Raw genomic sequence first — 122,197 nt, 5'->3', positions numbered from 1 at the left:
TAGCTGATATGGCACGTTTGAATTGTCTGAAAATACTGTTCTGCCGGAAGGTCAGCGACGTCATCATCGTTGTTGGCTAGGCCATTAGGACCTAGCAGTTGGAAAACTCCGCTTTTGGCCTGTCGAGGAGAGGCTGCATGACGAAATAAGCTTCTAGGATTGGGGACAAACTTATCGATTAGCTTTATCTGTTACTGAAGTTCATTTTCTCCTGCTGCCTCTCGTGCAGTTGTTCCTTGCTTGTTTGAATTGCCTGTATGCACCGTTGTTACCAGCTCGTCTATATTTCACACAGTAGTACTCTTTGTGGCTCAGAAAACGAAGATTCCGACTCTTGATGACTGTGGGTTGCCTGTAAATTTTGTGGACCGTTAGCGGAACAGACTTCTTTGTAGCTGTTATAACTTGTAGCCTTGTGTCCTATTAATATATAAATTGATGATACCGCCAACTGGAGAACAGTGATTTATCAACCGAATCAATGACACACAAGCCTGTACGAGCAGTCTAGAGCTGTAGAATTATGGTCTACTATGATATTAGTACTGCTCTAATAATAGACCTAATCCTAAAATTGTAGATTTGTCATGATATAACTGCCTAATCCATAAGATCTTACGTGGAAGTCACATCATCGACTACACCAACTCACTGTATCGTATCAATTACCAATACATGATGTAGAACAAGGTTAGGCTAGAGAAAGAACAATATATTTAATATGAATAGAAGATATAAGGTAACATTCAGATGGACCACGCCCGCATGGCCGAGCCATGCCATACGACCAACTCTAATCCATTCAATTCATTGTACGCGCCTTCTCCATTGTTAGGTATTTCTCCGCGTTAAATATTGAATATCTATTTTCTGAGTAGTCTCGTGTTCACAGCTTTGTGGATTGTGTGGCTATTGTCCAATGCCACTACACTACTCTCCCACCAGAATCAACGTGATGTTGGTTCGATACCAAATTGGATGAGATCGTCACGCGCCGGAGGTTACCAAGGATAATAAGCATCCTCCGGGTATTGGTAAGCTGAAAGATAAATCAAAAAGGCGGCAGCATCTGGTCGGGAAATACATGTAATAATTTTAAAATATCTGCCTTCATGCTTAAAACGCCCGAAATGAGAATTTGGGTGAAGATTATTTGAACTATAAAGAATGGCATAACAATAATAATAATAAAACGATGCGTGCTAATAGCCGTTGGTTAATAACTTAACGTATAGGTAGTAAGTATTTTGTGTTTAGAAGTATTAAAGTAATGAATGTTGTAGAAATATTAATATTGGTATTAGTTTTGGTTTAAATTATGAAATCAAATAACGATTATGCCGGTAAGTTGTCCATATGAGTTGAATTCCAATTGCATCTGTATTAGTAGGCTAACTGAAGGAACAAAAGTATACCGTGGAGAAGAATTCCAACTAGTGTTCCAGTTAGTTTGATACGGTTTATTTAGTTACGGGAGATTTTCTCAACCTCATTTTTATTTGACCGTGATAGAATTTAGTAATACTACTAATACACATGAATGGTTATCAAAATAAAATTTAAATACATGGGTGATAATTATATGATTTTTGGACAGATAGCTAGGAACAAATCGTTAAACATGAGTGCATCCGTAAGAGACATGCTCTGGACTCAATGTTCTGATCTGCGGCAGACTATTTATTTATATTTATACTTGCTGGCTGATTGGGCATACAAGTTAGTTGCAAGTATGCAGTTTATCATAAGGCGGAATACGATTTAATTGAGATATAGTGGTTATAAGTTATTAAAATCAGTTAGGCCTGTGTCATATTACTAAGTGATGTGGTTCTGCAAGATGTATTTAGCTAAATAAGTTTTTACAAGATGATTAATAGTGAGTGATGCTCATGTGATTATCAGAGAGAACATAAGTTGTAACCAGGGGAGTACACTCCCAACTCATGTCTATGATAATGGCTTGAACCTTAGTCAGTGTTGGGGTAAATTCGACATTGATGTTTTCAGTTTGCAGGAGATTTGCTCGACTGCTTATACTGATTATTTGCATGCATGATTGTGTCGCTAAACCATCAATTAGACTGACAAGGTTTTGAGATATTTACTGAATGAGCAACTGATAGAGAAACATACTGTAATCATCTATAGTGAATGAAGATAAAAGAAAAACAACACTAGTGATAATTGTAAGTCAATTTGCTGACCGATTTTGTTAATAGTTTCATGAATTTTATCAATCATATTACGTGATTGTCAAGTCATGACAATGCTTTATGACGATACCCTGAAACTATTGCGTTTAACTAGTTATCGTGTTGATTGAGGATTAGTCAGTGGAATAGGTATTGTTGCTTTAGGTGATTCGAAATTATCAGAAATTTATAACGTTAAAGAATCCGAGACGCCTAATTTAATTATAAATTTCAATTCAGAAATATTCGTTTAGTGTTAATCCTAGTAGGCTACGGAGTTTTGATTTTAAACGTTTGTTTAGCCAACAGCTACCTGGGGATTTAGTTATTTGACTAGTGCCGTTGGTAGTACCTAAATTTTTAATCTTATTATCTAAACTATGTTTGCATTTTAGGCTAATCCATAAACCCAAATACGATTGGCAACAACGACTATTTTGGGTTTATTGATAAATGTTAAAGGCGATCCAGATTTCTAAATTTAGAAGACATGGAGATATAGTGTAACGTATGTGTGGGCCAGGTTAACATGCAGGTTGTTGACGTATATGACAATTTAAAAATAATGAACATGATCAGAAAGATAATTTTAAAGTTAAGACTGCTTATGAAACTTCAGGCAAGAATATGACGCGTTATAAACATTCCGTAAGAAGTAAATGCATTTAGTCTGTGGACACTTACAAATATATGGCAAAAGCAACTAGAAAACATATACATGTTAAGTACAAAAAGTCATTAAGTAAAATAGTTGAACTCGCCAGGGTTATTTTTGAAAATTAGATTACTCAGTGGACGACATATATAACGCCATTCGTGAGTAGTAATGATCCAAAAGCATCCAGAATAAAACATGCAGTATGGCAATCACTTCCAGGGTGCTTGATGCTGTCGACGTTTTTGGGACTCACTCTGACCAGAACAACTGAATGAATCCAGATAATTGTGTGTGCCATTGAATGAGCCATCTAAAATGAACTTATGATTGCAGAAAACTTAAAGATGAAACTCACCGTATGTTTTTGGAGAAGTGTCATCCTCGTTGTTTGGCAATGGAACTGGAAAATATGAAATTAGGCAGGCAGTGGTCGGAAGAAAAGATAACACATGATAGAGCATAGTTTAAAAACAGGATGAGGTGTTAAGTGAAGGAACACTGAGAATTAGATCCAGATAACTATTTAGTTCTTGATTGCATTGTTAGTCAATGTATACTTACGCTATTTACAGGTCATATTTGCTAGAGCTTGATGTTTAAACAAGCCTATGTCGCTGAAGCAGGTAAATGCTATTAAAGCTTGTTAACGAACCATCAAAGCTAATTAGTTGATATAGATGATCAACTTTTATCATCGATTGAGCTAGTAAGTTATGTAAACTGATAGATATAACATTACGATAATATATGTGACCATTAATCAAAGGACTATTAGAATACTGGATTTACAAAAATAAAAACCGATTGAGAAGATTAAGGTGGAAATAAGGATTAACAATAATAGGTTGCGTTTCTTTAGTTGGGCTCACCAATGTAGAACTATGGTCTACTATGATATTAGTACTGCTCTAATAATAGACCTAATCCTAAAATTGTAGATTTGTCATGATATAACTGCCTAATCCATAAGATCTTACGTGGAAGTCACATCATCGACTACACCAACTCACTGTATCGTATCAATTACCAATACATGATGTAGAACAAGGTTAGGCTAGAGAAAGAACAATATATTTAATATGAATAGAAGATATAAGGTAACATTCAGATGGACCACGCCCGCATGGCCGAGCCATGCCATACGATCAACTCTAATCCATTCAATTCATTGTACGCGCCTTCTCCATTGTTAGGTATTTCTCCGCGTTAAATATTGAATATCTATTTTCTGAGTAGTCTCGTGTTCACAGCTTTGTGGATTGTGTGGCTATTGTCCAATGCCACTACACTACTCTCCCACCAGAATCAACGTGATGTTGGTTCGATACCAAATTGGATGAGATCGTCACGCGCCGGAGGTTACCAAGGATAATAAGCATCCTCCGGGTATTGGTAAGCTGAAAGATAAATCAAAAAGGCGGCAGCATCTGGTCGGGAAATACATGTAATAATTTTAAAATATCTGCCTTCATGCTTAAAACGCCCGAAATGAGAATTTGGGTGAAGATTATTTGAACTATAAAGAATGGCATAACAATAATAATAATAAAACGATGCGTGCTAATAGCCGTTGGTTAATAACTTAACGTATAGGTAGTAAGTATTTTGTGTTTAGAAGTATTAAAGTAATGAATGTTGTAGAAATATTAATATTGGTATTAGTTTTGGTTTAAATTATGAAATCAAATAACGATTATGCCGGTAAGTTGTCCATATGAGTTGAATTCCAATTGCATCTGTATTAGTAGGCTAACTGAAGGAACAAAAGTATACCGTGGAGAAGAATTCCAACTAGTGTTCCAGTTAGTTTGATACGGTTTATTTAGTTACGGGGAGATTTTCTCAACCTCATTTTTATTTGACCGTGATAGAATTTAGTAATACTACTAATACACATGAATGGTTATCAAAATAAAATTTAAATACATGGGTGATAATTATATGATTTTTGGACAGATAGCTAGGAACAAATCGTTAAACATGAGTGCATCCGTAAGAGACATGCTCTGGACTCAATGTTCTGATCTGCGGCAGACTATTTATTTATATTTATACTTGCTGGCTGATTGGGCATACAAGTTAGTTGCAAGTATGCAGTTTATCATAAGGCGGAATACGATTTAATTGAGATATAGTGGTTATAAGTTATTAAAATCAGTTAGGCCTGTGTCATATTACTAAGTGATGTGGTTCTGCAAGATGTATTTAGCTAAATAAGTTTTTACAAGATGATTAATAGTGAGTGATGCTCATGTGATTATCAGAGAGAACATAAGTTGTAACCAGGGGAGTACACTCCCAACTCATGTCTATGATAATGGCTTGAACCTTAGTCAGTGTTGGGGTAAATTCGACATTGATGTTTTCAGTTTGCAGGAGATTTGCTCGACTGCTTATACTGATTATTTGCATGCATGATTGTGTCGCTAAACCATCAATTAGACTGACAAGGTTTTGAGATATTTACTGAATGAGCAACTGATAGAGAAACATACTGTAATCATCTATAGTGAATGAAGATAAAAGAAAAACAACACTAGTGATAATTGTAAGTCAATTTGCTGACCGATTTTGTTAATAGTTTCATTAATTTTATCAATCATATTACGTGATTGTCAAGTCATGACAATGCTTTATGACGATATCCTGAAACTATTGCGTTTAACTAGTTATCGTGTTGATTGAGGATTAGTCAGTGGAATAGGTATTGTTGCTTTAGGTGATTCGAAATTATCAGAAATTTATAACGTTAAAGAATCCGAGACGCCTAATTTAATTATAAATTTCAATTCAGAAATATTCGTTTAGTGTTAATCCTAGTAGGCTACGGAGTTTTGATTTTAAACGTTTGTTTAGCCAACAGCTACCTGGGGATTTAGTTATTTGACTAGTGCCGTTGGTAGTACCTAAATTTTTAATCTTATTATCTAAACTATGTTTGCATTTTAGGCTAATCCATAAACCCAAATACGATTGGCAACAACGACTATTTTGGGTTTATTGATAAATGTTAAAGGCGATCCAGATTTCTAAATTTAGAAGACATGGAGATATAGTGTAACGTATGTGTGGGCCAGGTTAACATGCAGGTTGTTGACGTATATGACAATTTAAAAATAATGAACATGATCAGAAAGATAATTTTAAAGTTAAGACTGCTTATGAAACTTCAGGCAAGAATATGACGCGTTATAAACATTCCGTAAGAAGTAAATGCATTTAGTCTGTGGACACTTACAAATATATGGCAAAAGCAACTAGAAAACATATACATGTTAAGTACAAAAAGTCATTAAGTAAAATAGTTGAACTCGCCAGGGTTATTTTTGAAAATTAGATTACTCAGTGGACGACATATATAACGCCATTCGTGAGTAGTAATGATCCAAAAGCATCCAGAATAAAACATGCAGTATGGCAATCACTTCCAGGGTGCTTGATGCTGTCGACGTTTTTGGGACTCACTCTGACCAGAACAACTGAATGAATCCAGATAATTGTGTGTGCCATTGAATGAGCCATCTAAAATGAACTTATGATTGCAGAAAACTTAAAGATGAAACTCACCGTATGTTTTTGGAGAAGTGTCATCCTCGTTGTTTGGCAATGGAACTCGAAAATATGAAATTAGGCAGGCAGTGGTCGGAAGAAAGGATAACACATGATAGAGCATAGTTTAAAAACAGGATGAGGTGTTAAGTGAAGGAACACTGAGAATTAGATCCAGATAACTATTTAGTTCTTGATTGCATTGTTAGTCAATGTATACTTACGCTATTTACAGGTCATATTTGCTAGAGCTTGATGTTTAAACAAGCCTATGTCGCTGAAGCAGGTAAATGCTATTAAAGCTTGTTAACGAACCATCAAAGCTAATTAGTTGATATAGATGATCAACTTTTATCATCGATTGAGCTAGTAAGTTATGTAAACTGATAGATATAACATTACGATAATATATGTGACCATTAATCAAAGGACTATTAGAATACTGGATTTACAAAAATAAAAACCGATTGAGAAGATTAAGGTGGAAATAAGGATTAACAATAATAGGTTGCGTTTCTTTAGTTGGGCTCACCAATGTAGAACTATGGTCTACTATGATATTAGTACTGCTCTAATAATAGACCTAATCCTAAAATTGTAGATTTGTCATGATATAACTGCCTAATCCATAAGATCTTACGTGGAAGTCACATCATCGACTACACCAACTCACTGTATCGTATCAATTACCAATACATGATGTAGAACAAGGTTAGGCTAGAGAAAGAACAATATATTTAATATGAATAGAAGATATAAGGTAACATTCAGATGGACCACGCCCGCATGGCCGAGCCATGCCATACGACCAACTCTAATCCATTCAATTCATTGTACGCGCCTTCTCCATTGTTAGGTATTTCTCCGCGTTAAATATTGAATATCTATTTTCTGAGTAGTCTCGTGTTCACAGCTTTGTGGATTGTGTGGCTATTGTCCAATGCCACTACACTACTCTCCCACCAGAATCAACGTGATGTTGGTTCGATACCAAATTGGATGAGATCGTCACGCGCCGGAGGTTACCAAGGATAATAAGCATCCTCCGGGTATTGGTAAGCTGAAAGATAAATCAAAAAGGCGGCAGCATCTGGTCGGGAAATACATGTAATAATTTTAAAATATCTGCCTTCATGCTTAAAACGCCCGAAATGAGAATTTGGGTGAAGATTATTTGAACTATAAAGAATGGCATAACAATAATAATAATAAAACGATGCGTGCTAATAGCCGTTGGTTAATAACTTAACGTATAGGTAGTAAGTATTTTGTGTTTAGAAGTATTAAAGTAATGAATGTTGTAGAAATATTAATATTGGTATTAGTTTTGGTTTAAATTATGAAATCAAATAACGATTATGCCGGTAAGTTGTCCATATGAGTTGAATTCCAATTGCATCTGTATTAGTAGGCTAACTGAAGGAACAAAAGTATACCGTGGAGAAGAATTCCAACTAGTGTTCCAGTTAGTTTGATACGGTTTATTTAGTTACGGGGAGATTTTCTCAACCTCATTTTTATTTGACCGTGATAGAATTTAGTAATACTACTAATACACATGAATGGTTATCAAAATAAAATTTAAATACATGGGTGATAATTATATGATTTTTGGACAGATAGCTAGGAACAAATCGTTAAACATGAGTGCATCCGTAAGAGACATGCTCTGGACTCAATGTTCTGATCTGCGGCAGACTATTTATTTATATTTATACTTGCTGGCTGATTGGGCATACAAGTTAGTTGCAAGTATGCAGTTTATCATAAGGCGGAATACGATTTAATTGAGATATAGTGGTTATAAGTTATTAAAATCAGTTAGGCCTGTGTCATATTACTAAGTGATGTGGTTCTGCAAGATGTATTTAGCTAAATAAGTTTTTACAAGATGATTAATAGTGAGTGATGCTCATGTGATTATCAGAGAGAACATAAGTTGTAACCAGGGGAGTACACTCCCAACTCATGTCTATGATAATGGCTTGAACCTTAGTCAGTGTTGGGGTAAATTCGACATTGATGTTTTCAGTTTGCAGGAGATTTGCTCGACTGCTTATACTGATTATTTGCATGCATGATTGTGTCGCTAAACCATCAATTAGACTGACAAGGTTTTGAGATATTTACTGAATGAGCAACTGATAGAGAAACATACTGTAATCATCTATAGTGAATGAAGATAAAAGAAAAACAACACTAGTGATAATTGTAAGTCAATTTGCTGACCGATTTTGTTAATAGTTTCATGAATTTTATCAATCATATTACGTGATTGTCAAGTCATGACAATGCTTTATGACGATACCCTGAAACTATTGCGTTTAACTAGTTATCGTGTTGATTGAGGATTAGTCAGTGGAATAGGTATTGTTGCTTTAGGTGATTCGAAATTATCAGAAATTTATAACGTTAAAGAATCCGAGACGCCTAATTTAATTATAAATTTCAATTCAGAAATATTCGTTTAGTGTTAATCCTAGTAGGCTACGGAGTTTTGATTTTAAACGTTTGTTTAGCCAACAGCTACCTGGGGATTTAGTTATTTGACTAGTGCCGTTGGTAGTACCTAAATTTTTAATCTTATTATCTAAACTATGTTTGCATTTTAGGCTAATCCATAAACCCAAATACGATTGGCAACAACGACTATTTTGGGTTTATTGATAAATGTTAAAGGCGATCCAGATTTCTAAATTTAGAAGACATGGAGATATAGTGTAACGTATGTGTGGGCCAGGTTAACATGCAGGTTGTTGACGTATATGACAATTTAAAAATAATGAACATGATCAGAAAGATAATTTTAAAGTTAAGACTGCTTATGAAACTTCAGGCAAGAATATGACGCGTTATAAACATTCCGTAAGAAGTAAATGCATTTAGTCTGTGGACACTTACAAATATATGGCAAAAGCAACTAGAAAACATATACATGTTAAGTACAAAAAGTCATTAAGTAAAATAGTTGAACTCGCCAGGGTTATTTTTGAAAATTAGATTACTCAGTGGACGACATATATAACGCCATTCGTGAGTAGTAATGATCCAAAAGCATCCAGAATAAAACATGCAGTATGGCAATCACTTCCAGGGTGCTTGATGCTGTCGACGTTTTTGGGACTCACTCTGACCAGAACAACTGAATGAATCCAGATAATTGTGTGTGCCATTGAATGAGCCATCTAAAATGAACTTATGATTGCAGAAAACTTAAAGATGAAACTCACCGTATGTTTTTGGAGAAGTGTCATCCTCGTTGTTTGGCAATGGAACTCGAAAATATGAAATTAGGCAGGCAGTGGTCGGAAGAAAAGATAACACATGATAGAGCATAGTTTAAAAACAGGATGAGGTGTTAAGTGAAGGAACACTGAGAATTAGATCCAGATAACTATTTAGTTCTTGATTGCATTGTTAGTCAATGTATACTTACGCTATTTACAGGTCATATTTGCTAGAGCTTGATGTTTAAACAAGCCTATGTCGCTGAAGCAGGTAAATGCTATTAAAGCTTGTTAACGAACCATCAAAGCTAATTAGTTGATATAGATGATCAACTTTTATCATCGATTGAGCTAGTAAGTTATGTAAACTGATAGATATAACATTACGATAATATATGTGACCATTAATCAAAGGACTATTAGAATACTGGATTTACAAAAATAAAAACCGATTGAGAAGATTAAGGTGGAAATAAGGATTAACAATAATAGGTTGCGTTTCTTTAGTTGGGCTCACCAATGTAGAACTATGGTCTACTATGATATTAGTACTGCTCTAATAATAGACCTAATCCTAAAATTGTAGATTTGTCATGATATAACTGCCTAATCCATAAGATCTTACGTGGAAGTCACATCATCGACTACACCAACTCACTGTATCGTATCAATTACCAATACATGATGTAGAACAAGGTTAGGCTAGAGAAAGAACAATATATTTAATATGAATAGAAGATATAAGGTAACATTCAGATGGACCACGCCCGCATGGCCGAGCCATGCCATACGACCAACTCTAATCCATTCAATTCATTGTACGCGCCTTCTCCATTGTTAGGTATTTCTCCGCGTTAAATATTGAATATCTATTTTCTGAGTAGTCTCGTGTTCACAGCTTTGTGGATTGTGTGGCTATTGTCCAATGCCACTACAGAGCTTTTATTAATCCTTCTTCCCGCCTAGCCCTGCCTGTTAAGTCCAGAACACTAATCGCAGCCTCTGCGATATGAATCACGTATTTCAATTATACTGGGTTTATATACAAACCAAACAGGCCACATTGTACTATAAAATAGAAAATAACATTTGTACAAGATTTAGCCAGAAGTGGCTGTGAATTTAGGAGATAGTAATTGAAAGACTGGCATAACTCAAGAATGGTAAATCGTATAATAATTGTTTATGTGCCGAAATAAAGCTTATGATAAAAGGAACACGAATAGGAATAGTTTAGTTACTTAGCAATTATATGATAAAAACATATGTACAGTATTATTCCAGAAATACATTCCAACAGTTACCATTCAATATTCTCGTCGGAATATAACACCTCCTCTTTTTATGAAGATTCGGAGTTGATATCCGGACTTTAAGTTTCCCGAATTTACCCTCCCCACGAAATAGTGTTTGATCTTCTTATCCCCAAGTCACAATTAATGCGACTATTTAAAACATATTTCTAGAACCTAATAGAGGATCCACTAGAAGTGACTAGATGGTGAGGATCAACGACACTTGATATGAGGTCATCAGCGTTTGATTCTTCTGAAACATTCTCATCAGATTTATTGAAAATCTCGTCAGTAGATAATAAATCACTAGGATAATCAGCATCCAACAAAATTGCATCAGGTTCTTCATTGTCATTTGATGCATTCGATACATTTTTCTAATTTTTGTAAGGAATTTCATCGAAAATCTGTGAGTCATTAAGATAACCGACATCTGGTAAAGCAACTAGAGAATCACGATAGTTAGATTCACCAAAATCTTTTGTCGCAAATTACTGAGCTCCGCTTGGTGCAACCGTATTCATTATACTGCTCGATTACTCATGAGCGAGTACTGCGACCATTTCATGTGCATTTAACAAGACATAGTCTGTCTGTGAGCTGGACAAGTCACTGCTTGTACATTGAGTTTCGTAGATAATTGGAATTCAATCCACTACAGGGCATGTTTTTGAAATGGACATTACTGGACTACTAGGCGGATCATGAGTGACTGCTACTGTTTCGTTTACATTACTGTTTGTCAATGATTCATGGAGGCTTTCACCGACACATTCGCTGTTGTTACTGATCCGTCTATATTTCACCCAGTAGTGCTCTTTGTGGATCAGAAAACGAAGATTGCGGCTCTTGATGAATTCAGGTTTCTTGTAGAGTTTGTGGACCATAAGCGAAACAGACTGCTTTGTAGTACATGAAATTATGTGCAGTAAGAAATCCCAATGGGCGTCCACATCAAGTTGAGAGTTGTATATTGTTGTATATTGCCCTGTAAAGCCGATACATTCAATCGTTTGAAATTCCAGCACCGGTTGTCGGTAGGATGTCCTAGCTCAGTTTTGCTGATAAAACTGCGTGATCGCCTCTCTTTAGGGGAGCCAGGATTGAGAAGTTGTCAGTTAGAAATTCTTCGTTTGTAAATACGCAATCTAAGCGTGACAGCGTCTGACCATTTGTCCAACAAGTTTCTTACCTGATATTTTTGAATAATCCCAGATGTTCTACGAGGTTGAAGAATCGAGTTTCAGCAGAGCTGTCACCTCCAATGTACATATGTTCCGCGGAATTGACTTTAAGAATATTGAAGTCTCCTCGAATCGGGATATGAGTGAATCAGAGACTAGTAGAGCGAGATAATCCTTTCAGTATACGATTGTCAAACACAGTGTCGGCAGTGAACTTCGTGCATATAATCCCAAAGGGACACCTCGAAGTGTTAGAAAATCTTAGTGAGCACCATACAGACTCATCATCATTGATAAACTTATGGTTGTGCACTTGATGCACTTCCAAGCAAGATCACAGGTAAAATGCTAATTCGCCCCTCATTCCTGTTCTTCTGTCTTTGCGAGACAGAGACATGTCGGGTTTTACTAGCTCTTGGTCCGTAATTTGAGAAGATAGACATGTTTCAGATATTCGTTTCAGATGAGTATTAGTAGCATTACTGAGTTCACGCAACTCGTCTATTTTATTTGATAAACTCGCAGAGTTCATATATAGGCAGTTTATGCTTTCAATTTGAAAGGACCACCTTATGAATTTCCATTCCAGCATATCACAGTCTGAATAGTCAGGATCCGTGTTTTCTGGGACACCTTGTACAATGACATTTCTTCCTCGGAAGAGCGTCTCGTGAGATTCTCCAGGGATGTTCCTGATAAGATTTCACCCAGGGTACGGTATACCAGACAGTATTCGTACATTCCCATCTGGCCTCTGTATATCACTGGCCAGTAGGTTATCCTTTACGTTGGCAGCGTTAGTAGGAGTTACATGAATTATGTTTTGGTGACTTTTATGCTTGGGTTCCTTTCAATAAGTAAGCCGTATGACCGTCAGAGGCTCTATTTTGAGCAGTTCGACCTTCCTGTTTAGCTCTTACCAAATCGTCCTGTCATTTTTATCCTACAGACTGAAGTGATGGTCAGAGTTGTTCTTCAGGTTTATGGTTATAAGAGAATCATCGCGAATCGCGATCGTTTTCTCAGGTTTTGCGTTACGTTGTGGCTAAATACTTTTCTGTTTGGTAGTTGAGGCGCATTCCAGATTCCTATTCCCGCTGCTAACTTGTTGGACAGTCGTAGGAGTAAACTGTATGACCAAATTACAAGTAGATTTTACTACAACACCTAGTATGTTCTGCTTCTTAAACGATGACACCCGGTTCTTTTTTAACTTTGTTAACAGGAGTTCAACCGCCTACAAAAATTTGCGGACCACAGTTGCGTTCAGAGATCCTGTGCTGGGAGACCCAAGTTTGTTATTGAAGTCCAGTACCGTCGATGTTATGAAGGTGCTGAGCTGCACTAGTGTTGATGCATGCTCCGTCTATACTAACACTATCGAGGTCCCTCTTCTTTTCTTCCCCGCTATCCCTTGTTTGTTTCCATGTTTTAGGACAACCTTTTCTCAGGTTTTCTGACCTATGAAGAGAATAAAGATGTCGCTCAGCAAATCCTCAACATTCAAGTTGCATATGCCACATTGTCACCTTTGATCCGGCCTAATAAGTCTGTTGTAGGCAGTCATTGTAAGATCTGTGAACGCTTCATGGAACCAACCTTTGCATTTGTCACACCGCATGCCAGAGCTGACAGCATAAACGGCATCCGGGTCGGTTGCATGAATTCTTCATGACTATGGTGATGGGAACCATGTGAATTTCTGACATACAACTGTAAGAATTTCTTCAGTCATGTGTTCATCTGCGAAAGACATGCTCGAGACGCATTTTTCTGATGTGAAATGAACCAATTACTTGTACTTGTACTTACCAATTAATGGTGAACACTAGTTAGTTGGAAGTAAAATGTTTGGCATATGGTAGAAATCGACTTATTTAAAACAGGGTGATTATAAGTCGTTGAAATCGATAATGTGTAAGTGCCATAAATATATGTGACATGGTGTTGCACGTTTTCAGCTTCATAAATATTTACAAGAAGATAAACACTGAGTGCAGCCTATATGACTATGGGGAGGAGCATAGGTTGTAAACAGAGGAGGTACGTCAATTGACCCATGTCTCTGATAATGGCATGAATTGTCGCCAGTTTTAGTATAGACGCGATAGTGATGTTTTTACTTTGCAGCACATTCGCTTGACTGCTTACACTGATGATTTTTATGAGTGATAGTGTTGCTAAATCTTCGATTAGACTGACAAGTTTTCTAGCTGTTTACTAAGTGAGCGACAGAAAGGAAAACATACCCAAGCCATAGCTAGCTTGGCACCATTTATAAAAATGTGACCACGATGAGTAGAACTAATATGTTGCAAATTAGTGTTGAATCTAGTTTGCTATGCCTGATAACGACACGCTATCTCATAATAGCACGTTGTAATTTGAAGCTATGATGTATATCCTATGTCAAATTTATAATTGTTATTGACTTTATTCAATTTTATACTTTTGATACAATATGACATTCTCAGCACAAAGTGTTACGGCAAGTTCCCTTTACCTATTTCCCAGTTTCCTGATTCTCAGGTAATTCCGGGGTTTTCCCCAAAGTTTGTGGAACAACCGCAGACTATTTGGGATGTTGACAATCCCCCTACATTTGGGGAAGATTTTAAGGGAAAGCCCCGCAATCCGTGTCGTGCGGCGCTGGGAACAAGAATCTATTATCCGTGATATTGTTTAAATCATTGGTGACGTGATTACGATGAGTTATAGTATTTTATCACATGATAAACTTTGTAATTATGATCTACTTCGGTATGTGTATTACTATGATGATAGAACTAATCCAAAAATTGTAGATTTGTCATGATGTGACTACCTAATCTATAAGATCTTGTGTGTCATTGATTCGGTCAATAAATCACTGTTCTCCAATTGGCGGTATCATCAATTTATATATTAATAGGACACAAGACCACACGTTATAACGGATCACAAATAAAAACCCACAACTGATGTGCACTAAGATAGAATCTGTGCTGATTATAAGTTACAAGTCAAGTGTATTATTCTTCCAAGTTAGTTTTCGGAATTGTTGGATTCATCCACAAAATTCTAGTGTTTCAACTAACTTGGCATATCAACTTGGTACTAAAGTCGAAACCCATTAAATGCTTGACAATTTAAAATCACTTCCGATGAATGTAAACGTATTCGGTTAGTGCGAAGCAGTGGAAAATATGTTTGTTTTTAATCTCTTAGTTTTAGTGTCCGCATGAGATGGTCTTTGTATGCATCTCATCAGTAGAAACCTTTGCGATCCACAGTTTACAGTAACCCAAGTGGAGTCGTCAATAACATCATGAGATTTATCTTAACATTTGCACGCCTGAATGTCCGAACAGACATAGATAATTGTACTGCCTCCTAATCCATAACATCTATCAGTTCGAAAGAAAACGTAGTTATCCACATTCAAGGAGTGATCGGACATAGATGATTTGCACCAAGTTTCCGTAATAAGTACAATGGTTAGATTCACAGGGAATAAAAACGTTTTAGGATCAGTATTTGCATTGGACAGAAAGCGGGCATTGAACGGAAGAATAAGAAACTGAGAGTTATCATGGTGAAGCAGGTAAGAGTATAAATCGCAAATGATAGTTCCATGAATATTGGTATGATTGTCTAAGGTAAGAGTTGTGCTTCGAGAGGGAATAGATTCAACAACTTTGTCGTCACTTGTAATATATTTACCGTTGCCAGCAGAAATGCCGGAAGAATTACGAAAACGTCTACTCATTGCTATTAAATATAACATCTGATAAAGGCATAGTGTGCATAGTGGGAGCCGGACCAAGAAGGCTATCAGGTCTATGTGTGCGTCCAACTGACCACTTACGATTCGGATTACGTTTAATACCTGACGTATGGGTAACATGTTACAGACTTTTATTTCCAAGGCTTGTGGTTTCTTTTGGCTCATTCGTAATTTGGGGAGAATCGAGTGTTGTTAAACATACTTGCGATGGTTTTCGTGGTTCAAATATAACGACGTTAAGCGTGTGGTCAGTCGTATGAATGTTATGACTAGTTTTCCTGTCATCCATTGCACAATTACTGTAACTGGGTGTTGCACTGACATGGACGTGGACTGTATTATCCCATTCGTCATCAGCACAACTACTTAGAGTTATATCTAAGTAAATGTTCTTAAGAGAATGTACACCATCTACATCGGGATTAATTTCTTCTGGGTTTTGAACTTTAGGAGGTTCAGGGAAGTTTGTCAGCGGTAGCATAATTGCATTTCTATACTAATTGTTTTCTATTCCCGTTCTTCCTTTCTTGATCTTCCCAATCTTCTGCTGCCGGACATTACATTCCTGACTAGCGTTATATACTACTTATGCCAATATAAGTAGCACGCACCACAACACTACTACCGGCACGATTTCTGCCAGTTTCAATGAGACGAGCTGCTCCGTTCATCCGTAGGCACACAAGCTTATACCAGTTGTCTGTATTCCAGACATGTTGAAGACTCTATTGGTAAACAGTGGTGATAATCACAACTGCAACCATATGGATCACATGAAAAAGTTGCAGGTCGACATGAACATTCTCAATCCGCTTAAGTATCTCATCAAACCTAACCTCGCGAAGATTTCAGATGAAATGAATGACATAAATAACTTCCTAGACCACGTTGCATCAGAGGTATTTGAAAGAATAAGACGATCTAGCAACGTAATTGTGTTTTGAGTGCCGGACATATAAGCCCTTAAAAATATTAAACCTAGTGTGCTTAAAGTCAGCAGTATGACACATGTAGCATGCGTGTGCACAAGAATAAAAAGAAGTCACCCTGGTATACACCCACCGATCTTGTCCAAATAAAACTAATCTGTACAGATTTTCAGGGATATTAAAGTTCTTTCAAACAGAATATCATGCCGGCGAAAAGCCAGAAGAGATGGGTACGGACCACCAGCGTCAAACTCCCGAGCGCATCATTATCCTAATGGTCATAAAATGAAGTCCGATTCTAAGAGGACATCTAACTTTACAATTATGCTACCGCTGACAAACTTCCCTGAACCTCCTAAAGTTCAAAACCCAGAAGAAATTAATCCCGATGTAGATGGTGTACATTCTCTTAAGAACATTTACTTAGATATAACTCTAAGTAGTTGTGCTGATGACGAATGGGATAATACAGTCCACGTCCATGTCAGTGCAACACCCAGTTACAGTAATTGTGCAATGGATGACAGGAAAACTAGTCATAACATTCATACGACTGACCACACGCTTAACGTCGTTATATTTGAACCACGAAAACCATCGCAAGTATGTTTAACAACACTCGATTCTCCCCAAATTACGAATGAGCCAAAAGAAACCACAAGCCTTGGAAATAAAAGTCTGTAACATGTTACCCATACGTCAGGTATTAAACGTAATCCGAATCGTAAGTGGTCAGTTGGACGCACACATAGACCTGATAGCCTTCTTGGTCCGGCTCCCACTATGCACACTATGCCTTTATCAGATGTTATATTTAATAGCAATGAGTAGACGTTTTCGTAATTCTTCCGGCATTTCTGCTGGCAACGGTAAATATATTACAAGTGACGACAAAGTTGTTGAATCTATTCCCTCTCGAAGCACAACTCTTACCTTAGACAATCATACCAATATTCATGGAACTATCATTTGCGATTTATACTCTTACCTGCTTCACCATGATAACTCTCAGTTTCTTATTCTTCCGTTCAATGCCCGCTTTCTGTCCAATGCAAATACTGATCCTAAAACGTTTTTATTCCCTGTGAATCTAACCATTGTACTTATTACGGAAACTTGGTGCAAATCATCTATGTCCGATCACTCCTTGAATGTGGATAACTACGTTTTCTTTCGAACTGATAGATGTTATGGATTAGGAGGCAGTACAATTATCTATGTCTGTTCGGACATTCAGGCGTGCAAATGTTAAGATAAATCTCATGATGTTATTGACGACTCCACTTGGGTTACTGTAAACTGTGGATCGCAAAGGTTTCTACTGATGAGATGCATACAAAGACCATCTCATGCGGACACTAAAACTAAGAGATTAAAAACAAACATATTTTCCACTGCTTCGCACTAACCGAATACGTTTACATTCATCGGAAGTGATTTTAAATTGTCAAGCATTTAATGGGTTTCGACTTTAGTACCAAGTTGATATGCCAAGTTAGTTGAAACACTAGAATTTTGTGGATGAATCCAACAATTCCGAAAACTAACTTGGAAGAATAATACACTTGACTTGTAACTTATAATCAGCACAGATTCTATCTTAGTGCACATCAGTTGTGGGTTTTTATTTGTGATCCGTTATAACGTGTGGTCTTGTGTCCTATTAATATATAAATTGATGATACCGCCAATTGGAGAACAGTGATTTATTGACCGAATCAATGACACACAAGATCTTATAGATTAGGTAGTCACATCATGACAAATCTACAATTTTTGGATTAGTTCTATCATCATAGTAATACACATACCGAAGTAGATCATAATTACAAAGTTTATCATGTGATAAAATACTATAACTCATCGTAATCACGTCACCAATGATTTAAACAATATCACGGATAATAGATTCTTGTTCCCAGCGCCGCACGACACGGATTGCGGGGCTTTCCCTTAAAATCTTCCCCAAATGTAGGGGGATTGTCAACATCCCAAATAGTCTGCGGTTGTTCCACAAACTTTGGGGAAAACCCCGGAATTACCTGAGAATCAGGAAACTGGGAAATAGGTAAAGGGAACTTGCCGTAACACTTTGTGCTGAGAATGTCATATTGTATCAAAAGTATAAAATTGAATAAAGTCAATAACAATTATAAATTTGACATAGGATATACATCATAGCTTCAAATTACAACGTGCTATTATGAGATAGCGTGTCGTTATCAGGCATAGCAAACTAGATTCAACACTAATTTGCAACATATTAGTTCTACTCATCGTGGTCACATTTTTATAAATGGTGCCAAGCTAGCTATGGCTTGGGTATGTTTTCCTTTCTGTCGCTCACTTAGTAAACAGCTAGAAAACTTGTCAGTCTAATCGAAGATTTAGCAACACTATCACTCATAAAAATCATCAGTGTAAGCAGTCAAGCGAATGTGCTGCAAAGTAAAAACATCACTATCGCGTCTATACTAAAACTGGCGACAATTCATGCCATTATCAGAGACATGGGTCAATTGACGTACCTCCTCTGTTTACAACCTATGCTCCTCCCCATAGTCATATAGGCTGCACTCAGTGTTTATCTTCTTGTAAATATTTATGAAGCTGAAAACGTGCAACACCATGTCACATATATTTATGGCACTTACACATTATCGATTTCAACGACTTATAATCACCCTGTTTTAAATAAGTCGATTTCTACCATATGCCAAACATTTTACTTCCAACTAACTAGTGTTCACCATTAATTGGTAAGTACAAGTACAAGTAATTGGTTCATTTCACATCAGAAAAATGCGTCTCGAGCATGTCTTTCGCAGATGAACACATGACTGAAGAAATTCTTACAGTTGTATGTCAGAAATTCACATGGTTCCCATCACCATAGTCATGAAGAATTCATGCAACCGACCCGGATGCCGTTTATGCTGTCAGCTCTGGCATGCGGTGTGACAAATGCAAAGGTTGGTTCCATGAAGCGTTCACAGATCTTACAATGACTGCCTACAACAGACTTATTAGGCCGGATCAAAGGTGACAATGTGGCATATGCAACTTGAATGTTGAGGATTTGCTGAGCGACATCTTTATTCTCTTCATAGGTCAGAAAACCTGAGAAAAGGTTGTCCTAAAACATGGAAACAAACAAGGGATAGCGGGGAAGAAAAGAAGAGGGACCTCGATAGTGTTAGTATAGACGGAGCATGCATCAACACTAGTGCAGCTCAGCACCTTCATAACATCGACGGTACTGGACTTCAATAACAAACTTGGGTCTCCCAGCACAGGATCTCTGAACGCAACTGTGGTCCGCAAATTTTTGTAGGCGGTTGAACTCCTGTTAACAAAGTTAAAAAAGAACCGGGTGTCATCGTTTAAGAAGCAGAACATACTAGGTGTTGTAGTAAAATCTACTTGTAATTTGGTCATACAGTTTACTCCTACGACTGTCCAACAAGTTAGCAGCGGGAATAGGAATCTGGAATGCGCCTCAACTACCAAACAGAAAAGTATTTAGCCACAACGTAACGCAAAACCTGAGAAAACGATCGCGATTCGCGATGATTCTCTTATAACCATAAACCTGAAGAACAACTCTGACCATCACTTCAGTCTGTAGGATAAAAATGACAGGACGATTTGGTAAGAGCTAAACAGGAAGGTCGAACTGCTCAAAATAGAGCCTCTGACGGTCATACGGCTTACTTATTGAAAGGAACCCAAGCATAAAAGTCACCAAAACATAATTCATGTAACTCCTACTAACGCTGCCAACGTAAAGGATAACCTACTGGCCAGTGATATACAGAGGCCAGATGGGAATGTACGAATACTGTCTGGTATACCGTACCCTGGGTGAAATCTTATCAGGAACATCCCTGGAGAATCTCACGAGACGCTCTTCCGAGGAAGAAATGTCATTGTACAAGGTGTCCCAGAAAACACGGATCCTGACTATTCAGACTGTGATATGCTGGAATGGAAATTCATAAGGTGGTCCTTTCAAATTGAAAGCATAAACTGCCTATATATGAACTCTGCGAGTTTATCAAATAAAATAGACGAGTTGCGTGAACTCAGTAATGCTACTAATACTCATCTGAAACGAATATCTGAAACATGTCTATCTTCTCAAATTACGGACCAAGAGCTAGTAAAACCCGACATGTCTCTGTCTCGCAAAGACAGAAGAACAGGAATGAGGGGCGAATTAGCATTTTACCTGTGATCTTGCTTGGAAGTGCATCAAGTGCACAACCATAAGTTTATCAATGATGATGAGTCTGTATGGTGCTCACTAAGATTTTCTAACACTTCGAGGTGTCCCTTTGGGATTATATGCACGAAGTTCACTGCCGACACTGTGTTTGACAATCGTATACTGAAAGGATTATCTCGCTCTACTAGTCTCTGATTCACTCATATCCCGATTCGAGGAGACTTCAATATTCTTAAAGTCAATTCCGCGGAACATATGTACATTGGAGGTGACAGCTCTGCTGAAACTCGATTCTTCAACCTCGTAGAACATCTGGGATTATTCAAAAATATCAGGTAAGAAACTTGTTGGACAAATGGTCAGACGCTGTCACGCTTAGATTGCGTATTTACAAACGAAGAATTTCTAACTGACAACTTCTCAATCCTGGCTCCCCTAAAGAGAGGCGATCACGCAGTTTTATCAGCAAAACTGAGCTAGGACATCCTACCGACAACCGGTGCTGGAATTTCAAACGATTGAATGTATCGGCTTTACAGGGCAATATACAACAATATACAACTCTCAACTTGATGTGGACGCCCATTGGGATTTCTTACTGCACATAATTTCATGTACTACAAAGCAGTCTGTTTCGCTTATGGTCCACAAACTCTACAAGAAACCTGAATTCATCAAGAGCCGCAATCTTCGTTTTCTGATCCACAAAGAGCACTACTGGGTGAAATATAGACGGATCAGTAACAACAGCGAATGTGTCGGTGAAAGCCTCCATGAATCATTGACAAACAGTAATGTAAACGAAACAGTAGCAGTCACTCATGATCCGCCTAGTAGTCCAGTAATGTCCATTTCAAAAACATGCCCTGTAGTGGATTGAATTCCAATTATCTACGAAACTCAATGTACAAGCAGTGACTTGTCCAGCTCACAGACAGACTATGTCTTGTTAAATGCACATGAAATGGTCGCAGTACTCGCTCATGAGTAATCGAGCAGTATAATGAATACGGTTGCACCAAGCGGAGCTCAGTAATTTGCGACAAAAGATTTTGGTGAATCTAACTATCGTGATTCTCTAGTTGCTTTACCAGATGTCGGTTATCTTAATGACTCACAGATTTTCGATGAAATTCCTTACAAAAATTAGAAAAATGTATCGAATGCATCAAATGACAATGAAGAACCTGATGCAATTTTGTTGGATGCTGATTATCCTAGTGATTTATTATCTACTGACGAGATTTTCAATAAATCTGATGAGAATGTTTCAGAAGAATCAAACGCTGATGACCTCATATCAAGTGTCGTTGATCCTCACCATCTAGTCACTTCTAGTGGATCCTCTATTAGGTTCTAGAAATATGTTTTAAATAGTCGCATTAATTGTGACTTGGGGATAAGAAGATCAAACACTATTTCGTGGGGAGGGTAAATTCGGGAAACTTAAAGTCCGGATATCAACTCCGAATCTTCATAAAAAGAGGAGGTGTTATATTCCGACGAGAATATTGAATGGTAACTGTTGGAATGTATTTCTGGAATAATACTGTACATATGTTTTTATCATATAATTGCTAAGTAACTAAACTATTCCTATTCGTGTTCCTTTTATCATAAGCTTTATTTCGGCACATAAACAATTATTATACGATTTACCATTCTTGAGTTATGCCAGTCTTTCAATTACTATCTCCTAAATTCACAGCCACTTTTGGCTAAATCTTGTACAAATGTTATTTTCTATTTTATAGTACGATGTGGCCTGTTTGGTTTGTATATAAACCCAGTATAATTGAAATACGTGATTCGTATCGCAGAGGCTGAGATTAGTGTTCTGGACTTAACAGGCAGGGCTAGGCGGGAAGAAGGATTAATAAAAGCTCTAGACTGCTCGTACAGGCTTGTGTGTCATTGATTCGGTTGATAAATCACTGTTCTCCAGTTGGCGGTATCATCAATTTATATATTAATAGGACACAAGGCTACAAGTTATAACAGCTACAAAGAAGTCTGTTCCGCTAACGGTCCACAAAATTTACAGGCAACCCACAGTCATCAAGAGTCGGAATCTTCGTTTTCTGAGCCACAAAGAGTACTACTGTGTGAAATATAGACGAGCTGGTAACAACGGTGCATACAGGCAATTCAAACAAGCAAGGAACAACTGCACGAGAGGCAGCAGGAGAAAATGAACTTCAGTAACAGATAAAGCTAATCGATAAGTTTGTCCCCAATCCTAGAAGCTTATTTCGTCATGCAGCCTCTCCTCGACAGGCCAAAAGCGGAGTTTTCCAACTGCTAGGTCCTAATGGCCTAGCCAACAACGATGATGACGTCGCTGACCTTCCGGCAGAACAGTATTTTCAGACAATTCAAACGTGCCATATCAGCTATCTCAACGAAAGCTTCACCTACAACTCAACAGGACCCCCAGAAGTTAACATGTGTTCTGACTTGGTGTATCAGAAACCGCAGCATCTAAATTAAAACACTTCCCTGGCCCGGATACTGTTCATCCTACTATACTGATGGAAACAGCTTTAATCTTGGCGACACCACATAGCTTGATGATCTCACATTCGCTAAGCTGAGGCACTTTATCGGGAAACTAGAGGCTGGCTTACATCACAACAACTTTCAGAAGAGGTCCACGCAGCAAACCTTCAAGCTACCGACCGATAGCACTTTCTTCCATACTGTCAAAAGTTATGAAGTCCTTGATATGAGATTGTCTACGTGACTACTTACCACCCAACTTCTTTTCACCTCAACAGCACTGTTACAGAAACGGTTATTCCTGTATAACCAGACTGCTGACTGCGCTGGACAAATGTACAACCATCCTTGATCACAAGGAGAAGGTTGGTGTCACATACCTTGACTTCTCAAAAGCTTTTAATAGGGTCAACCATATATGTCTTATCAATAAGCACAAACGATTAGGTATCAAATCGCCTTTAACTGATTGGCTCACTTCATATCTAAAAAATCGACATTTAAAAGCCAGGGTTAGCTTCTCTTAGGTAACTCGCCTCTAGAGGTATCCCGAGTTGAAAAATACCTTGGAGTGCTGGTACCATACGATCTGAGGTATTACACCAATAGCGTTAAAAATGCCTTCCGATAAAACTTCGCACTGATAACGTGGAAGCGTTGCCCATTTCGTCAGAACTTCTACCTCATTTTCAACAGTTTTAATCGACCCCATTCAGAGTATGGAAACATAGTTTTTCTTCCCTCGCTGCAAAATGAAGAGAATTCATTAGAACGTATCTAGAGACGAGCCACGAAACCAGTTCGGGGACGTGAATAAAGCACGCCTTTAATCACTGGACCTTAACCCATCAGAGTATGTCCGTCTTAGAGGCGAACTTCTAATGAATTAAAATTCAGTGCATTCACTTAGACACTTAATTCAAGTCTCAACCTAAACCTAAGGGGTAACACTCAGAAACTAGAGACAAAACAGCGGAACTGACCGTAGGCACAACTTCTACTCTTGAAAAGTAGTCGAATGCTGGAATTCACTGCCGGCTGAGCTATTACTAGCGTCTTCTCAAGAGTGTTTTTAGAGAAAACGTGACATATTCTTAGGGACTAAGTAGAACGTCTCGCTATAATTTACTAATATTCTTTCTCTTTTATCGTTAAATATACCCACGTTTCTGCCTGGAGGGTTCAGCGATCCACTGTCACTAGATAAAGACGCCCGTCAAGTCCAAGCTTCTTCTCCGTTCAGAACCACTTGAACTATTCGAAATTTTTGTTATGAACGTTTCTATATTTCGGATTATTGAATTCGCTGAATTTTCATATCACTCACTCCATTGTGCTAAGAGAGCACACAGGTGATCTGTACCATTCGATTTTACCTTATAGTAAATTCTTAGACTTCAGTCACTTAACAACACAGTGGAATTCACCGATCTCTTTTCAGCTCTCGAATATCACCAATATACTTAATACAATAGAATTATTGCGGATGAGTAGCAAAGTCACCTAAATTGTGAAAAACGAGGACATGAAATCTCACAGAAACATCACGTAATGACCTCAAATGAGAAATTCAGTTTTATTTGTTTGTTACACATATATTGGATTTTGCAAAAGTGGTGAAGCGGCACTGTCAGTTTTAACGTGACCTGGCGCCAATGCAAATCGAGGTTACTTGTCCGGTAAACATAGCTTTGCTCAAGTATTGTGAGTAGCATTTTATGAAAACCAACATTTCTCACAGGGGGTAAAAGTGATGATTTAAACATTTATCCGTCCACCTCTTCCATAAGTCTTACTTTAAACCAGTCTCATGTTTGTTAAATTGTTAAACCTTATAAGAAACATACAGGTCGGAACCAAATCTACAGTGTTTACAAAGAATGACCTCAAGGAGTCACTGTTCAAACTTAACGGAAAGTGGGTCATTGGATTGCTCGTGAGTATTTCTTAGGATCATGCAATTTCCAGGCAGGCTTTTAGATGTAATAATAGTTGGTATGTCTTTACTCACAATTTTATTCCTTAAATTAGCGCAGTTGCGTTCTAGACTAGACGGGAGGTTGGTCCCTTCTCCCTTTTTGAGTGTGGAATCCGAAAATAATTTTCCGACATCTGCAGGGATGGCATCTAGTGCATCTGGGACTGCAGCGTTCGGTATGTGGTATACAATATTTTCATACGTTTAGCATTTGCATTAGGAAAGATGTATGGTTTGGATGGCGACTACACTTCCCTTTCTCGGCGTGGCTCTGGATCATCATGCCGGAGCTTACTAGGAGGGTTTGTGCAGTGGTCTAGCAACCATGAAGACCACACTTATCACTCTTCTGTCCAACAGCTGTTTCCTGCATCGCATTGGCCAGAGCTTAAAGTTCTTATATGCGTTGTAAGTTTGCTGCAGTAACTGAAGCCCGAGGTTCATGTCTTTTAAAAGATGCTTAATAACTTCACCCCAGATTTACAATCATTTAAAAGCAATTGTTTACTCAGAATTGAGCATGCTACATAGTGCAATTAAGACTAGAATCCTAATGTAACTGATCTAGTTGTGGAGGTCTCACGACTGTATAAAAATAATATGACGGCTATACAGCCCTTCATATTCATAGTTTCCTCGTGAACTCGATGAGTTTTTTTTGAGAATTATCCTAGAAATCATCGATTGGTTACTTAAGGTCTTTGAAGCTTAGCACTGTTATAAGCCATCTGTTTTCACCTCAGCTTGCCAGTGACAGCTTTAGATTTTATGGTGTTGTTACCTAGTTCAACATAGTATTTGTTGATTTTTGTCTTCTGTAGACTTTTCAGTCAAAAACTTGATTCTTTACTCATGAAGCCTTCACGGCTAGTAGTTTTTAGCAAACATTCACAGACTGTTACAAATCATAAAAAAGGAGACGCAACACGGAAGTATTAAGCGAGAGGTAAAGAAATTTTCTTTAAAATTAAAGTGCGCTAAACTTCAATACATCTTTGCTATTTTCGTCTATCTCGAAATGGTCTGTATACTGGGTTCTGGGACTGAAACCTCTGTTTTTTATTTATTTAAACACATTGGTACAAGGAAGCATTGAATACATAGTCGCCATACAAATCATTCGATTTGCGTGATAGTTGTAATACTGCACGGGTGCCCAAACCGAAGCAGGTGGTTTGCTTAGGGAGCCACACCCAGAGCCTTTGACCAAGAGGTCTAATCCACAAGGCAATGGAGCAACGTTAAGAGATGCAGTCTCATGATAGCCAGTGACCAACGGTTGGTACACACGCCATTTCTTCCTTTAAGATACTGGAGCCCATGTGCACCACTGGTTTGGAATCAGGGTTCTCCAACTCCCCTAGTTAGATCCTCCACATCCACTGACCCGGTTAAAGCGCCAGACATTCGCTTTTCGTTCTCGATTTCGTAAACAACATTCCTGCCGCGAGAAGGTGGTGAGTAGGACTTCCCTGGCAGTGGTTGAATGCACGTGGCCATGTAAGAGCATTTCGAGAGAGGGTGTTTAAACTTAAGCAATAAAGAGAGTTATTTGAATTCTTTTTACTACACCTGTGTTTTTGTAAAACATTAAAACCTAAATTAATTCTGAGGTAGTTCCAAACTGCAGTTCTATGTAAATATTGCAAGACAACTCAAACATCAACGTACACAGTGATTGTTAGGACAAAGTATACAGAACAAGTGAATTTTATAGGTAAGGCATCCGAGGTCTAAACTAAATTCGTCTTCTTTTTTATCAATGTAAACTTGTAGAGAGAATACTAAACGCATTGACTACATTTGTAAAAATCCAGGAGCTTAACAGTACTCACTAATTGCAGTGTGAGGGCGGTAGACATTCATAATATTCTACACTTTAAGACCTAAATTTATTATCTTGGGGACTCTAATCAGTATTTTTGGTTTTGATTTGTTGTGAATATATTTCAGTTGTTAAAATACTAACCGGTTGACAAATTTATTTATTTAAACACGTAAACATTGGTACAACTGGGCACCAAAATATATATACGCCACACAAATAAACTTGTGAAGGGGTAGAGAAAGGAAGGTATGATGAAGAAGAGCAAAACTAAGTGGGGATTGATATATCAAACTTAAAGTTGAAGCATGACCGGTACTGGCTTCTATTCTGAGCAATGTCTGGTCACGTCTCAATCTACTGTGCTGCACTGTTTTTAGGAACGATTGACAATGCGAAGTAATACTATGTAACGGAATACTAACTATTTATGAAGTTGAATCTGTTTCCTGACAGTTCCTAACTAAATAATACTAAGAACGTAATTGTGGCTTCTTAGCCTTAATGTAACAAATCATTCATCTTCACTAGCATGAAATAAATCGGTTCCTTCTTTTGGAACCATATTCTGTGTTTAATAATTCTTACTTCAATTATTCCTAGTACCGTTCCAATTTCCCTACGGTTTCTCTTATCAATTTCATCTGCGTGCGTTCTGATTTGCTGTAGCAAGTTTCGAAGTTTTATTTTGATTATAACCACTTTATTTGGAATCACAGTATGGTCCGTTATCATTCAGTGATATCTGTAGATCATACAACATTAAACAAGGTTGGGTCGTGGGATATTAATCAATTTCCTATTCATCATGACACATACCGAATGTCAAGATCGGTAGTCTGACCTCACAAATTGGTGTTTCTTGATATCACTATCTCTGTTCACTCATTCTTCAAAACATCGTAACATGTCGTAGATGATTCATAAGCTTCGGTTTAGGCACATCCCACATACAAATCAAGTGACTTGTGTTGCACATATGTATTCGGTGCTCCTTTGTACCAATATTTGTGTTCAAATAAATATATCGAATAACATAAGCTGATTATCTTTTCCTAACAGGTTACATTTTTAAATCTCGCAGTTTACTATCCTTAGTCATTCAGTCAGTAACAACGTAGAACTTCGTACGTACGTACATCAGTTCGAATTGCCACACCACATTAGCACAGAGGTGCAGTTGTCGATTCAAATACCATAGTGGTAGAGCTAGTAAGAGTGTACGCAGTAACCGGAAAGATTAGGGTTTGGAGATGCTATTTAAAGAGTACAATCCAGTGAAATAAATTTGGGAAGAGAAAAAAGAAAGTGACATGAAGAAGTCAGAAGATTAGAATTTGGGAGAACACAAAGAGTGTACGCACCTGCGCCATTGCAAACGATTTTGAGCCATCTCATTCAGGGTCTCTAACCATCGGTTGCTATCATCTCGCGGTCCCCAACCAGGTAGTCTACACCTACCAACATGGCTCAGTCCACTTGTCAATGACTTCATGGACTTGTGCCATGTTTTGGTCTGGCCGCCCCTAGCTTCCTTCCAACCTACTCCTATACCACTGAACATCGCACGTTGAGGCAGTCGGTCGTTGGGCATACGTAACACGTGTCCTAGCCGTCTCAACTGATGAAGTTTCACTACTTCATCAATTGATTTGCCATCCTTACCTAGAACCCGTTTCCTAACAACTGTGTTACTTACTCGATGGTCCCAGGATATACGAGCCATGCTTCGAAGACACCTATGATCAAATACTAGTAACCTACGAATATCTACTCTTACCGGTCATGTTTCACTGCTATAAAGTAGGACGGAACGAACTGCTGTACAGTAAACACGTCCTTTGGTTGATAGACGGATATCTCGCCTACGCCATAAATGACGCAAGTTGGTAAAAGCTAGTCGAGCCTTCTGTATCCGTGCTGAGATTTCGTCACACACCAGACCACAAGGGCTGATGAGACTCCCAAGATAAGTGAAGTGGTTGACACACTCGACTACTTCACTCCCTACCATTAGTTCGGGTGTCAATGCAATCCAATCCTGAAGCAACATTTTGCATTTCGAGGGGGAGAAGAGCATGCCGAACATGCTTGCATTGTTGCTTAGAGTGGTCAGAAGACTGCATTTTGTCAACGTCTTCACCAAATAGAATTATGTCATCGGCATATTCCAAGTCAACAAGTGAATCTCCTGGTGGAAGTTCAACCCCTGGAAATGTAGACGTGTAAAGTGTTATCTCTAAAAGCACATCAACGACAAAGTTAAACAAGAATGGAGAGAGTGGACAGCCCTGACGAACACCACTTGAGGTAATCAATTCTGATGACAGTTCGCCATAAGCTCTCACTTGGTCAGTTGTGTTCGAGTAGAGAGCGTTTATAAGGTTAATGTACTTCTTTGGTACTCCTTTCAGTGACAAACACTGCCATAGAACCTCACGATCAACAGAGTCGAGTGCTAATGTAATATTTGAATTTTAGAATCTTAAATGTATTCACTGGTTAGTCCCAAGTGTAAGGTATATGGATTCAGTCTGCTCGGTATAAACGTGCATATGAAACATTCATTCAAATAATTCTCAGGAGTAAAATAACTTGATTACTCATAGACTGGTCAGAAATCTAGGTACCTTTTATTATTCGTTAACATTTACTTTTGTCGGTTTATGACTACTGATAAGCTAATTATATCAAACTGTTTTCTGTAATATATTTGAATTAAGTAGTTTCGATATCGTCATTTATAGCCATACTACTTTTTTGCACTGGTTTTTGATTTGCTTTATAGACTAATGAAAACCCTAAACCTGTTGGCTCGACTGATGCAATGCTTCGCTGTGTAAAAACTAGTGATTTGTTTCGAAATGGCCGTGTACCATCTGCTAAAATACATGAAAAAGAGATTATTTCAGCCTTGAAAAATCGTGACTTCTCTGCATTGGCAGAAGCGACTATGCGTGAAAGTAACCAACTTCATGCTTTATGCCTTGATACCTGGCCACCCTGTATTTATCTTAATGAATTAAGCCATTCTATAATGGATTTCGTTCACAACATAAACAATTATTTTATGAAAAATGTGGTAAGATATTTTTTAAAAGTTCATTTGTTGTTTAAATGGCTTTAAAATCAGATTGTAGTGAGGATTTTAATCATTATAGCACATAAAGCTAGGACAGTAGATCACTCAAACAATTCTCCACACAAATGAAGCGGTAATTTTGTAAAGAAGAACAGTAGAGCGTAGATTTCTTAAATAAGTAACCAAAAATGGTATTTAATAGCAGATACAGTTCAGTTAAAGATGTTGTCAAGACCGATTTTCAGTTAAGAGGGCTCATCTCTATTTCAGTAAGAATGTTCTAAAGAACTACATCAAGATATTTACTGACTTCCGTTTCAAGTCGCGTTTGATAACGTCCCAAGCCACTAAGTTACAGCACCTCCAAGACCTCAACCAAGTATGGGGAGACAGACTCGAGCTATATAATCATGGGACTATATCATAAAACTCCGCCTGGGGTCCCTCCGGGGGCTACTGCCGGTCCCAAGCCCGGATAAAGGAGAAGGGTTGGGCATGGGGTTAGCGTCCCCATCCCGTAGAAAACTAACTCACTAAAAAAACGCTAATCAGAAAAAATGATTCGAACCTTTTAAACTCTGCCCCGGGAGTCAGAAGGTCTTCATTTAGAAGAATTATGACACCTCATGATGGAAGCCGAATTCCTTCAGAAGTTATGAGGCCGATGCCCCTTCTGACAACCAGAGCGACCATTTATTTAGGTACATGGAATGTTCGTACAATGTGGGACACCGGGAGAGCCTTCCAAATTGCTGCAGAAATGAGGAGATACAACCTAGAGGTGCTTGGGATCAGTGAAACACATTGGACGAAAGTTGGACAACAACGACTAACTTCAGGAGAGCTTCTGTTATACTCTGGCCATGAAGAAGAAGAAGAAAATGCCCCACATACACAAGGAGTTGCATTGATGCTGTCCAAACGAGCACAAAATGCACTTATAGGATTGGAATCTCATGGACGCAGGATCATCAAAGCCTCCTTCAAAACAAAGAAAGAGGGCATTTCAATGAGCGTCATCCAATGCTATGCGCCTACCAACGACTACAATGAAGAAGCTAAAGATCAATTCTACGATAGGCTGCAGTCAATCGTCGAGAAGTGCCCAACAAAGGACCTGACCATTCTGATGGGAGATTTCAATGACAAGGTTGGAACAGACAATACTGGATATGAAGACATCATGGGACGACACGGACTGGGAGAAAGAAACGAAAATGGTGAGAGATTTGCAAATCTATGTGCCTTCAATAAGCTGGTCATAGGCGGCACCATATTCCCATATAAACGCATACACAAAACCACATGGACTCCACCAGATCACACTACACAGAACCAAATCGACCATATCTGCATTATCAAAAAGTTCGGGAGGACGATGGAGGATGTGAGAACCAAGAGAGGAGCTGATATAGCATCAGATCATCACTTGCTGATCACCAAGATGAAATTGAAACTCAAGAAGCACTGAACAATGGGGCGGACAACATCACAAATGTTTAATACGGCCTTTCTTCAGGATACTGACAAACTCAACGAATTCAAGATAGTCCTCAGCAGTAAGTTCCAGGCCTTTCATGATCTACTCAATGGAGAAAAAACTACTATGGAGAGCAGCTGTAAGGGGATCAAAGAGGCAATCACTTCAACATGTCATGGGTTCCTGGGTCACAAGAAGCACCACCACAAGGAATGGGTCACTGTTGACACACTGGATAAGATTCAAGAAAGGAGGAACAAGAAGGCAGCAATCAATACCAGCCGAACAAGAGCAGAAAAAGCCAAGGTACAAGCTGAATACATAGAAGTAAACAAAAAAGTGAAGAGGAGCATCAGAACTGACAAACGTAAATATGTGGAAGAGTTAGCAACGACGGCGGAAAAGGCTGCAAGAGAAGGAAACATGAGACAACTGTATGACACGACAAAGAAACTCTCTGGAAATCGCCGCAAAGAAGAACGACCAGTGAAAAGGAAGGAAGGCGAGGTAATCACCAACATTGAAGAGCGACAAAACAGGTGGGTAGAACACTTCAAAGAACTCTTGAATCGACTAGCCCCACCGAACCCACCCAACATCGAAGCAGCACCCACGGACCTCTCAATCAATGTTGGCCCACCAACAATTGAAGAAATCAGCATGGTCATCAGGCAAATCAATAGTGGCAAAGCAGCAGGATCAGACAACATTCCAGCAGAGGCACTAAAAGCAGACGTAGCGGCAACTTCAAGGATACCCCACATTCTCTTCAATAAGATTTGGGATGAGGAACAAGTACCAAAAGACTGGAAAGAAGGACTCCTGATCAAAATACCAAAGAAAGGCGATCTCAGCAACTGTGATAATTACAGGGGCATCACTGTTCTCTCAATACCGGGAAAAGTCTTCGACAGGGTATTGTTAAACAGGATGAAGGACTACGTAGACGCCCAACTTCGTGACCAACAGGCAGGATTCCGTAAGGATAGATCGTGTACAGACCAAATCGCAACTCTATGGATCATTGTGGAACAATCAGTTGAATGGAATTCATCACTCTACCTCAACTTCATTGACTACGAAAAAGCATTTGATAACGTGGACAGAACAACACTATGGAAGCTTCTTCGACACTACGGCGTGCCTCAGAAGATAGTCAATATCATACAGAATTCCTATGATGGATTACACTGCAAAATCGTGCATGGAGGATAGTTGACAGACTTGTTGGAAGTAAAGACCGGTTTCAGGCAAGGTTGCTTACTCTCACCCTTTCTCTTTCCCTTAGTGATCGACTGGATTATGAAAACGCCAACATCTGGGGGAAGCATGGGATACAGTGAACATCTAGGATGCAGTTGGACGATCTAGACTTCGCAGATGATCTGACTGTTCTATCGCAAACGCAACAACAAATGCAGGAGAAGACGATCAGTGTAGTAGCAGCCTCAGCAGCAGTAGGTCTCAATATACACAAAGAGAAAAGCAAGATTCTCCGATACAACACAGCATGCACCAATCCAATCACAATTGATGGAGAAGATTTGGAAGATGTAAAAACCTTTACATATCTGGGCAGCATCATTGATGAACAGGGTGGATCTGATGCAGATGTGAAGGCGCGGATTGACAAAGCAAGAGCAGCATATTTACAACTGAAGAACATCTGGAACTCAAAGCAACTGCCAACCAACACCAAGGTCAGGATTTTCAATACAAATGTTAAGACAGTTCTACTGTATGGGGCAGAAACCTGGAGAACTACGAAAGCCATCATCCAGAAAATACAGGTGTTTATTAACAGTTGTCTACGCAAAATACTTCAGATCCGTTGGCCGGACACTATTAGCAACAACGTACTGTGGGATAGAACAAACCAGATCCCAGTGGAGTAAGAAATCAGGAAGAAGCGCTGGAAGTGGATAGGACACACATTGAGGAAAGAACCCAATTGCGTCTTAAGACAAGCTCTCACATGGAATCCTCAAGGTCAAAGGAAAAGAGGAAGACCAAAGAACACATTACGCCGAGAAATGGAAATAGGCATGAGAAAAATGAACAAGAATTGGATGGAATTAGAAAAGAAGGCCCAGGACAGAGTGGGTTGGAGAATGCTGGTCGGCGGCCTATGCTCCATTGGGAGTAACAGGCGTAAGTAAGTAAGTAAGTAAGTACTATATCATAAAGTGACCACCTCCACTTCATCTAAATTCCAACTTTGGCAAGTAGTGGGCGGTGTGGGGGCTGTAAGACAGCATTAATATAGTATATTCAAGGCACCGAGATCACTATTTCAAGATATTAACACATATTAAAGTATCGTCACTTACCAAACACATACTATCGAACCGCAGTAACGAACACTAATTACCAACTGATGAAGTGCGATTTATGTAGCTTGTACATCGTCCCATAGTAAGATAATATCACCCACCTACTCAAGATCATAGTCTCTCTACAGTTGACAGATTCACACTATCGTAACCAACGGTTGGACACTGAGTGACATGGCTTAGAATCGATCACAATGGCGTATGTGTATACAATCTTTGTTTTCCCTTAAACCGTGAGATTTAAATTACTTGATACCTTTCTTTCTACGAACTGATTCTTTATTCATGTATTATATCCTCATACACAATCTTTCTTCTCTATATTACTACCTTTGAAGTGACTACTTCTATGAATTTGGTGTTCATCTGTTGTGTTAATGAGGTGCGGCAACTTGGACCTATGCATATATGTACCTGGTCCTACGTTGTAGCTTACTGACAGTTCCACATCACCATGTCATTTGGATCTATTCCCAGAATATCAGCGGCGAAGTTTAAGAGGAATGGTGAGTTTTGGCAACCGTATCTAACTTTGTTGATAAACTGGAATGATAGTTCGAGGTAGTTATGTCCTCTCACATTGCTTGATGTGTCCGTGTACAAAACGTTCAACATATTGCTTAACGTTCTAGACACTTTTGTTCCACAGACAGTACCAAGACACAGCTCTGTCGGCCTAGTCGAAGACGACTCTAATGTCAAGAAAAGCAATGTTTGTTGGCGTTCTGTAAGCATGGCAGATAGTAACGATGTGATCAATGCACCAACGACGTGGTCAAAAACCAGCCTACCCCTCGTTAGTCAGTATTTCTGTATGATCGAAATAGGATCAAAGTCTTTATGTAGGATGTTATGTGGTATAGGTAACCACAGAATAAATACCTCTATAAAGATTGCCTATCAATGGGCAAGACCGACAACATTACACAAAATGAACTACTGACTCAAACAAACAAAAACTGACAGGTCCTCTTTTCTCAGTTCCTCCAACTGCACTTGCGACCTTACATGTGCATGCCAAAGTACACATTTGAAGTACGGAGAGTACATGTCCGCATTTCTGTGCACGTTCTAAAGAATTTCGGACTGAAAGTCGCAATGTCTCCAAATAATGCAATAGCCCTGCATTTAATTGATACCAAGCATAGCATTGACATTTTTCAATCCTTCAAAATTACCGGCAGACAAAACAAACGTAGCGTCTCCGGTTTGGCGAAGCAGTGGCAATCAAGGAACTCAATCCTAATTTATGTGTCCAGAAAGAAACAGTAACCAACTCATCATTACCTTGGTAAATTATTATGTTCTGTTATCAATATTATGATTATTTTATTCGTGTTTATTTTGTTATGCGGTCTCCACCAAACTAATTCTTATTATATGTGAACTAAAATTATCCTTTCGTTCATCAGTTTTTTCATTCGCTCAATTCTCTAAACTTATATAAACTCTTCAAATCTTGTTTAATTATTAAATAACCCATCTTATCAATTTCTAACTCTAGACAATCACCAATTCATGACTAAATGTCTTATATCTATTTTCATCCAAGTGAGGACTGGAGTCAGACAAGGCTTCTTACTCTCCCCCTTTTTCTTCTTCTCATGGTTGGCTGGATTATGAAGACCTCAACTTCTGAGAGGAAGCACGGAATAAAATGGGCGGGTTGGATGCAACCAGACGATTTGAAATTCGCAGATGACCTAGCCCTTCTATACCACACACGCCAACAAACGCAGATGAAGATAAGTAATGTAGCAGCAGCTTCTGCATCAGCAGGCCTCAACATGCACAAGGGAAAAAGCAAGATCTTCAAATACAACACAGAGAAAATCAACTCAGTCAGACTTGATGGAGAAAATCTTTAAGAGGTGGAAACGTACCTGGGCAGCATCGTCGATGGACAAGAAGGATCTGATGCAGACGTGAAGGAAATGATTGGCAAAGCAAGGGCAACATTCCTACAATTGAAGAACATATGGAACTTCAAGCACTTCGACCAATATCAAAGTCAGAATCTTCAATACGAACGTCAAGACAGTTCTACTGTACGGAGCTGAAACTTGGAAAACTACTAAATCCATCATCAAGAAGGTACAAGTATTTATAAATAGTTGTCTACTGAAGATACTCAACAACCATTGACCGGATACGACCAGGAACAGACTACTGTGGGAGAGAACAAACCAGCTCCCATCTGAAGAGAAAATTAGCAAAAGACGTTGGAGGTGGATAGGACGCACATTTTGGAAATCGTTAAACTGCATCACGAAGCAATCCCTAACTAGGAATGCTGAAGGGAAACGGAAAACAGGTAGACCAAGAGACACAGTTCGTCGAGAATTGGAAGCAGACATGAAAAGGATGAATATCAACCGGAAAGCATTGCTCAGGACAGAGTTGGATGGAGAATGCTGGTGATCGGTCTGTGCTTCTCCGTGAGGGGTAACAGGCGTAATTTAGTAATATCTAATTTTAAGTGATTTGAATCATAGGACTCTTAATCTCAGGGTCGTGGGTTCCATTCCCATATCGGGCTTCGTCCCGTAAGCCAGAGCTCCGTGTCTTGCAGTTGCCGGCCTTGCTCTCAAGTGCCCTAGTACGACCGAGAATTGGGAGAGTCAGTTCTCCCTCTCGAAATGATCTCACATGGCCACGTGCATTCAACCACTGCCAGGGAAGTCCTACTCACCACCTTCTCGCGGCAGGAATGTTGTTTACGAAATCGAGAACGAAAAGCGAATGTCTGGCGCTTTAACCGGGTCGGTGGATGTGGAGGATCTAACTAGGGGAGTTGGAGAACCCTGATTCCAAACCAGTGGTGCACATGGGCTCCAGTATCTTAAAGGAAGAAATGGCGTGTGTACCAACCGTTGGTCACTGGCTATCATGAGACTGCATCTCTTAACGTTGCTCCATTGCCTTGTGGATTAGACCTCTTGGTCAAAGGCTCTGGGTGTGGCTCCCTAAGCAAACCACCTGCTTCGGTTTGGGCACCCGGGTGGTATTGCAGCCCACAAGAAAATCAAATGATATAAACTCTAAGTGAATGTAGCATATGTATTTGCCGTCTCTTTGTACAAATATTCATGCGTCCAAATAAATAATGTCTTACCTATATATATATATATATATATATATATATATATATATATATATATATATATATATATATATATATATATATATATATATAATTGATAATATTTGTTATTCTAATTCCGCCATCAACATCAATTTTTTCTCACATATCGTGTCTCGATGTTGCACATTAATAGATATACGGTTCCAAACAGTTGATGAAAAACCACGAAATATTTTTAATTCATATTATTCTGCCTCAATATTTGTTTTCGTTTTATTCAAGTTCGTAAAGGTAACCAATTTCATGAATCGGCTTTCATGTTACACTGACAATTAATAAACGAACTACCTCGCAACTATAGTTATATTATCTTAACAACTGAGCGGCACATTCGTCTTCAAATATACGGTAGAAAATAAATATAATTAATAGTTGTGTTATAATTCTCTTATCACAACCCAGCTATTCTTATTGCTTAGTATTCTCGGACACCAGTTCACTCGACAAGTATCCAAATCAGAACGCGGTTGAACAGGAAAGAGATTATATTCCAGATAGCAAGGTTAGACGGAAGTAAGAAGCAAAGTAGGAAAAACGTTAGTATATTTGTAGTCTGTACATGAGGAGATTTCTCGAGTATTCTCCAAGTGTCAACTAGCGCTGATTGGATAAGAATTAGCCAATCAGTGTGCACCAAGGCAATCATACATTGAGCATGCTTTAATCCAACCTATATCCCTCTAACAAGTTGCATAGCATTGTTTATTGGTGCGTAATGCCTTAACATCACTTAGCATCCGATGAAGTTGCAAATTTGGGTACTTTTTTAATCCTTGGTGTCTTGTTAATAGTTCCCATATATACTTTCAGGTTTGAAGTGAACTTGACCCGCTCAGGTTGGTTATTTGTAAGCTTCAGCTAGATATTGAGTTATTAAGAAACCTAAGGTCTAATAAGCTTCGTTAACTGATTCTTTTGACAGTCAAAAAATGATGTGTCCTTTGCTACATTCCAGTGCAATCAGCGATTTGGGTTCGTTGAACGGGATTGCATCTTGCTCCTTAACTCTAACTGATGAACTCGTGAAAGCTTAATTCTTTCTGTTATTTCTAGTAACTTGGTCTAAGAGTTAATCACTGTTGTTTCCTTTTTAGTAGTTGTTTTATCTCACTGCTAACTGTTTGTCCACATATGCGTTATCAGTCTAAACGATTTTTTAGTGTAAAACATTTAGTTCCTTCGATAAATTTAAATAATGCACTGAGAAAATTTATTGGTACAATACATTTTGAAGTCTGGTCACGCATTTATTTATTAAGACATTTATGTATAATAAATGTCAGATTAGAAAAATTGGAACATAGAAAACAAAAATAAAGAAGAACAGTATAATTCACACCACTCTGGATACTAAGTCAATACTAACAAGGTATTGTGTTAATATATCTCACACTTCTGATAAACATCGTCTTACTGCATTATCTGAGTTTGTCGAAATTGTAATGACTGCTTTTATATCTAGTCGACTTTTTGACGTCTATATGTAGTTTGTGGTTATAGAAAGTAGTAAGGAAGGTAATAACAAGCGTTCCAGTAGCAGACTTGTCACATACGTTAATCCACAATATACACTATCATTTAAAGACCGAAAAGATCCTGATCATACACTCAACCTGGGTAGTGAGCAGATAGAAGTAGTCGGGAAGTTCGTGCATCTCGGTAGCTGATTAGTTGCTGGTGGTGACTTGAGTGGTGAGGTCGATTCACGTATAGCAACACCATGTTAGTAATGCAGAGGTTCGGCATCGTGTGTTCGGGCACAGAGATGATAATGCAATCGATGTTACTATCTTGAAACACCGACTTCGGTGTCTTGGACATGTTCTACGAATGTCGTCCCAGATAATTCCACGTTGTGCATTATTTGGTTGAAAAATGCGGATAGGTTGTCAGTGTACGATATGGTGTCGTGCTATAAAAGAAAGTTGTACATGACTGGTTCCTGTCGGTACTTTACGACTCCCTGGGTGAGGTCCTAAAGATAGTGCAACATAGTGGCTAGAGACGTTATCAGATATGGCTCAGAATAGAAGCTATTGGCGATCCTGCTGTAACTTTATTTTACTTTCTTTATAAAAAAGGACGTAACTCCTTTAACTGAAAGAATGCTTTCTGGTTGTATATTTGCTAACCGAACTGCATCTCCCATCATACACTAATTTCTGTTCGTTATTGTTATTCTTTTTCTCAATTTTTTCACTTTCATTGTTATTATGTGGGGCATATGTATGTGGTGGCCTTCCGTACCAATATTTATGTGTTCAAATAAATAAATAAACTGTCATTTCATAGATGTTTTATCACTCTGTGTTTCAGTCACTTTTACTCTTTGAGTGAAGCTGAAACGAGTTTGCTAACATTTGTTTGATTCAGTGCTAATACCCATTAACCATATCTGTTGTTTCTACAAGATCTTGGTGGACTACTGCATAAAAAACTTTAAACTAGATTAAGTTCTCAGTTAAGTTGTTCTCTAAATCTACCGATGGTATTTTTATTTTACGGTTAATAATGAATGCTTTTTCCTATGTATAGGTTGCTTACACGTTTGACGCTGGTCCAAATGCATTTTTACTGACTGAATCACAAAATATTTCCATTGTTTTGAAATATCTTGTTGAATGTTTTGGTTATACGGTGGGAGCCGATAGCTTTTTTAATGATGCGGATAAAGTTACCATCAAATGTCTGAATTCAAATAAGTATCTGAAAATTACTGGGATTCCCTATGGTTTGTCAGATAAACCATTAGATCAGGTAATTTTTCCAAGTTTAGTTTTTAGAAGATAATGATTCTCACAGTTCTCTAGGGGAATCATTTTTATTTATCTTTTGAAAATATTCTATTCGAGATACCTTTTTCTTATCCAAGCACCTTAAGAATTTGTCTCTCACTCAAATGATCGTTATGTAGTGCACAAATGGTAACTTTGATCTCCGAAGAAACATTCCAAATGCAAAGTGATTATGATCTGTTTTAAATGTGAACCTTCTGCTGAAAGGTTTTACACGCTTATTTTTGTATTTGTTTTTAACACAATTCATTAATCAAGTATTGGTTTATGTAAGTTAGGTTTCCAACTAGACTTGATACAATGTCTAATGACGTGGTCTGGGTGGTCATACTGAAGTAGATGTAGTGATCTTTAAGCCAATCCAGTCATAGATTATCACAAATCGTCATTAGAATTGTCAGTCTCAAGTAGTGTTCGTCAGTGTTTTCAATACCACTTTTTATTTGATTTCATGGATCAGATCGGGGATTATCCTTTTTCATGTAGACCCATTAATCCACATGGAGTATTCAGTTAACATTTCCTTATCTGGTAGGGAGCAAGCGTAATGCAGAGTTACCTGGACGTCTTAAATAACGACACAAGGATATTTGGGATCTGTTCCTTTACTTCCGATTGTAAAATATTCTCTCCTAGGTTGATCTCAGGGTGTGAAGTTTTTGAATACGCTCAGTGTTGGCGGGACTTGGTTAAGTAAGTTGAAATCTGGGAGCCTTCAAATTGAAATATGACATCAGTACATGAAGTAATTAGCTGATGGTCTGGTAGGTGCATACCACTTGGTTTAGGGTCCGCGTGATAATCACGATCGCTCAACATTCGGTGACATGTTTTAAAAGCAGTCACAATGACCTAGATGCATTCACTATTTATCTTCCTCTAGATCTTGTGTTTCAGAATTCCCTTATATATTACTTCTTATCCCATATTCTCGAACAGCATTTTCAGTGTTTAGTCTTTCTGATTATCGTTGGTACTGCGTCATTTCGTCTTCGCTATTTTCCTCGTTAGTTTCTTTTTACCTTGTTTATTAGGTTTTGTAATTTGGGTTAATACATCTTTGTACTAGGCTTATCTGTGGTTGTGATTAATTGACTAAATATATAACTTAGTGGCTGTAAGACGATTGCTTCGGCCAATAAGTTATCGAAAATCTATATCTATTAGAGATAGTCATTGAATTCTCTCAATCATGTTTGTGAAGTATCTGACAATCTGCCACGTGTTTCATTTTTTTATTTATTCAAACTGGAGTCCTACGTCTTTTACAAGGACTTCGTAGACCCCTATATCCATACTAACCATCATTTATTTTTTCTTGAAATTATTAGATTTTAGCAAAACCTGTCATCTGTGATGTCACTTTGTACTACCCATTCCGTCAAAAGATGTAGTTCTTATTTGAAGAATGAAGTTATTAATGAATAACAATTTTAGTTGGCATACAGATATATTGTTGTTATAAGTTTGAGTAATAGGTATTTGAGTCATGAGTGACTTTTAGAAGTTATTAGCCATTCCTTGGGAAGTCTCCATGTATGTGGTCTTCTCATTCACTTGAAACGGTCCTTGGTTCCATTTCCGGCCTTTTTCTTATAAGTTTATTCACCAATTAAGTATTGCGTCTTGATGTTTTATCCCTTTTTCATTTACCAATATATGATCAACTGTATAGTATTACTAGCTCGCAAGTAATGTAACTCATTTTGTCAAAAATTACTGTTACATTTGCGATAAATGTTTGACCGTCTACACTGGTTGAATAATAAAATTTTAGTTGCTTAGCGATATAAAATTCATGCAATCTAATTCAGCAACCATTACCGACCTTTTACCCTTAACCATTGACCACATCGAAAATGGTACTATCAAATTGTCCTGACTTTAATAGGTCAGAAGTAAAAATAAATTTCTAAAAGAGTCTTTCAACCAATGATCCATATTATCGTTATATCAAATTCGTATTTTCGAAAACTTTTCCCGGCTAAATATGTACTGTAGTGTACATATCTTTTACCACCATACTTGTTGTGTACGTACACATTATTTTACAAGTTTTTTTTAAAACGTTTGCTAGAGCACTAATTAACATTGTATTCAATAATGTCTCTGAGACTATTTTGTTACTCTGCTCATATTACAAAGAAATTTATCTATATGGTCGGAGTAATTACTTTTGAAAAACACTTCGTAATAATAAGAAAATAGTAAGAAAAAATCTGTACTTAATTGCTAGGGAAAATATGATTGTCATACCGAATTCATTAAAATAAATTTGACTAAAGTATGTGTCACACTTTTAACTCTGTCTTATCATGTATGCAACAGTATGTTGTGTTTGGCATTAAAATCCGCCTGTAGCTCTTCTAGGGTTACTGCTGGTCGCAAGCCAAGATAATGGAGGAGGGTTGGACACAGAATCACCAACCTTGCCAAAAAACGCTAACCAGAAAAAAATAATTTAAACCATTTGAACTCTATCCTGGAAGCTCAACCATCTGCATTCAGAAGAATTATGACGCGTTGTAGTAAAAGCCGATATTCTTTGGTAGTCACGTGGCTGATGCCCATTCTACCAACCATATCAACCATTAATATAGGTACATAGAATGTCCGGACAATGTTGGAGACCGGGAGAACCAGTCAAACAGCTATGGAAATGAGGAGATTCAACTTGGCGGTTCTCGGAATCAGTGAAACCTATTGAACCCACGATGAATAGAAAAGGATAGATTCAGGAGAGACGCCACTGTACTCTTATCAGGAAGAGGAAAATGCTCCACACCTTTCGGAGGTTTCTCTGATGCTTTTTTAAAGAAGCGTTATGTGCACATATTAGGTGGGGATCTCATGGATCTAGAATCATCAAAGCACCCTTCAAAACAAAGGAGGGAATCACAACCAATGTGTTGCACCACCTATTATGGCAGTGACGAAAATAAGGATCGGTTTTACGAGAGGCTGCAATCGATCATAACGGAGTGCTCAGAAAAGGAACTGACCATCCTGATGAGAGATCTAAACACCAAAGTCAGGATGGAAAACACCGAATATGAAGATATTGGACGACATGGACTAGAAGAAAAGAACGAGAATGGTTAGAGATTCACGAATTCATGTGTATTCAACAAAATGTTTGTAGGGAGCACCATATTCCCACACGAACGCATACACAAGGCTACGTGCGTATCACCGGAACACACCACACTACGAAGAACCAGATCGATCATATCTGCATCACTAAAAAGTTCAAAAGGACAATGGAAGACGTGAGAACAAGTGTGGCATGGGTTACTTATATCCACACAGGTAGTATATAATGGTGGTCAGGAATAGAGTGTATTTCAGTAGGTCGATGAGGAAAGAACGGGAACGGGACGCAATTGGCATGAAAACGCATAAATAGTGAAATCTGAGACAATGGATTGATATTTGCAACAAGAACAGTCAAGTTTTAAACGATGGATTGATATTTTGCAAATTAACGATTTACTATAAGGTTCTCAGATTTTATTGAAATGCTCTATAATTTTGTGCTTAAATACATTCGGTTGTCCGCACCTGTGTTCTCCTTCACTACACAAGGAGAGGAGCTGAAATAGCTTCAGACCACCGCCTGGTGGTTGTCAAGTTGAAACTGAAGCTAAAGAAACATTGGACAACTGGAAAAACAGCATTACAAAGGTTCAACATGTGCCGACAGACTCTAAAGAAGAACACCTCATCAGGATACCAAAGAAAGGAGTTCTGAGCAATTGTGAGGACTATAGAGACCGCACTATGATCAGTACCAGGAAAAGTTTTCGGATGTTACTGAACCGGTCCAAGGATTCAGTAGACGCCCATCTTCGAGATCAGAAGAACGGGCAACATTCCTACAATTGAAGAACATATGGAACTTCAAGCACTTCGACCAATATCAAAGTCAGAATCTTCAATACGAACGTCAAGACAGTTCTACTGTACGGAGCTGAAACTTGGAAAACTACTAAATCCATCATCAAGAAGGTACAAGTATTTATAAATAGTTGTCTACTGAAGATACTCAACAACCATTGACCGGATACGACCAGGAACAGACTACTGTGGGAGAGAACAAACCAGCTCCCATCTGAAGAGAAAATTAGCAAAAGACGTTGGAGGTGGATAGGACGCACATTTTGGAAATCGTTAAACTGCATCACGAAGCAATCCCTAACTAGGAATGCTGAAGGGAAACGGAAAACAGGTAGACCAAGAGACACAGTTCGTCGAGAATTGGAAGCAGACATGAAAAGGATGAATATCAACCGGAAAGCATTGCTCAGGACAGAGTTGGATGGAGAATGCTGGTGATCGGCAGTAGTGATTTTATCGTTTAAACTCATCGGTCGATCTAAGCTAGACTACCATTGAAAACCTGGAAGCACTGAGTTGCCGTTTTGTCGTAGTATGGGCCTTCACAGCACTGCTCATTCAGGATCCTGCATGCGGGACTAGAACCGGGACCTTCGGTTTCGTGCACGATCGCCTAACATCTGGATTATTGAGCCGGCATTCAACGGTATGAATGTCGAACTTCAATCGACCCATGATCTTGCGCAAGCATTCTTCCATTGTCTGAGGTAGATACATGTCTTCGCCGAACACCGATTCGACTCTGCTGGTCATGGCTTCAACCGTTGAACTTAAATTCGTCAGCAGTAAAAATAATCTTACTCTTATCATCAGTGAGGATTCACCGTAGCATGTTTTGATTGTAATTTTGTTTGCTGAACCAGGTTTTACTTGTCAATCATTCCTTAGTAGATTTTTGTATATAATAGTGCTTTTTGCATTTCTTTTGCTGTTAACGAGTAAGAGTCGAATTGGATCATACTATGGCTTATACAATCAATGAATTAGATCATTTTAATGATGGGGTATCTTAATATTTGTTACTTATCCATTTATGATGTCTATATACTGACTGCTACATGCTGTTACCTATCTGTTTCGAGCAGTTCTCCATCCTTGTATTATATCTTGAGTGTACGTGAAGCAAAATTAATAAAATTTTTCTAAAATATAATATTCCTCATCTAATTTTACTTCACTCATACATTTCGTTTAAATTTCTTCTGATTTTTCATTACAGAATCTCTTGAAAATATTGCCCTCTATTTCTGGTGGTATTAGATACTTGATCAGTACTGAAGTAAGTAACTAGATTATTCATACCATTGAATCTTATTGTTCATTTTCAAGCTTAGTTTTCCAATACATACTACAGAATGTTTCTGATTATTCTAATTAATTATTATCAAGCCCCCAAATGCCGTGGTACGACCGAGAGTGGGGAGAGTCAGTTCTCCCTCTCGAAATGATCTCACATGGCCACGTGCATTCAACCACTGCCAGGGAAGTCCTACTCACCACCTTCTCGCGGCAGGAATGTTGTTTACGAAATCGAGAACGAAAAGCGAATGTCTGGCGCTTTAACCGGGTCGGTGGATGTGGAGGATCTAACTAGGGGAGTTGGAGAACCCTGATTCCAAACCAGTGGTGCACATGGGCTCCAGTATCTTAAAGGAAGAAATGGCGTATGTACCAACCGTTGGTCACTGGCTATCATGAGACTGCATCTCTTAACGTTGCTCCATTGCCTTGTGGATTAGACCTCTTGGTCAAAGGCTCTGGGTGTGGCTCCCTAAGCAAACCACCTGCTTCGGTTTGGGCACCCGTGCAGTATTACAACTATCACGCAAATCGAATGATTTGTATGGCGACTATGTATTCAATGCTTCCTTGTACCAATGTGTTTAAATAAATAAAAAACAGAGGTTTCAGTCCCAGAACCCAGTATACAGACCATTTCGAGATAGACGAAAATAGCAAAGATGTATTGAAGTTTAGCGCACTTTAATTTTAAAGAAAATTTCTTTACCTCTCGCTTAATACTTCCGTGTTGCGTCTCCTTTTTTATGATTTGTAACAGTCTGTGAATGTTTGCTAAAAACTACTAGCCGTGAAGGCTTCATGAGTAAAGAATCAAGTTTTTGACTGAAAAGTCTACAGAAGACAAAAATCAACAAATACTATGTTGAACTAGGTAACAACACCATAAAATCTAAAGCTGTCACTGGCAAGCTGAGGTGAAAACAGATGGCTTATAACAGTGCTAAGCTTCAAAGACCTTAAGTAACCAATCGATGATTTCTAGGATAATTCTCAAAAAAAACTCATCGAGTTCACGAGGAAACTATGAATATGAAGGGCTGTATAGCCGTCATATTATTTTTATACAGTCGTGAGACCTCCACAACTAGATCAGTTACATTAGGATTCTAGTCTTAATTGCACTATGTAGCATGCTCAATTCTGAGTAAACAATTGCTTTTAAATGATTGTAAATCTGGGGTGAAGTTATTAAGCATCTTTTAAAAGACATGAACCTCGGGCTTCAGTTACTGCAGCAAACTTACAACGCATATAAGAACTTTAAGACTTCTTGGTCAAAGGCTCTGGGTGTGGCTCCCTAAGAAAACCACCTGCTTCGGTTTGGGCACCCGGGGGGTATCCCAGCCCTCATACAAATCGAATGATGAAGTGTGGCGTATATCTATTTGCCGCCTCATTTTATCAATGTTTATGTGTTTAAATAAAGTCAAAATTATTATTATTATCCTTGACCGAAGCTGCTATCTTGACGCGGTGGTCGGGCTTGCCTATCGTGATAACCCAACCGAGCTATATTGGCTGGAACATATGTTCCTGCAGGTTCTACCATGCCAGGCAGGTCGATTGGTGAACGGTAAGACTAAAAGCAGCAACTCAAGGTCTGAGGGCGAAGTCGTACTGCTGACTGTAGAGGTGTGTGACAGCAGTAAGGTGTTTCCTTCAGACAACCAGCATGACAGCGATGCTGCCTTCCCACAAGGGAGGTGGGGTTAGAAAAGGTCGACCCTAAAAATGTCACACCTCACCTTACCTCACGGATTTCCGTCTCCGGCGGTAAGGTCCTTTGAAGAACGGAGCTAACACATTAAAAACCTTCCACGAAAAGGTCGTGCGCGACTGGCCTCAAGCAGTTGTCCCTTGGGCTCTGCGGTCACGCTCCCAGGTCGTCAAGACCAACACTAATCTAATTTCCTTTTCAGGTTCCTCAAGAAATACCCTTCCACGGTGTGGGCAGCCGGGAAGTGATATCAACCCTCATAGCCGTAACAGCACACGAGACCAAGTTGGTCACATTCCAATCCTTCCTACACCTACTAATAACTCTCTTATCTCCATGACTAATCCTCCTCACGTCTCTTTATCACCTCGCACCACTAGGGCAAACGATTCGAGTACGCGGAACGTCATTCCTGGTCTCCTGAAACCACGCTCTAAACTACACGTAGGAGCTTTTAACGTGCGAACACTTTGCCAAATAGGACAGCAGGCTTCCTTAGCTAAAACTTTAGAATCTCGCGCCATCGATGTGTGCTGCGTCTCCGAAACGCGCATACAGGATCCAAGTAGCGTCATTCATTTGACCTCACCATGCCAAAATAAAGAACCGACTCGATTTACGCTTCGTGTATCTGGAAGCCCTGATTCTGCTTCCCGTGGCCTCGCCGGCGTAGGTATAGCATTGAGTCCTAGGGCAGAACTAGCTCTCTTAGAGTGGATCCCAGTAGACAGTCGTTTGTGGGCTGTCCGACTAAGCGGAACAGTAAGAACTCGGAAAGATATGGATACTCGTCGTTGCCTCTTCGTCGTCTCTGCCTATTCTCCCAATGACTGCAGCACAGATGATGTAAAAGATGAGTTTTACAGAAAGCTCTCCGACCTTCTCCGAAAAGCTAGGCGCTCGGATGTAGTAATAGTGGCCGGTGACTTCAATGCTCAATTAGGTAAACTAAGCGATAGGAAAAGACACCTAGGTGGATCTTATGGTGCTGTGGCTCAAAGAACAGATAATGGCGACCGTCTGTTGCAGCTATGCTCAGATAACCGCCTGTTCCTTGCAAATACTAACTTTAATCATAAGGAAAAACATCTTTTAACATGGCGAACCCCTAATTCGTCCCAACGTTGGACCCAAATAGATCACATCGCTATCAGCCACCGATGGAGGGGCTCGATAGAAGACTGTCGCTCATTCTGGAGTACATGCTTAGATTCAGATCATGTTCTAGTACGAGCGCGTATCTGTCTGCGTCTTACTGGACGTAGGAAAGACGCTGCAAGGAAACCTCTTAGGGGCCTACTTAATGATAGTCAAGCTAAGAGTATATTTCAGGAACAACTAGGAAAACAGTTAGGCAGCCATGTATGTGATGCCCACCCCGATGCAGCATGGAATGATATCCGAAAAGCTGTGGAAACAGCAATGATATCTGCTAGTACGGTAACCCGTAAGGTTAGGGAGCAACACTGGATCTCAGCAACCGACTGTTAGCAAAACACTCAGAGGAAGATGGACATATTATTCATTCTCGATCCAGTAGGTTGGATCGATGGGCAGAACACTTTAGGGATCAGTTCAGCTGGCCTTCAGCCACACTTCGGTATCCCACGATCTCCAGTCAGCCTAAATGGCAAGTTAATGTAGGCCATAGGAAATCTGTAGCGAGGGAGAGCAGCAGACCCTAACAGGTTTACTCCTGAGATTTTTAAGGATGGTAGTTCAGTAATAGCAGTGAGATTAACTGAGGTCTTAGGTAGAATCTGGGAACTGGACGTAATCCCATCTGACTGGTCTCAATCACTGATTGTGCCAGTCTATAAGAAAGGACAAAAGTCCTCTTGTGACAATCACAGAGGAATCAGTTTGACTAATAGTGTCTAAAATGTTAGCTTCAATAATACTTCGACGCCTAACCGAGGCTCGTGAAGAACAGACTAGAGAAAATCAGGCTGGTCTTCGACCTGGACGTGGTTGTATAGACCAGATATTCACACTACGTCAGGTTCTAGAACACTGACACACATTCAGGCGCCCCATAATGGTAGTATTTCTCGACCTTAAGGCGGCATTCGACTCTGTTGATCGTGAGGTTCTATGGCAGTGTTTGTCACTGAAAGGAGTACCAAAGAAGTACATTAACCTTATAAACGCTCTCTACTCGAACACAACTGACCAAGTGAGAGCTTATGGCGAACTGTCATCAGAATTGATTACCTCAAGTGGTGTTCGTCAGGGCTGTCCACTCTCTCCATTCTTGTTTAACTTTGTCGTTGATGTGCTTTTAGAGATAACACTTTACACGTCTACATTTCCAGGGGTTGAACTTCCACCAGGAGATTCACTTGTTGACTTGGAATATGCCGATGACATAATTCTATTTGGTGAAGACGTTGACAAAATGCAGTCTTCTGACCACTCTAAGCAACAATGCAAGCATGTTCGGCATGCTCTTCTCCCCCTCGAAATGCAAAATGTTGCTTCAGGATTGGATTGCATTGACACCCGAACTAATGGTAGGGAGTGAAGTAGTCGAGTGTGTCAACCACTTCACTTATCTTGGGAGTCTCATCAGCCCTTGTGGTCTGGTGTGTGACGAAATCTCAGCACGGATACAGAAGGCTCGACTAGCTTTTACCAACTTGCGTCATTTATGTCGTAGGCGAGATATCCGCGCAATTTCGTAGATTGGTTGAAGTTAGACATTAACAGCGTTGGATGCCTGCTCAGTGGTTAAGTGCTCGCGCACGAAACAACTAAATCCTGGGTTCGAATCTCGCAGGGGGCGTGGTCGTGAATGCGCACTGCTAAGGAGTCCTACAATAGGACAAAACGGTCGTACAGTGCTTCCAGGTTTTCCATGGTGGTCTAGCTTCAATTGACTCATGAACCCCGCTATACTGTGTTTATTATACTACGTATTCAGACCGCAGTTATCTGATATCTGTCTAAAGCGGGTTCAATATATGTTATGTGAACACTATTTTTGATGTTCAGTGGAGTTTTTTTCAATTTTTATGTTTAGGTAGGCAGTGGTCCACAGCTTATATCATTCATTCATTGAAGATACTCGAATCAGATGGAAAGTGGACAAATAGAAACACGTGGTCAACTATTTTTTTGTAAAATCGTCGTACATCAATAGCTGTTGAAAGATTTATTTTAAATCCATTTTACTGTTTATTGTTCATGATTGTTCATACTGGCATTTTGATTATTGATCACATATAGCATGTTCGATTCCATTTTTGAAAGCAACTGAATAAGTTAGGCTGACAGATTTTTTTAGACTAAGAAAACCAAGGAATTTGTGTCAGAACGGTGATCTAAATGCATCTGCGCAAGGACTAACAATTTTTGTAATAAAATTAGTGTTAAGAATATGGCTTTAAACATGATCACTTACTACCTCCTACGATGTTAACAACTTATCTGATTTATCCTTTTTGGTGAAAAAACTTTGGTCTAATTTAAGAATCAATAATTTATTCGTGATATCCCGATTGAGTAGAAATCTAGATTTGTGATGTCCTTGTGACTTTGTGTAAGCCACGTCTTGAGAGTCAATACATAAATTAACACAGGTTTTAAATAGTATAAAGGAAACAGAGCAAAATATTTTTACTATGACCAAAATCAAATTAGGCGAAATGATTCTATGTGAGAAATCACTGTGTGTATAGCGGTGTGTATCTATTAATTGTTTGAGTAAGTAACAATTAAATGTAGTTTGGATAAACAGTCTAGGTGGTGTGGCAACTTGCACTGATGTACGTACGAAGTTCTACGTTGTTGCTGGCTGACAAACAATCTAAGTTGGATCTATAGCCACGCCTTGTACTATATTTGAGGCAAGAGGAATTTACCATTATATAAAACATTTCAGCTACTTATCTTTTTTATAGCTGGAAAAGTCTTTTTGAACTATTTTGATATCAATTCACTGGTTATTGAAAATATTATGTGCCGTAGATTTTTCAGCACTACATGATTATTAAGCCTTTTCGTGCAGCTTAAGTATTACTTGGGACGGGTCTAGATTTCACAAGAGGACTTCAATCTATAATGCCTCACAGTCGAAACAGCCTAATACTCAGATACAACTCTATGTAGATGTAAATTGGATCTTTTATTTAATTCGAACTAAAGCATTTCGTAAAGTTCGTAGACATATAGAAAGCTATAATTATGTACATTTTTAGGGTGAGTTTTAACGATTCTGTCGGACAGTGGAGCTGAGGTAAAACTATAGTATAGGTTATTTGAAGACAAATCCTTTCGTTTTGACATGCTTTTATTAGTGTTTATATAAAGTTAATTAAATCGTAAGATATCCGTTTTCGTTTTTTTTCCGTCAGCTTATCTTCTGAGGTAACAATAATGGTAGCTCATCTGAATAGATTCAGAGCTAGGGAAATATTCGCACTGAAGGGATGTGCAGAGTTGAAACCGATATACCGTTTTGAATGTGTCAGTTTTCGGCGTATGGTTAGATTTTGATCAGAATTTGTTGTAACTAGACAGTAAGAATGGCAAATGACCGCATTCATTTTCGTTTTCAAAAGTGAGTTGGATGTCACCTAAGCGTATTTATCAATTTAGCAAACTTTCTAAGGAGAGTTATTAATGATGATCGATGTGTCATCTATCAACTAATTCATTGCCATAATGTGGTGTTTGCATGAACCAATGATTCCTTTGTACTTGATGACTGCTTGATTTCGAATTTAAAATACAATACATCCATCCGTGCCCATAAAGTTCTTGTTTAAATTGCGTTATTTCTGGGATTCCTAGTTTGTACTATAATTCAAATACTTCTAATTATCGTATAGGCGTCTCGACAGAACAGTTGGGCATTCAACTTCTGAGGCTTTTGAGAATTATTTGGAAAGGTTTGAAATCTGGAGCATGAGCAAGAAAGGTGTGAAGGGTCAGGAAATTGTGGCACATTTACTTACATTCATCGGTAGAGAAGCCTACATTTTTATTAAAGACCGGCTCACTTAGGGAGCTACCATTAAATCATGTAAAGTGCACGTGTTAAAATTTCGTGAGAGAGCAAAATTCCATAAGATGATTCGTCAGAATGACTAAAAGGTTAGAAACTTCATCCTTGAATTGCAAAAACAAGCTACCAAGTGCAGTTTTTATGACCAACTTCATGTGCAGCTAAGGGATGCGTTAATTCCAGCAATTAACATAGCATATCTGGAAAGCACTGTTAACAGTGCTGAGTTGTCCCTTTCAATATGCTAGAACTGCATGTATCAACTGTGAAGTAGTGAATGAACTTGATACCTAGTCGGTGAAAATTTCTAATATACTGATCAGTCGTCATGATGAAACAAGGTCTCAGAGCTGATCAGACTTGCGTTTGTTTAGTAGTTATTCCCATTTTCGTATAAATATATAAGGTGAGAGCAAGTTTGTCCTGTGGCAAATTTCATTCTCATAATTCATATACATTCCGTAAAGCTAAGTGTTTTAAATGCGACAAGATAGGGCGCAAAACTATTGTTAATTTCGCTTCAAGTAGTACTAAACCATGTAATTTAAATCATCAATTCGAGTGTCTTTATTGATCATTTATCTTAATCCATCATTTCGAAAGGTAATGCTCATTTAAAAGCTATTGTATACATCCCTTGGTTCATTTCATGACAGGCAGTATAGAGTTCATTCTAGAACTTGAAATCTTTAGATCCTAATGTTGTGGTACGACCCACTGAAGTCTCGATTTCGGGAATTATGGACACACTGTCCATACGAGGATGCTGTGAACTGCTTATTAGAGATGATGATTCTTCATACACGCCTTGTGAGTTTTTAGTTAGCGAAACATGACTGTCAATACTGAGTTTGAATATTTTGAAAAGGTTCACAGTTGTGTTGTTGTTACTAGTTTCTGAAAAAAAGTCTGATGTTTTAATTCAACATTTGATAGCTAAGTGCACTGGAGGTATGAAAATTCGGCCTATAAAGCTTCAAGTACGAATATTTCCTTATCGTCTTCGAGAAGCATTACATAAGACATTGAAGGGTTTGTGTGCGAAAGGTATAGTTGGATCGGTTGTCTTCAGAATATGGTACTCCTATTGTTACACCATTGAAGTCCGATGGCAAGACCCCTAGAATATAAGATGACTATAGTTTATCACTGAACTCCTGTTTATTGAAGCAAACGTACACGACGGTAGAAGCTGAAGATATTTTAAATCGACTTCATGACTCGAATGTCGACTTAAAAGATGCTTAACTTCAAATTCCTTTAGATGAATCTTCATCTATTTTGACGACAGTTAACTCTCCTTTTGATCTGTTCAAGTATAAGTTACTTCCATTTGGTTTAAGTTGTTCTCCAGCCATGTTTCAGGAAGTTATGATTAAGGTAGTCAGTGATCTTGAGGTTTATTAAGATGATCTCATTGTTAGTGGTTCTGATAAGGTAGTTCGTGACTAGACTTATTGCGTCGTTTAATCGAAAAGAATATTACCGAGAATCCAAATAAGTGTTCATTCTGTGTATCTAATTTCTAATGCCTTGGATACCCTGTTGATAGTAATGTCTTTAAACCAGATATGAAACGACTAGCACCACTGACATGCACCTTCTCCAAAAGTCTTACAGGACTTCGTTCATTGATTGGTGCTCTTCGATGCTATCCCCGTTTTCCCTAGTTTTTCTTGTAATATCAATTGTTTAATATTTTGACATCCAAATCATTCAATGGGGTGAGAGCCAGTCATACTTACGAAGTCTACTAAAGTTTCTTCATTGTGGTGCTGTTCTTCGAACTCACTCCCCTAATGTACATTCTGTACTTATTACTGATATAGCAACTCACGTGCAATTGAGTTTGTTCTCATTTAACTCAGTTAAGCACTTTCGTTGACTTATTTAGCGGACAGAGCAATCCGTACTATAACAACTTATTGTACCTTTATTATTGTTGTGCTTCTATGAAGTATATATGCTTGAACATTGATTACTGCCTACGCATATATTCATTTTGTTAGCTTATATATATATATATATATATATATATATATATATATATATATATATATATATATATATATATATACATTTACACTCTCCGTTCGCTGACTCATTCATTTGCCTCTCGGCTTTGTGGTCTGAGTTATCTACTAAAAAAGCTGTAGTCGCTGCTTCTCTTTGCCTTCTGATTTCAAACACCGTTGAGTATTATATGATAACGGTTACGAGGGTGATTGGTCAGCGAAGCACAGTTACTACAGAACTGGTAATCCCGACATGAGAACAGGAAACGACTTTCGACAATATAATCAAATTCCGAAAATTCAACGCACTTCGTCTCAATTTGGATTATCATATGGACTATAATCATAACTGTGTATTTATTATATTACTATTTTAGTTACACGTACATTATGTCACAAACATTATTGAACGTAATGATAATAATCTTGATAAATAACAATTATTCACAGACAATTGATATATTGGTGCAATCTAGTAAGTCTGTTCTGTTATAAATTGTACCATTTGTTATTGTTTTTTCCCATTCATTTTTCTTTATGACACATTATATTCGTATGCTATTTAAATTTTTTATAAATATGTCTTCCGAAAGCATTCAAGTTTACAGCGAACCCCGTCCGTGAGGTCTCTTAATCTTCCGAAACGAAGCTTTGGTTTATTAGACTTGAAAATTATTTTATGACTAACTGCATTAACTTACAAAGAGATAAATTCGGCCTCACAAGCACACTCCTTCCAGATGAAGTAGGAGATAGCGTATGACAGGCGTTAGCGAAACCAGACACTGAGAGCCATACAACGTGCTAAAGCAAGCAGTAATTAAAACTCTCTCTAGGTGACCAACAAGTTGTTGAGCAGCTCCTTATTCAAGTACAAACGGGGGATAGAACTCCGTCACAGATGAATAATTATATGAAAAGCCTGCTGGGCGATAGGCAAATAGACAATAACCTGTTTTATCAACTGTGGCTTCTCCGACTTCCGTTAAATGTACAGCAGATCCTAGCCGTCGGAGATACAGACGCCGATATAGACAACACAGCAAAAATAGCCGATAGAATATATGAAAGAACCAAGCAAACAAGCCCTCCGTTACACAGCGTGACGAGAGATGATAGGATTAGTACTCTACAGAAAGAAACAAATGTTTTGTGCCGCAAGCTCACACAATTAACACAGAGCGAAAGGCCACGAAGATCATCACGAGATTGCTCGCACGACAGAAACCGATCAGCTTCTAGGCGGCGCACAGCTCCCTTGATGTGCTGGTAACATCAAATGTACGGCTATAGAGCTAGGAAGTGTTTACAGCCTTGTAGATTTAGCATAACAGGTAAGCGATACCCACGATTGTCCATGGCGACGGCATCAACGAACGTAATTCTTACAAGTAGTCGCCTGTTTTATACACAAGATCGAACGACAGGCGCGCACTTCCTAATTGATACTGGAGCGGAAATCAGCGTAGTACCGCCAGTAAGCGAGGAGAGAAGGAACGTTAATGCGTCACTGGTACTCAGAGCAGCGAACAAATCCGATGTCAAGACATACGGCAAACGAAAGTTGTCCTTAGATTTCAGACGAGGCGCTTCGTACCGCTGGGACTTTGTCATAACAGATGTATCAGTGCACATAATAGGCATCGATTTCCTATGTAACTTTGATCTACTAGTACACTGGCGGAGTCACAGACTTGTAAATGGTAGTCACACCACTTCGATAAGAGGAACACTCACAGAAGCCGTTTCCATAAATCTAGTGATAGATAAAAGCTGCGGTGATCCATATAAATTGTTGTTAAAGGAATTTCCCGAACTCGTGAAAGTAACGTACAATAAGGCGGATCTCAAACACTTTATTCAGCACTATATTGTAGCGGTAAATAAATCCCAAAAATAAATATCTCTGTAAGTTTTCGACATTGGATGCTGACCACATGTTTTAATTGACTCACTTACTTGAAGGCGCTCGGTCATGCATCCGCATCAGATCACGTGTGGGAACGTTGTGCTCAACATCTACTGCAATTGCTAGCCAGACCATTCCGATATATTGACAATCGTCAAATACAACTTCTGATCTCCTCGATTCTGTCTTTTGATTTCTCTTGGTGGGTACGAGTTATATTAGAAGGTATTACTGGTAAGAGCGTTGTCAAACACTGAATACTTGTGCCATCTTCAATATCATAACGAATGGGCCACCAGTTAATGCAAGGCCAAGAAGATTAGACTCCAGAAGACTGGCAATTGCAAAACAGAAATTCGACAAGTCGATGAGGCTGGGCACTGTAAAACCTTCGGACAGCCCATGGGCATCCCCATTACATATGGTATCGAAAAGGAATGGAGGAGTTAGGCCATGTGGAGACCACCGAGCACTTAACAAGCGAACAGTAGCTAATACATATCCTATATCGAATATCCAAGATTTTACCTATAGTATAGAAGGCGCTACTGTCTTCTCGAAGATCGACTTAGAGCATACTATCACGTTCCTGTTGCTCCGCAAGACGTACCAAAGTCAGCGATAACAACACCATTTGGGCTGTATGAATTACTTCGCATGCTTTTCGAACTGACTAACGCAGCGCAAACCTTTTAATGGTTTATCGACCAGGTCATCAGTGGTTTACCCGGAGTATACGCATATATCGATGATTTACTAGTAGCCAGCGCCACTAAGGATGAGCATATACAACAGTTACGACAATTATTCATGCGACTGCGAGAACACAGCATTTCCATAAACATTTGGAAGTGTGAATTTGGAAAGGAAACCCTACAGTTCCTAGGTCACATTGTAACTTCTCAAGGCATTGCACCAATAGCAACAGAAGTCGACGCCATCAGAAAATATCCACTACTCGACACATGGAAGAAATTATGACGATTTCTCGGGTTAGTAAATTATTACAGACGATTTATTCCGAATTGTGCGGCAATATTGCAACCATTGACGGATACGTTACGGGGACACGCCCGGACATTCCATTCATCACCAGAGGCGATACAAGCATTCGAGCACGCCAAGAATGCACTAAACAAAGAAACGACACCAACTAGACGAAAGAGCGAAACACCATTAGCTATCATGACGGATGCATCGGATGTGGCCAGGAGCCGTTTTACAACAATTAGTAAAGAGTACATGGGAACCGCTCTCATTTTTTTCGAAAAAAACTGAATCCTTTTAGTATTCTAATTGTCGTATGAATTAGGAATTCCAGGATTAACGCAATTGAATTAAGAAAACACAGGCACAACGAATGTACTGTATTTATAATTCGAAATCAAACATTCAACCAGTACAAAGGTATCATTGGTTCATTCAAACACCACATCCGCCACAGCTTAAATTGGAGTCTAGGTGTTTGTAATCAACCGTACGTCTTCTCAAATTCATCCTGAGTCTGTCTGACATTGTATTGGATAAGGATTCTGTATTATCTAGAATATGCTCATTAGCATTAGAATTAACAATCGAAATTGGAACTGACTCACCTGGTTCCTGAAATTGTATTTGATCTACATGTCGACTGTGTGTACTTAAGTCATCGATGTCTAGAATTCGCACCATCGATTTTCCGACATCCTTCAGAACAATACCCGCAGATGGTCGAAGATCATTTCCTCGATAGTATGTAACTTCTGCAGACTCCAGACATCTCATATTCGACTGAAGAATTCTTCCTTTCAATAGCTTCGCTGGAGTCTCCTTCGTCACCGAATGTTTGGCATTTCTATATTGCAACAGAAAGGTATCTACTCCCCTCTCCAGCTCATTAAATGTTGAGGGGGCTATAGAATCAATTGCAGTCTTTAATGTCCTAACAAAATTCTCTGCCTGACCATTAGAACACGGATGTCTGGGAGCAGTAAACAGATGTTTGCACCCTATACCGTTCAACCAGGTAGTGACTGCATCTGCAGCAAAATGTGAGCCATTATCAGTCACCAACACCAAGGGAACACCTTCTCGACTAAACACCTTTCTTAATGCTTGTATTGTGAAATCAGAATTTGGTGAAGTTGTGAAAAAAACTTCAGGCCACTTTGAAAAAGAATCAATGACTACTAGTGCGTAGTATTTACCAAGAAATGGTCCACAATAGTCAGCATGAATCCTCTGCTAGGCCTCAGACGATACTGGCCATGGCACCCACTTCGAAGGATGATTTTTCAACTGATGACATTTCCCACAATTGTTTGCCGTACGACATATATCTGCATTTATCTCTGGCCACCAGCATGTGAGCCTTGCCAAGGACTTCATTTTCTCAACACCTAAATGACCACTATGAAGATCTTCAAGAACAGATTTACGCAATGAAGGAGGAATGACAACACGATCATTTAAACACAGAATACCATCAGGAGTAGTAGATAACTCATCCCGCTTTGAAAAATAGATAGGAAATCTCCGTTTCAAATTAGCATTCCAACCTTTCCTTATAGCACTGAGTATACATCCAAAATATCTACGAGTTTCTCTAATGAGATCTGAACGTCTCACTGGTAAAGGTTGCACTAACAAACAATCCGAAGTATTAATAGGTTTATCTTGTAATGACTGTCGAGAAATGTAATCAACATGTTGAATCTGTTTGGCACTTCTGTGCTGAACCGTATAGTCATATGCACTCAAAGCAATACTCCATCGCTGAACCATAGGTGCTGAGGGACGTGCTAAGGATTCTTCGGGATGATAAATAAACTTTAAAGCTTCATGATCAGTAACAATAGTGAATTTCTTTCCGAATAAATATTTATGAAGTCTTTTAACAGCCCAAAACACAGCTAATGCTTCTCGCTGAGTCTGTGAATAACCTTGTTCAGTAACAGTAAGTTTGCGTGAAACACAAATAACTGGTCTACCTTCCTGTTCCAAAACTGCACCAATTCCCACAGGTGATGCATCAGTAATAAGCACAGAATGTACATTAGGGGAGTACGTTCGAAGAACAGCATCACTTTTAAGAAACTTCAGCAGACTTCGTAAGCATGACTCTTGTTCCTCACTCCATTTGAATGAATTGGATGTTAAAATATTAAATAAACAATTTGCACGACAAGAAAAATTAGGAATAAAACGGGAATAGTATTGAAGAGTACCCACTAGTGAACGTAATTCTGTAAGATTTTTCGGAGACGGTGCATTAGTCAGTGGAGCTAGTCGTTTCATATCTGGTCTAAAACCATTACCATCAACTAGGTATCCAAGGCATTCAAAACTAGATACACGAAATGAACACTTATTTGGATTCACTGTTATATTCTTCTCAATTAAACGACGCAATAAAGCAATAAGTCTCTGGTCATGAACTACCTTATTAGAGCCATTAACAATGAGATCATCTTGATAAACTTCAACACCTTCAAGATCACTGACTACCTTAATCATAACTTCCTGAAATATGGCTGGAGAACAACTTAGACCAAATGGAAGGAAATTGTATTTGAACAGACCAAAAGGAGTGTTAATTGTCGTCAAAATAGATGAAGATTCATCTAAAGGAATTTGAAGTTAAGCATCTTTTAAGTCGACATTCGAGTCATGAAGTCGATTTAAAATATCTTCAGCTTCTACCGTCGTGCACGTTTGCTTCAACAAACGGGAGTTCAGAGTTAATCTATAGTCACCGCAAATTCTAGGGGTCTTGCCGTCCGACTTCAGTGGCGTAACGATAGGAGTACCCCATGCTGAAGACTGAATTGGTTCAATTATGCCTTTCACACACAAATCGTTTAATGTCTTATGTACTGCTTCTCGAAGACCATAAGGAATTATTCGTCTTTTAAGAAAGACGGGATCACCCTGTATTTGAAGTTTTATAGGCTTAATTTTCATACCTCCACTGCACTTAGCACACATAGCTATCAAAGTATCAGAATTTTTTTAGAAACTAAGAAGGACAACTCCACCTTAAGCCTTTTCAAATTCTTTAAACCCAATATTGACAGTCCTGTTTCGCTAACTAAAAATTCACAAGGTATGTATGAAGAATTATCATCTCTGATTAGCAATTCACAACATCCTCGTATGGGCAGTCTGTGTCCAGTAATCCCCAGTATTGATACTTCAGTGGGTCGTACAACAACGTTAGGATCTAAAGCTTTCAAGTTCTTGAATGAAATAATGGACTCTATACTACCTGTGTCCAGAATAAAGTCATGAAATGAACCAAGCGATGTATATAATCGCTTCTGAATATGAGCATTACCTTTCGAAATAGTGGACAAAGACAAATGATCACTAGAAACATCCGAATTATTTAAATCTAAATTACAAGATTTAGTACAGCTCGGAGCAAAATGGACAGTAGCTTTGCATACTGACTGAATGTGTCCTACCTTACCACATTTAAAACATTTAGCATTACGAAATACACATGAATTGCGAGCATGAAACTTTCCACATGATAAACATTTACCAAACTTCATCTCACCTTTGTGATTTGCTTGGTAGTCCCTCGCTGAAACATCTTTCATATTTACACGAGAATAGGAATCACTGTTAAATGAACGCAAGTTTGATTGACCCTGAGATTGTAGTTCATCATGACGACTAAGCAAAGTATTAGAAATCTTCATCGACTGGATATCAAGTTCATTGACTGCTTCGTAGTTAATACATGCAGTTCTAGCATCTTGAAAGGAACAGTTTGGCATTCTTAACAGCTCTCTTTCCAAACTCGGTATGTTAATTCCTGCAATTAATCGATCTCTCAGTTGCACATGAAGTTGATCACCGAAATTACACTTGGCAGCTTGTTTCTGTAATTCAAGGATGAATTCCCGAACCTTTTGGTCATTTTGACGAACCATCTTATGAAACCTCGCCCTTTCACGGCATTCAAAACTGGTGTATTTTACATGACTTAACAATAGCTCTTTAAGAGTTGCATATGGGAGTGAGATAGGTTTTTCTGGATATGCCAAAGTTTTTAATAAGCTGTACGCTTCTCTCCCAATGAATGTCAGAAAATGTGCCACAATTTACTCACCTTTAACATCTTTCTTGGTCATGCTCCAAATTTCGAACCTTTCCAAATAATCCTCAATAGCTTCTGGAGTTGAATGAATATCCAACTTTTCCATTGCAGGTTCCATCACGACGCCAATATAGTATTCTAATTGTCGTATGAATTAGGAATCCCAGGATTAACGCAATTGAATTAAGAAGACACAGGCACAACGAATGTACTGTGTTTAGAATTCGAAATCAAACATTCAACCAGTACAAAGGTATCATTGGTTCATTCAAACACCACAATCCTACACAAACTAGATATAGTACTTTCGGAAGAGAACTGCTAGCAATTTACTTAGCAATAAAACATTTTTTTCATATGGCGGAAGGCATAAGTTTTACTGTTTACACAGACCACAAACCATATACGAAATCATTAAGCGCAAAGCAATACAATGATTCTCTGAGTGAGATCCGCTAGTTGGAGTTCATTTCACAGTTCACCTCCGATATGCTATACATTAAAGGACAAGAAAACGACTTGGCTTACGCACTGTCAAGATCAACGATGAACACGCTTATTGCAAGTGAAATCGATTATAACGTTCTGGCAAATTTGCAAGAGAGAGACATTGAATTAAATAAGCTTAGGTCCGATGATACGACATCATTAGTGTTCGAAGAGGTGCGGTTCGGTAACACGAAAGTAACATGTGATACATCGACAGGCTGACCGCGACCATATGTCACGAAATCATTGTGACACAAAATATTTGAGAGTGCGCACAACATGTCGCATCCAGGAATAAAAGCCACGATAAAGCTAACGATTCGTATGGACGAACATGAATCACGATGTGCGTAATTGGACACAAGCATGCATGAAGTGTCAAAAAGTCAAAGCACATAGTCATACTAGCTCCGTAGTGGGTCCATCTTCACACCGAGGCACTAGATTTAAACATATACACATTGATATTGTAGGACCACTGCCTGTTTCGAATGGATGCAATCATATCTTTACATGCATCGACAGGTTTACATGATGGCCGGTAGCATTACGGATAAAGGATACCTCAGCCAAATTGGTGGCCAAAACCCTAGTTTAAAATTGGATTTCTTACTACGGTGTACCACAACTGATAGATGAGCCCAATTCGAAAGTCGACTCTTTCAACAGCTTACAGAACTCCTCAGTATTGAACGAATTCGAACGTCATTTCACCATCTAATGGCAAACGGAATGGTCGAACGCCTACATAGGCAATTAAAAGCGTCCCTTACATCCGTCATTGTTAATAACGATTGGGCCAATGAGCTTCCGCTATTAATGTTAGATCTAAGAGCAACAATTAAACAGGACACGGGATGTCGCCCAGCTGAGTTGGTATGCGGAACTACTCTATGGTTACCTGGAGAAATTTTCACTTCAAGTAAATGTGTTCCGACTGATGTAACCAACTATGTACAACGCCTGAAAAAGCACATGAACGATTTAAAAATAACACCTCCCAGACCACAACAACGATGAGTATTCATACCACAGGAACTGCATAACAGCACTCACGTACTCATTAGAAGTGACAAAGTACAACCACCTCTAAAACCGAGTTACGACCGCCCATTTAAAGTGATAGCTAGGACAGATAAAACGGTTACCACTGAAAAAGCTGGGAAGACAGATGTAATTAGCATCGATCGAGTGAGGCCAGCTTTTGTCGATAGCGATATCCAATCAACAAGTACAGACTCCTCGAAGACGGTGACACCAACGAACAAGGTTATTCACAAACTCAGCAAGAAGCATTAGTTACTTTTTGAACCTTCAAAAGACATCATAAATATTTATGTGGAAAGAGATTCACTATTGTTACTGTTCATTTATCATCCTGAAAATTCCTTAGCACGTTCCTCAGCTGATACGGTTCGACGGAGGAGTATTGCTTTGAGTGTCTATGACTATACGGTTCAGCACAGCAGTGTCAAAAAAAGTCAACACGCCTACATTTCTCGGCAATCATGATTGATTGTATACGCAAGTAATCCCAAACATATAACATTATGCCTCCTCTCTTGCGACTTATAACTCGATCACTTCCAATACATATTTAACCTGCAACAATGGGAGAACAGTCTATATCTACGGTGAGCCAAGTTTCTGTGACAACAATTATGTCGGAAGCATTGGCTTCCAAGACCTGACTACTCAAAAATTTTAAACACAAGGCTCATTTTGCCAGTCAGATTCCACGTTTTTAGCTACCTAAAGGTATTCCTACACTTGGTTTGATCCTCAGGCGGCCAATCTAGTCGGATACGAATATTTCAATCTTGAATCAGTATGTGTTATTCAAAATTATGTCTCTTACTAAAATTTCCGAGTACCAAGTTCAAGATCCTTCTTAGTTAGGTCTCGCCTTCAACCCCTTCAACGAGTCATATTATTTTCGTGATATATACCCCTTAAACCTCTTCTGGCAGTACATACCTGATGGCAGATTTCGCTAACTCCAGATTCCAAATAATTAAACTAGAATGAGGTCTAACTTCGTTGAAAGACGTTTTCACGGCTTTTGATCGTAATGTCAGATCCTTCCTGTTAAATACTGTGAGCTTGTCGTTAGTTTTTCTTGTAACATATTTGTGGAAGTCAAACGAATGACTAACGACGTTGTTTAATGAGGCCATATATGACATTGTTAAGTATTTTCTTACTTTGGGACTTTGGCGACGTAATGTACAACGCAGAATGTGAGCCCACGAAGGACTTTTCAAGTAAATGGGTGCTATTTTCGGCTCTCTTTCGTCCTCTTGTATGTTGCCGCGTCATCCATTTATTATCAGTTGCAGCATTTACATTAGTACTACTCGAGACGATAATGGTTTTGTCTAGGTCATTAGTCACTGCTGTAGCAACTTGGCCTCCAGTATCTAATGGCGTATCGCTCATTAGTCATTTCGGGGTAGGAGTCCTTATTGTGTGTTGCACAGTTCGGTGTCTGGCACGTGCCGTAACAGCACTTACGACATTGATGCATTCTTCGCTATCAGTACCTATGTTACCGGTACAGGCCTTAACAATCTTTTTGTCAGCTAACGCCAGAAGGCTGGTTTCCTCTTGGAGGAGTAATTTTTCGCTCGAACAACGAAAAATACAAAGCCAATAGGATTTAAGCGGGCACACATCTTATGGAACCATTTCTTAAACTCATCATATTGCATTCCTTCTTCCACGAGGAAGGTTGCCCACATTTGTGGGGAGAGCCAACCATCTGAAAAATTAATTGAGAATTGTAACACAAAAACGGATATGTAAACAAAAAATTCAAACCTTAACCGAATAAATCATGTCAAAGTCGATCAAGTATGCTTTGATGCAGTAAATACACTAAAGCAAAGTTAATGCACACAAGTAAAATCTCACTTTAACCGAAATAAATTCAATTAAAGTGTAAGCAGTAATTCACGATCAAAACCGTAAATTTAAGTCAACGAGGAATAACACTGGCTTTTTTATAAACTCGCCCAAGATTCAGATTTGTGTGGTAAGGACAAAAGGCCAGCGGCCTTTGTTATCCTTTTTCTAGCATGCTTCCGTGAGTGTATAGTCTTCTCTTGAATAAGTCAATTGAAGGCGCAGACACCATTGCTTCGGATAACAGGTTCCAAGAATTGATGACTTGATGTAAGATCCTGTATTCCACGAGTATTTTGTTACTTCTTGGCTTTTCTACCTGCCTACTATGTCACTTGAGATGTCTTGATCTAGCGGGAAGAAAAAGAGAGGGTTCACTAGGCTGAAAATCAGTTCCTAGAATTCTATACATTAAAATCAGGCCACCTCCTGATCTGCATCAGTACAGAGTAAAAAGGTATAACTTCTCAAGCCACTCTTTGTATGGTAAACCCCGAAGTTCTGGGATTGAACGTGTAACTACCCCCTGTACTTTTACCGGAATATCTGAATCGCCTCTTAAACAGGCGATTGCAGCCTGAACGCAGCTTAATTCTCACTAAGGTTGTGTATACTATGGTTGACATAGTAGTATCTAACTTGATGAATGTCCGTCTTAATGCCCTTAGGGTTCCAAACTGATTAGCTGCAACCTCCTGGCAGTGGAGCATGTTACCAAAATCATGACTCACTGTCACCCTACGGTGCAGGTATTTCCCTCATGCCGTACGTATTTACCCTTGTATACATGAGTTTCTTCCACTCTAAATGCAAGTTATTGCTTCAGGACTGGTCTGCGTCAACACCTGAACTAAGGATAGGGAGTGAAGTAGTCGAACGCGTTGACAACTTCACTTATCTTGGAAGTCTGATCAACCCTAATGGGTTGGTGTCTGACGAAATCTCAGCACGGATTCGGAAAGCTCGCTTGGCTTTTGCCAACTGACGTCACCTATGGCGAATGCGAGATATCCGTCTATCAATAAAAGGACGAGTATACTGCTCAGCAGTTCGTTCTGTTTTACTTTATGGGTGCCGAACGTGGTCATTAAGAGTGTGAGATTCTCGTAAGCTACTAGTATTTGACCATAGATGCCTTAGGAATATTGCTGGCATCGGCTGGGATCACCGGGTAAGTAATAGTGAGGTTAGACGCGCAGGGTATTAGGAAATGATGGTAAATCGGTTGATGAGGTTGTTAATCTTCATCGACTGAGATGGTTGGGTCACGTGTTGCGTATGCCTGAACACTAATTGCCACAACGCGAAATGCTGACTAGTGTTGGGGATGGTTGGAAGAAAGTTAGGGGCGGCCAAGCCATCTGTGCCTTGTCCTACGTTATAGCTGACTGACTGACCCTTGTATCTTTAAATTACACTTAGATGCACTTTGCTGCATTGATAGGCATCAGCCACTTTAGTGTAGCTAATCACAATACTTAATTCTACCTGAAGTGCGCACGCATCTGCGTCTCCTGTTATTTCTCGCCAGATTTTTATCTCATCAACGTATAGTGACATTGGAGGCTCAACTGTACTTGGGAGTTCATTTACATACAGTATAAAAAGTAAAGGACCTAGGACAAATCTTTGCGGTACTTTACGGAGTACTGGTCTCCAGGTAGAACATTCGGAATTTACTCTTAATTTCTGTCTGCGACGTACCAGGAAATTCTTAAGCTATTTTTGGAGAGGTACGTCAATGCCTAGATTTTTCAAATTTAAGGGCAGTATGTTTGTTGGCACCTTATCAAGTGCTTTGTTGAAGTTTATGTCGACACTCCCCTGATTTTCCGTTGTTTGTATCTTCTATCCATCGCTACCTTTCTATAAAGAGGTTTGTTGTGCAAGATAACCCTTTTCTGAAACCATGTTGTTCACCGTTTAACAAGTTGTTGGTTTCTACGAACGTCATTATGACCTTTTTGGCTATTCTTTTCACTATTTTTGTGGTGTATCCTACTGATGTCGATAGATATAAGTAGTATGTGAAATATCTGGTAGCAGAATGTTAGTAGGAGAGAAGAAAACGATAACAAAGAATGATTGCTGTGAAAATGAAGGGATATTGAAGTCTGAGACGATTGACATTTTGCAAGTGTTTATTTTATGGTTCTCAGACTTTACTAAGAAGTTCTGTAAATCAGTGTTCAAATACATCGATTGTCCTCACCTGTGTTTTTGTTGTACGTTTCACTTCCACCAAGTTCCTGGCGGAACCCCTAAACTCAATTGGTAATCCCAATTCATGACTAGTTTAATTGTTAACCCCTAGATTTTGTATTATGGCTGATCGTAATAACCTTCAGGGGTTATTACGCTAGTGTTGAGTCATGGCATTACTAAACCGGCTCCTAACATATAAGGCTAATCTTTTTTGTCATAATGAATGAATAATTCGAAGCATTACGCCTTAATAGTCCTATCAAAGTTTGAATGCATTACTCTAAGTCGTGACTTATTATTACTTCCAAGTCTTTATGTTCCTGAACGCATGAATGGGATGTACCATCAACAGTATATTGGTAACTATTACCGTGTCTGATGTGCATGAGCACACTCTTCCTAGAACTAACGCCTAAACCTCAACTTCGAGCACATCCAACTACTAAGTTCAGATCAGGCTGGAGATCAAAATGATCAACCTCACTTCCTAATGTTCTCCATATTTTGACATCATCCGCAAACAATAATGTCGACGACTTAGACAATAGCTGTAATTCGTTGACATAGAGAAAAAAGAGCAGGAACCTAAAATGGTGCATTGGGGTGCACCATTTCTGACCGAATTTCATCCAGATAGCGACTCATTAGCCGTCGCTCTCTGTCTTTGACCACATAGGACGTTTCTTGTCCATTCCTGAAAAGCACACTTTGTTCCGAAGCTCCAAAGCTCCTGTATAAGACCTAAGTGAAAAGCCATATCAAATGCATTGCTAGAGTCTACGAATATCACATCTACAGACACACCTTTATCTTGGGCTGCTGTCTACTTTTTCTCGCAATAAGTGAGTCAAGTATGAATGCTTGTTTCGAAACCTGTATTGCTCGGAAGTTAACAGATTGTATGAATCTATGTGACTTAGTAACTTAACCCGAATTGTCTTTTCAAGTGACTTAACAACTACGCTGGTTAGACTGATAGATTGGTAGTTAGACAGGATCTCTCTCTGACCATCCTTAAATATAGGACTGACTATAGCAAGTTTTTAATCTCTAGGGAGTGGGGCGAGTGAAAGGGAGGTGTTCAAGAGCGTCGCGAATGGTCTTTAAATAATGTCCGCTCCGGCTCCGTTGGATAAAGGCAAAGTTCTCCGCCAACAATCCACTTCTTAGCTGCTAACATTAGTTGTTTCTTGCTAGGAACGTCAACAATGACGTATTGTTTGTTAGCAGGTTAAGCATAACATAAAAGGTAATGAAATGGTTTATATTATGAATTAAGCACAAATGAAACAAAATACATTCACGTAAAAGTATGCAACAATGGAACTATAACTAAATAATTGATGCAATTAATGGCTATACATTTAAAGTCAATGTCCTTAACCGATACCCATTTGTGTTCATGGCTAACCACGGAGCACATAAATACTCCTATATCACTGGATGGGAAAGGATCTTCGAAGTAATTACGTGGGTCGTCGAAAGACCTTAATTTTAGTAGTCCATCCTCCCTATATCAGTAACTAAACCAGGCTGTCCGTTTACTGCTACAACATTATCAGGCTTAAATGAAGTTAATTTACTATTCTTAAACATAATTACTTGTTTATTTGAGTCCTCCTTAGAGGCTGTTGAGGTAGTATTGGTTAAACTGCTAACTTTAAGCCTATTGCAAAAGAACATTTTCTCTGCATAACGCTGAGCTGCTCGCTTTGCAACATCATACCCGCTATGCACAAATTTTTTTATTTGTTGCATATTAGACTCGAACGGAAAGGCTGAAAACTATTTAAAGGTCCATGTACACTAACATCGTCAAGAAGGTGCCGTAACAACCAAAGTTCAGCATATTTTAGCAGATTGGTTTTCAATCCAAGATGGTAGTAAACCCCACTGCTGATGAACTTTGGTTGGACACTTGTGCATGCCCTCAGAACACTTCTGATGCTCCTTAGTAAGTCCGGAACCAGATCTCGGAAATCATTCAGAATTCGATCAGCATCACTGATGCTCAGGAAGGTTTTTGTAATTGATGTCATCAATACACTGTTGATCTGCTGTTTACGATTTACGATTTAAGAGCATAAATTAACGTCATTACATCTTATAAGAAACATATTAATGTATTCACTTCATGTACACACCATTATTATCTAGAATCCTTTCATCGCTGTAGCTAGTGGATGGTGTAACAGTTGAAGGATTCTCATTACAATTAATTTCTCCCTCGAGTGCTATCAATTAAACATACACCACTGTTAAGGCCAGTTACCTTTGACTGTGCTTTCATTAGCAAACTGACTAAACGAAAGCAAGCTGTGTTTTTTTCATGAAAGCTGTTCGCATTTTATTCCACCGTCTGTTATAGGTCGATCTATGATAGCCAAGGACGCTTGACAAGTTAATAGTTGCCCTACGCCTGATAGTTCTCTCAGTGACTTTAATTGAACTTATCGTATTGGACTAATGAGGTAACTAGTTATAATGAACATAGAAAACGGAGAGCACGTGATTCACTTGCATCACGTTAGTTATTTGTGATGGCTACCAGGCATGTCGGAACACTTTAGTTAAACAAAAACAAAGTCGATGTATGTGCGTCTCAGCCACAGTAATCACTTTTAGTAAATTCTACGTTCAATGTGACAAATATGTTTTAAATAATGTCAAATTAATTGTAACTTGGGAATATGAGAATCCAACACTGTTTCTTGGGGAGGATAAACCCGGAAAATTTAAAATCCGAATCTTAAAATGAGGGAGGTGTTATGTCCCGATAAGAATAATGAATGTTAATTTTTGGGATCCATTTATGGACCAATACTATGAGTGCCCTCTCTGTTTGGCTATATCTTTGCCTTATAGAATCAACAGAGCACACTGTTTCACAGATTATAACTTTTTATCATTATAAACATGTATTCCTGCTTATAGTTTCTGATATTCGATTCATGGTTTACTAATTATTTGCAATATTTTATCTGATAGACTGTTTTTCAGCATAAATATCTAAAATCGTAATTTAATCCCGCCTGACTTACTATAAATGGGAAGTTATACAAGTAGACAATCGGAGTAACATTGGGATGTTCTCCGTGTCCTCATCTGTAATCAGCCTGTCTATCTTACGCTAAAAGTAAGAAATTTTCGCCAATGACAATAAATCACGAATTTGTGTCGAATATGTAGATGATATTTTGTTGACATGAACTCTTTATAAGTGCAAACAAGATAAATACATCTGAAAACGATAAACAAAAATAATGAAAGCATGTAATTAATGTCTTACAATTTATTAATTTTTCTATGAAGAGTAATAAAAATGAAATAAAACAAAATATGTTACTGCTAAACGATAACGTGAATAAAATTTCATGAATTTGTACTGTAATTTTACCATACCAACATGGTACGATAGAAGAAACTCAAAGAGTTTTAAAAACAACACAGAATTAAAGTATGTTACAAAAAAGAACACCCTTAGAAATACTTTTGTTCGCTTAGAGAAAAAATCCACATTATGTCATTACAGAATTATGTATACAATTGAGGTTGTGTTGATTGTGATGTTTTCTATATAAGAGGGTAATCTCGTGAAATCCTGACAAGAGACAAAGAACGTCTTAGGTTCACAAAAAACAACATAATAACCCCATAGAACTAAGAAGACTGAGGATTGAATCGGCAATAGCAGTCAATGCAATTCTCAATAATATTCAAGTCGATCTTAAAGACTTCAAGATAATATATAAAGGCTTTTACAACTATAAAGAAAATAGAGTCACTGAATCTCTCTATATATTGTCTAATCCTGATGCCTTCAATAGAAAAAAAATGCCTCACTACCCATCTAACTTGAACTATCCGTCCGAGCTACCATGTCTGGTTCTAGTCACATCTCACACCATTATCCTACAAAAACTCAGCTTTGTCCTTTTGAGCCACAAATGTCACATCTTTTCATCCTTTAAAATACATACGTACATACAAATATACAGACACTCCTCACGTAATTCGCCTCAACCGAAATGACATGGAAGTAACTTGATTAGACCTTTTTATTGATCGCACTAATATATTCTTGCTTTGTGCCTTTGTACTACTTAAGCTTGAGCTAATTTGTTTGTTTATTCCCTGTAGAATTAAATTACATTGAGTGATGAAGTGCCAGAAAGTTTAATTTTTCTACACATTGGGATATTACAGATATATCATGTTTGTTATTCATCCACATTTCGTTTTTTCTTAATTTTTTACTACTTGTATTTCAATAACTGATGAGTAGTGTAGTAAGTAACCTTGAGTTCGTTGGATTTTATTATGTTTTTATGATTCATAATCCTGATAAAGCAGCTCATGTTCGAAGTTTTGTTGTTTTGTTGATTCTTTTAATTCAGAAGATTATTACGCTTAATCCAAATAAGTGTTTATTATATGCATTTGGTTTGCAATGTTTTAAATATCTAGTCGTTGACAAACACACTGTCAGCGAAGAGCTAGTAAAACTACATTTACTGTGGATTATTCTTCAATATTAATTCAATTTTCCTCCTGAAATTTTTGTATACTATTTGCTTACTTAGAATCTTAACATAAAACTCATTTGAATAAGGTGGGAAACCAGAGTCATACATACAATGTCTACTACAATTTCTTCGTAGTGCTGCTGTTTTGCACGCTCAGTTTAAAAGTCTTCGTTCCGTACTTATTAATGATAAATCACCACTGGGTTTTGATACAGTTTTAGAGCAGAAAGTTAGATCAGAAATCTGTGTCTTGTGCAGGCCTACTGTTCCTAAGCAAGGTTATTCGCAAGCTCAGCGAGAAGCATTGTGTGTTTCGGGCAGTTAGACTACATCAAAAATATTTAATTGTAAAGAAATTCACTATTGTTACAGAACATGAATTTTTAGAGTTAATTTATCCTTCTGAAAAATCTTTAGCACATTTCCCAGCTACTATGAATTAACAGTGATGTACTGTCCAGATTGCTTGTGACAAAAAAGGGCAAACAAGACCAGAAATCATTGTGCCAAAATGTTTTACGCTATCTTATTTATTCTATACGCACCCATGTTTGTCATTCTTTTCGCACATTTTTTGTCTATGCGAACGTACGAGTGTACTTATACATGCGTGTACAAATCTTTTTTACCAGACGACCGGAAAAGAATAAAAACCACGAAGAACATAACAAATAGAATTTTTCATGGCACACACTTTCATTGCTATATATTGCGCCATATAGCCCCTTATATTGGGGAAAGGCAATCCGATTATACTGAACATAGCAAGGTATCTGAAGAGTGTTTAACGACGACAAGCTCGTTGTGCCTACGCTCCTGGCTGACTACGTTTTAGTGTCATCACTAGCGCACTAGGTGGGGGGTGAGTTGTAGGAGTAAATAAATACTCAAGATAAATAGTTCTGTAAGTTTTCGACACTGACTATTTTTCGTGGACACATCTAGCTGAAGGCGCTTGGTCACGAGTTCGCATTAGATCACAAGTGGGTATACCGTGCTGTGCATCTCGTACATTCGTTAGACAACTTAGACCAAACACTTCGAGATATCAACAGCCCTCCAAATATATCTTCACGTCTTCATTTCTGACTTCTGATTTGACTGGGTTGGCATACTTCGATTATAAAGGTGTTATGTGTACTTGTGGTATATTTATGTTAATGATCTATTTCGATGGTATTCACGAGGTAAATATGTTGATACAGCAAACTGCCCATTAATACGACTTCTACCGGTGAGCCGTCCAGATCTCATAAGTGAAACTGTTCTATACTTTGGGTGTATACTCAGTGCTATAAGAAAAGTTAGAAGTGCCAATTTGAAACGCAGATTCCATGTCTATTTTTCCAGGAGAGGAAACTCGCACCGCTCCGATGGTTTATTGTATATAAATAATCGTGTTGCTACTCCTCATTCATTATGTAAACTCGTCCTTGAGGTTGTCCAAAGTATACACTAGTGTAATGATTTCTTTTGAATACGATTCTGCGGCTGGTTTTGACTCCGGAAATACAGTGTTTACGGTTATGTTCAGTTTGTTCTCCTTGGCTTCAATATTGTTAGCTACTACGAGCCACATCATTTCTGATAATCACTTGTCACTCTGTCATTTTCTAGTTGACAATTTATGCCCTTTTGAGCAAAGAATGTTATCACAGTTTTCCTCTTCAGTATGCTCCCACAAAATCTGGTGCTAGTGTACAGATAGCTGTAATTGCTATACGACCACTCAACTTAATTAAAAAATCAGTAAACGTTGCGATTAGTTATTTGAGAGCGACAAGGGAACGTAATTATATGTCAGCACGGCTGATGGACGATTATCATATGATAGACTAGGCTAAATCATTTCAAGTTTTATGTCGTATTAGAAGTGCGTAGCTCTATTTTAATTGGACAGATGGATGCATAGTGCACTGACATTAGACCGAAAGAGAATGACAATAACCATATACAACTTTTGTTTGATAAACATCTTTAACACAATGTATTTGACGCACTACTCTTCTCGTCTGCCTCCCATAATCTTGTTAAACGAGAATGACACAACTAGAGTAAAGTACTTCAAGTCTTCTTCAATACTGACCATAAAAACTTCCCTTCAGACGCTACTATCGCCACATCTAAACTGGTCAATGCGTCGACTCGTCCAAAAGAATGACACTTCCGAACAACGGCGATCAATTAAGTACGCGTCTCTGTAGGAAAAATATTGATTCGAACCTAGATTGAATTCATGCCCATCTAGATGATTTACCCACATAACTAACTCAAACATTTACAATCAAAGATCATCCAACGTGTAATTCATCATTTGTAAAAACCACCTGTCCAGTATGATGTGCAGAAATCTTCCACTTTGTAGCCTATCCTGAAACTATAGATAACAGATATACGGAAAAATCACCTTTAAATTCGTCCGACGAATTATAAAAAAATAAAAAAGGAATCTGAAAATCCCACGAATCTCGTTAAACTTGGTCATTAGGATCAGGGACTAATGTGGAAGATGTTAATACCTATCAGAGAGAGTAAACTTATTACTATACTCAGGTTGGCTAAAATACTGAACGTCCTGTCGAAGGAAGTGTCGTTTGTCTTCATAGACCTCAGTTTCAACATGAGATTAGACAACCACAGATGAATTCCAGTTGATAACAGAAATATGGATACTAGTCTATCATCTTGAGCCAAGAAAAACTATATTTGAAAATGTACATGTAGTGTGAAGTATAAGTTCTTTTAGAATTAGTGACTGGCTGTACTGCAATCGATTAGCATTTTGTAGAGTTACAATGATTTTAGCCATTGGACATCTGAATCTCAATTGCGCCTAATTTGGTGTTTTTCGTCTTTGGTTTGACCAGTCTGTACTTAGACCTTTTAGATTTCAGCTTTGTTATGTATCATATCTATTACCTTAACTTACAGAAAGACGTTTCCTTGTCGCTTTTCATCCTTCAGGTGGCTTTCAGGCTTTTAGAATGGCTTTAACTGCTACGAAATTGGTTTCAATTACCAACTTATGAGTTTTCTACTCTTTCAGTTTACCAAATAAATTTACGGAATGCAAATTATGTGTATGATGGGACCTTGTAGGTACGGGTGAAAAATCAGTACACCCAGTGGTTTGTTCGATTTCTCTTTGAAATGTCTGGTTGTAATTTGTTTCTCGAGAAAGATCTTTGGAGTCACTAAATAAGATACCCTATGAACCGGAAAATTGATTTTAAGTGTCATTTCTGAAAACTGGTCCTCGCAAAATATATCCGGTCTTGTTATTGTCGTTGGTGGAGTGTGTTGTTTCATTATAGGGACAACAACAACACCGTATTTGTTGCTTTCATGAATAAATCCCCAGCTTTCGTATATCTGTAGGTCATTTGGCTTCTTTTAATAAGCAGCTGAAAATCGTTGAGGAAAATCTTGGAGGTGGTAACATTTTAGATGCCAGTAGAGATACTTAAAAACTTAATTGCATTAACCATGAAACGGTAGAACAGTGTGAAAAACTGTTAGCATTATTTTAATATTGTTAACCTCTGTCAAGTGTCAGAAGCCAAAAGTTATACATAACTTTCCATCAGTAATGTTGATTAGGCCGTAATTTGGTGATCATTGACAAAGATCATACATGCTGTGTTGTGCCAAGTGATTTTTTCGTATTCTATGTGGTGAATCCACTTCTTGACAACTGACTGGAACATGGGTATAGATTTATATTAAAAGTGAACTGTTCTTCAACAACGGTGTGTGCCATCTATTAACTCCTTTATCCAACCTGAAATATGACTTCGTGATACTTCTTTTATGGTACAAAAATAGTAACCAACATTTACGGACATTATTATTTGTACTTCAGTCGTCTCATGATAAGTGCGCGAGATAAACTAATATCACCCTACAAGCAAGTGATCAAGTTACAACTAAGTAACTTAGTTTTACAATACTTTTCTTTCCCTTTCATTTCAACGTCTTTTTGTTTATTTTTCCTCTGTCTTTTTATGAAGTTTGTGAGTTTAAGCTCATCAACCTTTTAGCTCGAGGTCATACGTTGTTATGCCTATCGATTCACATGAAATGTGTTTTTCCATTAAACTATTCAATTTTTCTTTTACTTTCTGTATGTACGAAGGATCAATGAGAATGTCGGTCGCACCAGTTCAACAGGGTCCATTTATGAAGGATCAGTTGGTTCAATTGCGGGCACAGATTAATGCTTTCAAGCTACTTTCCAAATCACAGCCAGTCCCTGAAACATTATTACTAGCGGCCGAAGGAAGACAGTTACTCAGTCATGCACCTATTGTTATGAGTGGACCACCTGCACCAAATGTCCCTGTACAACAATGGAATCAATCTTCTGTAAACTCCATGCAAAATTCGCCATTTGTCGGGTCTCCTCAGTCGTCTGTCGTTCAGAGTGAATTCCATCCGGTGAATCCTGCCCTAGCAATATCTCGAGTAAGACCTAATATCCAACCCAGTTTAGTGGCTGCACGTATAGGTCCCCCAGTAGGCTATCAATCATATACAACCTCATCTTCAAATGGAACCTTTCTGCCTGGGGGTACTGGCACATATGGAAGGAGTAGACTTACTCCTATTCAACGACCTCAGGGTTTGGATCCCGTAGAGCTACTAAAAGAGAGGGAACAGCGTATCCAGTCTCGCATTGCGCAGCGTATCAAAGAACTAAGTAGTCTTTCTGTATCTAGTACATCGGAACAAAGAGTATCATTATTGATTGAACTTCGTGCTTTGCGTCTACTGAATTTTCAGCGACAACTAAGGCAAGACATAGTGTCAGCTATGCGCCGAGACACGAGCCTTGAGACAGCTCTTAATGTCAAGGCGTACAGAAGGCCGAAAAAACAAACTCTTCGAGAGGCTCGGTTCACGGAAAAGTTGGAGAAACAAATGAAACATGAGCAAGAAAAAAGGCGTCGTCAAAAACATCAAGAATTTCTGAATGCTGTTCTTAGCCACGGAAAAGATTTCCGAGAGTTTCATCGTAATGTTAACAGCAGAATGGTGAAAATAAACAAAGCCGTTCTAAATTACAAAGCCAATGCTGAGCGTGACAAAAGAAAAGAACAAGAACGAATTGATCGTGAGCGTATGCGACGTCTTATGGCTGAAGATGAGGAAGGTTATCGCTGTCTTATTGATGCGAAAAAAGACCAGAGACTTCATCACTTACTCACCCAAACAGATGAATTTATTAGTAATTTGACTAAACTTGTTCGTGAACATAAACGAGAGCAAAGTAAGCAGCGTTTTAGGGAACGGTCGGAAAGAAGAAAATTCGCACAGGAATCAGCTCTGCAAAATGCTGTTGTATTCTATCGAAAATTGGCTGATGATGTCATTAAAAACGGTGGACAACCCCCGGCCTATTTTTCTACTCTTCCATCTACTGAGAAATTTCCTGAAGAACTTAATCAAGTGAATCGTGACTGGTTATGTGGCAAAATGTCGTCTTCTAACATCCAGTTACCTGACGTGCGTATACCTATGTATCAAACAACAACAAGAGAAATTGTTGAAGATGATGCTGCACTTTAGCTAACCAAAAAAACAAAGTCTATGTATATGCGTTTCAGCCAAATCCTTGCAACCGTACTTTGGTACTTGTTTTTATGACGATAGTTATTTTCAGTAAACGATGGGTTATTTCGTCGACGTGATTGAAAACATTTGCACGGTATGCGGCACATTCAAACACGTACGTTACGTATTCTTGTCAACTAATATAGCCCCAAAATACGACGTAAGGTGGAAAAATCAACGTTCCCAATAATTAACCGACATGAATGCGAAAAAGCGACGTTTCCTCTTTATTCATGCCTTAGTCCCCTCTGTTGGTTGATTGTGCTCTCAGGCTCTGCTCTCACATAGTCTGTTTTGCGTTGTTATGTGAATCCGGAACAGAAACCATAGATTCATATACCTTTGTGCTGCATGTGTTAGTTTCTTTTGTGCGTGCTCCTTCTTTCTTCTTGCAACAATCCCTACATCCGTGTTCGTTATCCGCTTCTTCAATTGGGTCCATCTTTATGGTCTCATTCAAGCACAGATCAGGGCTCATTATAATGCTCATTGTCGGTATACTATATTCCTCCCGAGATTTATCTGTTGTGAACTGATGTCTTGTGGTGAATTCCCAATCTATTGCAACGGGATCTCTTGTTAAGTAGCGCTCGTTGTCACGACAATCCTGACATCCGAGTTAGACCTGACATGTCTCTCGAAGATAGAATACAAAGGAAGAAAGCACTAGCTGAACTTGAAACCCGTCGGCGAAACGACGAGGAAAATCTCCGGCTAGTGGGTTTTCGGATAGTCAGGTCTTGGAAGCGAATGCTACCTGGTACCGCGAAGACCGACTAACAGTCCACCATGGATAACTAAAACGGTCAGGAAACTCCTTGGAAAAAGGAAGAATCACTGGAATATGTTCATCCCTACTGGCTTAGAACAATACAGATCCAGTTATTGTAAGATTAGGAATGCCTGTAAAGCGTTAATAAGTAAGAATAGACTATCATACGAAAAACAGTTGGTTAGGGATTCTAGATATGGTCCGAAACGGTTATTCTCGTACATAAAAAGGCGAACTCAAAGGAACGATAGGATTCCATCACTTTTGATACTAGATAATCCGTTAATCTTAGCAGAGAATGATGCCGAAAAAGCTGGAGCTTTATCGGAATATTTTAGTAAAGTATTTTCTATTGGTAATGAGGAACGACCAACGATTCATCGTGACCGTGACGGCTCGCTGATGGATCCTGTAGTCATTGAGAAAGGTACTGTTTTAAGGCTACTTCAGCATCTCAAACCTGATAAGTCCAGCGGTCCTGATGATATTCATCCTAGGATTATGAAGGCCATATCAGATGAAATTGCTGAACCATTAGCGATACTATTCGACATGTCTCTGAGACAGTCCAGACTTCCTAGAGACTGGAAAGACGCCATAATAAGTCCGATGTATAAGGCTGGGAGTAGGGATTTAGTAACTATAGACCCGTTAGCTTAACTAGTGCAGTTGTAAAACTGATGGAGAAAATCATTCGGATAGCTGTTATAAACTATGTTGAAGGGCAAAATCTTTTCTCCAGGGCACAACATGGTTTTCGGAAAGGCCTATCTTGCTTGACAAATCTTCTCATTGCAAGAGAAGATTGGGCTGCTGCAAAAGATCGGAATGTTCCCGTGGATGTGATTTTAACAGATCTAAGTAAGGCCTTTGATAAGGTTTCCCACTCTGGTCTTAAATTCAAACTGGAACGTTTTGGAATCCATTATACAGTCGTCGATTGGATAAGTAACTTTCTCCATGACAGGAGACAAAGGGTAAGGGTTAATGGGGCTCTTTCCTCGTGGGTACCTGTAAAAAGTGGGGTTCCCCAAGGTACAATCCTAGGTCCTCTTCTCTTTTTACTTTATGTAAATGAATTGCCAACTGTAGCAAAGTCATCCGTTCTACTCTTCGCTGATGACATAAAGATTTGGAGACCCATACATAGTATGTCGGATAGAATAGTATTACAGGACGATCTTAGCTCATTGGTGGCATGGTTAGACAGGTGGTCACTAGAAGTAAATCCTAATAAGAGTGTAGTGATGCAGTTAAATAACTCAGATGAATCGTATGACTATACACTACGTGGATTGGTGCTACCCAAAGCAAGAAACTATAAAGATTTAGGAGTCATATTAAGCAATGATCTCAAAACCACTAGTCACTGCAAGGCTGCTGCTGCAAAAGGCTATAGGGTATTATGGTCAATTCTTAGGTCTTTCCAGTATTTAGACAATGAAATGTTTAGATTACTATACCCGATTTATGTGCGACCACATTTAAAATACGGGATTCAAGCAGCGTGTCCTTGTTTCAAGTACGAAGCAGATATGCTAGAACGAGTCCAACGACGAGCTACTACGATGGTACAAGGTCTATCTGGCCTATCTTATGAAGACAGACTGAGACACCTTAACTTATTCCCGCTATCTTACCGTAGAATACGGGGGTGGTCTAATATTGGCCTATCGTATACTGAGCGATGACCTTGGTATTAACATTTCTTATCTTTTGCTTCCGTCTAGAACCGATCATTTGAGAGAACATTCGACCCGGTCGTGGCTGCATCGATCACATATTCACCATTCGTCAGGTTCTACAACATAGGCATACTTATCGGCGTCCGACATTGGTGGTCTTTCTTGACTTAAAAGCAGCACTTGACTAGGTAGACCGCGAGATTCTGTGGCAGTGTCTGTCATTGAAAGGCGAACCTCTTTACTCGAACACTACTAGTCGAGTCAGGGCTTATGGCGAACTGTCATCTACTTTTGCAACCTCAAGTGGTGTCCGTCAAGGATGTCCGCTTTCTTCATTTTTGTTTAACTTCATCATAGATCTACTGATGGAAATAACTTACTCGTCGACTGAATTCTCGGGTATTGATCTCCTTCCAGGAGGTCCACTTATCGACTTAGAATACGCAGATGATATAGTCCTGTTTGGTGAAGACGCTGATAAAATGCAGAATCTTTTGGTAGCACTGAGCAACAATGCCAGAATGTTTGGAATGCACTTCTCTCCTTCTAAATGCAAGTTGTTGCTTCAGGACTGGTCTGCGTCAACACCTGAACTAAGGATAGGGAGTGAAGTAGTCGAACGCGTTGACAACTTCACTTATCTTGGAAGTCTGATCAACCCTAATGGGTTGGTGTCTGACGAAATCTCAGCACGGATTCGGAAAGCTCGCTTGGCTTTTGCCAACTGACGTCACCTATGGCGAATGCGAGATATCCGTCTATCAATAAAAGGACGAGTATACTGCTCAGCAGTTCGTTCTGTTTTACTTTATGGGTGCCGAACGTGGTCATTAAGAGTGTGAGATTCTCGTAAGCTACTAGTATTTGACCATAGATGCCTTAGAAATATTGCTGGCATCGGCTGGGATCACCGGGTAAGTAATAGTGAGGTTAGACGCGCAGGGTATTAGGAAATGATGGTAAATCAGTTGATGAGTTTGTTAATCTTCATCGACTGAGATGGTTGGGCCACGTGTTACGTATGCCCGAACACCGATTACCACAAGGTGCAATGCTAACCGGTGTTGGGGATGGTTGGAAGAAAGTTAGGGGCGACCAGACCAAAATGTGGCATCAGTGCTTGAAGTCACTGACTTCTAGTCTGAGCCATGTTGGTAGATGCAGACTACTTGGTTGGGGTCCGCGTGACTACCGTAACCAATGGTTGGAGACTCTTGGTGACATGGCTCAGAATCGATCACAATGGCGTCGGTGTATACACTCCCTGTCTTCCCTTAAACTAAGAGATTAAAATCGCTTCATATCTTTCTTTCTACGAACTAATTCTTTCTTCCTGTACTATATACTTATTGCAATATTTCTTTTATATATTACCACCTCTGAATTAACTACTTTTACGAATCTGGTGTCCATCTTGTTGTGTTAATGAGGTATGGCAAGTTGGACCGATGCATATATGTGCCTGGTCCTACGTTGTAGCTGACTGACTGACATTCGAAGAAAGTTCAAAAACTGAGATCAAACCGTTTACGTCTGGAGTTCCGTTTCTCGCACCGAGTAGTGAATTACTGGAATTCTCTACTGGAACACGTGATATCAGCACCGTCTGTTAATATATTCAAAACGAGATTGGAACTCCACAGTATTACAAACTGCAAGGATTAATATAGATCGATAGACTTTCTATCCTTATTACTGAAGATTAGAACGCCTTACCCAAACAAGGAGGAACTGAACCTTCACTGGAAGGCAGTCTGCCAGGATTAACACAGATTCAGCAACCTACTATCCTTATTACTTAAGACTGAATTTAGTTTACATAGTGTAACATGTGAGCACTTTATATAAATATTTTTATTAGCATTGACGTATGGATAGTTTGAGGTAGAAAACCTAGTGACTACTAACACATGAAATTTTTCATATAGACGAAGAGTAGGTGTAAATAAAGTGCTCTCAGTACTCTTGACCTTGTACATCCTCAAATCGCAATGAGTACGATCAGGGTTGTGGCAAACAGTTATGAACACAACGAACAGATGTTAATGGACACTTTACTTAGTGTGCTAAATCCGTACTACTTTAAGGCGACACAGATTTTTTTTACTAAACAAGGTGATAACGGATTTCCTGTGAATACCACGCGTGTCTGCAATCAAATACTGGCTCACAATTCATCGTACGAAGTGTATAACAGGGCGTTTGTTACATTGTCAGACATGTGTAAAATAATGACTAAGAAAAACTAAGAGTGGGGTTCTCTTAATACACATAATTGTATCGAAATCTGAGAGCGCACTAGAGTCTCGGTTTGTCTTTGCTTAATCACCTAAAAATATATACATACAGATAGGAAACTGATACTTATTATTTACTGTCACTGAAACCACTATTAAGACCTCAAATTCATTCGTCTTAGTCGAATTCATATTTATTATGAAAGTACACAATGGTGCTACTTTAATCAGCTTATCTTTTAGTGACAAAATCAGCATCCCCGAGGTGTGTTCAGTGAATAATAAATACTATCAACACAGTAGAATTATAATTGTGTATTAAATTTTCAGTTAAAAGTCATGTTCGAGGTACTACTGCCGTTGATAGTTGGATTGATATGGGGAAGTACTAATATCTGTATGAAGTATAACTCTAACAAAATGTTCAAAGTAAGAATTCTTGTTTTATGAACTATCTCGCAGCTTTTGGCGTTTTTTTTCTTGAATCAATTCGCCTCTATCTTGTTGATGTTTGGATTCGGATATACACGTAAGTAATCATAAACAAAAATCTGACTTTTAGGATTGTCAAGAGGTGTAGCGATAGCAAACTCAATAGCTTTACTAGCGTCAGCACTTACAAGCTCATGTGTTTACCATGAAAAAATGAAATTTAGCGGTACGTTGCTGTCAACTAAAGTTATCTGTATATAAACTTCTAGGGTCTGTTGGAGTTGTGCTCATATGTGTTGGAACTGGTCTACTCAACAGCTGATGAGTATGATAAAATAAATTTTGTGACACATTTTCGGAAAAAAGTGAAAAATTACCTATTCACATTTTCAAGCTATAATGACAGTTGAAATATACAGTTCGAAAATAAGTGTAAGTCGTCAAATTAACCACTGTAGTGTTGCCGTCCATTAAAGTTACCAAAAAAGAATTCCAGAGTAGATATGTGGTTAAGAAAAGAAGTAAACCATTGTAATCGCACGACTGCTGTCGCACAAATGAATCCGAGTCCCATTATCGTAACCAGCCATGATAGAAGTAGGCAAACAGCATTTGATTCAAATGAAAATTGAGGTGCATTCTCATAGTCCGAAGGAAGGACACGTAGTGGCACACGAGGTAAGAGACCTGTAAAATAACACATTGAAAATAATGCCGAGAACCAGTGTATACAAATAGATACTTGCTGAAAGCCTTGTACTCCAAATACAAATTGTGTTGTGTTTCTTGTAGCTTCACATTCGTATCAAGTTAATGAGAAACCCGAGGTTTCAGTTTTGTTTTCCCCCTAATGTCCTTGTACGGATTAGTGTGGGGGAATGCTGTCATATGACCACGGGTTTATAGTCATTGCAGAAGCCCAACTTACTGCTTTCTTGTCTACGAAAGTGAGAGAACCAGTAGTGAATGTCGGACGCCTAGACTACGTAGGTGGCTCCGGGGGATTCACCCAGGGGAAGTCGGGAAACCCTAGTTGCAAACGAATGGTACGTATGGGTTTCATGGTCCTAAAAGATCGAACGTTGTATCAATCCACTTTTGTCACTGGTTACCACAGGACTGTATTTCTGGACGTTCATCGACTACCTTGTGAACTTGACGCTCTAGTCAACAGCACAATGAATGGCTACTAAGAACACAACTGTTACAATTTATATTAATGCTTAGTTGGTGTCGTACTAGGCACCAGCGCTGACCGATAGCCAGTTATTTGCCGTTAGGTTAGAAAGGTTCAAGAAACTTCGGGGGAGTCGGTGTAAGACGCGGTACCTTTGCGTTGTTTCTGCCCAAACCCCGACAGATTACAACCCAGACGCAATTAAAAATGGGTTCTACCATCGGCTAAATAGTCTCTAGAAAACACGTTCGACATATATGGCAGTGCTTGCCGGTTTGAATGCGCAGATCGAAAAACACTAGCTGTCACCTGCAGCTTTGTGTAGTCAGCACTATATTTCTAGCCACTGACAAATTCCAGCATCCGACGCCTTTACGGTGTGAGTATGGAGTGCCACATTTCCCGCTTTTAGGTACTGAATTTATACATATTGCCTAGAACTCCTTAAGAAATGTTAGGCTGCACTGGCTAAGCGCTAGTTTGACAAGAAACACAAATCCTAAACTAAGGAAAGTGTACAAAGTTGTGGGTAAGGACAAACAAGGCAATTCAATTTACAAAAGTACGACCAGAAAGAATTTTTCAATCCTAGATGTGCCGCACAAAGTTCTAAAGAATATAGAAGCAAACTAAAGCAGGGTTGCCACTGGCTTGTGTTTTAAGCGATGTCTGGTAATCTTGAGTCACTGAGTAGCATCACGTTCAAGACCCTAGCCAGGATGTTTTGATGAATCGACAGATGTCAGTCCCATACAACTTCATGCATAGCATGGCACCACATCGTAAACTGACTAGGTCTGACCTCCTAACCAGTCCAAGCCACTAAGAACGGTGTTTCAGGATGGTGGCATTAATCAGGTCATCTTAACTGACTCCCTAGCACGCATTACTGAACCTGGTGTTGCCACTGGATATTAGTAGTCTTTCGGAGACAACGGTATATGAAAACAAATATACTAGGCCCAGAGTACTGAGGAATTAAACAGAACTCTCCTCAAAAGCACATGAACTCAGACTTTGACAGTCAGACAAACATCACGGGGGTGAAAAGAATGGACCAGCTTGGCATAAACTCCTCTAGCACTCACTATACGTTAAATAGTGTCATAACACACCAACACTGAGACAGCGACTCAGACACAATAGTACAGCACAGATCCCTACCAATAGTACAGTAGTGTTTACAATTTGTGTCATGCCTACAAGCACCTATTGAGAACTGATGATTTGCGTAGCTTGCATGTCATCCCGCAGTAGGACAATATTGCCCAAGATCGAAGTCTTTCTCTAGATGACAGAGCCATAACATCATGTGCTTCGGAGCCATCAACAAAAAAGTTAAAGAGGAACGATGAGTTTTGGTAACCGTATATAACTCTACTGCTAAACTGGAGTGATGGTGCGAAGTTGTATTCCCTTACTCTGCTCGATGTGTTTGTGTACAAACCTTCAAGATTTTGCTAAGGTTCTTAGACACTTCTGAAGTTTCAGGGCACAGTCCTGTCAAACCAGTCAGTCAGTCAATCAGCTACAACGTAGGACCAGGCACATATATGCATCGGTCCAACTTGCCATACCTCATTAACACAACAAGATGGACACCAGATTCGTAAAAGTAGTTAATTCGGAGGTGGTAATATATAAAAGAAATATTGCAATAAGTATATAGTACAGGAAGAAAGAATTAGTTCGTAGAAAGAAAGATATGAAGCGATTTTAATCTCTTAGTTTAAGGGAAGACAGGGAGTGTATACACCGACGCCATTGTGATCGATTCTGAGCCATGTCACCAAGAGTCTCCAACCATTGGTTACGGTAGTCACGCGGACCCCAACCAAGTAGTCTGCATCTACCAACATGGCTCAGACTAGAAGTCAGTGACTTCAAGCACTGATGCCACATTTTGGTCTGGTCGCCCCTAACTTTCTTCCAACCATCCCCAACACCGGTTAGCATTGCACCTTGTGGTAATCGGTGTTCGGGCATACGTAACACGTGGCCCAACCATCTCAGTCGATGAAGATTAACAAACTCATCAACTGATTTACCATCATTTCCTAATACCCTGCGCGTCTAACCTCACTATTACTTACCCGGTGATCCCAGCCGATGCCAGCAATATTTCTAAGGCATCTATGGTCAAATACTAGTAGCTTACGAGAATCTCACACTCTTAATGACCACGTTCGGCACCCATAAAGTAAAACAGAACGAACTGCTGAGCAGTATACTCGTCCTTTTATTGATAGACGGATATCTCGCATTCGCCATAGGTGACGTCAGTTGGCAAAAGCCAAGCGAGCTTTCCGAATCCGTGCTGAGATTTCGTCAGACACCAACCCATTAGGGCTGATCAGACTTCCAAGATAAGTGAAGTTGTCAACGCGTTCGACTACTTCACTCCCTATCCTTAGTTCAGGTGTTGACGCAGACCAGTCCTGAAGCAACAACTTGCATTTAGAGTGGAAGAAACTCATGTATACAAGGGTAAATACGTACGGCATGAGGGAAATACCTGCACCGTAGGGTGACAGTGAGTCATGATTTTGGTAACATGCCCCACTGCCAGGAGGTTGCAGCTAATCAGTTTGGAACCCTAAGGGCATTAAGACGGACATTCAAGTTGGATACCACTATGTTAACCATAGTATACACAACCTTAGTGAGAATTAAGCTTGAAAACTGCGTTCAGGCTGCAATCGCAAACAAAAATGGGGAAGGTGGACAGCCTTGATGGACACCACTTGAGGTTGCAAAAGTAGATGACAGTTCGTCAAATGCTGCTTTTATGTCGAGAAAAACCACCAATGTCGGACGCCGATAAGTATGCCTATGTTGTAGAACCTAACGAATGGTGAATATGTGATCGATGCAGCCACGACCAGGTCTGAAGCCAGCTTGATTCTCTCGTGTTTGCAGTTCACGAGTCTTAGTTAGGCGTCTGATAATTATCGAGGCTAGTATTTTAGATATTATATTAGTTAACCTAATCCCTCTATGGTTGTCACAGGATGATTTTGACCCTTTCTTATATATTGGGACGATAAGTGATTGTGACCAGTTAGATGGGATAACGTCTAACTCCCAGATCTTAGCTAAAATATTAGTCAACCTAATCGCTAAAATTGGACCACCATCCTTAAAGACCACTGGAGCCAATTCAACTGGACCAGCTGCCCTTCCTCGTTTCAGATTAACTATAGCCTTTTGAACTTCTGCTAGAGTTGGGGGACCTACTTCAATGTTCCATTCACACTGTCTGGGAATGGAGGGTAGTTGTAGAGTAGCTGAAGGCCAGCTGAACTGTTCTCTGAAATGTTCCGCCCATCGTTCTAAACGCCTGGACTGGGAGCAGATAAGAGTATCGTCTTTTTCCGATATAATCTCACTTACACTTGACTTATTAATTCCAGTTTCTTTTATTAGTCTGTAAAGCTGTCTTGTGTTCCCTATAGTCGCCGCCTTTTCCATCTCTTTTGCTTTCGTTGCCCACCACTGCTCACGGTCGTTTCTTAGACTTTTTCTTAACCTAGATCTGATTTTTTGTCGCTCTTTATCATGTTCGGAACCTGATGGGACGAGTTTGCGAGAATCCATCAGTGTGATAGACTTTGAAGAAATCCACTGGTTCTTTGTAACTCTGTGGTTTAATTCACTAATAGATGTCACTGCTGTTTCCACAGCTGTTTGTATAGCTTTCCAAGCAACATCTGGGTCAGCCTCGTCTTCAGAACTACCTAATTGTGAACTCAGTTGTTCTTGGAACCTATTTTTGGCTTTCTCGTTACTCAACTCAGTTCTAATGGGTCTTTTTAATGTGGCTTTTTTGCGTCCAGTGAGGCGCAAGCAGATGCGTGCCCATATTAGGGCGTGGTCGGAGTCCAAGCAGGTACTCCAGAATGAGCGACAATCTTCTACCGACCCTCTCCAACGATGACTGATGGCAATATGGTCTATTTGAGTCCATCGTTGGTTTGGTGTAGGGGGTCGCCATGTTAGACGATGTCTCTCCTTATGCTTAAAATTTGTGTTTGCTAAAAATAAGCGATTGTCTGAGCACAGTTGCAGCAGACGTTCACCATTATTTGTACGCTGTGCCGGAATGCTAAAATATCCACCTAAATGCCTTTCTGTTTGGTTTTAGCTACCTATCTGAGCATTAAAGTCGCCCCCCTACGAGTACTATGTCTGAGCGTTTAGCTTTCTGTAAAATTCATCTTTCACTTCATCTGAGCTGCAGTCAGTGGGAGCGTAGGCAGAAACGACGAAAAGGCAACGACGTGTGTCCATATCCTTCCGAGTTCTTACGGAGCCGTTTAGCCGAACAGCACATAGACGACTGTTGACGGGGATCCACTCCAGCAGTGCTTGTTCGGCCCTCATGTTTAGTGCTATGCCTACACCTGCCAGTCCACGAGAACTGGCCATCGGGTCACCAGATACACGTAGAGTGTATCTCGTTGGCTCTCCGTTTTGCCGAGGTGAGGTCAAGTGAATGACCACACTGGAATCCTGTATGCGTGTTTCGGAGACACAGCATACATCAATGGAAAGAGACTCTAGGGTTTTAGCCAAGGAAGTCTGCTGACCGATTTGACATAGGGTGCGTACGTTGAAGGCTCCAATGTGTAGTTTGGAGCGAGGTTTCAGTAGACCTAGGACAGAGTTTTGAGCACTAGAATCGTTGGCTATGGTGACACTTGAGGAGGAAGCCGAAAGAGGAAGTTTAGAGTTGAAAGTCTATGTAGGAGGAATAACAGGAATTGAAGAGGAAGGTTGATTATGAGTAGTGATCTTGGGTGCTGTTAGAGGTATGAGGGCGGTTATCACTTCCCGGTTACCCACACCGAGGAAGGGTTCTTCTGGAGGTACCTGAAAAGGAAATTGGATTAGAGGCAGTCTCAGTGACCTGAGAGCGTGACCGCAGTGCCCAAGGGACAACTGCTTGAGGCCGGTCGCGCACGGCCTTTTCGTGGGAGGTTTTTGACGTGTTAGCTCCGTTCTTCAAAAGAGCCTTACCGCCGGAGACGGAAATCCGTGAGGTAAGGTGAGGTGTGCACTTTTAGGGTCGACCTTTTCTAACCCCACCCCTCCATGTGGGAAGGCAACATCGCTGTCATGCTGGTTGTCTGAAGGAAACACCAGTCAGAGACGGTCCTAATATCATAAAAAAATGACTTAGCTTAAGGTAAACACGGCGCTTCTTTAACATTTGGCGGGGGTATATATGATCAGTCCCTCATACCGGTTAGAAGCCTCCCTGCGAGCTTTGGGTGGTGCAAACAGTGTGACAGGATAGTAATCTGGACGCAGTTAAAAAAAGACGTGTCCCTTGATATTTGTTGCATAGATGATGTAGGCACTTTTCAAGCAAAAAGATGACGACCTCTTCATTTCATTATGTTAGAGCACATTGCTTTATAAACAACCCAGTCCCCTGACCAGAAGTTTGTCACAATCCTTAAAGAGGGTCTGGTGGCTGGCGGCACTTCGGTTGTCGGATTCCCTCGTAAACCTCCCTATTGTTGAGTGGACTCGCTGTCACCGCCTAGGGAGGAAAGGGCAGTCCGATCGACGTTCGTGGGGTAACAGGCTGGCTGTTCTGTCCTTTGTGAAACTATAATCCAGGACTTCATTAGAGGTTATTAACTGACTTTCCATCAGATTAACAGACTGTCTCACTCATAACAGACTTCTATATGTCAGTGGTTCAAATGAGTTAAATTAGCTTCCAACAGCCGCTGTTTCTAACTCGAAATTATGTTCCGACCATTAGGTTTCATTAAATGTCATTTTAATATTTCTGTGGTTGGACTATGTGTGTTCGGGCACAGTGATGGAAATGCAGTCAGTGTCACCATCTTGACACAATGGTTTTAGTAGCATGAACATAGTTTACCGATATCATCGTGGCAACCTACATGTAGTGCAGTAATCGCGGGCTCTAGGTGAAGAAAGTGGTTTGAAAGAAAACTGTATGGGACTGGCGTCTGTCGGTCTGTTACAACTTTCTAACTGGGGTCCTAGAAAGGGTGCAACTAACTGGCGTGAGACTCTGTCAGATATGGCTCGGAACACAAACCAGTGGCGACGCTGATGTAGTATGCTTCCAAATTCTCCGCAAAAGGTAAGTTCAATGGATTGGCAGAATTATTCCTGGTTTTATTTTAACTGAACTATTTCTCCAATTGACAGATAATCCCCATTTAAACATTAAAAATTAAAAACACGAAGTTCAGCGAAGGGATCTCTTTTCAACGAATTTATTATCAAGCTGTACAATCGTATATATGAACACCTAATCGACTGTAATCATTCTACGGATCCACAGTTTGATTTTAACGTTGTTTATATGATTCGTTCAAATCTACCTAGATTTCTTCGTATCCAACTTAAAAATAGCCGAAGCTCTTACCATCCAGCTTAAACCAGAACTATGCGTACAAAAGAAGTACGTCTTATCGTTATCGTTACATTGGCCTTAATTAACTAATTATTATTATTATTACTGCATTCCCCTTTACTTATGTCTTATATTCTCATTATTTTATTCATAAATACTCATCATATCACCCTGTTTATTTTTGCACCTCTATGACTTTTAATGACCTTTAATTATTGTAACAAAAACATTTTAATCATTTTAGTCATCTTATTATATTCACTAAATCTATTGTTATTATTCGTATTACGTAATCTAGTATTATAACCTTTCTATTACGTCATCTTGTTTATGCGTGTTAGTGAAATGTGAGATCAATTTTCTCGAAAGCTGTATCGAAAATAATGATTATCCTAAACGTTTCTGGAAGGCATTAAGGCGAAACCATATTCATCCCAATGCAAAAACACTCAAACGTCATGCACTCAATTATATCGATGCTATCAAATCTCGAAAAGTCGAACTAGATCGCAACATATCTCTAAGAAGTCACGCATTGTTTGAATTGTCGTTAGATGAACGTAAACAATTTGAGGACTATGTTACTAATGTTACAGAAAAACAGTCACAAAAAGCTAAACGTAAACACTTGGAAACATTGCAACACGTAGACGTGACTAAAAAGTTTCCAGAACATCCAGAAAAGTATGTATTTAATCATTCTTCTATTAAACTTTCGCCAGTCCAAATGCAGGCCTTATCATTGGGTCCCAGGTTCTGTAACAGCACCTCCAAAAACAGTAGACTTCATACACAAATACAATTCGAAAATCTATCAAATCAAACTCATGATCTTATGCCGACATCACAAAATCTCGAGCACTTTAAGTCCACATTACTGGACTGCAGTCATGGATTCGTTAATGCACATTGTAGTAAGAATAACCTATTAACTAAGAACCACTTGGATCAGCTAATACTGTTGAAAAGAAATAAGGATTTAATCCTAAGTAAACCTGACAAAGGAGCTGGTGTAGTACTACTTGATCGCAAAGAATATTTGGATAAAATGAAGTTAATTCTAGAGGATGGTACTAAATTCTCCAAACCTAAAGAAGTTGATAAAACATTACAAATCGAAAAACAGCTAACAGATGTTGTTAAAAATCTTAAGAATAAGGGGATAATAACCCAAGATTTATATAATCACATGCGTCCCATGGGTTCAGTCATCCCGCGCTTATATGGACCACCGAAAATACATAAGCCGGGTTTACCGTTACGACCTATTTTGGACATGTCAAGTTCTCCATACCACAGAATCGCCAAATGGTTAGCGGAAAAATTGGAACCGGTTAGAAGGCAAGTATGTAAACATTCTATTCATGATACTTTCCAATTTATTGATCGTATTAAGGACGTTAATGCTTCTGAAAAACACATGTTCTCGCTTGACGTTAATTCTTTGTTCACTAGCGTACCTTTAACCGAAACAATATGTTATATATGTGAGTATATTGATTCTAACAATATAGATCTAGGTTTGCCAACTGAACACTTGAAAGAATTATTGTTACGCTGTACTTTTAATGTCCAGTTCAGTTTCAATAATGAAATATATAGACAAAGGGATGGGATCGCAATGGGGTCTCCATTGGATCCAATTTTAGCAGACTGTTTCATGGCAAAAGTAGAAAATGACCAACTCCGTTCAATGATCAATCGATTCCACCTATACGTGAGATACATGGACGACATGTTTGTTGTTTGTGACAATAATATTGATTTAGATGATATTCTACATACCTTTAACTCGTGCCACCCTTCCATAGACTTCACGTTAGAAAGGGAACAAGACCAATCAATTCCTTTTCTCGATGTACGTCTGATGAGAACGAGTAATGGTTCTTTAAAAAGATCCATCTTTAGAAAACAAACATGGAATGGCCAGCTAACCAACTTCTATAGCTGGGTTCCGTTAAGTAGGAAGAGAAACCTTATCCATTCTTTATGCCATCGCATACATCACATATGCAGTACGGAATGCATTAACGAAGAACTCGCAATCCACAAGAAGACTTTGACGGAAAATGGTTACCCAGAACGGTTCATAGAAAAGAATATGAATAAAAGTAGTCGCGAGAAGAATTCTAGTTGTTCCGTCCCAAAGAAAAACCTTTATATAAGTCTGGAATTTAAAGGTGAACGAACATCGGACGTAATCAAAAACCGTCTAACAACAACTATTAGAAGAACATTTAACGCGGCAAAACTGCGAATATCCTTCACTAGTAGAAACTTATTTTCTGTATCCATAAAAGATAAGCTTCCGCGTCTGGTCGCCTCCATGTGCATCTACCAGTTCACCTGCTCTTGTGGAGCAAGGTACGTTGGCCGTAGCCAGCGCTCGCTTTCAACTCGGATACGAGAACATATCCCAGCCTGGTTCTATAAGGGTGAAAGGAAAGCAGTTAGGAGTTCTATTCTCGAACACCTAATCGACTATAACCATTCAACAGATCCACAAATTGATTTTAAGGTTGTTTATATGATTCGCTCAAATCTACCCAGATTTTTTCGTATACAACCTAAAAATAGCCGAAGCTCTTGCCATCCAGGAGCTTAAACCAGAACTATGAGTACAAAAGAAGTACGTCTTATCGTTATCGTTACCTTGGCCTTAATTAGTTTGATTATCCTACCATTAATGTTATTATTATTATTATTATTATTATTATTATTATTATTATTATTATTATTACTGCATTCCCCCTTTACTTATGTCTTATATTCTCATTGTTTTATTCATGAACGCTCATCATATCAGTTTATTTTTGTACACCTCTATGACCTTTAATTATTATATCAAAAACATTTTAATCATCGTATTATAGTCCCTAAATCTATTGTTATTATTCATATTACGTAATCTAGTATTATAACCTTTATATTAACTGTGTTCACATTTCCTCACGGAATTAGTACTTTTACAAAAACAAAATTTTCATATATATACGATTGTACAGCTTGATAATAAATTCGTTTAAAAGAGATCCCTTCGCTGAAATTCGTGTTTTAATTTTGATGTTTAAATGGGAATTATCTGTCAATTAGTACTTTAACAAAAAAATTTCGTATATAAACGATTGTACAGCTTGATAATAAATTCGTTGAAAGAGATCTCTTCGCTGAACTTCGTGTTTTTAACTGAACTATTTCTCCCATTATACACTACTTTGGTTTGTTTGTTTTTATTCATTTAGCTGTTTTTGATTTTAATCTTTCTTTAATCTATTGACAATTTTACTTTCGTGTTTGTATGACGCATATCTACTTTCGAGCCCATTTGTGCTAGTAAGTGTATCAAGTACATAAATTCTTAATTGTTTACTGTAATAAATGTACTAAACTGTCTTACAAAATTACATACTGTTTCACTATCTCACTTCGGTTGCATTACATGCTTTTAAATAAGGGTTTGAATAGATATGAGCCAACGGTATCACAGAGAATAAAACTGTGGTGTAAATCCAGGTCTTAGATTATTTGTCGAATACGAACGGATTCTGACGGGTGGATACTCGTAATAAACAAATATTGCAATTTTATTGATGGATATGATGAACAAGGAAACGTATCTGTTTATTCTTTATACCATAGCACAACACTTGAGATTCGGTTGCTGTCAGTATTTGTAAAGCTCAACTTTCCGTTACTAAATTACGAGTTTGAAGCCTGCTACACATAATTCGGTTTACTTGACCGGTTAGTTTTACTAGCTTACATAAAAGATGTAGACGAAAGCGAACTACATGAAGCTGAAATTGGTTAGTGAGTTGCATTGACTTTAATCTAGTACAAACAAATGGACTGTCTGATCTGTTTTTGTATTCATGTTCCTATGTAGTTCTTAATAAAATCATCTTACTTTTACTTAATAAACCGAAAGTTCTTTGCATGTAAACAGTTCGAGAGTGGAATCCTTCAAAAGAGGGCAGTGAGATACTGATCGATTCATAGTAGATCCAGGTTATCTATACTAGCAGCCGATAACAAACAAATATTGCCCATACAAGTTTATATCTATTCTCTCTAGTCTTCATAGGAGCACAGTAATTTTTTTCAGAAATATGCACATCGATAGACAAATAGCTACTCGTTAAGTAGAAGGTTTTCAGTTTACAGCAAGTAAACTAACACCATAAAAACCTATTACTGAGTTAACAACAACTGGATGGAAGTCACTGGGGCAGATAGCACACATAACTTTCAGTCTGTAATTAGAAGTATGGACTTACGCATGTTTGACCAAATGAAGTCAGCCATCCCATCCAAATCGACATCTGAACCGGAATACTCATTGAAGATTTTCCCGTTAACGATAATCTTGAGTTTTGGGACAAACAACATACGCAAACTCCATTTGTGAACTAGATAATCATCCACCTGTATGCCGTAGACTGGAAGTTGGGGATATGCTCGAGCTAAGGCATTTATATAAGGTAATGAAGCTTCAGAAAATCGACAAGTAGTAGAGAAAATGAACAGGATGTAGCATTCATGTAACCTCAGTTGGTCAGGATGTTTAGCATGGTTTCCAGGATCCCATGTGAATTGTGAGATAGGCCAAGGGGAGTTGAATAAATCTGATAGTTGTGCTTTATGCAGAAATTTAACGTTGCTATAACTACCATTTATCCAGTTAAATTTCAGGAGTTTGCATTGTGGAATAATATGAGATTGTTCCGTCGTAGACCATACAGATTGGAGGAAACTAATTTCTGTCATGAAAAAGAAAAAAAAGAATAGGTTAACTATTTCTTGTATTTTACAACCACAGCGTAATACAAAGCTGATTTGTGGGCACTATGTCGCCAACTAATCCATCATAGCTAATGGCGGCAGAAGGTTAAGAAGATCGAGAACAGAGAATGTTTCCTGTGGAAGTGAAGGAACACTGAAGTCCGAGACGATTGATCGACATCTTGCAAATGAGATATTTACTGTATGGTTCTCAGATTTCACTAAGAGATTCTATAATTTTGTGTTGAAATATATTCGGTTGTCCCTGCTATTGTTTTTGTTCACTGCACTATGACCAATCGGCGCGTTAACCTAGACCATTTTGCATTCATCAGGAAGAGGTTTTGTGAAGATTGTAGTAATTTTATAGTTGAGTTCGTGAGTTAATTACAGCTAGATCACCATGAAAAACCTGAAAGCACTGGACGGCCGACTTATTATAGTATGAGACTCCTCAGCAGTGCGCATCCACGATCTCCCCACGGGATTCGAACCCTTGGTCTCGTGCTTAACCTCTAGACTATTGGGCCGGTATCCAACAGTGCTAATGTCTAACCTGAACCAACCCACGAAATTACGCCACCGTCTATAGTTGTCTCACAACAGACTTGGTTGAAATCCACTGGTTACGACTTCTTAGTAGAACTCTAGGAAATACCTCTTGAAACCAGTCACTTATGATTATGATCAGAAAGAGGTTTTGTGATTCCAGCGGAGGAAGAAGCGCTGAAAGTGGATAGGACACATAATGAGGAAAGCACCAAACCGCGTCACAAGGCAAGCGCTCACTTGGAATCCTAAAGGCCAAAAGAGAAAAGGAATACCAAAGAACACATTACACCGAAAAATGCAGACAGACATGAGAAGAATGAACAATTGGATTGAACTAGGAAGGAAAACCCAGGACAGTGGATTGGTAAATGCTGGTCGGCGGCCTAGGCTCAATTGACAGTAACAGGCGTAAGTAACTCACTGATGATAACGGCCGTCCAGTGCTTCCAGGTTTTCCATGTTGGTCTCGCTTAAATTAACTCATGAACTCAACTATTAAGTTTCGCATTTAGATGAAAGAAACGCATCTCAATCATGCCCGTATTGCCACACAAAGGATTCAGGAAACTACATTATCCCTGGGTCCCTACTAAATAGGATTATGTCAACTGTGTACTCGATATGGGTAAGCGAGTTTCCGAAAAGATCAATCCCCGAAAACAGGTCATGAAAGTGTGATTTCTAGAACATCCATAGCGAAACTAAGTAACAGACACTACTTAAGGTTGACAAGTGCCGTGATTTTGCCACCAATTTTAAATTGACCATTGACGTTCAAATAAAGAGCCTTTAGAAGAATCAGAAACTTTTATAGTGTAGTTTTCAGAGACAAACTGTTACAAAACCTGTCGGCTAACTAAACCAGACAGAACATTCAAGTCAAAAGAATAATCACACTTGGCTGTCACCATGTCTGTTTCTATTTAGAAGTTACAAAACATCCTCTTACGGCATTGAGTTTTCTGAGTTAGACTTCGGAATGTTCAATGTCGTTTTCGACTTCATGAAACGAGAGCTGATCCTGTACAGGACAACAATGAAAGTCCTGCAATTAAACCACAGACATCAGAGAACCTAAAAACACTAAAACCACTCATCGCAGTTATCAACATGTATGTTAGCATAAATCTGCCCCTGTCCAATCATTTAACTAACACAGCCGTAACGTGACAATTTTTTAAACATAACGCCACAGAAATATGATATTAGTTTACTAGTAGCTGTGTATACCTTCTGACAAACTACTTTTGAGTAATTGTATGTTGCTTTACTAAATGGAGTTCTAAAAACCTACAAATAACATCAAAATAATGGATCCAGGATCATCAAAGTATCCTTCAAAGCAAAGAAGGGAATCACAATGAATGTTATCCGTTGTTATGCACCCACCAGTGATAGTAATGACAACGATAAAGATCAGTTCTACGAGAGGCTACAATCGATCATAGCGAAGTGTTCAGGAAAGGACGTGACCATCCTGATGACAGATCTAAACTCCAAAGTCGGGATGGACAACACCGGATATGAAGATATCATGGGATGACACGGACTAGGAGAAAGAAACAAAAATAGGGAGAGATTCGCAAATATATGTGCGTCCAACAAAATTGTTATAGGTGGCACAATATTCCCCCACAAACACATACTCAAAGCTACATGGGTCTCACTGAACCACATTACAGAGAATCTGACCGATCATATTCGCATCAGTAAACGTTCACAAGGTCAATGGAGGACGTGCGAACCAGGAAAGGAGTTGATATAGCTTCAGATCACCATCTGGTGGTTGCCAAAACGAAGCTGAGGCTAGAGAAGCAATGGACATCTGGAGGAACAGCACTACAAAGTTTAATACAACCTTCCTTCAAAATACTGACAAACTCAACGAATTCAATATAGCTTTCATCAACAGGTTCCAAGCCTTGCAGAGTTCTTTGAAAGGAGAAACTGCTATGGAGGACAACTGCAAAGGAATCAAAAAAGCACTAACTTCAACGTCTCGGGAGGTTCTGGGCCACAAGAAGCATCATCATAAGGAATGGGTCCCCATCGAAGCCTTGGACAAGATTTATGAAAGAAAAGATATGACAGCAACTAACTGATAAGTCTTGCGGATTGAACGCTATATTCGTCCCTAAGCTATTCTGTAACCCCCAAGCTAGAATTATACAGCGACCTGAACACGAGAGAGAAGACTCAAAGTATGCGAGAAGTAGTTTACTCCAAGGTTTGTTTTAATACAGAAAATATAGGGTTTTTGTAATGTTTTAAATGTCCCTGGGTTGCTAGAAGATTCTGGAATGTTACTAAACTTAGTAGCAGCCAACCAATCAGAGCCTCTAGATGTGACGTTTCGCTCCCTTGATATTTTTGGCCAAGACTCCAAGTGAACGCTGATTGGATGAAACGCGTCTTAGTAATTCCTGATGCTTGCTTGTCTTTTGCAAGCAACTTTTTGGATCACCCCAACACTAACAACAGTCAAACGAGAACAGAGAAAGTCAAAACACAAGCTGAATATACAGAAGCAAACAAGCAAGTGAAGAAGGGCGTCAGAATTGACAAGGAAAAATACGTGGAAGAGCTAGAAACTACAGCAGAAAAAGCTGCAAGAGAAGGGAGTATGAAACAATGAAGAAACTGACAAAGAAATGTAGTAAACCAGAGAAACCGGTCAAGGACAAGCAACGCAAGTCAGTCACTAAAATTCAAGGACAGAGGAACAGATGGGTAGAATACTTTGAGGAACTCTCGAATAAACCAGCTTCATTGAACACACCGGATATCGAAGTAGCGCCTACAGACCTTCCTACAGATGTCACTTCAGGAACGGTCGGACAAGTCAGGTGTGAAAAAGCAGCATGACCTGACAAAATACCAGCCGAAACACTAAAGCTAGACATATAAGTAACTGCGAAGACACTCCGCGTTCTTTTCAGGAAGATTTGGGATGAAAAACAAGTGCCAACAGACTGGAAAGAAGGATACCTCATCAAGATACCAAAGAGAAGAGACCTGAACACATGTGAGAACTACAGAGGAGTCACACTACCATCACTACCAGGAAAGGTTTTCAACAGTATTGGCGAACCGAATGAAACTCAGTAGACGCCCAACGTCGAGATCAACAAGCTGGATTCCGTAAGGATCGGTCGTACACAAACCAAATCGTCACACTACGGATCATCGTTGAACAATCAATTGAATGGAACTCGCCATCATACATCAACTTCCTTGATTATGGGGAGGCATTTGACAGTTTGGATAGGAGAACATTATGAACACTTCTACAACACTATGGAGTACTTAAGAAAGTCGTCAACATGATGCGGAATTCATACGACGGACTACAATGTAAAGACGTTCACGGAGGACAGTCGACAGACGCATTCCAAGTGAGAACCGGAGTCAGACAAGGTTTCTTACTCTCCCACTTTCTCTTCTGGTGGTTGACTGGATTATGAAAACCATATCTGAAAGGAAGCATGGAATAAGATGGACAAGTTGGATGCAAGTAGACGATTTGGAATTTTCATATGACCTAGCTCTTCTATCCCATACATTAACAAATGCAGGTCAAGACAAACTGTAGCAACAACCTCTGTATCAGTAGGCCTCAAAATACACGAGGGAAAAAGCAAGATCCTCAAATACAACGCAGTGTGCATTAACGGAATCACACTTAATGGAGAAGCTCTGGAAGATGTGGAAAGTTCTACGTATCTGGGTAGCATCATCGATGAACGTGGAGGATCCAATGCAGATGTAAAGGCGAGGATTGAGAAAGCAAGGATAGTATTCTTACAGTAGAAGAATATATAGAACTCAAAACAACTTGACCAATATCAAAGTCAGAATTTTCAATACGAACGTCAAGACAGTTCTACTGTACGGAGCTGAAACTTCGAGAACTACTAAATCCATCATCAAGAAGGTACAAGTATTTATAAATAGTTGTCTACTAAGGATACTCAACAACCATTGACCGGATACGACCAGCAACAGACTACTGTGGGAGAGAACAAACCAGCTCCCATCTGAAGAGAAAATTAGCAAAAGACGTTGGAGGTGGATAGGACGCACATTTTGGAAGTCGTTAAACAGCATCACGAAGCAATCCCTAACTAGGAATGCAGAAAGGAAACGGAAAACAGGTAGACCAAGAGACACAGTTCGTCGAGAATTGGAAGCAGACATGAAAAGGATGAACTGAAGTCCTGAGTTTGAAACTGGCATATTTTCTCATAAAAGGAGTCCCGGTCAAACAGCAGCAGAGACCTTAACGAACTTTATCTTAATGTGGGTTCTATGAATCGAAAAAATCTCATAACAAATCCACTAAATATCTTAATTTACTAGCCTGTTAGAATCTACCATTTCCTTAGTCCGTCGTTAATACAATGTGGCTACTGTTTGATGGGAAGTTCAAGATAAAACTTAACTTGCATAAACTTCATTTAAGCATGACAAGCGAAATTTTTTCTATGTAAATCATCAGACTAAAACACAGTAACGCAGAAATGTCCGTACCATCAATAACATAAAATTAAGTAGTTTTTTATGTAAGTCAGGATGATGTAATTAAGTGCGAACTAATTTAGATACAAAAAATGAAATAGTACTATATATATTCATGGTTACTCAGAACGAGGCAGGCAACATGCAAGCGACATTTAGACTCGCTTCATTATCGTAGTTTACCACTGGGATGGGAGTATGCCCTCGTTTGTTTAATATATAGAGCAGGATCTAGGTAACACCACCAAACCATACATCTACTAATTTTAAAAGTATATCCGAGGTTTTGTGAAAATTACTGAGTACGCAAAGATTTAAAAAATTCAGACCTCACATTAAATGTAATATACCACAAACTCAAAATAATTTCGGGTATGATATTTACATCTTTCACCCACGTCGAAAAAACCTAAATGAGGTATTTAGATATCAAGACCCAACTGTACCCCGGAAGAGTCTACTATTGAGATCAGCCACCTGAAAACATTGGATGTACGCCCGTGATTGAACAATTCAATAGAATACTGAGAACAAAAACACACTTAACAACCACTAGAACAGGCCATCAAAAGGACGAACTTTGAGGGTAAAAATACGATATTTGAGGGAACCACTATGTCCCCTTTTATCGAGGGGACTACTAAGAAATAAGTCGAACTGATACTTATTGTTAAGTAAGTACCTCAGCAAATTATCGCTTAATTTCATGCGTTTGAAAAGCAGTTTTCTTAATATCTCATCTTAGGAGTTACCCGAGCTCCGAATTTTGGGGAAACTTCCGAAGCTAAATGACCCCTGCCTAAGTTAAGGGAAATTTCAGGGTTTTAGTGCCATTTTCCAAAGTTTACTATAGCGGCTTCCGCAAAATTGGGAGCTCGGGTAGTGAGACACTCCCTTCAACATATTTCACATAATTGGTGAAAAGTGGTCCGTCCCTCAAGAGCACTACGTGCTAAAACAAACTGAATCTTTCTCATAATAGCACATCTTTTTTAAGATCGTTTTTCCAGGCCTTTGTTTTCAAAACGAGAATGTACATTTCCTCAAGAATAGTACTTACGCCAGTTAACCCTGCTCTTGTGAATCGTATTAACTCGGAAATCCTGATGATTTTTATTATTTGGGTTTTTTCCTGAATCCGCTTTAGAACCCCCAAAAACACCAAACCAATATATGGTAATTGATAAGAATGTGAGTATCCCGCGCATCTACAAGGTCTATGTGAAGGTGAAACAATGTCCCTACAGCTGGAGGACATTTCAGTGAAGCTGTAGCTTATGTCTCGTTCCTAAGTAAATACTGACTCCTTAAAACTGAAAGTTCTGCGGGTATTACAGTGAAAACGCAACACTAAGTGAACTTTATAAAATTAATTGCATAGGAGCCACACATAATGGTTTTTTCGCACCAGAAACCTCAGGCAAGAAAGACATGGATATAGTCCTTACATAGTAGGAAACTACCAAAATAAATCATTATTAATTATATGAGGGTCTACTTCTAGTTTTCCGCTAGGTTTCAAGCGAAGCCGAGAGGTCTAGGAATGAGCTCGTAAGTGCATACAAATCTTCACACCACCTTTTCGGAATGTTTACGTGTTTTAAAATCTGTGTTTGTCCATCGAAAACAACCATACACCTGGTATATCTAGAATTTGTGTTGCGTATACAATCGATTTCGCTTGTGCGGTGAGGGAAATATCACTGAACGTTGCCCAAATCAACTGTCAAGTCTCGTTGCCTGTACACTAGAGAACTGATTACTGAGTGCCGAATGATTTGCTGAGGTTCATCAACATCAATTGTGACTAACATGCACTGATTAACTGATAACATGGCATGGTTCATGAAGTGGTTTGACAACTTTCTGTACTTTACCTTATTTTTACTCGTCTACTTCTGTGCGTCGTTAAAAAAAATTAATATACATTGAAACCATGGAAGCGTATTCGCCTTATATTTTAAATACGATCCTTGTATTTTATTATTGTATTCTATATTGTTCTTTACAGACTTAATTTAACAACTGACAGTCAGAAAAAGCTCGTAGATCTCTCTATAGAAAGTTAGCTTTGCGTTATATGTAAATCTTTTAGATCAAAACTGACATGATGAATTCCATGTTGATAGTATTCATATACTCTAGTTGAGTGATCGTGGTATGAATATGTAACCTAGGTAATCTTACATTTGAATCACTTTCTAGCTGTCTTTTATCATAACTCACCTTGACTTGGTAGACAACTTTTCGTGGTTCCATGATACTCTCAGGGAATAAATGTAATCATTCGTAATAAAATCACATAATGAAAAGCGAAATGGATGTTATGTTAACAGATATGGTGCATCAAGCTTCAGAAATCTCCAGTCTCACGGTATGTTTATTAGTTGCTTTTCGCTAACATTTCACTTCATTTGTCTTGAAAAACCACTGGGGGTCCAGTTTCTCAACCGCCAAGTAAAAATATCATCCAAGAATGTCTCGTAAAACGAAAACGGCTATTAGGATGAGAGAACCTGAAGAGTTTAGCATTGGTGATGAAGTGTTAAGTAACACATGCTAAGAAACAGTGCGAAAGCCCTAAGTGTGTGAAGAGCTTACTGAGATCAAGAGTAAACCGCTGTTATTAGAAAAGTGAGTCACGGAAACCGGTTCGATGTTCAGATGAGAAAGATGATATGGCACGTGATTCTGTGCACTTAAAATGCAAAGGACGGCTTACGTCTTACTCCATCACAATCTCTTCGGTATTTTCTTTGGCTACGTCTCTGGTAACGTTTGACGGCGTTTTGTTCTCCGAGAGAAAACCATCCACCTGAGTGACAAATCTCCAGCTCCGGTAACTGTTAGCAAAATACTGGACAGTGCGGCTAAACTCTACTCTATACAATAATTCCTCAATAGATATTTTAGTACTTTCATTACTAAACTGTTTCTAACTTTATTTAAGGCCTACATTTTATCAAAACTAATCTACAATACTGTTTGGTGATCTGAGTTACTTGAATAAAGCATAAAGCATTCACGGACTGGTTTTATGAACCGAGGTCATCCTCCCGAAGTCTTTTAAGTAAACTCCTCCAACTGAAAGATAAATGACTGTGTATGTTGTACAGACTGCGCTTCACTGCCTGACATATTTGATGTCTTGACACGATAAGAAGCGATTACGCTCATTTATTTCACAAATCATACATTATTTATTGTTTTCCCTTTGCTCAATGTTATTACCCCGCCTTACCGATTTATTCAATAACTGTCTCCTTTAGACACACTTATCTGCTTCGTCAATTAGTTTTCAATTGCTATATTTAACCTCTTTTTTTCTCTACTGTGGTTATCCGATGTCCTACAGTCACGCTATCATGTGAACACAAATGTGTTACTTTGGTGTGTTTGGAAGGTATGATATTCACACTAGCATCATCCCTTCCACTCACAGGCAAGCCTATTTCTGGTGACTTCAACGTGCCCGAAATTACTTGGTTTCCAGTCAAGGTGCAAAAAACCTTATAAATCATTTAGTGAATGTCTAGAGCTTGGACAGTGGACTCAGTATGACAGTAGCCCTGGCAAACATAGTTTTTACCAGTGGCCTCACCCTCAATACTGTGTATATTCGAAAAACGTTTCCAGGTAACGATCATAACATTGTCATATGTAGCCTTAATACAAAAACAACAACCGATAAGCGCAAAACCGTAACACTTCGTAGATAGTATCACATTAGAAGAACTTCCAAAATTACCTAAGAAGTACTGATTAGGGTACCTACTCTACTGTAACCAATATCAACACAATAACTAATATATTCTATCACAACATCATAAATATCTTCAACAAAATCACACCTTTAGTATATCGAAAATCTAAGTTTGCTAAAGATCTGTATACGACTGTCTGTGCATGAAGACATCTTCAAAGACATTGTACTCGGTTTCACAACTTAAATGTCTTTTCCTCTTTAGTAACGATGACAGAAATACTTGTCCGAACAGAGGCAATAAGTAAACAAAAAGCAGCCACACAGGAAAAACGTGCCATTGAACTTAATAATAATCGCTCTGCACTCACCATACTCCTCCAAAGTAAACTTAAACGTTCTAAATCGAGAGGAGTATATTCATTAAAGGCAAACAAGTATACGAAGATCCCAAACTTGTCACAGAATTATTTAGTGAACACTTTTGTTTCTCACTAACTAACGAAAAACCATTTAATGATTCCGAACCAATCCCAGTACCTCCCTGTGAAATTGCTAATGTAGAATTCAATGTACAAAATATCTCCAAGGCAATCAGTACATTGAAACACTCCTACACTGATGGACCAGACGGTATTCCATCTAGCATGCTAAAACATGGAGGTGATGATATGTGTGTTTTGCTTCTCAAACTATTCGCGATATCACTCTCTACAGCGTGTTACCCTAATGCCTGGGAAACTACACATATCATTCCCAAAGTAAAAACAGAACCTGAAGCAAACGTTGAAAATTACCGGCCCGTAAACATAACTTCAGTGGTCTCCAGAGTGATGGAAAAAGTAGTTAAGGCGGCTGTAGTCCAACATCTACTTGGCAATAATCTCATCTCGACCTCCCAGCATGGATTTCTTAGGTCCAGATCATGCGATACATGCCTAGTAGACTACCTGAATGATATAACTCTAAAACGAGACGGCGGACTCCTTGTGTCAGTCCTATTCTTGGACTTTAAGAAAGACTTTGATAAGGTCCCACACAAAAGGCTACTCGTCAAACTAAAGTCCTTCGGAATAAACAGACCACTGTACTCATGGTTTGCTTCGTTCTTAACAGAACGTAAACAGATGGTAAAGTACAACGACTGTCTCTCGTCACCTAGACCAATCACCAGTGGAGTCATCCAGGGAAGCGTATTAGGTCCACTTTTGTTTCTTATGTATATAAATGATATATGTAACACCATAGAATTTGGGAAACCATACTTATATGCTGATGATCTCAAAATAGTATACAGCTATAAGCCTGAGGCACTAAGCGGAAGTGTATCCCAGATCCTAAAGGACCTCAATAACTTAACCATATGGAGTGAAAAATGGCAATTACCATTTAACCTCAAAAAGTGCGGGATCAAGCACTTTGGAAAGCATCCCTATAAACCGCAACTTCACTTAAATAAAAGTAAAGTCCAAACACTCGAATCAGTACACGATTTAGGAACTAATTACACAGGAAGCCTGAACTTTGAAGAACATACCTCCTCTATTATTTCTAAATCTAGACGGCTAATTGGTTTTATAATGAGAAACTTTTTCACAACAGAGGCTAAGCTTACTCTTTACAAAATATGCGTACGGCCCTCCCTTGAATACTGCTCTTTTGTCTTCTCTAATATGAATATCACAGACAAGATAAGAGTAGATGTTCAAAGACGTTTCACTCGTCAATTGCTAGGGTGTAACTCGAATCTCGATTACACAGATAGATGTAAGCACCTCTCCTTAGAACCTTCATGGCACCGTAGGCTAAAGAACAATTTAATTCTCCACAAAGTAATATATGGTCTCTCCTTTCAAACCTCCTGTCCGACTATGACCCACGATCCAGCCTATAGATTTAGAAACAACGCATATACACTACTTACCGTAGAACACCAAAAACAAATGCGTTGTAAGTTTTTTACAGTAAGGTATAGTTTATTGTGGAACAGGCTGCCAATGCCTATCCGTAACTGTGATACGTTTACCAGATTCAAAAAGCTAATTACCGTATTTCCAGACTCTAAAGAGCTCCAACATTTCCTTCAACTCCCGCCCACCAACGAGGCACTTTATTACTGACCGCCTAGTATCTAGACAGAACAAGAATATAACTAACCCCTGTTATTAATACGAATATAACCAAATCACAGAACACATGGTTTACCCTATTCCATTATTCGTTGATTATTAATCATTGCCTTATGCTCCTAACTCTCACTTAAAGTTCCTAAATCTCTCTAATGGTTGAAGATACACTATTCTTCCTAAGTGTCATGCCTTTTTTTTCTGTTGCAAGTAGACAGACAACTCACTAATCTTATGGATGCTGATCTACTAAGGCCGATCATACAGAGCTCAAAATCTGGCTACAAAGTCTTGTGAGTTTCTTACCCTAAAACCCTTTTTTCCCAACAATTTTATACCCTCTCACATCCCTTGATTTGCTATTAGTCCTTACTTCTTTAAACTATTAGTTATCTTTATGGCAGTGTGATATTGTTGAGGACGATTGATCCCCAAACTCATACTTTTAAAATTTATCTTATCGATCATCTTATCGATTAAATGTTAGATATTTTTATTGGGGTCGATTGATGAACTATCGATTAAATGCGCAAATAGGTCAATTAATGAACTCGTTGATTAATGTTTAAAAATTTTCTATGACAATATCGATTGTAAATAATTGTATAAATACGCTTGGTTGTGTGCTTGATTCGACTGGTTATCTGCTGTTGTCTGTAGAATACACTTTCTACACCTTACCCAGACTTCTTGATCGAGTTAGCAGAGTTGGAGACAACGAACCAGAATAGCTATCGAGTCGCTGAATCATTGATCCTTCGTTCGTTCGAGTAAGACGCATCAGTAATAGCATTCATGCAATAACGAAACATAACAAATTGGCGACGGTGGTTTTTCAATTATGGACCCTGCCAAACTTGAACTGTTACTTGAGCAGCTGCTGAAATTAATGCAAATGTTAATGGAGACCAAGGTTAAACCTCCTTTACAGCCAAGCACGTCTATTTCAACCACGGCACCATCGGTAGATGGCATCGCAAATAGCATAGCTGAGTTTCATTACGATCCTGATTCTAATGTTACTTTTGAGTTGTGGTTCAGGCGTTATGAAGATCTATTTAAATTTGATTTCGCCAATCAAGATGATGCTTGGAAAGTGCGGCTGCTACTTCGTAAACTGGGTGCAAATGAGCTGGACAAGTATTGCAATCTGATCCTGCCGTTGAACCCACGAGACCGATCATTTGCAGACACAATTCAAACATTAAGCCAACATTTTGGCGATAACTAGTCACTGTTTAATACTCGTTGTCGTTGCCTGAAGCTAACTATGAACGAAGATGATTATTTTCTTACGCATGTGGGCGTCGTCAACCGTGAATGCGAACGCTTCCGGTTAAAGTCCTTGACTGGAGATCAGTTTAAAGCCCTGATCCTTATTCGCAGCCTACTACACCAAAAGTTCAGTGACTTACGAACAAGGCTATTAAGTCGTTTGGATCAAGAGCCGAAACACCCTGAGTGGTATAGCTAATGAATATCAACGTCTCATTAATCTTCAACGAGACATTTCTATGGTCCAGAGTGGTGGATCTAGCCGATTTGAAGTACGAGCGGTGCAACAGACACCTCACAAAAACAAACACGTCCCCGCTTCATCCAGTCCATCTCACTCCAGCTCGAGACGACAGACTAAAGCAACTCCTCCTGCTCCTTGCTGGCAATGTGGTGCATGGCACTACGTTCGAAACTGCCCATTTAATCAACATCGATGCAAGAAGTGTAAGGTTATTGGTCATAAGGATGGTTTCTGTCTGAGGAAGAAGACTCCAAGTCAATCCAGAAATACCAAAAGGACCCTTCCTAGATCCCGCACCAATTCATTGAGCTTAGTATCTTCGTGTCAAAGCTCATAACCAAGTCAGAGAAAATTTATTACTGTTAACATTAATGGGCATTCATCTAAATTGCAAATAGATACAGCATCAGATGTCACTATCCTCTCTCGTAAGCTTTGGATCAAAATGGGCAGCCCAAACTTGCAGCGTACAACGCAAAAGCCTCGTACTGTGTGTGGTAATTACCTTCACCTGCTAGGACAAATGGAATGTACAGTTACTTTCCGTGATTTGGCATTTGTTGGGGTATGCTACATAACGCCAGCTGATCTAAATTTGCTCGGGTTAGATTGGTTTGATCACTTAAATTTAGCTGATGTCCCGTTGAATACCATATGCAACCTGGTATCACAACCCCAACTGCGACAACAACCACATGACTTCGAATCATATACGAGGACCCTAATCACGCAGTTTTCAACTATTTTCCAACCTGGATTGGGTCGCTGCTCTGTCATGAAAGCAACACTTCGATTGAAAACTGGGGCTAAGCCTGTTTTTCGCCCAAAGAGACCTGTCCCTTATGCAACATTACAAACAGTAGATGAAGAATTGAACCACCTTCAACAACAAGGAGTTATCACTCCCGTTTCCTACTCTGCATGGGCAGCACCTATCGTGGTTATTAAGAAAGACAATGGCACGATACGTATATGTGCTGACTTTTCAACAGGTCTCAATGCAGCTCTGGAACAACATCATTATCCCTTGCCTGTTCCCGCAGACCTATTTACCATGCTGAATGGGGGAAGATTTTTCGCTAAGCTGGATCTAGCTGATGCTTATTTGCAAGTGGAAGTAGATGAAGCATCAAGAGAGCTGTTAACTATCAATACTCATCGTGGTTTGTTCCAGTATAACCGTCTACCTTTCGGAGTCAAAACTGCACCATCTATCTTCCAACATCTAATGGATACCATCCTATCAGGTATCTCGGGAGTCGCGGCTTATTTGGATGACATTTAAATTGTAGCAACCACATTAGAACAGCTACGAGAACGCACGACATTGGTACTGCAACGCATCAGTGACAACGGTTTCCGGTTACGCCCAGAGAAATGCCAGTTTTATTTGCAGTCGGTAAAGTATTTGGGGTTCATTTTCGATGCCGACGGCCGCAGGCCGGATCCTGAGAATATCCGAGCTATCAAACTGATGCCCACTCCCACTAATGTCTCGGCACAACGTTCCTTCCTGGGACTTGTCAGCTATTACTCAGCGTTCGTTCCATCGATGCATGATATTCGCGCTCCACTGAATAGCTTACTGCAGAAGAACAGCTCTTGGAACTGGACTAAACAGTGTGACACTGCCTTTTGTAAACTGAAGTCCATTATTAGTTCGGAATTGCTGTTGACACACTACGATCCAGCCATGCCGATCATCGTAGCTGCAGACGCTTCCGCGTATGGCTTAGGCGCTGTTATCTCCCATCAGTTCCCGGATGCATCGGAAAAAGCCGTTATGCATGCAGCCCGCACACTAACCCCAGCAGAAAAAAAATACAGCCAGATAGAAAAAGAAGCTCTTGTGCTTGTGTTTGCTGTGCGCCGTTTCCACAAGTTCCTGTACGGTCGGAGATTCACGCTTCTCACATATCACAAGCCTTTACTCGCAATATTCGGGTCGAAATCTGACATTCCAGCTTATTCAGCAAATCGTCTTCAGAGATGGGCTTTAGCACTCTTGGGGTATGATTTCGAGATCCAGTACCGACACACTCAACAATTCGGTCAGGCGGATGCCTTATCACGACTCATTAGTGACCAGTTGGCGGCTGAGGAAAACACGGTAATTGCATCTCTGCTAGCGGAAGACCACGCCGAATGTTATCTGGCGACCGCAATACGAACTTTGCCGGTATCTGCAACGGACGTACAAAATGCTTCTAAGAGCGACCCCATCATCAAGAGAACTATGTCACCAACGGTTGGCCGACTAAGAAGTTTGATGGTGATATAAAACAGCTGTATCAGCGGCGGGATTCTCTATGCATTGTGAACGACTGCTTGATGTTCGGAGAGAGAGTGGTTGTGCCAGAATCCCTTCGTGCAAAAGTGCTGAAACAGTTCCACCTTGGTCATCCGGGGGTTAGACGAATGAAATCCATAGCCAGGAGTCATGCGTATTGGCCGCTAATGGATCAACATATAACAGAATTGGTTGGGAAATGTATGCGGTGTCAGCAAGCGGCAAAAATGAACGCCAAAGTTCCACCAGTTTCATGGCCACAACCTGATAATCCTTGGTCCAGGATACACGTCGACTTTGCAGGCCCGATTAACGGAACCATGTATCTAGTTGTAGTCGACGCCCTTTCGAAATGGCCTGAAATCAACCCTATCATACCGCCAACGACGACTAAAACAATACAGATCCTCACAGAAATTTTCTCCCGAAATGGTACACCAGATGCTATTGTATCTGACAACGGTTCACAGTTCACCTCCAGCCAATTCCAGTCATTCTGTCAACGACTAGCCATAAAGCACTTACGCTCGCCACCATACCACCCGCAGTCGAATGGGCAAGCAGAAAGGTTTGTGGATACGTTTAAAAGAGCCTTGGCTAAGGCAAAAGGGGAGGGGACGCCAGCAGACGCGTTGCAAAATTTCTTATACGTGTATCGAACAACGCCAAATGAGACGTTGCCTGAGCGAAAGTCCCCAACAGAGATCCTAATGGGAAGAAGACTGAAGACGATCCACAGCCTGATGCATCCAAGTAATGCACCGACACCAGAACGGACAAAGTTTGAAAAGCAATCCACGTACGAAGTGGGATGTCCGGTGTTTGCCCGTGATTACAGACCGACCCATAGTCCATGGACAGAAGCGCGAGTGGTAAGAAGAGTTGGCCGAGTCATGTACGAAGTTGAGGTAGGCAGTAACAGGTGGCAACGCCATCGGAATCAGTTACGCAAACGGTTAGCCCCAGACCGCCCATCAACAGAAGCAAATATTCCTCTTGACATCCTGCTAGACACATTCAACTTACCGGCAACCCCACCAAAAGAAAAATCTCAACAACAAGCTAAAACACGTCCAAGACGATGGCCTATCCGAGAACGGCGAGCTACAGTCAAGATGCAGGTTGACCCCAGGAAAGCCCGCTATTGAAAAGGGGAGGAGTGTTGGGGACGATAGATCCCCAAACTCATATTTTTAAAATTTATCTTATCGATTAAATGTTAGATATTTTTATTGGGGTCTGTAACGACCGAACAGCCAATATTCGGTTGGAACTACGGACTGACGGACCCAAAATTTATTCGATTAGACCAGACCAAGTTCCTCTGTATAGCCCACAACGCGTCTTTGAGATACTCGTATTATATTATATCAAAACACAAACTCTGTGCTCAATATAAACGGTTCTAATTAAGAAAACAGAACGAATTACATCAAAAATACAAAATACCTCAAACGGTACAGCCTGTGCTATACAGTCAGAAGTTTCTCTAACGCAAAGTAGCGCGCTAAACAATGAAAGAGACAGTTAATACTAAAGGGTTTGATACCTGAGAATCAATACAAATATTCCCAATCAGATGGGATCAAATATCTATCTGCAGGGATTGCAGCAATTCTCCCAAGCAGACAGTCAGAAGGTTAACAGTCACAAACTAAACCACGCCGTGACCTTGAGCTTAGTCAAACACAACCTTACTGTCAACGGTCCGGCAGCATGCAATAGAAAATTAGGTAACAAAAATAAGTCTTTAATCAAAATCACGTAATAAAGGCTCAAACGGGGAAGACTGAAGAACAAAAGACATGGTTAAACGAGATCGAAACAAAGGTTGGAATACACAAAAGGGAGAAGGAACAAATAAATGAAAATACTGTTCAACAAAGAAGCTGCAGAGGGATTTTCACTGTTCTCTTTCCGTTACAGGGTCAATTGATGAACTATCGATTAAATGCGCAAATAGGTCAATTAATGAACTCGTTGATTAATGTTTAAAAATTTTCTATGACAATATCGATTGTAAATAATTGTATAAATACGCTTGGTTGTGTGCTTGATTCGACTGGTTATCTGCTGTTGTCTGTAGAATACACTTTCTACACCTTACCCAGACTTCTTGATCGAGTTAGCAGAGTTGGAGACAACGAACCAGAATAGCTATCAAGTCGCTGAATCATTGATCCTTCGTTCCGTTCGAGTAAGACACATCAGTAATATCATTCAAGCAATAACGAAACATAACAGATATACTATGTGGACATCTAACCCATAAAACAAACTTCTTAACTATCTGATTTGCTTGTAACATGGATCTAGTAAAGACAGTGTATTCCAACTATGGGCTTTGCTTAAAGCAGTATTCATACTTACCACAAACGTAAGAGAGCCTAACATCACAAAAGGAGGGAGGGTGGCGTTACTGACCAGCAAACATGATGGTGGGGAGATTACTTCAATCCAATCCTGTCTGTAGGGCAGAACATATTGTTTAATTATAGCTCCTTATGGTCTAGTGGGATGTCACGAACCAATGATATTGAAGCTAATTTATTGTACAAAATACCGCATTAAATCGTGTTTAAAACGCTGAATTGGTTTCACCTCCTACCCAGTGATCCTATTATAAACAAACTAGATAATCCGATAACAACAAAGCCTGCTCAAGACCCTATAAAATCTATTTTTTTAAAAATGGGCTCAAATAGCTTCGACGAAAAGGGAGTCAGCCATTTGTGCATCAGAATACTGTTTTCAGTACTACATTCCATGACTACACATAATCCCATACTCTCAACTTCTTTCTAAACCACCTCCATTTGTCAGTTGTTTATCCACTCATACCTTGTTTACACTTATTTTCTTTAACATATTAGAATGCTGTTACTTAATAAGTACCTTAATAAGAGAGAGTTAGACTGAGCAGTCATACCTTAACCATTCGTCTATGAACATTGTCTACTCTGCTTCTCGTCTTTTCGTTTTCTTGCACCCTTTTTCAGCCCCTTCGAGATATGCCACCGAAAACGGATATAGAACGGGTGACTTCGTCTTGCACCATCATCAAAGCCTCAGGTATTCCAGAGGGACATGAGGTTGCGGTTTTTAGAAGCCCCCAACTTCACATGGATCTATTCTCGACCATCAGTTGCACAACGCAACGTAACCTTCATAAAGCGCGTCAACTGTGATATTGACAATACGATTCTTAATAAAATCATTTACATTCATATTTTATGAAATATCAACCCAGCTGAGTGATTTACTACAGTGAAAATAAAATTTTTTAACAATTTGATCTTGCTTGTAAAGAGGCATGCCATATGTAACAAACTGTTACTTGGGAATAAATTATTGTCATTATAACATGTTAAAAGTCTATTTAACCAGTTATCTCGTGTTCAGTTTTGAGGATTTTGGTTCAGACCAATACCACAACGTGCTGTTATTATTATTTACAAACATCTTATGGGTACATAAGTGTTGTGAAGAGACTGTTTCAGGTTTCTTTAGAAATGCAATAATACACAGGTTTCAATAATGCTAGCACATTTGCCATATTTGAAAAAGAGAAAAAAATAATAACAGAATAATAATAGAATAATAATGATAAATCAGGTTCTGTGCAATTTAGAAAAATATTGAGTTGAATTTAAAGGAGAGGGAGAAAATAAGGGAATATAAGCGAAGGAAACGTGAATTACATAAACAGTTTAATAAGCGTGTTTGCGAACGCAGTTCAAGAATTAAAGGCTATGTATGTAACACCAAATGAGTACCAAAAACAAAACAAAATAAATAAATAGAAAAATAGCTTATCATTGCAATAAGATATGACGTTATAGTAAATGTCTGTGTAGTCGTGGTTTAGAGTGATGCTATGAGTCTCAATTAAGTGCAAAGAATAACCAAGTATCAATATGTACGAGTCATATATGCATAGTGAAGATAAAATGAGTCTGAAAAGTTAATTCCAGTGTAATAAAAGTTGTTGTCTTGATCACAAACTTGGGACTCTTAAGACTAATATTTATTTAGAAGGAAAAGAGCGAGAAAAGCAATGAACACCTAATGAAAGGGCTAAACCATGATAATAAGAATGTAATGAATATCGACCTCTGAAGCAAACCACTAATTTTGTCAGTCTTAGTGCATTCGGGTAAATGCATGTAAAGGTATGCAATAGGATTCAGAGTTAAAGTTGATATAAGTACAAACATTTGTGCAATAATAATTGAGAATGATGTTATAAAGGTCACAACTACTTGCATAAGATAATCAACTACAAATCTCTATGTGTTATGTGTATTTGGTGGAATCGGTATGCATATTTTCTGTCGCAGAAACGACGCTGATACTTTTGGTTGCAACTTCCGGTTTAAATCTTACTTTGGCTGCTTATTACCCTATGTAAACTAACATGAGCCATTACAGTTTTTACGAGGTCCCTGATGACGATATAGACTATCTAGTGTGTAGAAACAAACCATTTGTAGTATATCTCTAATTAATTATTTTTGTGTGATGAATCTTAATACTGTCACAGTGCAGGAAAATGACGTAGCTGGACAAATATTGGGTAAGTTCAATTACCACAACTATACTACTTGGAGTTATAAGATATATCTCTGTTCTCTAATTATTATCAAGTAGTTGAACTATTAAATTTCTCATTTGCCTGCTTGTAAAAGTTTCTCAATGCATAAACTATCGTTGTGTTTTACTCCTCCTAAATTAGTTTAATTTTGCAGAAATATTATAAAGGGTCTACATATGTTGTCCCAGTGACTGATGAACTATGCACGCCAACACGTGACCATAATGGGTTTTTAGTCACAAGTGAATTGAATAAAATCTGTTAGGACTCAACATGGACTATAAAGATCTCGTGTCGGCCTTAGGTCAACAGTGCGGGTCAGACATATAATTGATCAAGTTCAGAGTATTATGATACAGACAAAACAATAGACGTGGGACAGAAAAATGCAATATTATTATTATAATCTTCACCCACATTTTCATTTTAAGCGTGTTAGGCATTAAACGAGACACTTTAAAGTTATTACATGTACTTCCCGACCAGGTGCTGCAGCTTTCTTTCTGATTTACTTTTTCAGATTATTGATAACCGGAGGATTCATATCATTTTTGGTAACCTCCGGCGCGCATCAATCCCATCCAATTCGGTATTGAACCAACATCACGTTTATTCTGGTGGGAGAGTAGTGTGGTGGTGTAGTAGCATTGGGCCCTAACTACACAATCCTCAAAGCCTAAAACGAGACATTTGTGAAAATAGATGTTCAGTATTTAACGTTGAGAAAAACCCTACGATGGAGAGGGCGGGAAGAATGAATAGGTCGGATGGCATGGCTCGGCCTTGCAGTCGTGTGTTGCCTTATATCTTTTACTCATATCAAGTATATTGTTCTATCTCTAGTCTTAGTTTGTTCTCCATCACATATTGGTGATTGTTACGATGCAATGAGTTGGTGTAGACAGCGATGTGACTTCCACGTAAGACTTTATAGATTAGGCAGTTATATTATGACAAATCCACAATTTTAGGATAAGATCTATTATTCGAGCGGTAGACCATAATTCTACAGTATAACCGATATTGTTCTGCAAAACTGTCGTTGGCCTATTCGACAAGCACTAATTGTCTGATTTTTTTGATATGTTATGTATTTTATTCTTAGCGTTCCAATTACAATTCAATCCGATATCGGAACCTCAAATCTTGCTAAAAACGCTAACCAGATTGAACAGTTTTGTTGGCAGATATTATCATACGGTCTAGAAACATAAAGTCTAGTTCAACATCTTGATATCTTTGGGGTTTTAGGGTACTATTTAACGTTTGATTTTTACATAACATCGACTCCGATAGCTACCACTTTTGTATGTAACTTTTTGATCATCAATGCCTAGTTCGCGGAGTCAACTATTAAGGGATGGTAATAAAGCTTCATATATATCCGAAATATAGATTTCGGTCGAAAACTTTGATTACTCATTCTCCAAATGAAATGTGGTTTATACAATTTTGAAACACTTGAGTGTAAATGTAATTATTATCTTGTGGTCAGATGCCCGCGCTGCGAGCAAATCAAACACTATTCACATTATAGGGTAACTGCTGACCGTATATGCATAGCAAAAAACAATTCAACTATCTAGGTGGAGTTTTTTCTCCAAGCTGGATGTTTTGGTTATGGTGTTTACACCGTTCTTTTGAACGACAACAGCATATTCAGGTAGAAGTAGTTGTCACGTTCCTCTACACATGACTCGCAGCTTGTCCTGTCGACCTCGTTTTTGACTGATTATTGTTGACATTTAACCTGACATCGTCTGTTCATTTTTGTTGTATCTCCTAATGATTTGATTACTGGTCCCGTATCTGTCCATGATTTTTCTAATTGGTTGATAGATTGAACCGAGTTCGATGCGTTTGTTGATGGCCGATTGACCCGAGTGCCAAAGTTCTATAAATTCGATGATGCTTTTAGTATTCCCCGTATTTGAGTTTCCAGTCTAATGTATGTTCACAGTTGTCTACATACATTGAAATAATTGAGGACATGTCATGGCGTTTGACCGTTAGTTTTCGTTCGTGCAGGCAAAGATGAAAGTGTCGCACACTTTGTTCGATGTAGTGGTTTTCATAGTTGAAACAGTTTATTTTGTTTTTAAATCTTGATTGGATTTATCTTAAGTATGTTTCTTTTTTGTTCTCTGTGTCGTCTGACTGTTATCTTGATCGCTGTTGTAGAGATTGCTAAGTATTCTGATGCGGATATCTCCTATAGCCTCTTTTTTCGGTCATCCATGACGTGCTGTTATTTGTGGATTCTGTAGTATGCATCAGTCATCATCAGGTAAATCATTTTTCTTCCGTTTCGCTCAGCAGTTTTTCATTCTACTAGAAAGTTACCTGGAGATCTGTATCTTACACTTGTTTACAGAACATCATCAACCTGAGCTACGAGTCTTCTCTACAATCAATGTACTATATATTGGTATGTTTTATAAATATTCTAAGTCTCATTGATACCACTTGATTTCTGGGTTATTACGTTTTCAATTTTCGGCTAGGTTGGTGGGCGAATATCTCAAAACGTTTATACAGTAGCTATGATTAGAAGTCTAATAGTTCAAGCTGTCATTTACTCGTCTGCTTTGCTTTACAGTGTACTTATCAGTGGTTTATGATTGAAAGAAATACGAATAATTCGCTTTCCATTATCTGTCAAAAACACATTATTCATGGATAAATTGAAAAACAGGGTACCACACACTGCTGATGCCAATCTTCGAAAAGTGCTATAATTCACGTAACATTTTTAAACGACTGGTTATAAGCTTTACGCTACATGTTGTTCGAAGTGCCTCCCATCAAAGAAAGTGGGCATTAATAATCTTACTACTTTATTTTCGATATTTGGTCAGATTTATCTTTTGGTTCTTTCTTAGCCCCAATAGAATCATGGGTCAACTTGAAGTATTTCGGCTGTCTTCTAAGCGTATCTGTAATGTATTGCACTGGTTGTATACAACTCGATCGGCGATTTGAGTTAGATTTGACACCAAACTTCTAGTGATGCCAGCAAAATTGTCTAGTGTGTCTGAGCTTTAATGACCATCTCTTAAATCTTTACCTTTGCCTTTGTGTTGACCTGCCCAGCTTTCTGTTGTCTGTTTGAACTTGGGTGACCGTCTGTTTGAAAACTTTAACGTTCACGGTGAGCTTCACTACGATCTATTATCTAGAAGATCCGTCATTTTGCGTGTGACCCATTGTGTGCAGTCAGTTTGAGAGAACGCCCTCTTTGTTGACTTAAAAAGAGCAAAAAACACAGATCTTTTCATCTAACAACTCGTAATTTATTGTTGTGTCTGGTCTTAGTTGAGCGAACCACAACTCAAGGTTACTCGGATCGAGGTCTGGGAGTCTGAAATTCGATGTCACAACTGTGTTTGCCTCTAACAATGAAAGGTTGGGCTCATTTTCATGACCAATTATACATTAAGGCTGAGATATTACGATATATGACACTTTTCTCAAGAGCGAAGAAAGTAAAAAAATCAGTTATTAACATTAATAAATAATCTATTATAGATGTATCGGGATGTTAAACTATTGAATAGTGTGCAAAAGAATCTTCGTTCGAAACAAAGACTCAAAAACCGTTAGGATCCATTTTTACACCCTTGAAAGGTGGTTAAGCCAGAGAAAGCTTTTGAGGTCTGGTCATACAGTTTACCACACATCACATGAAGCAAGTGGAAGGAGGGCTCATCTTATTCAAACTCAAACACTTCGCCATTAAATTGAGTATAATATGAGATGTATTTCATTCATATAATATTCAAATAGCAGGATCTTCATTGACTCTGATCTGTTAGAAGAATAACAACAATTTCCAACAACCGATAAACATGGACAATATCTCAACTAGCAGTTTCAAGGTGTTAAAAAAGAACTTATTGTTCCGTTGTACTGTTTAAACTTGGATTAATTTTAATTTGGTTATTTATTCTCTGAAGAAGTGACTTACACTAAGCCACGAAAAGTCAGAAAATCTAATTTTTCTAATCATTGGGATGTTACAAACATACTAGTTATTTACAAAAAGAACTAACGTTATTCACAGCAGTAAAGTAATACTTTATGAATATAATTCACTTTCAACAAGACAGCTATTTCTGCATGCATGATCAATAACGCATAACAACGGTTTAAGTGTAGGGTTATAAACTTGCAGACCTACTTAAAGATTAAATTAATGAATAAGGCAAATTTAACAGTGAAGTTTCCAAATATATCAGTTAAATATTTATATCATGGAGCCGCCTAATAGCATTTCATTCGTTATATAATAACAAAGATGAGGTGCTTTGTTTAACTTTCGACGTTGACATACACGAACTTTAGGGATATGATGCAGATAAAGTTATAAGTTCTGTTGTTGAACGCTACAAACTTAACGATAAGCAAACGAAATCAAAGATATGAACGACGGGGCAAATAAGTATGAATCCTCAATGATGCTAAAACCGTTACAGTGGAATAAGCACAGGCATGTCAAATCGGTAGTTGAACGTCATACTAGTTCTTATAACTGTACTGTAGCAAAAAATCTCCAGGTTAATTATGGAAACGAAGGCAATGAATTTTGAAGTATAACACTGTAGAGTGTATAGGAATAACGGAAGAAAGGCTGAAATAAGAACCAGGAAAGCTGTCCGGTAAGTTTCAGAACGTAAAGGAGTACTTAATATTTCTATAAAATTATTATTGTCGACTGTTTGTTGCATTTTGTTCATCATCATTTTATATCAAGTTTCAACACTTTAGCTATTAGGAGAGAGTGGGTAACTGTAAAACAGTGAAGCCACTATAATTTATCATCCTTGTGATTCACTTAGTAAATAGCTTAGGTGGTCATACTTCCGGCTATCTTGTAAGAGTTATACTGGTGGGGGTGATTAAGAGTACCTCTAGTGTAGGTAAAGCCTTACGTTTCACATTCACTCGTTTTTTCTAAATTTTCCCATACTGTGTACAGTTCCAGACGACCAGCATAGGTCAGTTGACACAAACCAATAGTGCTGCTCAGGGATTGTAGTGCCACAACGGCAGAAGACCAAATCACCTCAAGATTTGTTTCCTAGTTTTAAATGGCTGGTTCTAACTACTGATAACAATGTGACTCTCGTAGGAACTATGTATCACAATTTGAATTGATAAGCATACAACACAGACCACTCACCACCAGCCCAACTTGATAAAATGCCTAAAGGAATCCTATCTGGGCCATATAAAAATGTATTGCCAACATGGCATTGCACAAATAACCACATTTGGGCCAATTGAAATATTAACGACTACCATTAAACCATGAATTATATGGTACAATACGCAGAACAAAATCGAACCCGTCAAGGCTTACGGAGGTAATGTTTAGCTTCGGTATCTCTCGTCCAGCCCAAAGACACATTGCGTGTAGGGACAGTGTAATGATTGTTTGTACTAGTGATTGCTCCGTGTCTTATTTCGCCCCTGACTCCGGGTCAAAATACAATAACATTAGCTGTTCTTGCAGAGTTCTCCCCAATTTGAAGACTGGTTTATATTCGACCAAAAAAGTATGACTTGAGACGTTATGGGAATTAATGCTTAATATAACTAACGCAACACATGCGAGAGTCTTGAAAAGTAAAGAACAAGAGAAACAGTTAGTCAACAACTCAGTAAGAACATTGAATATAATTCCATTGAATGGTAAAAGCGTTCGATAGCCATAAGCAATGAAGTAGGAATAAAATTGTTATTATGCATGGATGAAAAACAAAAGTGAATAAGGCTTTTGTTATATCTAGAAGGTTGTTCTTGATTTACCGCGTATAACGTGAGTACTATAACGCCAGAATCCTTCCTTTCATCTGGACCCATAATCTGCTATGCGTTTGAGAACCGTGTCCACCTTATTCTCTAAGTCGGCATAGTCTGTACCCATGATCAGTATGTGATCGAGATAGGCCACTGTACCAGTAATATCTTGTACCATAGTATCCATAACTTGCTAGAAGATTGAAGGGGCGGCCGTTACTCCAAAAGGAAGTCTGTTATATCGGAACAACCCTTTATGAGTGTTAATTGTCAAGCAATGCTTACACTCTTCCGCTAATGGAATCTGTAGCCAAGCTTCTGATAGGTATAATTTTGCAAAATACTTACCCTCATTCAGTTTCGCAAATAAATCTTCTGGTACCGGCAAAGACTACTGATGGGCTTCAAGTGCTTCTTTTATCCAGTCAAATAATCTGCGCATAACCTGATACTTTCATTTGGCTTTTTGACAGTCACTATTGATACTGCTCGATCAGAAAAGTTTACTGGTTCTATTATTCCACTTCTTTGCAGACGCTCTAATTCTTATTCAACAATAGGCAGCGCTGCATAGGATAACGGACGTTTTGGTCTGAAGACGAGGGAAATTACCGGTTTAAGAGTCAGTAGTGCTTTTACCTTTTTGCACTCACCCAACTCTTCCGTAAACACTTAACTATATCTTTCCAACACAACACCCTTCAGATCCTTTTCCACTGGTTTATTGTTTCTCACGGCGCTGCATATGTGGTTAATGGTGTGATTTGCTAATTGTAGTGTTTCTATTAGGTCTAGACCCAGCAAATCTAGTCCTGGGTTTTCTGTGAGGTATAACGTTGCATTCGTCTTGGCGTTTCTTTTTGAAGCTGTACAACAAACCTCTCTAACAATATTTAATTTCCCTCCAGATGCACTATGAGCTAACTGGGTTGTTGGGAGCACCTGTGGTTTACCGGTAACATTCCAGGTTTTTCGACTAATAAATGTGATGTCGGAAGCAGTGTCGAGCTGCAGGCGTGCGCGCTTTTTATTAACATCTAAGTCTACATACTTTCGTTGGCGTTAAAATTGTGCTCGATTATGTGATACCAATATTTTGTTTGTTAGAGCACAATATCTGTATTTCTTGGAGTAGGGTTTCGAAGAATGTCGTTTATGGGTTCTTATCCCGCAGCGGTTTTCTTTATGGCCCTTCCGATGACATTTGCTACAACAATGTTCTTTATATAGGCAGAACCTCTTATAATGCCAACCTCCACATGACCAACATGGGGATAAAGACTGATTGTCTGTGTGAGACAATTTTCTTGAGCAGGAATCTTTCTTTCCCCTTACAACATGAACGTATGGCGACTGGCCATTATTTTCGACCATGGAAGTGTCATTTTTTAAGTTTACCAATCTCTAGCACTCTATGGTTACTTCCTGTAGTGTTGTATTCGGATATTATTCAATTTTACTCGAAATTCTGGTTCTAATATCAGCACCTTCCGGAGATTGGAGGCTGCACACAAACACGAGACACTCAAACTGATTTTCTGTCATTGATGATAGTTTGGAGCGCTCACATTCATGGTTTACTAACCCCGCATGCTTCACCCAGTCATCATCACCTGCTTTTGTTATCTTGAAACATTGTTAACTAATATTAAACAAGGATGACTGTTCAGCAAGGAGTTGCGACAAAATTTCAATCGCTGCATCAAAAGAAAAATCTTTTGGATTCTTTGGGAGGATAAAGTAACTGTAACGTTCATGTTCACCCGTTACAAGTTTTCGTAAGAGTGTTCTGACCTCAGAGGCGTCATCAAGTTTTTTGAGGTCGACCTTGAACAAATCTTCATATTTCGTGAACCAGGTTTCAAAAGTAATGCCAGCCGAACCATCGAAATTAAATTCATGGATAGAATTAATGATGTGGTTAACATGAGATTTGAAGGGATCATCTGTAACTTCTTTTTGATTCAGGTTCATTTTCTGGGTTAGCGTCTCTATCATGTGAATCTGGAACTGTTAGAGACGTTTTTCTTGACGTTCCAGCAAGGTTTCAAATTGTTCAAAGGCAAATGACATCTTGGAACGATGACCCCATCGCCAGTTATTATATCTATGAAGTTGTTCTTGATATACCGCGTATAACGTGAGCATTAGAACGCCAGAACTCTTCCAAGTCGCAATAAGAATACAGAAGACTAATGAAAGGAATATTATTCCCAGACAGCGTCAATTATAGTACAAGATTGTCAGGTAATTATGGTTTTTAGTAAAAACAAAATCATCATTACATTCCACCAAGCAGCATAAAGAGGGGTTTTTAACATTGTTCAATCAGGAAGCTACACGTATGAATTCTAGAACATTCTTCCAAAAAGTGATTGAATGGAATATCTTCGGCTCCTTCTGAGCCTTCTACATCCTCCTCGAGTTCACCCGTGGTCCGTCGTCAGAGTTTTAGTTGTCCTTCAGATGAAATGACACATGTTGCAATTAGTAGACTTTGAATTTTTGATTGAACAAACTCAAACTTCTTCCTCTTCACTTTCCAGTAAAGCTAAATCATCTAAGTAAACGGGAGATAATAGACACAAATAAAAGAGTTACCGTGGGAGGGGTCGGGATCATAATGTAAATATTACGACACTTGAATTATAGCTGTTTTAAGTAATGGATATAAATCTCAGGTCTTCATCTTGGTCCGCATCGCCAACACGAAATCAAATTCAGTTAACCTCATTCTCTGGAGATATTGTGCATAACAAGAAACAC

The 122,197-nt window shown here is 38.9% G+C and overlaps 3 protein-coding genes across 8 annotated transcripts; 2 read left to right on the top strand and 1 right to left on the bottom strand.

Moving 5' to 3' along the window:
• The first annotated feature begins 25,148 nt into the window (after positions 1-25,148).
• MS3_00003278 (uncharacterized protein) lies at positions 25,149-70,054 on the top strand. 6 transcript variants are annotated; one of them, XM_051211020.1, is made up of 11 exons: positions 25,149-25,234; positions 25,272-25,342; positions 25,380-25,447; positions 25,482-25,525; positions 25,562-25,684; positions 25,717-25,916; positions 30,122-30,415; positions 39,909-40,130; positions 45,285-45,344; positions 50,107-50,203; positions 51,440-54,071. In XM_051211020.1, exons 1-10 carry the CDS (start codon positions 25,186-25,188, stop codon positions 50,143-50,145), a joined length of 1,170 nt encoding a protein of 389 aa, XP_051071050.1. In that variant the 5' UTR covers positions 25,149-25,185; the 3' UTR covers positions 50,146-50,203; positions 51,440-54,071. The 6 variants fall into 6 exon arrangements, with proteins under 6 accessions (XP_051071050.1, XP_051071052.1, XP_051071051.1 ...); XM_051211023.1 differs by lacking the exon at positions 51,440-54,071 and having other exon boundaries at positions 25,380-25,466; positions 25,503-25,525; positions 50,107-50,326; XM_051211022.1 differs by lacking the exon at positions 51,440-54,071 and having other exon boundaries at positions 25,272-25,447; positions 25,562-25,916; positions 50,107-50,335.
• A 4,000-nt stretch (positions 70,055-74,054) lies between these two features.
• Positions 74,055-82,378, top strand: SMARCA4_1 (Transcription activator BRG1). The gene is made up of 8 exons (XM_051211018.1): positions 74,055-74,096; positions 75,362-76,954; positions 81,777-81,832; positions 81,864-81,962; positions 81,996-82,062; positions 82,096-82,191; positions 82,235-82,290; positions 82,332-82,378. Exon 2 carries the CDS (start codon positions 75,367-75,369, stop codon positions 76,792-76,794), a length of 1,428 nt encoding a protein of 475 aa, XP_051071048.1. The 5' UTR covers positions 74,055-74,096; positions 75,362-75,366; the 3' UTR covers positions 76,795-76,954; positions 81,777-81,832; positions 81,864-81,962; positions 81,996-82,062; positions 82,096-82,191; positions 82,235-82,290; positions 82,332-82,378.
• On the bottom strand, positions 82,346-100,647 carry MS3_00003276 (uncharacterized protein). Its single transcript, XM_012946232.3, has 3 exons — positions 100,458-100,647; positions 93,823-94,305; positions 82,346-82,652 (listed from the first exon to the last, which is right to left on the bottom strand). The coding sequence occupies exons 1-3, from the start codon at positions 100,603-100,605 to the stop codon at positions 82,411-82,413; spliced, it is 873 nt and encodes a 290-aa protein (XP_012801686.3). The 5' UTR covers positions 100,606-100,647; the 3' UTR covers positions 82,346-82,410.
• Between the last annotated feature and the right edge of the window lie 21,550 nt (positions 100,648-122,197).

The sequence above is a fragment of the Schistosoma haematobium genome, chromosome ZW (genome assembly GCF_000699445.3).
Source record: "Schistosoma haematobium chromosome ZW, whole genome shotgun sequence".
NCBI lineage: Eukaryota > Metazoa > Platyhelminthes > Trematoda > Strigeidida > Schistosomatidae > Schistosoma > Schistosoma haematobium.
Note: the sequence above shows the minus strand (reverse complement) of the source record. Positions and strands in the feature narration are given on the sequence as shown.

Coding starts and splice junctions, on each gene's coding strand:
- MS3_00003278 (XM_051211019.1), top strand. CDS start 31,890: ATGGGGCGGACAACATCACAAATGTTTAATACGGCCTTTCTTCAGGAT.
- SMARCA4_1 (XM_051211018.1), top strand. CDS start 75,367: ATGAGAATGTCGGTCGCACCAGTTCAACAGGGTCCATTTATGAAGGAT.
- MS3_00003276 (XM_012946232.3), bottom strand. CDS start 100,605: ATGCGCGGGATACTCACATTCTTATCAATTACCATATATTGGTTTGGT. Junction 94,306..100,457: donor CAAGAGCAGGGTTAACTGGC/GTAAGTACTATT, acceptor TTTTCATGACAG/AAATTAGTTTCCTCCAATCT. Junction 82,653..93,822: donor CTTCATTTGGTCAAACATGC/GTAAGTCCATAC, acceptor GTTATTTTACAG/GTCTCTTACCTCGTGTGCCA.